At 36.0% G+C, this 144,179-nt stretch overlaps 4 protein-coding genes and 1 long non-coding RNA gene across 6 annotated transcripts; 3 read left to right on the forward strand and 2 right to left on the reverse strand.

Moving 5' to 3' along the window:
* The first annotated feature begins 37,707 nt into the window (after positions 1-37,707).
* Positions 37,708-48,120, forward strand: LOC123321195 (glucose dehydrogenase [FAD, quinone]-like). The gene is made up of 3 exons (XM_044908681.1): positions 37,708-37,954; positions 38,349-38,564; positions 46,604-48,120. The coding sequence occupies exons 1-3, from the start codon at positions 37,747-37,749 to the stop codon at positions 48,025-48,027; spliced, it is 1,848 nt and encodes a 615-aa protein (XP_044764616.1). The 5' UTR covers positions 37,708-37,746; the 3' UTR covers positions 48,028-48,120.
* A 1,550-nt stretch (positions 48,121-49,670) lies between these two features.
* On the forward strand, positions 49,671-49,944 carry LOC123322786. The gene is made up of 2 exons (XR_006539220.1): positions 49,671-49,808; positions 49,865-49,944. It is a non-coding gene; the product is annotated as an uncharacterized LOC123322786 (long non-coding RNA).
* Positions 49,945-66,257: 16,313 nt separating this feature from the next.
* Positions 66,258-66,833, reverse strand: LOC123306294. The gene has a single exon (XM_044888211.1). The coding sequence runs from the start codon at positions 66,831-66,833 to the stop codon at positions 66,258-66,260; it is 576 nt and encodes a 191-aa protein (XP_044744146.1).
* An 8,616-nt stretch (positions 66,834-75,449) lies between these two features.
* On the forward strand, positions 75,450-95,469 carry LOC123322600 (pro-resilin-like). The gene is made up of 4 exons (XM_044910549.1): positions 75,450-75,606; positions 79,660-79,800; positions 94,777-94,958; positions 95,179-95,469. Exons 1-4 carry the CDS (start codon positions 75,583-75,585, stop codon positions 95,408-95,410), a joined length of 579 nt encoding a protein of 192 aa, XP_044766484.1. The 5' UTR covers positions 75,450-75,582; the 3' UTR covers positions 95,411-95,469.
* On the reverse strand, positions 85,029-89,439 carry LOC123322598. 2 transcript variants are annotated; one of them, XM_044910548.1, is made up of 2 exons: positions 88,558-89,439; positions 85,029-86,169 (listed from the first exon to the last, which is right to left on the reverse strand). In XM_044910548.1, the coding sequence occupies exons 1-2, from the start codon at positions 88,777-88,779 to the stop codon at positions 85,186-85,188; spliced, it is 1,206 nt and encodes a 401-aa protein (XP_044766483.1). In that variant the 5' UTR covers positions 88,780-89,439; the 3' UTR covers positions 85,029-85,185. The 2 variants fall into 2 exon arrangements, with proteins under 2 accessions (XP_044766483.1, XP_044766482.1); XM_044910547.1 differs by having other exon boundaries at positions 85,029-86,164; positions 88,553-89,439.
* Positions 95,470-144,179: the final 48,710 nt, after the last annotated feature.

Consider the following 144,179-nt stretch of genomic DNA (forward strand, 5'->3'; position numbering starts at 1 on the left):
ACGCTTGAGCACTAATTCCTCTAGGAGCACAGTCAGCAGGGTTTTCATGGGACTTGACATGTCTCCATGTGGCATGGGGACACTGTGAATGGATCTTGGAGCAGCGGTTAGCGACAAATACCGGCCAATGTGAAGGGTGCTTCTTCAACCAGCAAAGCACATCAGTGGAATCAGTCCACAGATGTACACTGCATTTCTCGATAGAAAGTGCCCTGTGTACCTTTTTGACAAGTCTTGCAAGTAGTGTAGCTGCACATAACTCTAACTTTGGAATAGTGTGCAGTGGCTTCACTGGAGATACCTTAGTTTTAGCCAGCATAATGTGAACTTTTACTTGGTTCTCGAAGATCACACGCAAGTAAGTGACAGCTGAGTAGGCAGTCTTACTGGCATCTGCAAAACCATGAATTTCCACCACTTCTGCACTTGGATGATAACCTAACCATCTACTTATACGAATATTCCTCAGCTGAACTAATTCCCTATACCAAGTTATCCACTTGTTAGCTAATTCAGGAGGTATTTTATTGTCCCAGTCTATTTTGTGAAGCCATAGCTGTTGCAAGAACGACTTAGTAGTGATTATCACTGGAGCCAACCAGCCTAGCGGGTCGAATAATTTTGATGCCTTAGAGAGTATTGACCTTTTGGTCAAGCAGAAACAATTTTTCAAGGGCAAATGGACTGTATAACAACCTGCCGCATCCCTGGAATGAGTCTCCAAAAAATGGTTTTCATTCGTCAACTCATCAGGGGTTGGAGGTTTCATATCATCAAAAAATTCCTCCTGGACCACAAACCGAGAAAACATATCATTCAATGAGGCTTCCGAGTCATTCAGATGTAACACAGTCGGTGAAACATATTCCCCAGGCATTGCCGTATTACCGGACACTATCCAACCTAAGCTAGTGTTCATCGCAATGGGTTCATCAGTTTTTCCACGAATCAACTCTCCTCTCATGATTTTTGCATGGACTACGGCACCCAATAGCACTTCTACGCATCCTTTTTCAAGATAATTTGGGTCGGCTAACATCAGAGAATCAAGATGAATCTACCGTGAACTATAATTCCAATTTGGGGAATATGATGAAATTTCTGGAAGTACAAATGCTTCCACTTTAGATGAGAAGTCAGAGAAATAATGTGGTTTTAGCTCGAAATTCACAACTTTGCGACAAGTAAAACTGGTTTTGCCTCCTACGCCAGAAATGGGTAAAACTACTGGTCTGTACCTCATTCTTGACCTCTGACATAGGGATTCGGAAATAAACGAGGATTTAGAGCATTGATCAATCAATGCCCGAGCATAAGTTACAGTACCATTATCGCAGCAAATTTTAACCAGAGCTGTAGCTAGCAGTACTGTTGCAGGTGATCTACAGAAATTTACTGTAGACCTAGTCGATGGACCAGCAGAAGTAGTAAGATGATCCGCACCACTGGATGATGGCAGTTCAGGGGCATTTTGAACGGTAAAATGAAGTGACGAATTATGCTTGCCCCTACAATATTGGCAACGTTTGCGAGACTTGCAATCCCGCAGAGTATGTAAGGATAAGCAGTTAAAACAACGTTTTTTGCTTACAACAAAATCTCTTCTTTGAGCTGGGGTCTTGTTTTTATTAACACCACAGTATAGAAAAAAATGATCCTTCGAACAAATAAGACATTTGTTCACACGACTCTCGGTATGAAAGGTCTTAGTAGCCGGCAAGGCCGAGTTCACCGGCCTGGAATTAGAGCCTTTTTGCACAGAATCTGAATTACATTTTCGGCTGATTTTATGAGAAGTATCTTCTAACTCCTCCAGAATGGAAATTTGACTTTCGAGGAAACCAGACAAGAATTTGAAACTGGGAGGTTCGAAAGAAGCCGAATTGTTCCCAATGTGATTTTCTCAATGCTTTCTAGTTTCAGCTTCCAATAAGGACACCACCAAGTGAACCAAAATATCATCCCAGTTATCGACCGGGCGCTTGAGGGCTCTAAGAGAAGCTAGTGGAGTAGTTACTCCAGATAAAATTCTTATAATTTCGGAAGATGCTTCCTTTCTCATTGGTTTGACAGCAAAAATAGCATTGAGGTGAGATGAAACTAGCCTGCGCTTATTTTCGTATCTGTCCTTGAGAGTATTCCAGGCTAACTCAAAATTATCTTCAGTGATAGCAAAACTGTCTATTAAACGCTTGGCATCTCCGCATAAGCTGGTTTTCAAATGGTGAAGCTTTGTAACATTTGAAATATTTTGTTTCTTAATAACTAAAGTAGTGAACAAGTCTCTGAACGACTCCCACCCGCAAAAGTCACCACTGAATGTGGGCAAGGAAATTCTAGGAAGTCTTTCCATTTCATCGGCCTGCATAGCATTTGAACCGCTTGAAACCCGGGGACTACCCGACTTCGAAGTCTCTGGTTGCGAATCCAAAAAGGTTTGAAATTCAATTTTTCTCTGCAAATACAGTTCCTCGGTTGTATCGAAATAATTGTCTTTGAAATATGTAATAGTTTTTGTTTCAGCCGATTCCAGACGGAGCAAAGCATAATGATTTGATTCGAAGGTAGTCCACAATTTTTCCAAATTTTGAATTCGTGTTTTGCAACTACTCACATTCATCTTGCCAGCTCCATCTTTCTTAAAGTTACTATAGGTACGATCAATTCTGCCATGTAAAATGGCCTGTTCAGTCAGCAATGCATCCATATTAAAAACGAAATTTGCACAAGCGAGTAGACACTTAACAAGGTCCGACAAACTATCATATACAAAGCAATTCTGATGAAGAAGTGCTAATCATGTACACAACAAAGCCAATAAACACGAATAATTTCAAAAAAACATGAAATGTGCAATATGAAAGAAATATATGAATCAAACTAGCTTCCAACAACCAAGCAAATCTAATGATAACAATGGAATATCACTTTGTATCAAGTATTTAAAAACCCCAAACAATATTTACCAAGAAATCAGAAAACACTTCTATGCAGCAGTTTAAATTCAATTAAAGTTTTAAATAATTGAGTAATCACTACTATGAACGATTGTTTAACGGCAACAATGTAATCAACTACAAAGCAAAATTGTAAATTAAGGAAATCTCCACTAAGAATTATTTGAAATATGCAAACAGCTCAAAAATAAGAGATCTAAGAAAACGATTATTGGGAAGCAAATTTTCTCAAATAAGTTTCCAAAGCAAGCATAAATTGTAACAACGTAACTCAAATGGTGTAATTCTCCGAAAAGAAATACCAAATTATAATAAATCAAGTTTCAATCAATCAAATTCATAACAGTCTCTACAAGCAGAAACAGTAAAATTCAAGCACAATAGCTTCCTTTCAATGGCAGAACGAAAAAATATATAATTCACAATTTGATAATGCAAGCAAGTATATGGCAATTCAATAGCAGAATGAAAAAAATATATATCAACTTCACAAATTGATAATCTAAGCAAGTAAATTTCATTCAATAGCAGAACGAAGAAAAATATAACAAAGTCACAAATTGATAATGCAAGCAATTACGTAAATTTCAACAATTTCCTTCAGCACCACAAATTATTATAACAACTGCGAAGCCAAAGCAAACTACAATAAAGCAATTAGTATATTTGTTCAAGCAAGCGAGCAGATCTTCAGCAGCAGGATTTGAATAAACAGCAAATGTTTATTCCAATAGTAATTCAAGTTTTAGCGAAGTTTAAAAGGAAATTATATCTGAAAAAACTCTCTTTTAAATAATTAAAACAAACTGTAATTGTTCATTCCGAAGCAAAGCATAAGTTTCATATTTTCAATGAAGTCTGAATAAGTCTCAAAATAACATCACTGAAGTTAAAGTCTCCAATTCAAAAGCGTTCAATTCACTTTAGGCATACTGAATGTTCACAATCGTCGATTCCGTTTCGTCTCCTCGAAACAGGATGACACAAAACGGATTTTCAGCATGAATGTTTATTCCTCACAAATATGAAATGTCCATTATTGGATGCAGATAAATTTCCGAAATTCCGCATTAATTATCAGAAAAACTCTCTTATCCTACCTGTTTGCAGTTGTAAACAAGTTTTTCTACCTTATGGATAGCGGATTCGAGTTGTCGCAGTATCTTCGTAATAAAGGAATTACTCCATTTTCTTCAGAATGTGAATGTAACAATTTCTTAAACTCTTCTTTTCGTCTTTTCGAAGAATTCTAGCTTCAATATCCGGTTCGCTAGGACCACTTAATGTTAGTTAGCATAATAGTTTTGTTACTTTTTCCGAAGATCGAATAATACACCTTGATTAATCAACTGATTTATTTCTCCAACTCCACAACATGCCAAGCCGATACTCGATACACATCTGTCCGCGGCCGGACGATTACGGCGTTATCGCAAAAAATATGTCAAATACATAAAAGGAAACATAGAAAACAAAATGATATACAGAGGGGCTCAAACAGAGTATATAAAAATATATACTATGACATCAAGTGTCAGAAATATTCGTATTTTCGATAGCGCTGCTATTATCCAGTTGTGTCCTCTCTTCAAAACATAGTTGTTTTGATTTTTCAGGAATCAAGATCAGAGTGTCTCTTTTCTATGAATTGCATATGGTATAAGAGTGAAATCGATGAATTAATTACACATAACTCATTGCAGAGGAATTGTTTCATTAGATTAGGTTCTGATTCCACCCTTAGCATATCGCTGCTTGATAGTCTGAAAGTATGGTAAGATTTTCAACATGAAATCAGTCCTTTCCTATGAAACTGAGCTGTCGCTTTTTTACAATGAGACACTTGCATGTAATTTCACTGAATCTTATCAAATGAACGACATATAGTCCTTCTTATTCAATATATGCCGAAATTTTGGAATCATCCTATTCAACCTAGCCCCAATTTTGATTTTGGGATAATGAAAACAGCATAGACAAAATGAAAATAACTCGTTGATGAGGGACTACATAATGGAGAAAAATAAAGAATTCTAGTATCATTGTTTTCATCTCCTCAAGTGGCGATAATAATAGAATAAAAATTCTATCTCAGACTGCACCGACTAATTATGAACTGCGGTGGACTCTTAGACAAGGCCAAAAGTTGTTCGAGTAGTGGGGATAACTACGACAAGCTCCCGACAGCGATTCGGTATATAAACCATCGCAGCTTAAGTGTTGCTCAGTGCTTGGGATTGCAGCAGCGCAAACGCTCTACTATTGACCACTTTGATGCTATTCTAGAACAATTGAGTTGGTCGATCGTCCAATTTGTGTGCTCTCTCTTGTTGTACATTGGATATTTCTAGCGACTCAATCAAAACGCTTCGTTTTCAATATGGCGTCGAAATCTGAAAACTACTCGTACGAAATATTCGAAGATGGAAATATAACCGAGAAGACTTTCCATCTCATTTCATGTAGTAGGCGTTCGGATCGATGCATTATGATATCAGGAGTTGAAAACGCTGGTAGGAGAAGACTTGAGTTAGGTAGAAATATTTATGAACCAAGAATAACCCCTCAAGGTCTCGGAGTTCTGCTCTCTGAGCCATTTTGCTTGATACAAGAACAATATTGAGGAGGGGAATTTCATCACGGACATATCATTTAGTTGACTCCAATGGAGTTTTTTTCAGCTCATGCTCTGCTTTGGATTTTATAAAGGTGCTTATTGTTTGCTTAGTTTAGTTACGAATTGTACACGAGTTAAATTATCATATTATTTTTTTTTATTGTGATTTTCTCCCATTCTATAATTGGCCTAGGCTGTAGAATGGTGTATTACTTAAATAAAAATAAATAAATAAAAAAAATAGATGATCAAGAAATTGGACGAGGATGAATCAGCATGACACATTTTTTCAATAAAAATTCAAGTAAAATAACCACAATTTGCATAGATTTTTGTTTACCTTTCACTCCAAAGTGAAGTGATATTTTATTATTAGCGATTTCGAGTATATAAAAATATATACTATGACATCAAGTGTCAGAAATATTCGTATTTTCGATAGCGCTGCTATTATCCAGTTGTGTCCTCTCTTCAAAACATAGTTGTTTTGACTTTTCAGGAATCAAGATCAGAGTGTCTCTTTTCTATGAATTGCATATGATATAAGAGTGAAATCGATGAATTAATTACACATAACTCATTGCAGAGGAATTGTTTCATTAGATTCAGTTCTGATTCCACCCTTAGCATATCGCTGCTTGATAGTCTGAAAGTATGGTAAGATTTTCAACATGAAATCAGTCCCTTCCTATGAAACTGAGCTGTCGCTTTTTTACAATGAGACACTGGCATGTAATTTCACTGAATCTTATCAAATGAACGACATATAGTCCTTCTTATTCAATATATGCCAAAATTTTGGAATCATCCTATTCATCTTAAGCCCAATTTTGATTTTGGAATAATGAAAACAGCATAGAAAAAATGAAAATAAATCGTTGATGAGGGACTGCATAATGGAGAAAAATAAAGAATACTAGTATCATTGTTTTCATCATCCCAAGTGGCGATAATAATAGAATAAAAATTCTATCTCAGTCTGCACCGACTAATTATGAACTGCGGTGGACTCTTAGACAAGGCCAAAAGTTGTTCGAGTAGTGGGGATAACTACGACAAGCTCCCGACAGCGATTCGGTATATAAACCATCGCAGCTTAAGTGTTACTCAGTGTTTGGGATTGCAGCAGCCCAAACGCTCTACTATTGACCACTTTGATGCTATTCTAGAACAATTGAGTTGGTCGATCGTCCAGTTTGTGTGCTCTCTCCTCGTGTTCATTGGATATTTCTAGCGACTCAATCAAAACGCTTCGTTTTCAATATGGCGTCGAAATCTGAAAACTACTCGTACGAAATGTTCGAAGATGGAAATATTATAACCGAGAAGACTTTCCATCTCATTTCATCTAGTAGGCGTTCGGATCGATGCATTATGATATCAGGAGTTGAAAACGCTGGTAGAAGAAGAGATGAGTTAGGTAGAAATATTTATGAACCAAGAATTACTCCTCAAGATCTCGAAGTTCTGCTCTCTGAGCCATTTTGCTCGATACAAGAACAATATTGAGGAGGGGAATTTCATCACGGACATATCATTTAGTTGACTAGATGATCAAGAAATTGGACGAGGATGAATCAGCATGACACATTTTTTCAATAAAAATTCAAGTAAAATAACCACAATTTGCATAGATTTTTGTTCACCTTTCACTCCAAAGTGAAGTGATATTTTATTATTAGCGATTTCGAGTATATAAAAATATATACTATGACATCAAGTGTCAGAAATATTCGTATTTTCGATAGCGCTGCTATTATCCAGTTGTGTCCTCTCTTCAAAACATAGTTGTTTTGATTTTTCAGGAATCAAGATCAGAGTGTCTCTTTTCTATGAATTGCATATGGTATTAGAGTGAAATCGATGAATTAATTACACATAACTCATTGCAGAGGAATTGTTTCATTAGATTAGGTTCTGATTCCACCCTTAGCATATCGCTGCTTGATAGTCTGAAAGTATGGTAAGATTTTCAACATGAAATCAGTCCTTTCCTATGAAACTGAGCTGTCGCTTTTTTACAATGAGACACTTGCATGTAATTTCACTGAATCTTATCAAATGAACGACATATAGTCCTTCTTATTCAATATATGCCGAAATTTTGGAATCATCCTATTCAACCTAGCCCCAATTTTGATTTTGGGATAATGAAAACAGCATAGACAAAATGAAAATAACTCGTTGATGAGGGACTACATAATGGAGAAAAATAAAGAATTCTAGTATCATTGTTTTCATCTCCTCAAGTGGCGATAATAATAGAATAAAAATTCTATCTCAGACTGCACCGACTAATTATGAACTGCGGTGGACTCTTAGACAAGGCCAAAAGTTGTTCGAGTAGTGGGGATAACTACGACAAGCTCCCGACAGCGATTCGGTATATAAACCATCGCAGCTTAAGTGTTGCTCAGTGCTTGGGATTGCAGCAGCGCAAACGCTCTACTATTGACCACTTTGATGCTATTCTAGAACAATTGAGTTGGTCGATCGTCCAATTTGTGTGCTCTCTCTTGTTGTACATTGGATATTTCTAGCGACTCAATCAAAACGCTTCGTTTTCAATATGGCGTCGAAATCTGAAAACTACTCGTACGAAATATTCGAAGATGGAAATATAACCGAGAAGACTTTCCATCTCATTTCATGTAGTAGGCGTTCGGATCGATGCATTATGATATCAGGAGTTGAAAACGCTGGTAGGAGAAGACTTGAGTTAGGTAGAAATATTTATGAACCAAGAATAACCCCTCAAGGTCTCGGAGTTCTGCTCTCTGAGCCATTTTGCTTGATACAAGAACAATATTGAGGAGGGGAATTTCATCACGGACATATCATTTAGTTGACTCCAATGGAGTTTTTTTCAGCTCATGCTCTGCTTTGGATTTTATAAAGGTGCTTATTGTTTGCTTAGTTTAGTTACTAATTGTACACGAAGTTAAATTATCATATTATTTTTTTTTATTGTGATTTTCTCCCATTCTATAATTGGCCTAGGCTGTAGAATGGTGTATTACTTAAATAAAAATAAATAAATAAAAAATATAGATGATCAAGAAATTGGACGAGGATGAATCAGCATGACACATTTTTTCAATAAAAATTCAAGTAAAATAACCACAATTTGCATAGATTTTTGTTTACCTTTCACTCCAAAGTGAAGTGATATTTTATTATTAGCGATTTCGAGTATATAAAAATATATACTATGACATCAAGTGTCAGAAATATTCGTATTTTCGATAGCGCTGCTATTATCCAGTTGTGTCCTCTCTTCAAAACATAGTTGTTTTGACTTTTCAGGAATCAAGATCAGAGTGTCTCTTTTCTATGAATTGCATATGATATAAGAGTGAAATCGATGAATTAATTACACATAACTCATTGCAGAGGAATTGTTTCATTAGATTCAGTTCTGATTTCACCCTTAGCATATCGCTGCTTGATAGTCTGAAAGTATGGTAAGATTTTCAACACGAAATCAGTCCCTTCCTATGAAACTGAGCTGTCGCTTTTTTACAATGAGACACTGGCATGTAATTTCACTGAATCTTATCAAATGAACGACATATAGTCCTTCTTATTCAATATATGCCAAAATTTTGGAATCATCCTATTCATCTTAGGCCCAATTTTGATTTTGGAATAATGAAAACAGCATAGAAAAAATGAAAATAAATCGTTGATGAGGGACTACATAATGGAGAAAAATAAAGAATACTAGTATCATTGTTTTCATCTCCCCAAGTGGCGATAATAATAGAATAAAAATTCTATCTCAGACTGCACCGACTAATTATGAGCTGCGGTGGACTCTTAGACAAGGCCAAAAGTTGTTCGAGTAGTGGGGATAACTACGACAAGCTCCCGACAGCGATTCGGTATATAAACCATCGCAGCTTAAGTGTTGCTCAGTGCTTGGGATTGCAGCAGCGCAAACGCTCTACTATTGACCACTTTGATGCTATTCTAGAACAATTGAGTCGGTCGATCGTCCAGTTTGTTTGCTCTCTCCTCGTGTACATTGGATATTTCTAGCGACTCAATCAAAACGCTTCGTTTTCAATATGGCGTCGAAATCTGAAAACTACTCGTACGAAATGTTCGAAGATGGAAATATTATAACCGAGAAGACTTTCCATCTCATTTCCTCTAGTAGGCGTTCGGATCGATGCATTATGATATCAGGAGTTGAAAACGCTGGTAGAAGAAGAGATGAGTTAGGTAGAAATATTTATGATCCAAGAATTACTCCCCAAGGTCTCGAAGTTCTGCTCTCTGAGCCATTTTGCTCGATACAAGAACAATATTGAGGAGGGGAATTTCATCACGGACATATCATTTAGTTGACTATATGATCAAAAAATTGGACGAGGATGAATCAGCATCACTCATTTATTCAATAAAAATTCAAGTATAATAACCACAATTTGCATACATTTTTGTTTCCTTTTCACTCCAAAGTGAAGTGATATTCGATTATTTGCAATTTCGAGTATATAAGAATATATACTTTGACATCAAATGTCAGAAATATTCGTATTTTCGAGACCATTGCTATTCTCCAGTTGTATCCTCTCTTCAAAACATAGTTGTTTTGACTTTTCAGGAGTCAAGATCAGAGTGTCTCTTTTCTATGAATTGCATATGGTATAAGAGTGAAATCGATGAATTAATTACACATAACTCATTGCAGAGGAATTGTTTCATTAGATTCAGTTCTGATTCCACCCTTAGCATATCGCTGCTTGATAGTCTGAAAGTATGGTAAGATTTTCAACATGAAATCAGTCCTTTTCTATGAAACTGAGCTGTCGCTTTTTTACAATGAGACACTTGCATGTAATTTCACTGAATCTTATCAAATGAACGACATATAGTTCTTCTTATTCAATATATACCGAAATTTTGGAATCATCCTATTCAACCTAGCCCCAATTTTGATTTTGGAATAATGAAAAAAGCATAGAAAAAATGAAAATAACTCGTTGATGAGGGACTACATAATGGAGAAAAGTGAAGAATACTAGTATCATTGTTTTCATCTTCTCAAGTGGCGATAATAATAGAATAAAAATTCTATCTCAGACTGCACCGACTAATTATGAACTGCGGTGGACTCTTAGACAAGGCCAAAAGTTGTTCGAGTAGTGGGGATAACTACGACAAGCCCCCGACAGCGATTCGGTATATAAACCATCGCAGCTCAAGTGTTGCTCAGTGCTTGGGATTGCAGCAGCGCAAACGGTCTACTATTGACCACTTTGATGCTATTCTAGAACAATTGAGTTGGTCGATCGTCCAGTTGGTGTGCTCTCTCCTCGTGTACATTGGATATTTCTAGCGACACAATCAAAACGCTTCGTTTTCAATATGGCGTCGAAATCTGAAAACTACTCGTACGAAATGTTCGAAGATGGAAATATTATAACCGAGAAGACTTTCCATCTCATTTCATCTAGTAGGCGTTCGGATCGATGCATTTTGAAATCAGGAGTTGAATACGCTGGTAGAAGAAGAGATGAGTTAGGTAGAAATATTTATGAACCAGAATTACTCCTCAAGATCTCGAAGTTCTGCTCTCTGAGCCATTTTGCTCGATATAAGAACAATATTGAGGAGGGGAATTTCATCACGGACATATCATTTAGTTGACTAGATGATCAAAAAATTGGACGAGGATGAATCACCATCACTCATTTATTCAATAAAAATTCAAGTATAATAACCACAATTTGCATAGATTTTTGTTTCCTTTTCACTCCAAAGTGAAGTGATATTCGATTATTTGCAATTTCGAGTATATAAGAATATATACTTTGACATCAAATGTCAGAAATATTCTCATTTTCGATAGCGCTGCTATTCTCCAGTTGTGTCCTCTCTTCAGAACAAAGTTGTTTTGACTTTTCAGGAATCAAGAGTGTCTCTTTTCTATGAATTGCATATGGTATAAAAGTGAAATCGATGAATTAATTACACATAACTCATTGCAGAGGAATTGTTTCATTAGATTCAGTTCTGATTCCACCCTTAGCATATCGCTGCTTGAAAGTCTGAAAGTATGGTATGATCTTCAACATGAAATCAGGCCCTTCCTATGAAACTGAGCTGTCGCTTTTTTACAATGAGACACATGAATGTAATTTCATTGAATCTTATCAAATGAACGACATATAGTCCTTCTTATTCATTATATGCCGAATCTTCTTCAACCTGAATTTTTTTGAGATGAATGAATCATTACAAGTCAGCGAAGAAAAAATTAGAATCATCCTATTCATCCTAGCCCCAATTTTTATTTTGGAATAATGAAAACAGCATAGAAAAAATGAAAATAAATCGTTGATGAGAAACTACATAATGGAGAAAAATAAAGAATACTAGTATCATTGTTTTCATCTTCCCAAGTGGCGATAATAATAGAATAAAAATTCCATCTCAGACTGCACCGACTAATTATGAACTGCGGTGGCCTCTTAGACAAGGCCAAAACTTGTTCGAGTAGTGGGGATAACTACGACAAGCTCCCGACAGCGATTCGGTATATAAACCATCGCAGCTTAAGTGTTGCTCAGTGCTTGGGATTGCAGCAGCGCAAACGCTCTACTATTGACCACTTTAATGCTATTCTAGAACAATTGAGTTGGTCGATCGTCCAGTTTGTGTGCTCTCTCCTCGTGTACATTGAATATTTCTAGCGACTCAATCAAAACGCTTCGTTTTCAATATGGAGTCGAAATCTGCAAACTACTCGTACGAAATGTTCGAAGATGGAAATATTATAACCGAGAAGACTTTCCATCTCATTTCATCTAGTAGGCGTTCGGATCGATGCATTGTGATATCAGGAGTTGAAAACGCTGGTAGAAGAAGAGTTGAGTTAGGTAGAAATATTTATGAACCAAGAATTACTCCTCAAGATCTCGAAGTTCTGCTTTCTGAGCCATTTTGCCCGATACAAGAACAATATTGAGGAGGGGAATTTCATCACGGACATATCATTTAGTTGACTAGATGATCAAGAAATTGGACGAGAATGAATCAGCATCACACATTGAAAATTCACATTTATTCAATAAAAATTCAAGTATAATAAACACAAATTGTATAGATTTTTGTTTCCTTTTCACTCCAAAGTGAAATGATATTCGATTATTTGCAATTTCGAGTATATAAGAATATATACTTTGACATCAAGTGTCAGAAATATTCGTAAGTTCTGCTCTCTGATCCATTTTGCTCGATAAAAGAACAACATTGAGGAGGGGAATTCTATCACGGACATATCATTTAGTTGACTAGACGATCAAGAAATTGGACGAGGATGAATCAGCATCACACATTTATTCAATAAAAATTCAAGTATAATAACCACAATTTGCATAGATTTTTGTTTACTTTTCACTCCAAAGTGAAGTGATATTCGATTATTTGCAATTTTGCTCGACTCGAAGCTTTCATTTCAGCATCATATAGATGATGTTGTTTCCAGGGGTTTTAGAATGCTCGGGTTTATTTTGAGGATTTCACGGCCGTTCAGCAACTCTGAGACCTTGAAAACTCTCTTTTTTTCGTTGGTGCGCAGTATCCTTGAATACGCCACACCGATTTGGACTCCTTTTTACCATAAATATATTGATCGGATAGAGAGAGTCCAAAGAAAGTTCACTAAGACCTTGTATTATAGATTTGGCGGTCGTCAGGTTGAGTGCCCTTACGGCGCTAGACTCAGATTATATAAGATGATAAGCCTGGAGCATAGGAGAATAATTTTTGACCAAACTTTATTGTACCGAATTGTAAATGGCCACTTCGATTTTCCACTGATCAGCGAAATCTTATTCAATGTCTCTGTTTTTTCTGGTCGTCGCAGAAACCTCTTTTTTCTACCTAGAGCACGTACATCTTTGTTTTACCAATCGGTTTTTTTGAGGTTGATGCGATTTTATAACTGGCACCTTCAGAGCGTTGATATATTCAGTACATCATTGTCCGTTTTTAGGAGGAAATTGTATGAATATTTATGTAGGAATTATTGAGTGTAATTTTGCTTTTTTTTTCCTTTTGTCGAGATTTTGTAAATATGTAGTTGTTAGGATTAAGTTCAATGTGGATTGTTAGAATTAAGTTCACATAATTTTTTCTAATGTACCTATTATTTGGTGAATCCCTGTAATTGGGTTCTCCTGTTGGGATTCCTGATTGATGAAATAAATAAATAAATAAATAAATAAATTTCGAGTATATAAGAATATATACTTTGACATCAAGTGTCAGAATTATTCGTAAGTTCTGCTTTCTGAGCCATTTTGCTCGATACAAGAACAACATTGAGGAGGGGAATTCTATCACGGACATATCATTTAGTTGACTAGACGATCAAGAAATTGGACGAGGATGAATCAGCATCACACATTTATTCAATAAAAATGCAAGTATAATAAACACAATTTGCATGGATTTTTGTTTCCTTTTCACTCCAAAGTGAAGTGATATTCGATTATTTGCAATTTCGAGTATATAAGAATATATACTTTGACATCAAGTGTCAGAAATATTCGTATTTTCGAGACCACTGCTATTCTCCAGTTGTGTCCTCTCTGCAAAACAGTTGTTTTGACTTTTCAGGAATCAAGATCAGAGTGTCTCTTTTCTATGAATTGCATATGGTATAAGAGTGAAATCGATGAATTAATTACACATAACTCAGTGCAGACGAACTTTTTTTTTATTTATAGAAAAAAAAACAATGCTAAGCATTTGAAATGCTTCGACTTCTAGGTCATTTGCATCTCCTACTACGTATTAAAAAATTGACTGGTTAAAAAAAAAAAATTCAAATATCATTTACAACGTTAATTGCATTCAAATAATGAAACAATCGCCTTGCGCTAATAGGATCTACTTTCAGAATATCGTTTAGGTTGTCCCCCATTGCTGCAGCTCTTCTCTCTTCTTCGAATCTGGGTCAATCTATTAGGATGTGTTTCAGGGTAAGGTTGTGGTTGCAGGTGGTACATATTAGTGGTTCAGTGTTTTTTAAGTGGTATTTGTGTGTTATGGCTGTGTGACCTATTCGTAGTCTCCCAAACTGATTTGCTCCTTACGATTGAGTGGTGTTACCGGAGCTTTTTTTACTGTTTTTTCACATTCATGTAGTTTTGAATTTGTTTGTGACCAGCGGGTTTGCCATAGTTCGTATGCTCTGGATTTGTAATATGTTTTTACATCTTCCGAGGATTGATTGTTCTCCAATGGTGTTGATTCTTCAGATGCCGTTTTTGCTAAGATGTCAGCTCTCTCGTTTCCTGGCACTCCTATATGAGATGGGATCCACAAAAATGCTACTGAAATGTTTTTCTCATGTAACCGATGTACTACGCTTAGTATTTGGATCACAAGTGGAGAGTTACTGTTGCATGTCTTCAATGATTTGAGAGCTGCCAAAGAGTCGGAACAAATTAATATGCGTCGATTGTCTGTGCTTGTTGTCTCTAACTGTTCCAAGGCTTTCCAGACTGCGAATAATTCTGCAGTGTTTATTGTGCATATTGATGGTAGTTTATATTTCAGTTCCATATTTTCTGAATACACCGCGCTTCCAACGTTGTGATGGCAGTCTGATCCATCTGTGTATATGACCAAAGAGCTAAAACTAGAAATTTTTTCCATTGTTCTCTGTTTCATTTCCTGTTTTGTTGAGTTATATTCTCTGTGTGTTGTTAGTGATAAGTCTATTATTGGTCTTTTCAATTTCCATGGAGGAACTTTCAGGGGTGTAGTTTGTGTTGTGCTCTGTAATAGTTTTATGTCCGATGCTTCAAGAATCTGTGCTGGTGGTTTTGGGGTACGTTTTTTTGAGTTATATTTCTCAACATATGCTTTATTGAATAGTTCACTGTAGACTATGTGATTGCGATGTGATGAAATTTTCTCTGCATACTGGAATAAGTTGTATGGTCTTCTTAGGTCCAATGGAAGCTCATTTGCCTCTCTATAAATACTTTCTATTGGGCTGGTAGGGAGTGCTCCCAAGCAAATTCTAAGGGATACATTGTGTACTGAATTCAATTTTTTTAAATCTGACTATTGAGCCATATTCTAGTTTGGACCTTATAATCGCTCTGTAAATTTTCAACAATGTGTCCTCGTCTGCACCCCATGATCTGTGTGAAAGTACTCGTAGTAAGGTAATTCTTTTTGTACTTTCTTTCTTTAAATACTCTATGTGTGGTCGCCATGTTAGTTTGTTGTCCCATATTAGCCCTAAGAATTTGTGTTGGTTGACTGTTTCTAATGTGTTCCCATATATTTGGATATCAATTATTTTATCTTTTTTTGGCGTGAATATCATTACTCTGCTTTTTTGTGTCAGGAGAACGAATCCTGTTTCCATTGACCATTCTTCCAGTTTATTCAACGTGTTCTGCAGCTGTAGTCTGACGGTTTCCAGATTTTTTCCTCTACACATGTAACATTTATCATCTGCGAACTTCATACACTTGACTGGTTTACATATTCTTTTTTCCGAGTCCACTTTGTCTATTCCTACTTTGAATAGAGATGGGCTTACGACCGATCCCTGTGGTACTCCATTGGGCTGATCCTTGGTTGTTGATAATACCCCATTCACTCTTACGTTGAATTTTCTGTTCGACATAAAGTTATTCATAAAATGCATTATATTACCGTTAAGACCAGCTTCTTGTAAATTATTTAGAATGTTTCTGCGCCAGCATCGGTAATACGCCTTCTCCACATCACAAAACACAACAACAACTATTTCGTTATTTGCGAAGGCATTTGCTATTTCCGTTTGAAGGAGTATCAGGTTGTCGAGTGTACAATGGTTCTTCCTAAGTCCTGTTTGTGTTCTGCTAAGTTTGTTTTCGGAGTCTAGATACAACGTGAGTCTTTCATTAACCATTTTCTCCAGGATCTTACAGCCAGTACATGTGAGTGCTATTGGACGATATGATTCCGCTTTCAATTTTGGTTTGTCATTTTTTAGCAGTGGTAGAATTGTTGCTTCTTGCCATTTTCGGGGAAAAATATGCTCTGTGTAAATTTTGTTATATAGCTCTAGCAGGTGTGTCAAGAGTTTTTCTGGGAGATGTTTATAAAATATCATGGGAACATCATCTGGTCCAGCTGCTGAGTTTTTTGAATTCTGTATAGCTGTTAGTAGTTCTTCTTTGGAAAAGGGGTCATTGATGCTATGATTGTTGTTATCGTCTATGTCTAGAGGTATGCTTTCTAGATTTTCTCTTCTTGTACGATATTCATCATTGAGGCTGCTCTCGCTAAACTGCTTCTCCATAGTATCAGCTAGGTCTTCTGCTATTAAGTTGGGGCTTGTTATAATATTTCCTTGCTCATTTTTTAAAGCAGCTATATTGAATTGTGTATGATTTCCTTGAACACGTTTGATGTTGTTCCACACTTCCTTGTTTTGAGTTGAACAGGATATCGATGATATAAAATTTTGCCAATTCTCTTTCTTCGCATTCTTCAAAACTAGCTTTGTTTTTGCCTTTTGTCTCTTTACTTCTATGAGATTATCTAGAGTTTTTTGCCTACGATATTTGTTAAGTGCCTTTTTTCGCAGCTGAATTGCTTCTGAGCATAGTTCTGTCCCTTATGGAACTATTTTTGATTTATATTTGGCTTGGAATTTTCCTATACTAGATTCAGCTGCCTTTATCAGGTGTTCTGTGAACTTAGCGACATCATAATCTATGTCTCCTGTGATTACTTGATCCTGTACTAGTTGTAGTTGTTCCTTAAATTTTTTCCAGTTGGCATGTTTGATTTTCCATCCTAATTGTTTCAATTCTGGTTGTGGCACATCTTCTTTTTCTTTTAAGATAGGGAAGTGGTCGCTATCATGTAGATCATCCAAGACTTCCCATTCAAGTGTAAGCAATATGCGTGGGTCGCAGAAACTTAGATCGATGTTTGAGAATGTACCTGTAGCCTGGTTAAAATGTGTTGGGGCTTCTGTATTCAGGAGACCAATATCTAACTCATCCATGGCCGAGTGAATAAACCGTCCTCTACGACAATACTTTGCGGATCCCCGTAAGGTATTGTGAGCATTAAAATCTCCCACTAAAATAAACGGTCTCGGCAGTTGATTTACTAAGTTTTTGATATCATTCTTAGTGAAGGTCTTGTCATTTGGTATATATACATTACATATTGTAATTGGATTGGGGGCCCATACTTTTACTACTATTGCTTCAAATTGCGTTGTTATGGTTACCTCCTCAGCATGTAAACTATCTTTCACAAATATTGATGATCCTCCACTTGCTTTGTTGTTCGTGGATCTTATCTTGTGAAAAGCATGGTAATGGCTCAATTTACCTGTTTTGTTTTCCTGGAAGTTGGTTTCTTGAATGCATAAGATGTGAGGGTCGGTTGACTTTACTAAATTTTGGATATTTTCTAGGCGTGGATGAAATCCACAGCTATTCCATTGTACTATCTTGAATGTCGTTGTCGGATTGTGATGTGGTAATGTCTTCAGTTTGGTTCAATTCAGTTTGGGAATTTTGAAGTGACTCACATTCATCTGATGTTTCTTTGTCGCTGTATCCTTTCAATTTTTTACTTATTCTTGTGATTCTATACTTCAGAGAACGCTGTTGTATATGAGGATATAAATCGTGTAACATTTGTATTAAACCGTCAATGTCGTCTGTATAACGTTTCGCTTCTGTTATTATTTCGTTTTTTCCAAATGATGATTCTAAAAACCCTATGAGATTGATATCTGATAAGGTGTGATTTCCGGGAAGTGTTTTTATAACAGAGCTTAAATAGTTGTGGTCTATAAGTTGTTCTGTTTTTTCGGATGTTGAAGATGGTGATGTTTTTTGTTTCTTCTTGAATGTTTCAATTTTGCTGAGTCTGGTGGTTTCATAGTTTGATCATTTGTATCATTTTTGGGGGATCCTTGTTGAATATCTGATTGCTGATTAGACAAAATTGAATTTGATGGTGACCGTGGTCTCTTTTTCGTGAAAGGTTCTTCTTTGTGTGATTTCTGTTCATTAGATGTGATGTCGACTTCTGTAATGTTCGGTTGAATATCACTATCATTCTGTTCTTTTGCAGGGGTTTCCTTCACTGCTTTATACGAGCTGTTTTCTTTTTCTTGTTTAGTTTCATGTGGTGTTTTTGATTTAGTTTCTGGACAGTTGCTAGATATATGACCTGTTTGTTTACATATAAAACATTACATAGTGTCAGTGGATATAAAAATTCTATAGGTGGTGTTATCGTGTGTGATTAGTAATGATGTATTGACAATGTTTTCGGTTTCGTCTATATATACTTGTCTTCTGAAACTCAGTACATGACTAAATTCATCTCCTTGAATTCCAGCTCGAAGTGGTAGAATTGGGGAAACTAGTTTCAAGTTTATGGATTTCAACGCTTCTTCTATGATCTCATTGGGAATTGAGGGACATAAATTTGAAACAATGAGTCTTTTTGCTGGTGATATCAATCTTCTCACTGTGATTTCTTCGTTTTCAATGGTGATGCTGTTTCTTTCAATGAGAAATTTGTCTACCAGAGTTTTACTGTTCAGAAATATGCATATTCTATTATTTGATATTCTTGATATATGTGTTATGTTTTTTGCTCCCACGAATGTTGCTGTTGCTTTGGCGTAGTCCACTATTTTAAATTTGTCGTTGAACGTCATTACAATGGCTTGATCTCTTGATGGATTTCTAACTTTTGGGGATTTCTTATCAGCGTTTACATAAGATTGTGTTAGTCCACCCCTGTACTCAGAGGAAGACTGACCAGGTGTGTTCATTTTGTTATCTCTAATCGATTAATTTCAGATAGTTGGAGTTTCTGATAAGAAACATCTGGAAATTCCCTCGTGGGAATGTCCCTGAGAGTAGTCTGCTATTATTGTTGGTAATATAGAAATAATAATGAAGAATGATCACGCCTAAACGGGGAGGCAATGAATAAAATGATGAGGATAAATTCAGATGCATATCACCCGACGATATGAATATCGACAAGTGTTACGATCTGAATTGAGCTAGCCAATTTGTCATCGTAAAGGCCCCCAAATGGAGTACGCTCCACCGCAGAAAAGCAGAGCATGTTGCTCTGATGAGGCCAAATGAGGCCGAAACCATGGTCAGCATCTGCTTTTCTTCGGTGGAGCGTACTCCATTTGGGGCCTTGACGATGACAAATTGGCTAGCTCAATTCAGATCGTAACACTTGTCGATATTCATATCGTCGGGTGGTATGCATCTGAATTTATCCTCATTATAGAAATAATATCTCACTCTTAAGAATAATCACTAATTCACAATTTCAGTTTCACCAGGAAATAATAAATGATTTCGGATCTAAACACTTATTTTCAATTCATGCCAGAAATACTGCATAAACCTGTGATATGAAATTAATTTTCCCGTTGTCGTAACACGTGTATACTCGTACGTGGACCAACGAGGAAATCCTGCAGACGAATTGTTTCATTAGATTCAGTTCTGATTCCACCCTTAGCATATCGCTGCTTGATAATCTGAAAGTATGGTATGATCTTCAACATGAAATCAGTCCATTCCTATGAAACTGAGCTGTCGCTTCTTTACAATAAGACAATTGCATGTAATTTCACTGAATCTTATCAAATGAACGACATATAGTAGTAGTAGTAGTAGTAGTAATATTTATTTTCCATAAATTACATCAATTGTACAAGTAATGCTAAATATGGAATTGTCAATATTAAAGTAAATAATGAAATTATTGAATTGGATCTATCGTCTCCTTTCTAAATATTCCTGTATAGTATAAGTTTCTAATCTAATGAGAAAATCATGTATTTTGCTTTTGAAGCTTCTGAAGTACTTCACTTGTTGTAATTCCTCTGGCAGTGCGTTGAAAACAGTTATGCACGTGTAAAAACATCCTTTTTCATATATAGTTAATGTCTTGGTGTCTTGGGTATATGTAATTTTCATTTCTTAGGCTTTTTGTTTTAAGATCTTCAAATAAATCGCTGTTTTTGAACTTGAAAATAAGGAGCTCATATATATAAAGTCCGCAGAGCGTCATGATATTGTTACTTCTGAAATGTCCTCTGCAGCTGCATATTCGGTTCAACCCTAGGATGGTTCTGAGGACTTCCTTTTGTATTCTGAAAACCCTCTCGACATCCGTGCTCTGACCCCAAAAGATCACACCGTATCTGAGGACAGACTCAAATCCAGCATGGTATACATTTTTTATTGTTTTGATGTCAACGTATTTTTTTATTATTCTCATTGAATACCATGTACTATTTAGTTTTCCAATAATCATGTTGATGTGTGATTTCCAGTTAAGATGTTCATCTAGCATAAGTCCAAGGAATTTTACTTGTTTGGCTGTTTTGATTCCCTTGTAGTCGATTGTCACTGATGTTGGTGTTTGTTGCCTCGATCTGGATGTCTTGAAATATATAACATTGGTCTTGTCTCCATTTAAAATTAGTCCATTTCCCGCTATCCACTCTTTAATGTTTTGCATGCATCTTTCCATTAGGTCTGTCAAAAGCTTAACTTCTACTGACTTCAGCAAGATATTGGTGTCATCTGCAAAGTTCACAAGCTCACATTGAAAATTTTTTATGCTTCCAGCCATATCGTTGGTAAAAATTAGGAATAGTAATGCTCCTAGAGTACTACCTTGTACAACGCCAATTTCTTCCATGAGCATGAGTTCTGAGTTATAATTTTTCCCTTCTTTTGTTATTTCTACCTTTTGTGTCCTTCCAGTGAGGTACGATCTTATCCACTGCAGTGCCTTGCTTCTTATTCCATATTTTTTCAACTTTCTTAACAGTAATTCATGTCCCACGCTTTCGTATGCTTTAGTAAGGTCTAGAAATATTCCCGTTGTGAATTCCATGTTTTCGAATCCTTCAAGTATTAGGTTAGTGAATCTGTGTACTGCTGTGACTACTGACCGGTTCTTTCTGTATGCATGTTGACTGTCTTCCATAAATTTGTTAACTTCGAGGAATTCCATAACTCTTGTTAAGATTACTTTCTCAAAGATTTTTGAGAAGGATGAAAGTAAGCTGATTGGTCTGTAATTTTCCACACTTTCTCTGTCTCCTTTTTTATATAACGGTTTAACCAGAGCAGTTTTTAAAGTTTGTGGGAAGATACCATAAGTAAACGAATTGTTGATTATATGAGTTAAAGGTTTGCTTAACTGTTCTGCGCAGATTTTCAATATAGGCACAGGAATCTCATCCAAACCAATGCTCCACTTGTTTTTTAGTTTGTTGATGGTTTCAATGGTTTCACCTTCCGAGTTTAGGAATAGTGAGTTAGCTTTTTTGGATATCTTAAATTTAAACTCAACTTTATCCTTGTTACTCATTTAATTTTTTATATTTAGGATGAAGTGCTGGTTCAGTTGGTTTGCTACTTCATATGGTTTTTACCAGGTATATGGCAGCTTACATTTTTACCATCTCCTTTTATTTGTTTAACAACATTCCAAACAGTTCTTGCCTTGTTCTGCGACTTGGAAATCTGATCATTATACATTTTTTTCCTGAAATCAGTTAAGAGTTGATCATAATTGAGTTGTTTGCCGATGATTTGAAAATTTTTCATGAGCATTCGTGACTCAAATGACTGTCAGCTTTTGCAGGAGGACGTTGACAACTTTTCAATGTATTGTGCGGGGGCTGATTTTATTATTAATATAAGCAAATGTCACATAATCAGTTTCACTAGAAATAAAAATCCGGTGATCTCTTATTCTATTCTGCATTCACCGCTGACGCGTCTATATCATGTACGAGATTTGGGTGTAACATTTGATTACCAACTGAAACTCAACATACATATTGACAATATTGTAACATCTTCAGCTCAGATGCTTGGCTACATATTGAGACAGAGTCGATCGTTTTCCAACGATAGATCCATTATTACCCCCTATTATTCATATGTATACAGTAAATTGAACTTTGCTTCGGTTATATGGAATCCCTTTTATAAAACCTATATAGAGCGACTTGAAAAAGTCCAAAAGAAATTTCTCCGCAGTATGGCGTTTAGGTGTGGTTTACGTTTGAATAGGCGTGATCCTGGAAATTATGATGTAAGGTTGAGACATTTCAATATGATATGTTTGGGAAACCGCCGAAAGATGAGTGATGTACCTACTATTTGCTCATAACTTGCTTAGTAATCGGTTGGAATCGCCGGGGCTTATCTCGCAGTTTTGCTTTCATGCTCCATTAAGGAGGTTAAGACAGTTGGACACCTTCGTCCTGCCATTGAGAAGTACTAACAACGCCAAAAATTCCTCTATTGTAAGGGTACTTGAGCGGTGCAACCATTTCAATACTATGATTGATATCTTTCATCACGATGAAAATAAAGTTAAGAAATATTCAAGATGTTACTTCTCGAGATTTCCAAATGATTTGGAGGGTGAGTTTATGTAGTTGACAATGCAGTATATTTGTTTGTTTTTTTTTACATCTACATATTTTTATAATATTGAATTTATACTAGTTTAGTTTGATTAATTTTTGTGTACCTCTGTAATAGATTAATTTATTTGTGAACATTTTTCTGGGTATTTGTTTACCTGTGTATGTTCCTCTGTTGAATAAATAAAATAAAAATAAAATAAAAATAATATTTTTTAGTGCGTTGATATTCTTGTGAGAATTTTGGATCCATGGTTTTCAACATGAATAGTGTGTCTAATCGATTTTTAACTTCGGTTATTTCCGGAGAATTTTATTTGATTCTTTTGGATTTTTTTTTCGACTTGATTTTCCTGAAACAATGGTTGAATATAGGTTTAAATGTGTTCATGAAACATTGAAACTGTTCATCGACTTTTGAGTTTTTAACATCATATAGAGAGTTCCAATCTTCTTGTGTGATGATTTCGATAAATTCCCTCTTGTTCTTTTCTGAATAGTCCCTGTAATAACTTTGATAATTGTTTTCTATCAGTTTGCTGTTGAAGCTTAATTTTTGTCCGAAATGATCTGCCATGTGGTGGTTACATACTTCTGAGTGGTAGCATTCCACGTTGGTGAATATGTTGTCAATATGCATGTCCGTGATCTATGTGTGACCCTTGTGTAATCGTAACAGTTCTTTCTATGTTGTAGGATTTAAAAAGGTTCAACACTTCGGTAGAGTTCTGTGACCTTACTGAGAAATCTATATTGAAATCTCCTGCTACTATAACAAATCGGTTTTGTGCATTCAAAAAGTTTAAGGACTTGTCGAGAGTCACAAGGAATTGTTTTATATCGGTGCCTGACACACGGTACAAACACACAACTGCGTAGCATTTTCCTTCCAACTTAAATGTAATTGCTGTCAATTCACATTCCTACATCCTGGACAGGGATGTTACTTCATGGACTTCTTTAGTTTTTATATCTTCTTTACTGAAAATTGCAACACCTCCGTGCTTGTCTTCTGGTCGGCAGAATGATGATGTTAGTTTGTAACCAGATATTCGATGATTAATTAGTTGTTCTTTAGTCTTCCAATGTTCTGAAACACATAGGACTGCACAATGTGGATTTTCATTCAAAAGGATGTTGATTCTATCAACTGAATTTCCAATGGACTGAAGAGTCTGATGGATTATACTAGTGTTAAAATGGTTGTTTCCTTGTTTCATTTCTATTTTTGAGAATATTCCTTCGTTTAATTTTTCACCTCGTCTAAAAAACCGTTTCCTTGTGGATTTAGAAATTCCCTGTGTTTACCGAAATTGAACCGTTTCACTCCTACATTTCTTGGCCAGAAGTTGGTGTCATACATTTGATCAATTTTGTCGAAAGGTGCAGTCACAACAAATCACTTCAGTTGATTTTCATCACTTGGCAATTCCTTTACTGTTATTGTATTTTTTTGAAATCCTTCCTTGTCGGTTATGTAATTAAGTATATGTTGTTCTTCGGCTGTTCCTTTGACTCGGTAAATGTATAGCCAAATCTTCCTTTATCCTCCAGAGAATCCGTTCGTTTTATTTTATTCATTGACTTCTGCCGTTCCTAAGTGTTTCTTTTGTCTTCTTCTATATGTTGCCACTTTGTAACCGTCGTTATTAGTGATTGTAGTATTATTTAATGGATTAATCGCGATTTGTTTACTTTCTTGTGAGTTTCTGGTTGTGTTGCGTTCTTCTTCTTCTTCCTTCTGGTTGATCAAGCACCCTCACCACGAGGGCAGCCGATCTGGGTCAGCCAGCTAGGCTATGCACCCAATCTCAAGTTGTAGAACTGGACGTTTATTCCTGGGGTCCTGAGGAAGTGCAGGAATCTTGGACAAGCCAATCCCCAAAAATTTTGTAAGATAAAGCCACGTGCTCAATGCAGAAAACAACACAATAATCACTTTATACGGACACAATCATTCAAAGATTCCACTAATTAACTACAGAAAACTATTATTTCAGAACTGGACGTTGTATTATATCTATATTTTATTGAATAAACGAATTTGGGAGTTCCAAACCAGGACGCGAGGAAATGTAATCATCTCGCCGTAACTACCATTTTGGAACTGTTGTGTTGCGTTGTTGTTGTTGAGTTGTGAGGTTTGTATGTTTACCCTGTTGTGTCACTTGTTGGATTTCCTCCTTTGGTTCGTTTGAACTAGTCGCCTTTGCGCCTACTCTGTTTGCATATGAGCGACCGGATTTGTGTTGTTCCCATAGAAATCATATTATATATTATTACTCTAGAATGCTAATCCAGTAGTAAGAAATGCGGCGAAAAATTGACAGTGGTCGTTAATACGAATGCGCATCATTAGTTTATTTTCTAGTAGAACGTTGCCGAGTTTCTGAATATTCTGTCGATCGAATCTTATGAAGAGGGGACAATTCATGTAACGAAGGTATGTCGGACAACAACGCGTTTTCTTTCAGTCATTTGATTTTTCACTGTTGCACGATCTGCTCGGAGGTAAGAAGTTTTAAGTCACATTTTCTGAAATGTACTTGTGTACTTATCTATCATATCAAAAATAATAAATGCAAATAAAAATTCAAAACTTGAATGAATTATCGAGTTCCACTGATAGCGAATTCCATTGATGGTATATAGTAGTATTGCACTAGATCAGGATATTTCAAAATTGTTGCACGGAGATTATAATATGCACTCAATGCTTAGATACCTGTTCATCTAATCGAATCTGCGATAATATCGAATTGCATTGGTGATATTAAGTTTAGATCTTCTGGAATTTTTGTTGTGAGTTCCAATTATTTAGTAAGCACCAGTTGTTACCATGGAATTCGCTATAAAACTCCAATCTTCAGCCAATTCACGGTTTGGTCAAACAATCAATGAATACTCAATAATACCTCTATCGACAAATTCAGATTTGAACACGTCACCTCCGAGATCCCGATATATTTTCATTGAAACCTGCAACATCATTGTACTGATTTTCTAAAACAAAGCATATATTAACACAATTAGTCATCCATATATGTGTTCAATATCGACAAGAAGTCCTGTATGAATCGAAAAATAAGTTTTTTCACTGAATGAAATATGTTTATTTCTCATTTATACCAAATAAACAATTCGACTGACATAAGGTAGGAAAGTCTAGGCAACGTTCGAGTTGAAATAAACTAATGTCGCGCATTCGCTTTAACGACAACTGTCAATTTTTCGCCGCATTTTTTACTACTGGATTAGCATTCTAGAGTAAGTATCTATATTATGATTTCTATGGTTGTTCCCATTGTTTATCTCTGTTTTCTTCTGTTATCTTGATTGAAGCGATTGTGGTTCCGTAATTATCAGGTTTTTCTTTCCTAACCTCTCTTAACTTTTCTTGAAGGAGTTCACTATTTAGAGTATGTACCTTGTTTTTGTCGCGCATTTCTTCCACTAAGAGCTTCAGATAGTGAATTTCCATTTTCAATGATTGAACTTCAGTTTTATCACCCTCCACTTCACTTTCATTTTTTGCATCACAGCATTCGATTGTTTTCCCGTCGATCACTCTTACATTTTTCATTCTTTTGGTGCAGCTATCATGGATAATAGCGCAGCAATTTCTGCACATGCACACTTTACACGGTTTTGCACAACATTTGAAATTTTTTTCTCCACCAATTTTTGGATTAATACCCAATTCTTCGACCTCTCTATCAGATGCGTCCGTATCTTCCGCCATCTTGACAACTAATATATTATATATAGTCCTTGTTATTCAATATATGCTGAAATTTTGGAATCATCTTATTCATCCTAGCCCCAATTTGGATTTTGATGTATTTGTAAAGACCTTATTTTAATTTGATAACAGTTGAGAGGGTCCTTGTTGGTCTGGGTTAAAGAGAATCAATTTAACAAAATTCCGACGTTTCGATTTATTCAAAATCGTCTTCAGGGCTCTACAATAGATGGTACACATTAAGACGCTATTTAAAGAACGTAGCATTACAAATCAACAAGAAAAATATTAGAACAATTTGGAAGGAAACATATATAGAAAGTTTTGTATACGAACGAACCACTAAAGCAAGCAAACATTAATGAAGGGTAAGAGAAAAAAAAAGATCGAACAAATTAACAACATATCCTCATTAAATTAACAACTTGGTTACATATATATAAATATAAAAAGATTATTTATTATTGACCCTTCAATGAAATAAATTGAAGCTACTCCGGTGATCTCTTATTCTATTCTGCATTCACCGCTGACGCGTCTATATCATGTACGAGATTTGGGTGTAACATTTGATTACCAACTGAAACTCAACATACATATTGACAATATTGTAACATCTTCAGCTCAGATGCTTGGCTACATATTGAGACAGAGTCGATCGTTTTCCAACGATAGATCCATTATTACCCCCTATTATTCATATGTATACAGTAAATTGAACTTTGCTTCGGTTATATGGAATCCCTTTTATAAAACCTATATAGAGCGACTTGAAAAAGTCCAAAAGAAATTTCTCCGCAGTATGGTCTCTATTGTCTTCAGTAATAAATAATTGAGGGATGTTATAACAGGCATACTACGGAATATGACTCGAATTAATCAGAAATGAAAATGAAGTATATTCAACGTGAAAATAATCATATGTCAAGAAGGTAAGGAAACAATATGTAGACACACGAACATGACTACTGTTACGTTAAGATGTGAGATTTCTTATTCTTTGGATTATATTGAAATAGGCCGTGTTCAAATTCTCAATGTCACTCCTCTTATTGAGAGAATTTACTTTTTTTTTATTTCCAGCATTTCACAAAACAACCTTTTATTTAAATTAGTTTGGCAATCAAGTATCTTAACACTATCGAAATCGAACGAGTGTAATTCATTGAAAGAATGTTCAGCTAATGCAGTTATCTTTCATTTTAGCTGGATTGTGTATATTAATACAGTCTCTTGTGTGTTCAGTCAATCTAGTTCTCAGATACCTGTTAGTTTGTCCTATATATACTTTGTTACACTCTCTGCAAGGGATACTATAGATAACACCAGATTTTAAGTCAAGAGCAGTTTTCCACTTCAACTTGGAATAAAATCCCCCGACGGTATTGGCTGGTTTGAAGGCAATTTCAACGATTTGATATCTTAAGAGCTGACTCACCCGTTCAGATAAACCCTGTATATAGGAAATCTTAAAATATCTTTTAGCTGTGGTTAGTAGTGGTTTTAGGTGTGTTGAATCATTTTTGTTCAAAATTCTTCGAATCAGGGATACAGGATAATTATTCTTAATCAAAAAACTTTTGATTTTGTTCATGTTCTGTTCACGTTGATAATATGAACAAAATTAAAAGTTATTTGATTGGGAATAATTATTCTGTATCATTGATTCGAAGAATTTTAAACAAAAATTTCAACACACCTAAAACCACTACCAACCACAGCTAAATGATATTTTAAGAGGACCCCCTCAACAGTTTTCCAATTTTGATTTTGGAATAATGGGACTATATTATGGGGAAAAATAAAGAATACTAGTATCATTGTTTTCATCTTCTCAAGTGGCGATAATAATAGAATAAAAATTCTATCTCAGACTGCACGGAATAATTATGAACTGCGGTGGACTCTTAGACAAGGCGAAAAGTTGTTCGAGTAGTGGGGATAACTACGACAAGCTCCCGACAGCGATTCGGTATATAAACCATCGCAGCTTAAGTGTTGCTCAGTGCTTGGGATTGCAGCAGCGCAAACGCTCCACTATTGACCACTTTGATGCTATTCTAGAACAATTGAGTTGGTCGATCGTCCAGTTTGTGTGCTCTCCTCGTGTACATTAAATATTTCTAGCGACTCAATCAAAACGCTTCGTTTTCAATATGGCATCGAAATCTGAAAACTACTCGTACGAAATGTTCGAAGATGGAAATATTATAACCGAGAGGACTTTCTATCTCATTTCATCTAGTAGGCGTTCGGATCGATGCATTATGATATCAGGAGTTGAAAACGCTGGTAGAAGAAGAGTTGAGTTGGGTAGAAAATTATGAATTTCATTACGGATATATCATTTGGTTGACTAGATGATCAAGAAATTGGACGAGGATGAATCAGTATCACACATTGAATATTCACATTTATTCAATAAAAATTCAAGTATAATAACCACAGTTTGCATAGATTTTTGTTTCCTTTTCACTACAAAGTGATATTCGATTATTTGCAATTTCGAGTATATAAGAATATATACTTTGACATCAAGTGTCAGGAATATTCGTATTTTCGAGACCACTGCTATTTTCCAGTTGTGTCCTCTCTTCAAAACATAGTTGTTTTGACTTTTCAGAAATCAAGATCAGAGTGTCTCTTTTCTATGAATTGCATATGGTATAAGAGTGAAATCGATGAATTAATTACACATAACTCATTGCAGAGGAATTGTTTAATTAGATTCAGTTTTCCACGTTCTTATTGATTCACCTAATTCAAAGAAACATTAGTATGTCAACAATAGATTCCTTAGAACTAAAAGATTAAATTCAAATTCTGGCTCAGACCCGTCAGGTCAGGGTACCTACCCTCGATATCACTATGTGGCAAATGTAAGAAAAAAAAATGGTTCGTTTATTGGTTTATTACAATTCAATTTAGATGTATCAATCCCAAGTTATACAATTATTTAAATATCCAAAAAAATTAGTTACAATCTTCAAAAAAATTATGCAGGGAGACTTCTCATCTTAGCCAGAATTCCATGAAGTTTAAGAAAGTTATAAGAGAACTGATAGTGAAATTTATGAAATAGAAACAAGAATAATGAACTTTGATAGTAGAATTTAGAGATTGCAAGAAAAATACAAGAATGAAAAAAATTACTTTAACACGATATAAAAAAAAACATACGGAGGGACTTAACTTAGAGCGAATGCCACTTCTTGATCTTGTTGGTTGACCTATTTCTGGTATGACAAAAGGTATGGGGCTCGGTTGCTCTTCCTGGTTTGTACCAATATAATATGCTTGCTTTTTCCCCTTGGGAAGCTCGTCAATGGGCTGGTCGGTGTCACCATTCAATTTTGGTCGAACCAAATTGAGGTTGAAGCTAATATCCAAATTATGTATGTCCAGAATCCACAAAAGTAATTTTAAGGCTATCCGAATTTAATCGATTCCAAAATAATGCCATTACAGCTGAATTAATAAGCCAAACTGAAATATCAAACGAAATGACTTCAACAACTCGGCTGCAATTTAGTATTTTGTGACTATGTCTCAACTCACGAAGTTTTCTAAGAATAATGGCGACTTTTGAATTTAAATTTATCGGAAAGCCAGATTTCGGAAGTTACAAAAAAATGAGTAAAAAAAACTGATAGTGAAACTACAAAAACCATAATAATACGCAGAATTAATTTTGAAGAAAACGAACCGGTTGACCAACAGTGACATCTACCCATGCATTGACGAACTTACCAATGTGAAAATTAAAAAATGAAATCTATAACGATTAAATTACAATTAGATGAAAACTTTAAAACTTAAATTACCATCAGATAATAAGAATTTAGACCTGAAAACAATATCCTGAACCTGAAATTCGTAAAAAGAAAATAGAATTAATCTAATAACAATAATGTGAAATTTCAATTCTGAAGTGAACGAATAAACCAAAAAACGAATTTTGTGAATAAAAAAAAACGAACTGTAACATAATTCCCCTTCTTAAAAAAAAAAAAATCGAAGATTTTTTTTTCCAAAAGGTGTAGGTACAAAATCAAAAAATATAAATACAAGTGAAGAGACACTTGATGATGGTTAGAAACTGGAGTAAATCAGTTTCTAACCATCATCAAGTCTATTATCAGGCTTGAGCTGAGATATATGCCAATGACCTTTCGAACTACCTGAACCATCTACAAGTTCATAAGTATTAATACCAAGTCTCTTCGATATTCTATAAGGCCAACAAAATTTATCACCCAATTTAGCGGAAAAATTCTTTGCACTAGAAGACAAGGCGTGGTTCTTAACCCAAACATAATCATTTACATTAAACTCTTGCGGTCTATGCCTTAAATTGTAGGAATGCTTGCACTTTTCATGAGCTATTTTCAATTTATCTTTAACATATAGTCTAAGTTGTTTCATCATGGCAAGTTTTTTTGTACATTCTGATGCGTCTGTCCTAACCTTATCAGTATCAGCTATATCCTTCTTCATCCTTTCGAACTCATAATCGTTACCATCAATTATCATCTCGCATCCAAAGTTAACAGAATAGGGGGTGTTTCTGATTATTTCGTGTTGAGCTGTACGATATGCACATGCTACTTGTGGCAAGTATTTATCCCATTTTTTATGATTATCTTCGATATAACTCGCGATCATAGTTTTTATTACACGGTTTGATCTTACCGAGAAATTTGGCTCTGAATGGTATAACGGATTATAGAATACTTTAACATTATATTCTTTTAACAATTTCGAAAAGTCTTTACTTTTGAATTGACTGCCATTATCGCATTTCAAAATTTCCGGGACACCAGATAGCGAAAAAACTTGCTCTTCTAAAATTCTTACAATTGAATTTGTGGTAGCTTGTCTTAGAGGAAAGAGTAGTGTAAATTTGCTGAAAAAATCGCATACTACTAGCACATGTTGGAATCCTTTGCTACTTCTTGGAAATGGTCCGATTAAGTCAATCGCGATATATTGCCAACACCAATCGATATCAGGCTTTGTACCCAGTTGACCTGCTTTGAGTTTTTGCTCAGGTTTATTGGCCGCACAAGTTTTACATTTATTTACATATTTCGTTATGTCATGTTTCATTCCTGGCCAACTGTACTTAGAAAAAATTTTATGATATGTTTTATAAATGCCGAAATGTCCTCCATAGGTAGGATCATCGTGAAATGTTCTCAAAATATCTATTCGATTTTCCTTGGGCACCAATTGTTTCCAAGCAGAAGTATCGAGCTATGTGAAGCTAGCACCCCCCAAATGCGAATTTTGAAACAAAAATTTCAGGGTCGTTTGTCCACCGTAGGTCCACGTTTGTCCCCCTTTTTTTTTCATTTGTCCAAGCACAGTTTGAGAGATATGGGAAAAAACTTTTTTCGGTGCATTTTATGAGCAGCACCCCCAAATTGCAAAAACGTTTTTTTTGATGGTATAGATCGTTTGTCCAACGTAAGTCTACTTTTGTCCACCCAATTTTTTCATTTGTCCACCCACAGAACCGTAGAAATCAACCTCTTAAAATTTTGGAAAGTGTGAAGTTGGCACCCCCAAATGAAAATTTTTGAACCAAAATTTCAGAATCGTTTGTCCATCGTAGGTCCATGTTGGTCCACCTTTTTTTTTATTTGTCCAGGCACCATTTGAGAGATATGGGAAAAAACTTTTTTCAGTGCATTTTCTGAGCAGCACCCCCAAATTGTAAAAACGTTTTTTTGATGGTACAGATCGTTTGTCCAACGTAAGTCCACATTTGTCCACCCAATTTTTTCATTTGTCCACCCACAGAACCGTAGAAATCAACCTTTTAAAATTTTGGAAAGTGTGAAGTTGGCACCCCCGAATGAAAATTTTTTAACCAAAATTTCCGGGTATTTTGTCCATCGTAGGTCCATGTTTGTCCACTTTTTTTTCATTCGTCCAGGCACCGTTTGAGAGATATGAAAAAAGAAGTTGTTGTGGCCCATTTTCTGAGCAGCTCACCCAAATTGCGAAAACGTGTTTTTTATGGTAAAGATCGTTTGTCCAACGTTAGTCCACTTTTGTCCACCAAATTTCGTCATTTGTCCACCCACAGAACCATAGAAATCAATCTTTGAAACTTTTGGATGAAAGTGTGGAGCTGAAACCTCAAATGCGAATTTTGAAATCAAAATTTCAGAGTCGTTTGTCCATCGTAGGTCCATGTTTGTCCACTTTTTTTTCATTTGTCCAGGCACCGTTTGAGAGATATGGAAAAAGAAGTTGTTGCGGTGCATTATCTGAGCAGCTCACCCAAATTGCGAAAACGTGTTTTTTATGGTAGAGATCGTTTGTCCAACGTTAATCCACTTTTGTCTACCAAATTTTTTCATTTGTCCACCCACAGAACCATAGAAATCAATCTTTGAAAATTTTGAGAAGTGTGAAGTTGGCACCCCCAAATGAAACTTTTTGAACCAAAATTTCAGGGTCGTTTGTCCATCGTAGGTCCATGTTTGTCCACCTTTTTTTTCATTTGTCCAGGCACCGTTTGAGAGATATGGAAAAAGAAGTTGTTGCGGTGCATTTTCTGAGCAGCTCACCCAAATTGCGAAAACGTGTTTTTTATGGTTGAGATCGTTTGTCCAACGTTAGTCTACTTTTGTCCACCAAATTTTGTCATTTGTCCACCCACAGAACCATAGAAATCAATCTTTGAAACTTTTGGATGAAAGTGTGAAGCTGAAACCTCAAATACGAATTTTGAAACCAAAATTTCAGGGTTGTTTGTCCATCGTAGGTTTGTTTGTCCACCTTTTTTTCATTTATCCAGGGAGCGTATGAGAGATATAAAAAAGGGAATTTTTCCATTGCATTTTCTGAGCAGTTTCACCCTATTGAGGGAAGGCGTTTTCCGCAATTCCACTACAATCTAGGCAATTATTTGATTCGTTCACTCGCAGAACCATAAAAACAATAAAAAAAAAGTGTTATATTGGCATCATTTGCATTTGTATAGACTCCATTAGCAAGATGGGATGAAAAATTGATTAATCAAAATTCTTCGTTGCTAAAATAAATATTTTTTACCAAATGAATCGTTCGTCCAAAGTCACCTTTGTCCAATCAAAATTTTCATTGGTTCATATGCTTTATTGATAAAAAAAGCAAATATATTCTTTTTATTCGTAATTTTACCAACAACTGCGAATTTATTGAGAATAACGTTGGTGCATCGCGGGTCATATTTGTCTACGAATTTGTTCAGTTGTCCAGGTACCATTCGCAAATGGAATGGACTGTTATGTAATGAAAAGAAAACCAATTATCAAAGTCCTCCATTAGACAATTCAAAAATTGCAAATAAGGATTTGTTGATGTTTTTCAATTTATGGGGAATATATGGGTAAATAAATCATCTGTTTTCCTTTCTATTATTTATTTGAAACGAAAAATATGGACAAGACTACGAGTATCATATTAATTTATCAGTTTCCTCATTTGATATAAATGGCGATGACATACAAAAATATTGTCTTTGACTGATTTCACTTTTAGAGACATATCTTCGCATTTTGTCCAAGTTCCTGTAACCCGTCTTGTAAATACGACAAAGTGTTGGGAATAATGGACAATCACCCCGCCTAGCATACATTTATGTATTACCTCAATATCCACAGGAATTTCGTTCAATTTTATTCCATCAGGAAATAGATCTTTCTCAATTTCAAATACAAGATCCAAATCGAAACATAATAAATCGGAACACACTTTGGCGAGTTTAGATTCAGAACTGCAGGTTCTTTTTCCATATCTCTCAAACGGTGACTGGACAAATGAAAAAAAAAGGTGGACAAACATGGACCTACGATGGACAAACGATTCTGAAATTTTGGTGGTTTTCATTTGGTGGTGCCAACTTCACACTTTTCAAAATTTTAAAAGGTTGATTTCTACGGTTCTGTGGGTGGACAAATGAAAAAATTGGGTGGACAAATGTGGACTTACGTTGGACAAACGATCTGTACCATCAAAAAAACGTTTTTGCAATTTGGGAGCGCTGCTCAGAAAATGCACCGAAAAAAGTTTTTTTTCCATATCTCTCAAACGGTGCCTGGACAAATGAAAAAAAAGGGTGGACAAACATGGACCTACGATGGACAAACGACCCTGGAATGTTTGTTTTAAAATTCGCATTTGGGGGTGCCAGCTAAACAACTTCTTTTCTCTCAAACGGTGCCTGGACAAATAAAAAAAAAGGTGGGCAAACATGGACCTACGAGGGACAAACGACCCTGAAATTTTGGTTAAAAAATTTTCATTTGGGGGTGCCAACTTCACACTTTCCAAAATTTTCAATGATTGATTTCTATGGTTCTGTGAGTGGACAAAAGAAAAAATTTGGTGGGCAAAAGTGGACTAACGTTGGACAAACGATCTCAACCATAAAAAACACGTTTTTGCAATTTGGGTGAGCTGCTCAGAAAATGCACCGCAACAACTTCTTTTTCCATATCTCTCAGACGGTGCCTGGACAAATGAAAAAAAAGGTGGACAAACATGGACCTATGATGGACAAACGACCCTGAAATTTTGGTTCAAAAATTTTCATTTGGGTGTGCCAACTTCACACTTTCCCCAAAATTTTAAAAGGTTGATTTCTACGGTTCTGTGGGTGGACAAATGAAAAAATTTGGTGGACAAACATGGACCTACGATGGACAAACGACCCTGAAATTTTGGTTCAAAAATTTTCATTTGGGGGTGCCAAAATTTCAAAAGGTTGATTTCTACGATTCTGTGGGTGGACAAATGAAAAAATTGGGTGGACAAAAGTGGACTTACGTTGGACAAACGATTTGTACCATCAAAAAAACGTTTTTGCAATTTGGGGGTGCTGCTCAGAAAATGCACCGAAAAAAGTTTTTTCCCATATCTCTCAAACGGTGCCTGGACAAATGAAAAAAAAAAAAGTGGACAAACGTGGACCTACGATGGACAAACGACCCTGAAATTTTTGTTTAAAAATTCGCATTTGGGGGTGCCAGCTTCACATAGCTCTATCAGCAAAATATTTCTGACATCAAAAAGAATACATTTTATGCATAAATTTAATTTGAACTTTTTTGTGAAACAATGAAGTTTTCAAATGCGTTTTTTCAAAAGCGGATTGAATTATGTTCAAACAATATTACTAATATAATGTATAGAATGGGCAAATTTCGATGTTTTAGCACTAGAGGTTTTAAACCAGAGGAGATAGACAAAATCTGATACCCCATTCTCGTTCTCTTTTCCTGAGAAACTAACAAGAGTAGTAGTCATTTTTGGCTACTTTCTTTTGTTTTCGAGTTATAATCGAAAATTGGAAAATGGCGATATCGAAATGAATTTATATTTCCGCTAATATTGATGATAGAGCTCAGAAGAAATAGCAATTTTTTTCTTTTTTAGAAATATATCATACATCGCCCTCAGTCTTTCTAAGTCATTTTAAACTACTGTTTTCATAAGAAAAAACACATTTTCATGTTGTAGCTCAGCAAATGTACCTGTTGAAAATAATCATAGTACGTCACTGGATTGCTATCAAAAAAGTGTCCCTATAATGTTTTCATTTCAGCATCCTAGCTCAAACAGAGATAATGACCAAAGTTGAAAATTTAATTTAGGCATATAAGTCGAAAACAAAAGAAGATAATGTAATGCAGTTGATGGCATTATTAGTTTCTCGAAAAAAGACGACCATTATGTGCCATGCATTCTCCTCTATCTCGTTGGGTTGAAGAAGTTGTAATTCAGGTATTACCAATTATGCCCACCCTGTACAAGTGATTTTCACATAGTACGTTCTAATCGAAATTACTAAAAACTTTCATCAAAAATAACTACAACTAAACTTTATCATCAGAATATATTCAGATGAAGCACAAAATGTGAATTGATACATAAAATATTATTACTTATCCAAAGTTATTCCTCCGTAACGATTTCAGTGACACTGAGAAATAAACGCTGAAATTGTTAGCATAATGGAAAAAATAATTTAGTTTAATGCTCAATAACAAAAATTTCATATAATATTATTATTACAATGGTGTAGAATTAGGAAAATCTACCCACCAGATTAACTAGAGTATGCGTTGTAATTACACGATATAAATATGTATTTATTTTTATTTATTTTACACTGCATTGAGCAGTAATGACGTGAAACCCCCAATATTACAATAAAAAATAGAACAAATGTGCAGGGAGGGCAAAATTCGTTGTCTACTGAGGGGATCTCGAGAACTATAGCAGCTAGAAGAAAACGGACGACACATTCTCGAGCTCTTTTTTCTTGACTAATCCAAAACTGAAAACATATCCAGCCTAACGTTCATAGATTTTGAGTTATGAACGAAAATTGAAATATTGTCATTTTTACTCAAGCTGAATATTTCGCTTATTTGAACTCGTATTCGAAATCTGTTGTTACATTATACAGGCAATTTTTATGAGGAATTCGAATATGATATCAATAAATTTTTTGATCCAGTGATTTTCGAGTTACGACAGGGATTTCTGATCTTCTTTCATCTTGCTGCAATTTTTTTGCCGATTTCAAAAATGTATCATATGTTTGCCAAAAAAAATATTACGTGAACCACCTAATATTTCGTCTAAAAATCACTTGATTCCCAATCAACGACAATGTCCAATTTTTTCGAGAAAGAATTCATGAACGAGGAACAAGAAAGAATTCTCGATAACAAATAAAGGTCACGATGGAAATGCTTTCATTCGTATAACTACCTGAATTATCGAATTCCTATTATTTTTCGTTCAAAGATAAGTTTCAATTAACATTTCAAAATAATTTTTTCCACTCGGACATTACCGATGACTGTTAGAGGTAGATTTCGCGTTTGCGGTATATATAAGACAGTAAAAATTTATTTCATTGCTCTAAAAAATGTCGTCTTATTCTGTCAGAGGAGTATTTATTACAATCTTGGTCTCATTATCGATTGATAAATTTGCGTGTAGAAGTGATGAGAACCCTCAACTTGATCACTTGGAAACACTGATCAACAACGCTTTGGAACAAAAAAAAACTTATAAACCACGTCAAGACAACAGCGATTATTTGGGAAATTACCACAATGATAAAACTATAACTGGTAAGTAACCGAAAATATTATTACAAAAAAACACGAAGAAATTAAGGATTTTCTTGGTCTTGATGAATGAAGATAACGTTAGCGAAAATCTGTGAAAAATTTTCTTTTGCTTCGAATTCATGTGTTCAACCAATGTTCCTTTGTTTTTTCTACTGATAATTTAAAATTTTTCATTTTTTTTGCATTGAAGCGAAAGTTTTTTTTTGATTTTTCATTATGCTTCATTCTGTTTTTCTATTTTTTTAAATCTTTTTATTGTCTTGTTTTTGTTCTTTTCTCGTACAAGGTTATACCGAAGATTATGTGTATTTTCATTATTATTCATAATATACTCTTCTTTCGCTGAATTTCCTCAGAATATAAATAATACATATATAAATAATAAGATTTCCAGATTATGGAATCTTTGAATACATCGTGGCAGGAGGAGGTTCATCAGGATCCGTTATAGCAACGCGTTTGAGTGAAATCGAGGGATGTAATGTACTAGTCCTGGAAGCTGGCGATATGGTGGACGATTTGGCTGAAATCCCTTTCATGTGGCCGCTACTCCAATATTCTGACAGAAACTGGGGCTATTATACGGTGCCACAAAAAAATGCGTGCCTTGGTGAGCAAATTTGCAATTGATTTAACAAATGCCAAATTTTCTTAGGTTTAAAAGCCTAGAATGTCATTTGTATTCCTTTCTTCTTTTGGAGATCTCATGCCCATCTTTCATTATAAACAGAAAACATGAGCCGAACTGATGTTTTCATAAATTTTTTTTTGTATTGCTGATAAAGGGCCCTCTAAATGACAGTAGACGGTCCTGATAACATGCAAGAGCCATATTAAATATCTAATGATATTTCATGGGGCCAAAATATCACTGATTAAATACAGAATAGGAAGTTAAACTCAATTCGATCATTATATAAGAAGTATCTCAAAAGGCGACCAAAATCTGGTCCTACGAGTCCCTACTTATCCAAAGCCGGCAGTGTTATCACCCACCTAAGAGTTATCTTATATCATGACTTTCGATCGCGAAAAATGCAGACATTCTTGTCTATTTAGAAAGAATTTGGAATTCTGAAATATTTCTGAGAATCTTCTTCTGTCGGTTCACTCGACATTTCAGATTTCAGGTACATTAAGTTTGGAAAATCTTTTGACGTTTTCAGATCATTTTTATGTACTTCAACAAAGTTGGATTCGTTTCTGAGAAGTTTTTTACTAAATCTATGTAAAATCAGACGTAGTGCCGTTCGTTTTCGTACATATTTTTGGCCGTACGGAAGAGTTGGAAATGGTAAAAAAAAAAAAAAAATCCATTGTGTTGAGGATATATTAATTGGATCCAAAGGGAGCTACTTTTCAAGGGACTGACAATTTGGACGTGACGCAAGGTCACAGCAGTCCTTTGAAAATTTGGAAAAAAATCGTTACTTGTAAATACTCGAGCTATCAGATTTTCATACAGATGGTTAATCTCGGTGTTATAGACGTGTTGACCTATTAATCTGACACTAATCAGGGGGGTTTTCTTAATCTGACACTTTGAATATGCTTGCTTTTTTTTTAATATTCCCCTGCCTGTACCTCTAATCGTTTTTTTTTGTATTCATTATGAGAGTTGTAGATAATAAAATTCTACACAATTTTTGTCTGAAGCAATTTTACCTAGATACTCTTAATCGTTCTCGAGTTCGAGGGCGATAAGGGCGAGGAGCTTAGCCACACATGCGTAAGGACAAGGTCAATGTAGAATCCCAGTCAAATCTACATTCATCCAATTGTCAAAATGACAAGGTATTTCTATGATGACAACTTCGAATTTAGTCTCTGACAGAACCTTAGAATGTACTATTCTCAAACCATAGATAACCTCTAGATATGCAACTCTCTAAAAAATTTTGGTTCCTTATATCGCGACATCTATTATCTCTGTGCCACTTTTACCTGCTTGCTTTTGACAGCGTTGTTAACAAAATTACAGATGCCTATTAAACGTTCATCGCATTCGCGCCCCCTCTGGTGGATTCTTTGTGAATCTTCAGGGGTAGCAGGCTTATTCCAAATTGAAATTTCCGTAAGTTACGAATCGGAAGCACACTATCGCAAATTGTTGTCAGAAATGAAATTGTTTCGGACATGAATTTGTAATAATGTGCTACCGATATGAAGTAAATATGGAAATCCCAATTATATTTGCCTCCAAAACTAATGGTTTTTTTTTGAGAGTTGAAGGGATTAGGAAGCAAAAAAGGTAGTAGAATTTAAGTGTATAATAATAAAAATAAATATAATAAATAAAAACAATAAAAATTTAAAGATAGAACAATGATTTGAAGGCAATGTGGAAAAACAATCATTTTCTCCTTTTTTTATTAAATTTTTCCGCGGCCATCTTCATTATAGGATCGTTGAATCGAATTGATTTTTTTCCACATAAAATTTTGTTTACAGTTCTTTCATAAAAATATACTATGAATTTCAACGAAAAATTTACTAATTTATTTCCTATATTTTGATGGTTTGAACAGAGCAGAGCTCTGATATCAGCAATATTAATATAGTTCTTAATTTCTTCTCTCATATCAAACTGATTGATGAAAAGAGGTATATGGGTAAGGACATCTTTAGTAAAACAATGAAAGATACTAATAAATGTTCGGGAGGGTCTCATCATTTTGCATTGGCGATACGTTTTCGCTTCAATCAAGGAATTTGCTGGTATACTGCAATATGCCTCAATGACCTCCAAGCAATTTGAACATTTGTTAATATCTCTCATTATTTTTTTGGCTAAATAACCTGCCACATAGGGTGTTCCCAAATCACTATCGATGTCAAAATTCTGCATCGTCCAATTTTCAAAAATAGGTGGAAGTACTTTCGATTTTGATCGCGTGTCACCAATTTTTTTTTGTGAGGAACTCTTTGAGAGTGTCCAATGCTTCACAAGCAGCATCCTCTTCGCAATTCGATCCAGGTGAGTGTGATCACAGCAAATTGTTACTAAGGAGGGACTTAAAGGAAGCAATAAAATTGGAACATGTAGGATTAACATTTCGATATCCATGGCTTCTTATAAGAGAAAAAAAATTTCTAATGGGTCCTGGTTGAAACAACGAGGAACCATAATTTTTACACCTTTTTTCCTCAAAAATTCCCAAATATATAAGAAGCCTTTTACTGTGAATACGAAATGTTTCAAGGAGGGGGTTATGACGGGATTTTTGGAAAGTCTTTCAATGAAATACATGGATTCCAGGATAGGGAGGGAGGTGCACCAAAACTGGACATGAGGGGATTTTGCTGTCACCACACCTGTCAAGGGTTTATCTTTAGGGGCGCTTTGGGAGCGTCCATTGACACTGTCAAAGAGTCCATCAAAAAAAAGTAAGGCGGAAGCAGTTTGTGACGCCGAGGGATCTAAATAAGTTCGAGATGTTGGCAGTTTCTCTTTACATGACTCGGCTAAGAGATTCATAACTGAATACAGTGACCAGCTGAAAACTTGTGCTGCATTCTTTACCTTCATTTTTTTTATTTTATGGGGCAAGACATGTTCGTCAGTCAGCTTAGAAATGAACTGTAAATATTGACTGCAGCATCAATTTCATAGACGTCAACAATATGTTTCCAGGAAGCAACTTTTTGAACACCATCTTGACAGAAGTGTAAGTCTTTTGTCAAGAGGGCATTCCGAATACCTTTGAGGAGATGTGGTGGGTCATAAAGATGAACAATTTCATCATTGTCCACTAGATAACCTTGTAGGTTTTTCTCCACTTCGTTCCTCAAACAGTATTCTCTTGTTGCTTCTATAAGTTTATTTATAGCAGCAACATTAGTTGCTCCCTGATCAGATATTGTTGCCACAATCCGCAAGCCTGCCTGGCGAACATGTCTTACTACATCTTTTATAATTTTCACCAAATCATTGGTTTTTACAGAATTTTGCACGAAATAATAGCTAGAGGGCTGCTTCCATTGGCCTCTAATACTTTTCAGCATGAATACGAGAGCATGCCAACTGCCCTCGACGATCACCACTGCCCAAATCAACTAGTCTTTCCATACAATCTTTGGAAAAATTGTAGGAAAGACTAGGGCTCAACGCAACCTCATCGAACATGAGAACACAATATTTATCCGAAACTTTCAATTTGCCCACTGCATTTTTCAAGCTAGAAAAAATTTGACAATTGATGCCACAATCAAAGGGTACATTCAGTACATTTAATAGTGTTCTTCTCGAGGGCAAACTGAAAATTTTGGACAAATATCTATATCCCTTTCCACTCTGCTTATAAACTGAAAGTGCAAAAATTTTGTCTTCGATAGTGAAACGACGACCTCTTCCCCGCAATCTTTGATTTCTTACTTGAGACAAAAAGAAATTTTGAGTTGTTCTGTTCAACTTCTCCAGATTCTCCAGATATTTTGAAACCTGAAGAGATTTTATCTTGGATTTCATACTTTGATGTTTAGCGCAGGCCTGTTTTCCCTTCCTGCGGAAATATTTCAGTTGCTTCTTCAGCGGGGCAGTTTGAAAACAAGTTTTTCTTCTTCTTTTTACCATTTTTGCCAAACTATCTATTGGTTCAAAGTCTGAAAAATGATCTTGATGAATGATTTTATATAAAGAATAAACAAAACAAGAAAGTAGATAATTTAGTATATAACAACAATAAACGAGAATAATACGAGTTTATTTCTCCTAGTACCAACTAGGAAGCTCTTCAGATGTAGGAATATCCTCAATAAGATTGGTTTCTGTTCCAATCTGCACCTCACTTGATTCCATTTCCGAGACTAAAAATATAAAACATTAGTAATGAATATCACCCAATAATGAATATCACCCATGAGAGGCTTTCAAATTCTGAAATGACAGAAAATATAAAAACCTTCTGTATGCCTGCTGGGACCTGCCAATTCGTTCCCAATAACATCCCTGGTATATACCTTCTTGGGAACGTGAACCTTTATTTCAGGTACCTCGTCCAATAAATAGATGGGTTTCATGGAATCTGTATTCAATGGGAAATATTTAAAAAAAATTCAGCTTTGTTGAATTATATTTACATGCCTTGCATTTTCCTGGACGAGTCTGGGTTAGATTCTATCGGTGAATATAAAAACAAATCGTCATTTTGACGACTATTCACGTACTCTGGAAATAAATCTTCTATTTGAAAAAGAATTATAACAGAGAGGAGAATTAAATTACCTGGTAAATTCAGTGTAGGAAGAGCAAATCTTTTCAATTTTCCATCTGTGCCTATGCAATCTGCATGAAAATGCTTCCTACAAATACTTGCACTTATTGCATGACGCAAATTTGCTAGGTCTGGATTTCCAATTCTCTCAATCCAAATTTTTTGAGCGTCCTTGATTTCTGTTATTCTATAACTAGGAATTAAATAAGTGACGCCATGTTCAGATTAATGGGTTTATTGTATTTACTAATTACGTGGATTCAATAATATATTTAACTTACCATTTATCATCTTTATTGTAGCATTTAGGAACACAACAATATTTCGAAGGCATTCTCAATAACCAAAAAGCTAACAAAATCAAAAATTTTCAAATTTGAAATTCGACAAACTTTGACTTGCGCAAAACGATTTGCCAAATGTTATCTATAGACCAACGAAACATAGTTTATATTCTTCTTCTTTAGTCATATTGGCTGGTTATTCGACAAAGTGACATCATAACTTATTACTGTGAAGAAACCTTCCTTTCGAAACCTATTAGTAACTATCAAAGTGGGACATACTCTATAGATGTCAGCACTTCTGTGCGAACCAACATTATTCTATGGAAGTTGCACCCCCCTGTTTCAAACGAGTGAATTTTCGCTCCAGCATGTATGGCTAAACACCTCGCATCAATCGCCATATATCTCAAAAACGTTTGAACGTAAAAAGAATTGCTCAGGACAAAATGTGTAGAAAATATTAGGATCTACAACTTTTATAATGAATGCGAAAAAGATTTGAAGCCCAGGGTAGGAGATAATTAAAAAAACTGATTTTTGTGATCTTTTATGGCCAAGTTTTATTGTTTCGACTTGCTAAAACTATCAGATTATATTTTTTCCGTTATTCTGGGATAATTAGCTTCACAATAGGAAAAAACGCCACCGCGCTCGAGAATGTACGTTTTTGTTTTGCAAGTTTGGCGGCCTCCCACACATTTTCGACACGCTTTAATTGTCAGATTAAGAGAATATATACTTTTCAATTTGTAATTAACCACATACATCTTAATCTGACACGCTCGAGTATGATAAATGGTCGTTTTTTTTTACTATTCTGACAGGCTGTCCTAGACAATTCCTTCTATATACAGGTCTAATTTTTGGTAGAGGTACTCTACTGGCTCCAAGGTATGTCCCCTTATATTAATCTGATACGCTAGAGTAAATCCAGAATTTCCCTCATCGGCTCCCCAACTATAGGAAGTATGTAAATTTTTTAATATAACGCCATTGTCTTACGGCCGTTTTCAATATACCTATCTATCCATCGTTTCACTTACTGACGATTAGTAATTATTGGTAACCATCCCAAAATATATCTTCAGTAACTGAAACAATGGATAGATAGGATTATTGAAAACGGCCGTAAGTGTCACGCTAGTCAGAGAAACATCGAATGTGTACTACAAAACATTCATTTGTAACACTGAATGTCCATTCCATATCTATGTTCTAACGTTGATTGAAGATCTCACATACTTGAATAATCTCTTTTTATTCCCAGAGGTGACTAGTTTTTCTTCGTAAGAGGATTTTGCATGATGAATAGACTTCGAATCGAAGTTTGAGAAAGATCGGTGATTCCCATAGTTCTCTTCTGATCTGTTTCGAATTTATTTTCTCCACTAAGATTTACTCCGATTACAGTCGTAATAAATCAATTTTCCAGTGTAATCATATAATCTACACTTCTATTATCCATGGCTCTTTAAGCCTCAAATTTTTCCATATTCCTAAAATTCATGACTTTCTAATTTTCAAAGAATAAATTGATAATTTATTAATAAATCATGAGAACCAAACGGTATCTTCTCATCCTCAGGGAACTTGATATTTTTTGTCATTATGTCTCATCACTGGATATTCATGATGAATATATCTCAAGTGAAAAGTTTTTGCTGACACAAAGAAAATTTTTCTGGCAAACGTTGCAAATCAGATGAGTGTCATACAAATCAATAGTTTTAATGAAACTGCATAATACTTGAAAACAAAACTTACTTTCAAGAATTCTCAAAAATCTAGAGCCTAGAACAAAATCAATATATTCGAGCTTTATTTGATGAAAAAATATTTGAACTCCGTCAGGAAATGTTTTCAAAATCAGAACTTGCAGTTGCTACTTAAACTGATTAACTATTCGAAATCTCAGAATTGAAATCGTATGTTTCTTTTCGTCTGCTAGAAAGTTAGTTAATAGCTCGTTATAATTAATTCGTTACAAACACAAGGCGGATCGGCCACCGAATGCGAAGTTGCGCGAAGCTGAGCATTTTCAGTACTGATATAATTGACAAGCTACGAATCGAGTGACGTAACTCGTGATTTAGCATTGAAAAAGCACAGTTTCGCTCAACTTCGCATTCGGTGGTCGATCTCCCCAAAGCTGAAAGAGCGGGAACCTGCAGTTGTCTATGTCATTGACGCGGTTCGCTTTGATGGGTCGAAAATTTTGGTACGCGCTTGAGAACTAGTATATCGGGTGGCCCTATTTTCAGGGAGTAAATAAAGATATTTTGAAAATATTTTTATGTTGTGTGTAGGATGTCGCAAAGCGCAATTTGAAATTATTGTCATATATACAGGGTGTTCGAAATCAAAGATATAGACCAAAGCTACACTTTTTTAAATATAACACCCTGTATTTGATCTCGAAAATACAATGGCAAGGTTAAATTGTGATGATCTTCTTCAGATTACTTCATAGCTCAGAAGCACCCTTAACGAGATAATGGCGAAAAATCGAAACTATGGAGTTTTATTAAATATGAATAAATAAAGAAACAGTTACGCCAGCGATACAGACAGAGTTTTTTGAGTAGACAAGTTGGCTACTCCTACATATAAAAGATAATTTCAACTCCGGAATATACAGAGTGATCATAATTAACTCTCAAACATCAACTACAAATAATCGTCGAAAACTTTCTTATTTCAAATGGCACACCCGGATTTTATATATGTTGTTGAACGTAAAAATTAATTTCGAAACTATCTTCATAAAATTTCCCTACATTTAAACCTGATAGTTTCTGAGCAATTTTCGATTTTCAATTCAAAACTAGTAAACCATTTCGCCATTATCTCGTAAATGGTCCTTTTAAGGTATAAAGTGATCTGAAGAAAATCATCATAATTTGAGCTTGCCATTCAATTTTTGAGGTCTTACATTTAAAAAGTGTAACTTTGGTCTATATCTTTGTTTTCGAACACCCTGTATATATGAATTTTAAATTGTGCTACAGACACAACAAGAAAAGAATTTCAAAATATATTATTTACTCCCTCAAAATGAGCGCCGCGTCTGGAGTGGGCCACCCGGTATATAGTATCCTAATGACAAAAGACAGCACTGTAAGCCCTTATTGAAACTCTGTTCATTTCAGGTTGGAAGAACCGCCAATGTCATTACGCCAGAGGAAAGATCCTAGGAGGTTCAGGGAGCATAAACGCCCTCGGTTACAGCAGAGGAAACCAGGAAGACTACAACACGTGGGCAAACGCTGGCAACCCCGGGTGGTCATTTGAAGAAATGTTACCGCACTTCAAAAAACTGGAAAATTTTGAATCCGAAAATATCGATCTCAGATATAGGGGCAAAGGAGGTCCAATTAACATAGCTCATAAAAAGCCCCTTGAAGATCTCACAGAACTGAAAAACGCGTTCGCGAAACTCCAAGTGGAATACAATGCTGATTACAACGGACAGAAACAGATGGGGGTGTCTAGGCAGCAACGAACCATGAAGAACGGTAAAAGAATGAGTGGGGGTACCGCCTATGTCCAACCTTCGATGAAAAGACCAAATTTCAACGTTACCCTAAAAGCTTTCGTAACAAAAATTATAATAGACGAAAAAACGAAGACTGCGAAAGGCGTCTTATTCGTCCTGAACGGTAAAAAGTACAGAGCATCAGCGAGAAAAGAGGTTATCCTATCAGCTGGTGCTGTCAATTCCCCTCAAATCTTGATGTTATCTGGTATAGGACCTAAGGAGGAACTCGAAAAGCATTCAATAAAGGTTATACAAGATTTACCGGTGGGGCTTCATGCCAAAGATCACTATTACTTCGGGCTGGATTTGAGAAGGAATGACACAATGGCCATTCAACCTTACCGACAACTTCTGAAGGAATATCTCCAAGGAAAGGGCCTTCTTACCAGCTCCCAAAACACTTGGTCTTACGCGTATGTTAACACGAGGAATAAAAATTCTTCGGTGCCCAACATAGAGATCATCTACAGTTACCAACAACCTGTCGTCGGCAAAGCCCCAGCGGAATATACAAATTATATCGAAGAAGTCGATGATTATTACGAATCGATCAACGACCAGACAGATTTCAGAATGGAAGCCCATATGGTCTACCCGAAATCCGTTGGTAGCATCAAACTAGCCTCCTCCGATCCTAAAGATTTTCCCCTGATAGACAACGCAATGCTGTCCCATAAAGACGACATCGAGGTTCTTTATGAAGGTATACAAGAACTGGTCAAATTGGCCAATATTATGAAAGTGACCATCTTGAAAATGCCCTTTTGCAGACAACAACCATTCGATTCTAGAGAATATTGGTTATGTGCTATAAAATATACAGCAAACCATATAAGTCACATTTCTAGTACTGTTAAAATGGGCCCACGATCTGACCCTAAAGCTGTTGTTGATAATAAGTTGAAGGTTTACGGAATTAAAAATCTGAGAGTTGCTGATTGCAGCATCATGCCAACTCCCATTGCTGGACATAACCATGCTGTTGCTCTCGTGATTGGTGAAAAGGCTGCTAGTTTGGTGAAAAAGGAATATTAAAGAATTGTTTATAAAAGCGTTTGCTTCCCCGAGAAACTCAATTAATTTTTTTGTGAACACTGTAAAGAATCAATAAACATAAGCTTTCAAAAACTTGCTGTTAATTATATAACTCCAACTATTAGACTTTTATATCCATAAATAATCAAAATAGGCTCATTTCATTTGGTCATTGCGATTACTTCACTATTCACAACTTATGTTTAACTCTCAAAATAATATCAAAATTCCTTATGCAACTGCCTTCAGGGCACTCAAAATCAACTGCATAATCCGCTGACTTGCTAACCAACTTCTCATGATATCACATTCCTAATTTGGTACTGCTATGCGGTCTATTATTATTATTATTATTATTATTTCAACCGGGGTCGTTGTGGCTTTATTAGCCTTTCGGGAACTGCGACCATGCAGATCTTCTGATAAAATTGATAACATCCTTAGGGGCCTAGTTGTTACTTCGTCAGTATCCAGGACCAGTTTCCCCATATCAGTGGTTCTTAGGTCCGCCAGCTCTGGACACTTGCATACCATGTGTTCAGCTGTTTCTGCCTCTGATCCACAGAGCCTGCAAATCTCATCTGCTGACTTTTCCATGCGGTACAAATGATATTTCTACCGTATGACATCAGCGTGGCCTGGCTGTCCGTGGTGATATAGATATGCTCACGTTTGAGGTTCATTTTAAGACACTCCTGAGCCCATACGTAAACAGCCAGTGTCTCGGTCTGTGAAATAGAGGGTTCACTTCCTAGGGCTTTAGAGATCCTCAGTTTAGGACCATATACGGCAATGCCGGTGCCCCTTTCTGATTTTGATCCATCAGTAAACCACGTGGATGACTTTTTGTCCAAACGATTTACTAAACTTATTGCACTAGGAAGTTCAGGCTATGACCGTTTCAAAGGGCGTTTCGAAATCGAAAATAATTGGCATAACATCCGATGGTTTTGCCAAGAGGTTTGAGTCCAGTTGATTCAATATCCTCATACAGGGTGTTTCATCATAAACTGGACAAACTCATATGACGTGTAGAGAACATCGGGAGAATCATTTTTTTCTTATGAAATACTTCCCGTTTTCGAAGCATAAGGGAGATACACGGTGTTTAATGTCATTTTCGAGCGTTATTATATTGAGTGTGGTCGGTTATGTATAAGACTGGAAGTAATGGTTTCTTGTCATATCGTAGTATTTTTGGATGCTTCATTCAGAAATGGTGTAGAGCACCGAAAAAAAAATTACAAAATGGCGGAAAACCTGCAATATTCGTGATTTTTTTTTTCGGTTGCCAAATTGATTTCGTAAATTAACACAATTTTTGAAGGATATCTGTGAAAAAATTTTTTCAGAAATCGAACACAACTTTTTTTTTACATGTCTACAGCGAAAAAAAAATTTCACTCGAAATTGATGAAATTTTTCACGATTGTACTTATTTTCATACCTAACACGAATATCAAAACAGAATCGAAAAATATCAAACGGTTTCGTTTTTACAGCCATTCAAATGTCCCGTTCGAATATCTGAAATAATATTGAATTTGAGAATCGTGGCTATATTGGACTATGTATACTGGTAAAAGGGGGAATTAAGCCCAGTTGAATTTTGTCGACGTTTCGGACATTTATTGTTTATTAATATGTTTTGGATGTTAGAGAGGAAAGATATTTTTAGTGTTTTTAAATTTCCATCATAACTACAGCAAGTTTTGTTGATGATCGAAACAGGTTGACGATCATATATATGTTTTTAATTTCAAATAATTCAAATGAATTAGGTATTTATGTTTATATCCGTAAGTAAGATTTCATTTTAACATCTGCTGCTTTCTAGTCATGATTAAGGACAACCCAATTGTTTTGTATGTGATCAAACAATAAATGTCCGAAACGTCGACAAAATTCAACTGGGCTTAATTCCCCCTTTTACCAGTATACATAGTCCAATATAGCCACGATTCTCAAATTCAATATTATCAAGAATGGACATGAATCATCCCACTAATCTGAAATAATAAAAAAACATGACACAGCTTGTGTTCTTAGGCCCATAATTTTTGAATTTGTATGTCGAAACATTCCAGATTGCAAAATGAATTTAAAAAAATCAGTTAAACTTCATTGAGAGTCGAACTCCCTACTCTGAGTTAAGTATTAATGTGAAATATGGGTCTGTTCTAAGGTTCTAAGTATACATATTAATTTTCGTTGCCGAGCAACAGTAGCTGATAGAATTTGACAGGGTATTTTAATTTTACTGAATAATTCGAGTATATTGAAACGATTTGTATGCAAACGAAAATGAAATATTCACTTTTAGAAAAAAATGATATGGTTCAGGCTTATTATGAAGCGAATTCCTCAGGGAGAAAAGCAAGGGAAATTTACGCTCGCAGATTTCCAAGCCGAAACGTTCCTAATTTTAAAACTTTCATAGAAACAGTGCGTAAATTACGTGAAGAAGGTATTCTTCACCGCAAGAAGAAGGAAACAATCCGAAATAACGAAGAACGTATCCTGGATTTAGTGAGTGAAAATCCGATGGTATCAACGAGAACTCTAACAAATCATCCAAGTGTGAATAAGATTAAATCCACTGTATGGAGAGTTTTGAAAAGAAATCGCTACCATCCGTACCATTTCCATTCATGTCAAACCTTAGAAGAAGGTGATTTTGAGAAGAGGAAAGAATTCTGTGAATTTATTTTAAGAAGGACACGTGAGAATAGGAATTTCCTACGTCTCATACTGTTTACGGATGAAGCAACATTCCACAGAGATGGTTTCTTCAACAAAAAAAATAATATAATATGGCAAAGGGAAAATCCACATGCAACAGTAGCAAAAAATAGCCAGAAGAGATTTTCTGTCAATGTTTGGCGGGAATGAAGGATGGATTCATTATAGGACCTTACATTCTTCCTGAAACATTGACTGGAAATGGCTATAATCAATTTTTGAGGGAAACTCTGCCCGATCTATTGGAAGATATTCCTTTGAGTCACTTTCAAGGAATATGGTACCAGCATGATGGTTGCCCTGCTCACACAGTGAGGAGTGTACGAGAATTTTTAGACTCTCAATACCCTCGCCGATGGATCGGCCGATTGGGACCTGTCGCATGGCCTCCTCGTTCTCCAGATCTTACACCTATGGATTTTTATTTCTGGGGTCATATGAAGAGTCTTGTTTATGATAAGCGAGCTCCAGTGACTTCGAGAGAAGAACTGATTCAAAGAATCGAATCAGCCGCCGAAGAGATTCGCCGAAACCCGGAAATGGTTCGTTCAGCGGTGAATAGTGTGGCGAAAAGGGCGAGAAAGTGTATCCTGAAAAATGGCAACATTTTGGAGAACGAATAATGAATAAATTTTATACTAATAGGTTTTTTTTGTTGCGTTTGTGAAATTGTGGAATTATTCGTAGAAATTTCCGCAATAATGCCATGCCATTAATATCTGGGAAGTATTAACCGCCAAGTTCTACTCAAACTGCATAAATTGGTTTCAAGATAGTTGCAATATTATATTCAGTTAAATTCAAATACTCTGTCAAATTCTATGAGCTGCCATTGCTTGGCAACGAAAATTAAAAACCTTTGAACAGTCTCAATTCAGATTCCACATTTATTTTAATAGGTACTTAACTCAGAGCAGGGAGTCCGACTATCAATGAAGTTTCACTGATTTTTTTAAATTCATTTTGCAATCTGGAATGTTTCGACATACAAATTCAAAAATTATGGGCCTAAGAACACAAGCTGTGTCATGTTTTTTTATTATTTCAGATATTCGAACGGGACATTTGAATGGCTGTAAAAACGAAACCGTTTGATATTTTTCGATTCTGTTTTGATATTCGTGTTAGGTATGAAAGTAAGTACAATCGTGAAAAATTTCATCAATTTCGAGTGAAATTTTTTTTTCGCTGTAGACATGTAAAAAAAAGTTGTGTTCGATTTCTGAAAAAAATTTTTCACAGATATCCTTTAAAAATTGTGTTAATTTAGGAAATGAAAATCACTTTGGCAACCGAAAAAAAAAATCACGAACATTGCAGGTTTTCCGCCATTTTGTAATTTTTTTTTCGGTGCTCTACACCATTTCTGAATGAAGCATCCAAAAATACTACGATATGACAAGAAACCATTACTTCCAGTCTTATACATAACCGACCACACTCAATATAATAACGCTCGAAAATGACAAAACACCGTGTATCTCCCTTATGCTTCGAAAACGGGAAATATTTCATAAGAAAAAAATGATTCTCCCGATGTTCTCTACACGTCATATGAGTTTGTCCAGTTTATGATGAAACACCCTGTATATCCAACCCAGGAATATTCTTATTGATCTAGCATTCTACATTTCCTCATTGTAAGTGTAGGGAAACATATCAAGTATGGCCTCAAGCGCTGCTGTAGGGGCTATGTGCATAGATCCCGTAACACCAACACAGGCCAGCTTTTGCAGTTTCTGCAACCGGCTGCGTGTGGTGACCTCTTCGGTTTTTGTTCACCATGCTAGAGACGCATAGCTGACAATAGGACGTACTACCGCTGTGTATGCCACAGTACCATTCTCGGTTTCATGCCCCAAGTCTTTCCAAAGAGTCTTTTGCGAGCCCACATGGCCGCCGTGACTCTGAAACAGTCTTATTTATGTGTTTTCCCCAGTTGAGTTGGTTGTCCAGGATGACACTTAGATATTTGCACTCACTGGAGAACTTCAGAGACTGGCCATTCAGGAAGTCGAGATTCCCTTTTCTTGTGAACGGGATCCGTGTTATCTTCGAGGGATTGACAGTTAGCCCCCCCTCCTCGCACCACTTTTCGAAAATCCTGAGAGCGGTTTGCTTTAGGCTGCTCAGTGGGCCTTCATGCTTGCCTCTCACAGTCACCACTATGTCGTCGGCGTATGCCTGGACTTTAAAGCCACCTGCCTCTCCAGAAGACCGTCCACCAGACCAAACTCCACAGCAGCGGTGATAGTACCCCTCCATGAGGGCATCCCCCTGCACGTCAGCACGGTCATTTCAGTTTCCCCCAGGTAGGCTATGACGGTTCGCCCTTTCAACATAGCTGATATCCACTTGACAGTGGAGGGTTCTATCCGTTTCCGCTTAGCTGCATTGCATATGGAAACATGTAGGGTATTATGAAAGAACCCCCCAATGTCTCCAAACATTGCGAGCTGAATCTCCTTTGCCACAAGGGTGCCTTCCACCTCTTTGAGAAGATAGTGGAGGGCGTCTACAGTGGATTTACCCGCTGTATAGGCAAATTGTTTCTTATGGAGCTTTAAATTTCCCCTTATAGTGTTGTCAATTCGTTTCTCCATGGAGGTGAGGCATATTTGTCGATAGGATTCAGGCTCTGGGGAGGCTTTCCGACCCCACTTTGTCGGTCGGTTGTTGTGAGGTCTAACACGTCATGGCCATTTTGAGGCGCCATCTATGAATGATTGCTAAGCACCACTGTGATTTTGAACGCCGGCGACCTTTGTTGATTGAATTTCTGTTATTTAGGCCTTATTATCCAACGGGCCTACCATAGTTGAATATGTCATCCCACAAAATGTCGTCGATGTGTCGAACAAAAATAAAATCTGTCACTGATAGTGCGGAAAAATGGGAAGTAGAAACAATGCCACCTGAACGAAAATTGTTTTGGTAAACTCATTGACCATAAAATATATACTAAAATCGCAGTTTATTTCATTGAGAGTGCTGTCGAAATGTCAGAAAAAAATGGAATTGGTAATTTTCAGGAAATCATCATAGTATAAAATCCGACTACTACTGTGGGGTGTTATGTTATTTAAATTGTGTGTAATAAATAATTCCACATCTTTCAGAAGAAAAGTGAAGGAGAGATGTTAATACTTTTAGAACTATGATAATTTTCAGAGTTATTAAATTTTAGGGTTAGTAATCCATTACTGGATATTATTAGTAAGTGTATATTCTTCTGACACTATTTCAGTCTATGTTGTACGCATATTTTGAAATAAAGATATTTCTCTATCTATCATTATCCAGGAGTTCATGTCTATTAGATTGCAAGCAGTGCACCAAAGAAGAAGAAGAGGAATTCTGCTTGGGAATAACCATCGTGGATTCGAATTGGCTACAAATTTGGGATAACTCCTGTTTGGGACTCTCAATTTGCCCGTATTCATTAATCAATTATCAAATATTTGTTTATTTTCCTCTAAGTTATTGTTTGCCAAATTGAATTATGTATTTCCCTTTTTATTGATATTTAAATTTCGCGGCATTGCAAGCTACACGTCTGAAACATCGACAACTGCTGGTTTTTCGGACACATGTTACGTCGTGATTCTTACTGCCGAACGTCGACTCGCTAGTGCTATCAAAAAGTGTCCATAATTACTGCAAAACGTATCAAATTCGATCCAGTGCTGTGATTCAACATCTACAGAAATCCAAGAACCGAGATTTCGGAAAATATTGACGAGGTAAGCAGTTGCCATTAGAATCCTTTTTCTGAGGTGTACTTTCTGGATCATTATATTTATTTCTTTAAATAACTTCTTTTGTTGAACCAGCATTTTTCCTACGTTTACAGGGGAAGGTGACCCAAAACTGAAGATGTTGCTGGATTGGAAGAAAAAAGGACAGATACTATAAAATGGGAAGAAGTGAGTCATCTGAATCCTAGGGTGAAGTGCTACTGAGCACAGTGGGATTTCATAATTTTGGATGAAGGACTTCTGAAGAGGTCCATCGAGAATGACGAGGGTACCGCAGTCAAAAATGAGCTTCTAGGGGACATTTCGGTATCAAGAAATGCTAGACAAGGTGTGTTTTTACAGGGTCAATTGCAGGAAATGCCGGAAATGCAGATTATGTGCTTCATCGAATGGCCCGAGAGGAAATCATAGATCGCCAATCAAGCAGTATAACGTAGGCAGTCCTCTGGAATGCGTCGCCATGGATATTGCTAGCACATTCACAGCAACCGAAGATGGACTGTTGGCGATGGACAACCAAGAGAGCTCGAGATTGTTGAATGTGCTGATCAAACGAGATGTTCAAATGGTTTGGTGTGCCACTCGAGCTACATTCCGATCAAGGACAGAACTTCCAGTCCACCTTTTCCAGAATGTATGCGAATTGCTCAGAATCAAGACGACGAGAACAACGGCCCATCACCCACGGTCAACAACAACAACAACAAACAATCTTTATTTCAAATCAATGGTTACAATAATAAATACTGATAGCAAATGAAATGAAATAGTGTCAAATAAGCAGTTTTAATTCATGAAATCATCGAGACAGTAAGGTTCCCGACTCAGTAGAAGCTTGAAAATCTTCTTCTTGAACAAGTTGAAGTTGTTTTCCCTCTCTATTACCCCAGGTAGACTATTGAAAAGTTTTAGGCATCTGTATTGCATTTGATTTTGACTTGTCGTCAATCTATATTTAGGAAGGTTATATGATGAGGTTCTTGTATTATATCTTTCCTTAAGGTTCCTATACTTGCTGAACAATTCTTGGTTCTAATGAAAAAATAGGAGGCATTCCTGAATATATATCCCATAGATCGTCAAGATTCCTTTTCGTCTGAAAAAACCGCGACATGATTCCCTATAACTCAGTTCACACATTATTCTGAGTGCCTTTTTCTGCAGGACAAATAGAGATGAAACATTACCACTGCCGTAAAAGGTTATTCCGAATCTAAGCTGTGACTCAATTGTTCCATAATATGCAGTTCTTAGTGTTGTGGAGTCAACATACCTTGAGAGAATCCTTAGAGCATAAACTGAAGAACTAGCCTTATTACAAAGTTGTTGTATGTGTGAGTGCCAGCTCAGTTCTTCATCTACATGGAGGCCAAGGAATTTAACACATCTTGATACTGCGTATTGTTGATTTTGTAACGAGATACTCTCTGGTGGTTGTATTCCAGAATTTACAGGATGAAACAGTACAATACCTGTCTTAATTTTATTCAAAATGAGGTTATTTTGGTCGAACCACATCTCAGCTTGCAGGAATACATCCTCAAGCAGCTGCCTCAGCTCTGGCCACAAGGACTTTATCAGCAGGAGGTTTGAGTCATTCTCTTGTGAATTCTGTATGAAATCATTAATATAAATAATGAAAAAAATAGGACCAGCAATACTTCCCTGCGGAACTCCTAATTTCAATTCGAGTGGTTGAGATCTTACATAACCATTGTTGGTAGAAATTTCCACAAGTTGTGTTCTTCCTCTGAAATATGACCGGATCCATTCCATCGCTGGGCCAGCAATACCATACTTCTCCAACTTCTTCAATAAAATGTCGACACTCAAACTATCAAAGGCCTTGGCAAGATCCAAGAACAATCCCAACGCTAAGTCTCCTTCCTCAAAAGCATCCACTATCCCCAAGAGAAACTGAAACACAGCTGTCTGTATGGATTTTCCTTTTAGAAAACCATGCTGATTCTTGGAGAACAAGTTATTCTCTATAAAGTATTGGACAAGTTGGTTACAGAATGCCACCTCAAAAATCTTGGAGAAAGATGGCAAAATACTTATAGGTCTGTAGTTCTTATAATCATTTATATCTCCTTTCTTATGGTTAGGCTTGACTATAGCAATCTTCAAAGCTTCTGGAAATATTCCATGCCTCAAGGAGTTATTCACTATGAAGTTCAGTGGTTTTAATATTTCATCCCTCGTTTCTCTAACAATGTTATTAGATATTCCATCATATCCTCTTGTTTGCTGGTTTTTTAACGATTTTATTATTAACATAAGTTGTTCTTCAGTAATTGAAACGGTTGACATTTCTGTGGTGTGTTGGTTCTCTGGTGTGGTGCCACGTCTTTCTTGCTTATTTCCTTTAGTGTTTATCAAGTTCGATGCTGCATTGACAAAGAAATCGTTTAGTTTATCCGCAACCTCAGGGGAACCCTCCATGGGAAATTTGGTATCATTATTTCCATTCTTCAGGGAATTAATTATTGTCCACACAGTTTTATTCTTGTTGTCTGACTTCTGAATCATTTCCTCATATAATTTAGATTTTTGTTTTATCAATAGCTGATCATATTGTTTCTTGACTTCTTCATATTTTTCTTTGAATTTATCATATTTCATGCTGAGCAGAAGTAGTACATCTAGCTGATTTTTAAGGTGCATAATATGTGGATCTCTGATGATTTTCTTTTGTTTACATTTCGTTGGTATTTTCACATTAGGACAGGCCATATTTAGATGTTCATTATATATTTCATAAAAAAGATTCAACTGTTCATCTACTTTATGTGTTTCCATTTTGTACAGTTCCAACCAGTCTTGATCTCCCAAACTTGCTTTGAACTTCTTCAAATTTTCTGTCGAGTAAATTCTTCTATAACTGAATTTGGGAATTGATCTAGCTTGTCTGAGCGATATCATTTGTGCACTGTGGTCTGATATGTGTGTATGAAGTACCTCAGTGGAAAAGGGGACTTCAAGTCGGGTGTATATAGCATCAATCGAAGATGCAGTTGTTGACGTAATTCTGGTAGGTTCAAAAATATTCTGCTGTTACAGGTGCTGAGAAAATTCAGCCATTCATTCTTCTTTCTTGTTTTTTTTAGCATGTCAATATTGAAGTCTCCAAGTATCATTATTTGTGTATGTTCATTTTTTATATTGTCTAGTATAGATGTTAATTGACTTATCATTGTTTGATAACCATTGTTGTATACGACTATTAAAATAATCTTCTTGCTGTCTATTGAAATTTCAACTGCTGCGCACTCGAATTCCCCACTTCTTGATTTCTTACTGATGTTATTAATTTCTCTAGTTTTTACATCCTTCCTGGCAAATATTGCTACTCCTCCATGTTCACCCGCTTTTCTACAAAATTTGGCCCTCAATGTAAAATCATTTATGCTGTAATAATTAAGTTGTTCTTCTGATTTCCAATGTTCTGTGAGGCTTAGTATTTGGATATCCTTTTCTCTATTATTTCTTCGAGTTTTTCAACACAGTTACCTATTGATCTAACATTCTGATGTAGAATACTGAAATTGTCAATAACCTACAATTTATCATTAACGGTACTTAAATTTGATTCATTGATTGTTGTACATTCGGGATGTTCTTCGGGTCTCTCCGGAAAAAAATTCGGAAGTTGAAATCCCTAATTAGTATACCATTAGGCCAAAAATTTTTGTCCATCAGCAATTCATACATTTCTAATGTTGGGACCCCAACGCTGAAAGAAGAATTATTTCCTTTTGAATCAAGTTTCTTGATGGCATGGTCGATAAAATGAATCGAACTATTGGAAAATATCTCTCTGAAGTGTTCTCTGATCATCATCGAGATTGGGACAGATATTTTCATATATTTACAGATGATCAATAAAAGAATCGACAGGAGAGTCACCAGCCTGTATTATATTCGGTCGAGAAACAAGGTTGCATAGTGACCTGGAGTTTAGATGTAAGCCCGAAATGGAGATAGCTGGTGAGGACAACGTGAGCAACTTGAAGGGCAGCCTACACTACATTCATTAGGCAGACAGAATCTCCAAATAGCGAGTGATCGAATGAAGACTTGGTATGACCACAAAGCTGTGGAAGGTGATTTAGATGTTGGAGACTTGGTCTGGCTATACAACTCCGAGAGGAGAAGAGGATTATCACCGAAGGACTGGGAAGGACCATAAAGGGTGATGAAAGGATCAACGTCGTGATGAAGTCTACCGTATCCAAAAACTACTCAGGGGAAGGAAACCCCTTATAAATCGTTTGGTGAAATACGAGGCAGACTACGACCAACATGACGAAACCCATCTGAGAAGGACGACCACCCAGAAAGTGGAGTATGGTGAGATAAGCATTCAGCAGCAGCAGCAGGATCTCTTATCTGTGACTGAAGGTTATTCGCTAGACCATTGGGTCGCCAAAGACCTACTTATGTCCAGAGGAATAGCATTCGTCAGGAAGAAATTTGGCTGTGTAACTGAGCTCTTCCAACAAAAAAACTCGTCAAGGGAAAGCCTTGGGGCCAGCTAATGGCCGGCATTACCTTTTCTACCTAGTAATCGAGAGGTTATTAGATGCTTTGTAGATAAGACAGAGAAGTCTTCACTGGTCACTTCATTAACAATAACTGGAAGCTTATCGAAGGTCGCCACAATATAGCTTCTGTCGATATTTTTGTAAAATGTATGATCTTTAACGAGTCCGTTTGTCGTGAAGAATAGCTCCAGAGTTAATATTTGCTTGAGAAATAATTTGTGTGGTTAGTTTTTCGAGTACTGCCCAGCGAGCACAAACATCCCTGGGATGTTTCGAAAATGTTGGCATGAGGATGATTTTTTGAAACGTAATATGCACTTCCCAAAGAGTTCTCCAAAGGCTATTGGAAATCTTTATTTGTTCTGATCTCTGCCATCTGTGGCATTTCTTCGTCTACTTACTGAGAGGTACTGGCGAGTTGAAAATCATGTAAACATGTGGATATCTTCTCTAGACATCGCATAATCTGCCCTGAGAGGTTTATTGCAGATAAACAATATACAATTCACCTATTTCATATTGCCGCCATTACCATTTTCTTCGTAGTTTGGACTGTGAACAGTTCGGAGTTGAAAGTTGATTGGTGATTAGTATAATATTAACTACTTCTGTGTTGGTTTTGGTTGTGAATTTAGGATCGATCTCTTCATTGTAACCAAATACAATTAATAAGTAAGTATTACATGGATTAAATGTATAGTATATTGTCCAGAAACATACCTATAACTTCAAAAGAATCCACGCAGCGTGCTTAATTTTATTTGTGTATTTGGGACTTTTAAAGATCATTGTTAATTTGGTTGGAATAATCGAAAAATATGGAAGGTTATAATAATTATTCAAGAAATATCTCTATGAAATTTAAAGCCATATCATCGAGGATTTCAACATATTTCGATAATCTATCTCTGCTGTTGTTATTCCCAAAATATTTTGTCAGATTATTCTTCCGACGATGATGATAATCATTCATCATTTGTGCATCACAAAATAATTCAAATTGTCCCAGAAAAGTTCTTGTTTTTGAAAACTCCTTGATATTGTTCCATCTTTGAATACCAGTACAAATAAATAAAATATAGTTTCGTAAATCAACCTGTTCAGGAGGACATTGAATTCTATGTCTTGAACTTTCATATTGCAGAGCTCTACCCTTCTGCATGCCCCAGCATATCCCATGATTAATACTACCTGAAAGTGGTTATGTCATATTATTTTTTTTTTATTTTTTATTTATTTATTTATATATTAAGTGTACATAGAACAGAATTATATATTATTGTTACCACCATATCCAAATGAGTATTATTTTACATATTCTTCAGAAATTTGTCGATTTGCTCAAAATCAAGAACTTTTGATTTCTTCGGTTTATATTCTTTAGAAAGACTTTTTAATAAACATTGCAATTTAATACATTTTGAAATATCGATGCTCTGTTGTATATTGAGCATGCTGCGTACAATTGAATAAGTTCTCCCTAATGTAGAACTTTTATATGTTTTACTTAAATGTTCGAAATATGCTAATAAAACATTTTCTGAAATTCTAATGACTGAATTCTTTTCAGACCACTTCATGAGTTTTTCATATTCTTTTTCATACAGGGCTTTAGGTTTTTGTGGTATTAATTTATTTAAGACATTATTCGCAATTTCTCTCAATTATGGTGGTGTTAAATCAACTTTTTCACGAATTTAATACGTAATTATAAATTTTTTCAAAATTCGAATTCCGTAATCTGTCAATTTTCGTAAAAGTCACACCAACTGTCAAAATCAAATACAAAAGTCACTAGGATGTATAATCTGAATTTTTTCATTGAATTTCGACAGTATCACACAAAACTTGACAGAAATAGAGGAAATATCGTCTAATACTCGTTGCAGAAGGCAATTCCAACACTCATGCGTTCGTGTTTAAATAGAAGCCCATTCTGCAACTTGCTTTACTCAGACTTGTGATGGCCTTACCATAGGTCTCTACCCAATTTTTCCCCCTAAATACCACAACAGAGTCGTCAGCATATGCAATCATCTCCAATTCGGAAACGGTCTTTCAAATGAATTTGAAATAGTTTCGAAGCGACTCCCCTAACCCCGACTGCCTCCAATCTTTCCAATAATATGCTGTATTCCACCGTGTCGAACGCTTTTTTTAGGTCAATGAATACCGCCAAAACTTTCCGACTATCATTCATAGAGTTCAATACACTCTCCGTGAACTCCCGTAAAGCGTCTGTCGTTGAAACATTCTCCCTAAACCCAAATTGACTACTGCTCAACAAATTAATTCAGGAATGAAACAAGTCTCGCTTTCAAGGATTTCTCAAATATTTTGGCAAAATTGTTGACCAAATCAAAATTAAAAGGTAAGTTTCCTGCTTACATTTACATAATCAACAAAATATAGAAAATTGGGAGTAAATTTTGCTGATGATGTTTCACAACATAATTTCAATCCTAAATATCTCGGGATAAAATAAGATTCTTCATTAAATTTTAAGGTTCATTTGGAAATTTTACGTTCAGAATTGAAATCGAGGATCAACATACTTCAAAAATCAGCTGCTTCTTCTTGGGGTGCTGATGCCATCACACTTCGTACGGCAGCTTTGGTATTAGATTTTTCTGCTGCTGAGTACTATTGCTCTGTTTGGTCCAACAGTCAATAAAATCGATACCCTACTCAATGATTTCAAGAGGGTTGTTACAGAAACTATCAAATCTACACCTCTGCATTGGTAACCTGTTCTGTCAAACATCGTACCACCTCATATTCGCCGACAGGTGGCAGTTTCGAAGTCTTGGAATAAATCCCATTCCTTCACAAATTGGGAATAATAATAATAATCTGGCACTTCTAGAATCTGGTAAATATTCACTAGATTCTAGAAGTGCCAGATTTAAATCTCGTAAGCCTTTGTGGACTAACGATTTTCTTTATTCGACTGATAGCCATAAAGAATTTTGGCAATCAGAGTGGAATTCATGTAATCTCTTTATTAAAGGTTTGATTATTGATCCTTAAAAAAAGTCCCTGGCTTTGATCTTCCTAGAAAAAATGTAAATTGTAAATTGTATATTTGTTTGGTTATGTTCGTCGATGTATTCAAGTAAATTTGTTCATTCTCGCCCTTCATGTATTGCCCTTTGCCCTGATTTTATGTTTACATCTAATTTTTACAATGCTTGTTCAGGCATCTATGTTTTTTTTTGTTCTAGTCTGATTTCACATTTTATCTTCTCTACAATCCTGATAAAGTCTGATGATACATACGAAATGTCGACTTTTGAATGAAGTTTTGTTAACACTTTAATTTTCCCTCATTGCCGTGAAATCCTTATACCTTTTAATTAAGGACGTGATCTTTTATGAATCAATATTATTTATTCGTAAAATTAGAACAGTTGCAAAAATCAAGGCCTTGCGACGTTAGGGAGCTTCGCAACACATTACTAGAATCCGCAGTAAAATCTTTTGTTATTCGTGTCTTTCGCAAAAAAACGAGTGAGTTGAAGATCTAAAACTCTCATTGGTACCTACAAATCGTATCAATATCGTTCAAGTATCTTCCAAGGGCCAATTCACCATGCTTACTCCCCTTGGGCCAAATTTGGTGGAATTAATTACTCATTTCGATTCATGCAATCGAGCAATTTATATTATACTGTTGTCTTATTAATAGAAACCTACAGTACAAATGCGTTAAGAATTGAAGAGTGGCTCTGCATATCTCTCAACATTAACACTTTGAATTTCGAAAGATAAGTTATATCGGTTCATTATGGAGAATAGTGGGCATTCATTGCCATGCAGAAATATTTCTTCATCTTCAGTCGCCTTGTAGAATAATCCATCAGTTGATTCTAGGACCCATTCAGTCGTTCTATATTTCGCACGATTTTAGAGCAGAATCATGACTCTCCGAGAAGTGTAACGCTATTATATAAACTAATTATGGGAGATCGTGAATAATAACGTCCTATGTTCTATAGACTCAACCGACAATTTAAAAATGAATGCGTTCAAAGAAAATCAGATTACACACTATTCCGAACGAATTGGGAAATCTAAAATTTGACATAATTTATATTAATGGTTCGGAAGAAATTGGTTGCTATTTGAATTTCTAGCTGAATGGTCCATTGTTGTATCACGATCACCCTTAAGTGTGCAACAAATCGAATCAGTAAAAATTTATAATAACGGTGGAATTAATATTATTCGAGATTTCACAACGTCGAAACTTCCATCAGGTAAATGAAAATGATGAAACCAGTTTGTATCAAAAATCAATATTTAAGATTTCCTTCTTCTCAAAAACGCCGTGCATTCACAGTTAAAATTGTAACTTTTAGATCAAGATATCATAAAGGTCGACAGACGTAACTCATCTTACCTAAAAACAGAATGGAAGGAATAAAACAAAAAGGTCTTTTCATTTAACTCACAATCAACATGTGGTGTCAAATTTCATTTCATTTCATTGCTGTATCCCGTTACCGAGAATAAATCTACAAAAAAATCGAAAACAAAACTATCGGTGCGATCAAACCTATAATTTCTTAGCGCTACTTGCGACTGTGTGTCCTCCTGTGAATGAAGAGACCTACAGATGAGACTGACCTACTTTACCATACTAGTGCAGTTAATTGGTATTTTATGGCAGTAGGTATGGAGAACTAAGGCACAAAATTCATTTTTTTCCTGAATGAAATACAAACAGGTACAAGTTCATTATAAATGAGGACATCGGAAAACACAAACATAAGAGATGATGGAAACATTCCAAATAATGTGTCCATAATGTATTTTTCTTAGTATCTACCTATTCGGAATTTTTATCGTCATGGAGGTTTTTCGTCGATTATATTACCAATTTTCAGTTCTTCACCAAGGCAAGCTTCAAACTCATCCAGGAATCATATACGGAAAAAACTGCAGATTTCAACATATCTATATATACCTACATAATCCAGAAATTATCATCAGCTTCTTTCAGAAATTGTATGTATATTTTCTTTTCGAAATGCACTGAATCTAATGCGCTTGTAATATTTTTGTTCCAAAGTTCACTTTTAGGAAATTCAATACTCAATACCTGAATTCTCTCAATAATTAGGTTTTTGTTACGGTAAATATACGTTGGTAGTTAACATGAAAACCCTGATGAGAACATTGAAGAAAAATATTTTCATCGGCCGGTAAAGTGCCACTTCACTTTTAATCCCGCAGGAATAAAAAGAATCCTTAAAATGAATCCTTTCACTCCCTAAAAAAGTGCATAATAGTTATTTTCTTATCAAGTGCGGAAAGTCATAGGTACTTGCCCGCACGACACTGCCGTTGCCCGAACGATGCAAAGCAGAGTTCGGGTTAGCAGTTGAGTACGGGCAAGACACTTTCCGCAAGAGTTAGGAACAATATTTTTTCTACCAGCGCACTTGAAATATATAAATATATCCATTTCACGAAAAAGATCATATCTCATTTGATTAATTCATTTATAATGACAGACGTAATTCTGCATGTCGTTACCATGGATATCCCATCGTCGGCGTTCGGTGCATATATACCATAGACATAGAGACATGGACTGAGCAATGTCAGCATGAAAATGTCTTTTTTATAGAAAGAGAGGAATGATCGTCGGGCATTTACCTGTCTCTTTTTTGTTCACATAGTGGGAGTGTGGACCAATCAAAATTCTAGAAAAAGACAACTGCATGCCCGACGTGTGTTTCTCTCTGTCACTTTTTTTGACCGTATTTCATGCATAGGTATAAAGGCACAGTCCATGTCTATATGTCTATGATAGAGACATAGAATTTAATTTACTCTATAATATTTGCGTGCGGGAAAAACTCCTGCTAATCCATTCCCGCACGAAAATGCTTGCGGGAAAGAAATAGCAGGCGTTTTTCCCGCACCTTTTGGGAAAGTGACGCTTTGCAAGTGCGTGCGGGAAAAAGTTAAATGCGCACGCTTGTAGAAAAATAAATAAATCGAATCAATTAATCTAACAGTTCACTGTCCAAATTTTTGATATCAATTCCGAATAAAAGATGGCTCGTCAATTCCATGCAGGAGATATAATGGTTTGAATTCCCATTCAAATTCGGAAAATACTCAGTACCGTGAAATAGAGTGATTTCATGGTTTTTTCAAGTTTATATGGTATTACGTCGAAACTATTTTCACAAAATACGTCGAATTCCAAGTATGCCTAATGAAGCATTATCCAGAAAATTTCGATTCTTCATACAGGGTGCTTTATTGGGTAATGCAGATACAATCAGCCTAGATAGAGGTTACCGAAGTTAAACAACCTATATTTTATGAGTCTACCATTCTTTGCAACCGCAAGATACAGGCTCATTTACTAATTTTTTCCATTTGTTCAAATAATCATAATTCAAATAATCATAATTCACCCCTTACATTTCTATGATAATTTATCCGTTTGTTCTTTATCAGCAGTGCTATCGATTAACAGAATGAAAAAGTCTCATTTCAGGTCCGGCTCCAGTCGAAACAACACCTTCTATATCAATATTTCGAAATTTCATTTACGTATTTGGGAAGAGCAGAAAAAATAAGTAAGATTAAATGCATTTGGTGTTTCCGCATACAACTTCTTCACTTGTTAGCTTGAGTCAAAGTTAGATATGTTTCGAAAATCGGGTGGCACAAAAGTTGATAATATAAATTGTTTTCCCCAAATGGTATAATACTTTTCCAGCTTAAATCATCAACTCTTATATTCTTCTAATTTCTTGATCCCAACCTTATTGAAAAACTAGAGGACTAGAGGATGTCCGTATTTTGGACAAAGTTTATAGTTAATCAAGTTTCAAAAACACCTTGTATGCTTGAATTGATTATCACATTGCGCCCTATGAAAAAAAAGAATTGAACAAGAGGAAGGTTGCTCATTTTATTTATTGAAACACATATACATTATACAAAAAAAATCGACGTATATGGTTCAACGGGTTTCGAAGATTAGTATAAAATATACATATAACAGATATCATCCGACGATTTTCAAATAATGCCGCGTCCCTATCAGAAAAATATTCACACAAAAAATGAAAAATATAACAATCACTGATAACCTTTCTTCTTCTTCTTCCACTTTTGAATAGGACTATGTCCTGTGTTTTCTGCTTTCTGCCTGTTATTGTGTTTCCTGGGACAACGAGTTCCAGCTCTCTTTCCAACGCTTTGGAGGGCGCCCTAATGGTCTGCGTGTGCTGGGTTTTTGTGTTTCCGCCCATTTGGCTAGTCTCTCATCCGGCATCCTCTCCACGTGGTCTCTCCAGAACCTCCTGCGTGCTCTCACCCATCTGACGACATCCTGCACCTCCAGTTCTTCCCTTATGTCTGAACTCCTCACATGGTCTCTGAGTGTTATCCCTTTGATTGATCTTAGTATCCTCATTTCGGTTGTTCTCGCCATTCTCTTCGTTGTCGACGTTTCTGCCCTCGTTTCGGCGGCGTATGTGAGCACTGGTCTCACACACGCTTTGTATATGCGTGTTTTCGCTTTGTGACTCATGGTTTTGTTGTTCCAGACTATATCTCTGAGGCAGCCTCCGATCTTATCTACTTTGTGCGCCTGTGTTCGGACTTCTTCTACGATGCGTCGTTCACTGGATACTGTCACTCCTAGGTAGATAAATCTTGACACTTGCTCTAGGATTTCTCCGTTAATTACTATCTTGCATCGGATAGGCTCTTTGGCGAAAACCATGGTCTTCGATTTCTCGCATTCTCGCAATCATATTCAGCTCTTCTGCAGCTTTTGTGAATTCGTATGCAAGGCGCTGGAGGTCATCTTCATCTTCAGCTGTTAGAAAGACGTCGTCAGCATAGCACATAATACTCAAGGAGCGGCGTCCCATCTTATAGCCTGCCCGTATCGTCTTCACTCTTTCAACAATTCGGTCCATTACAAGATTGAAAAGTAGTGGACTCAGGCTGTCCCCTTGTCGTATGCCAGTGGATATGCTGATCTCCTCAGATAATCCACATTGTGTTTTTATCCTTTCTATGTCTTAAATCTAAATCTCAGTGAACTTCTCAAAGAGTTTCTAACCCTCAACCTTAACCTACCCAAAGAACCAACAAAGAAGTCGATATTACCTCCCACTGTACAAGCAAGATGTAATACTCTATTTATGTGAAAATTTGCATTATAATTGGTTTTGCTCACAGCACACCGAAATAAAGAAGTATTTCTAGTTATTCGACACGGGATATCGAAGTATACCCTGCTCAAAAGCTCAGGGCAGTCTAGGGTCCCGTATCGAATAGAAAATTTCTTCTTCTCCAGCTCGGGATCGAATTCACCACCTTGCGGTATACTAAGCCGACGCTTTAACCACCAAGTCACGGACGCTAATTCCAGCTTATTAAGTAAATTAATTCATACAGGATGTCCGAGTTGAAGTGTCCCTTATTCCACCTTACTGCGGAAACTAAAGAAGCTAGAAGAAAAAGTTAAATACAAAACTTGTCTGTAATCGATTGAACTTTTATTTTTCATAACCCACCTTCATACAGGCTTCTCCGTTTTTTCCCTGTTGGTATCAACTTCCTTATTTTTAATGGAACATCCTGTATATTATTGCATTTTTGAATTCCTTGTCGAATTTTGAAGAAACTTTGGTTTATCAACCACTGTCCTATAGCACCGATTCTGAGATATTCGATTTTTGCCTAAAATTTTGACAACTATAGGTGCTCACTAAAATAGCTGATATTAGTTTTCCCATAAATGTATCAGAACCAAATTTTGCTCAGCTCTTGTCAACATTTTGGATCATACGTTAGCATAATTTTTCGTAATGAGCGTATTTCTGCGCAAATGAACGAGAATCACGAAAAATAGTGTTTCCCAACGTGTTTCACACAATATTTATTTTAATTCTGAATAAGATGTGACTATTCCAATGCAAATAAAAACTAACAAAACGTCTATACAAGCGTCCTCCGCAGATGGCTTTTGAATCGCCTAGTGACGGAAATATTTAATTTTTTACTTGGTTGCTATGGAAGGAAGTATCGTTCAATCATCAGCTGCGAAATATTTTACGTTTCAAAACGTCAATGAGTTTTCAAAAGTGCTACTTTATATGTCGAATTAAAAAAAAAATAATTAGGGTTTGAGTATTAAAAAAATCTCGTAACTCAGACTTGTGAATTCGTGAAGACGGAGGACAGTTTAAACACTCACTCTGGTGGAATTTTATTTTATGTTCTTAGTCGTTATTTTAATGTTTTTCTGGTAATTTTCTGCTTGATTGATAACTCCATCACTACTTTATATAAGCGTCGGTTATTACTTATAATTTTCAAATAAAAATATTCCGTAAAAGGTACACAATATCGAGTTTTACCAAGCGTACCTTCTTGGTGTAAAATTGAATTTTTTTTATGTTGCCTTGACATTTTGATTAATATATCTAACCTTAAAAATGATTATGTTCAATATCACTTGGTACAAACCATAGACTATCTGTGCATGAAAAACGGTCAAAAAAAGTGACATAGAGAAACTGAACATCGGCCTCGGGCCTGCTGGTTGTTTTTTTATAGAATTTTGATTGGTTCGCACTCACCAATATGTCAACAGAAAAGAGAGAGGTATTGGCCCGGCCATCATTTCTCTCTTTCTATAAAATAGAAAATTTAATGCTAGTATTGCTCAGTCTATGTCTCTATGTCTATTGTACGAACCGTGTAACTACCGCCATCTATGAGTCGGATACAGAAATGAATTAATGGGATATATCAGATTTCAAAATATATTCGTATAAAAGTTCATTACAATATTGACAGTAGTTTCAGTTTTCTACCTATCCTAGAGGCTAGGTTACCCTGTCTAATAAAGATCTAGTATTAACTTTCCTCGAAGCAAAACAGAAAATTGAGGATACTCATTGAATTTTCCTAATATAATTCTTGTTGTCGTAGATGTGATAATTACAACTTATGTCAATATCGTCAATGAATAAATAGAAAAAAGGCAAAATTGTGAGAAACCCAGATAGATATTTCGTGGAATTAGAAAAAGGTATAGGAAAGTGTATTTGTGGAATATCTTGATCTAAATGTTGATTATTGGCAAACAATATACATTTCGAAACAATAATCATTATTTCATTATCATGCTGAATTATATCTCTTTACAAATAAATTAGGCATGTACTACCTTAAATTACCTTACAATGGGACATGCTCAATGAACAGGTCCCATTACGATCTTTCCATTTCAAGAAGTGATGGTTCAATTCGGAAAATCAATCTGATAATAAACTAACTATCACTTCATTCACATAACCCGGAAATCGTGCTGAAATATTACCGTTCATCAGTTCATCTGTAATTAAGATTGGATTGATATGGAGTTTAACTAGGAAATTGCTGAATATATTCAAATGATCTAATCGAACGTCAACTACACTATTATATTCTTCTCAAAATGTTGTGCTTTTTGAATTCGGTGCCTCAGTTTTGGATCAGCTGATTTCTTGGTGTTACAGACCTGGTATTCAGAGGTCTAACGCTATTAATCATATTCATGATATTTTTTGCAGGGTGTAAATGAGTAGATGTCACCGTCACAAATACTGTAGCTGTTCGATTCGTTTTACAGCGCTTACTTAGATGATATAGCTGCTTAAAGATATCATCCGACAAACAATTTTTGATTTTTTGTTAGTAACCAGGAAACAGAAATAAAATTAGACGAACATTCTGTAGGAGCGAGCAAACAATCAAGAAAAAATTTTTGTGTTGTTCCCCTATAGTTGCAAGAGGTGGAAAAAGTCACCCCTGAAATTTGTTTGAAAAAAATTTTTTTCTTTATTCATATTATGCTATTGAAAAATCTAGTTTTTGATAGCTTGATTAATTTTGAACAAAAGAAGATTGAAAATTAACGGACTCTGAGGAAAAATATTCCATCAAGAGATACGTCGCTTGAGCCGTTTAGGCTTGAATTTACCTAATTGGCGTACCTATATCATGCTGACTTCAAAGAGGATCACCACCGAAATTGTGTTTATTGCCTGCCCTGTTTTCATTTCTGCTCAATTTCATTTCTGTCAGTGCTTGATATTCTTCGAAATTTGTTTGGACTCTATTATGAAAAGAAATTAAATATGCATTCGTATAAATATTTTAATGTCTTCACAACGTATCATATCGTATGCTCTGAGTTCTCCTTCTATTTCTTCACAGATTATCGTTTTGAGCTAATTTTTTTTTTCCTTTCAGACATTGGAAAAATGTATAGGACACGTACAATACATGCAAGAGAAGAAAAAAGTATGAACAATCAAAAAAAAAAAAGTATGAACAATAAAATATAAATTCTGAATTGTATATAAAAAATATTAATTTACGCTATAAAAGCACTCTTTTAATAGTTATGATTTCACTTCATTTTTGAACGGCTTATCATTGAGATTTTTGAATTTTTTTGGCAATTTGTTGTATAGTTTCATGGCCGCGAAAGATGGGGACAATTCTTATATCGCAGTACTATGCCTCGGTAGTCGGTATGCACAATATATTTTTATGGGTTGTTTCGTACTAGTGAAAATCTGTATGTTTATTCATAGCGTTCAAATTTGAACGTATATAATATAGGAGACACTCCAAGATGGATGTACAGGGAGGGGCAAAATCTTATGCTCTCTGAAAACTGATCTGCATGAATCCTGTGGTTGAAATTGAAAATGAGTCGGATTGTTCTCTTCTGGGCTCTGAATGCACGAATGCTCGTTGTTGAGTTACCCCATGGAACAACATTATAGCTCAAATAGCTGTATTCTATACTATAATAGATCAATAGCAAAGCATCAGATGGAAGTGCACTCTGTGACGCAATATTGCATAATATGAAGTGTTGATTTTTTTGCATACATGATTCACACTATATTGCCATTACAAATAAAAACGAACTTTACACATTCGGCTGACTGCAAATAGCCTTTTTGGTGTTGAACAGCAAAAGTTTCGGTAAGTTGTTAACGAACTTGAAATTTGATTATTTCGGTTTTCTTCAAGTTTACAACAAGTGAACTTTTTTGATACCGATCAATAAAACCTTGAATTACATTTTCACAGAGTGTTTTAAATTCTAAAAAACTAATTGCTTTGATTGCAACTGAAGTATCGTCAGCGAAAAGAATAACATTAGATGCTATAATGTAATCCGGTAACTCGTTAATGCAAAGTATAAAGAGCAGCGTTCCTAGAACGGATACCTGAAGTATGCCTACTAGATTAGTAATATTTTTTTGTTTTTTTTTTGTGTGAAATATTGTTATAGAATTGTTTACCAAACTATTATTTGTAGAATAATCAATATTTTCTCTTTCATAACCAGGCTGAAGGAGCTCGGTCAATGGCATTTTGGATTTTTATCCATTGAAGAACATTTATGACTTTAGCCTTGCGGTTTTCACACTCCACTCCAGAGGAAAATTCACTTATCCCAGATATCTCAGATATCAAAAGGATTAAGCTCTGTTGAAGCCCTTTCCAGGTTTTCGGGCTCGTGGTGGTGGTCGGGTCCGGGTCGCTCCTCGGCTCCCTGCTGTAGGTTGGATTCCTGCTATACCCAAACTTCCTTTCGGAGCAGACGGTGTTCTTCTGCATTCCCCATGTACTTGCGTACAGTTCTCGCCGTTCCGAGCAGTACCGCCTTCTGCATGACTCTATAGATATTTTCGTTGAACTGAAGTTTCCTCAAGTTCTCTAGTAGTTTCTTCGGTATCAGGCTTGTAGATGAAATGACAATAGGGATGGTCTTGATATATTTCAGCTTCCACTGTCTTCTGGTTTGTTCCTCGAGATCTCTGTATTTTGAAATTTTTCAGTGTGCCTATCTAGAAGATTGTTAATATTTGGGATTGCCACGTCGATGAATAGTGCTTTGTCCTCATCCTTATTGAGCAATATGAGGTCTGGTCTATTGTGGGTTATTTTCCGGTCTATGCGAACCGTGCGATCACAGTAGAGCTTGTGATGTTCATTTTCCAACACAGCATCCGGATGGTAATTGTAATAAGGAACCTTTTTCGAACTTAGAAGTTGGTGTTTTAGTGCCAATTCTTGGTGAAGAATCTTGGCAACATCATCATGTCTATTTTTGTGCTCCGTGCCCGCGAACTTCTGACATCTCCCGGTTATGTGCTGGATGGTTTCATGTGTCGCACAGCCATAACGACAGCTATCGTCCGCCATTGAGGAATCCTTGGCGATATATTTCATGTAATTTCTTGTTGGAATCGCCTGATCCTGGATGGCGAGCATGAAGCCCTCTGTCTCAGGAAACAACCTTCCGGAAGTCAACCAGTAGTTCGACGCAGATATGTCGACGTAATCATGGTTGACCTCGTTCTGGTGCCTTCCATGCAAAGGTTTGCCAATCAGTTTCTGCATTTTACTTTCTGCAGAGTGTTCGACGGTTTCAAAGTGATCCTGTTGTAGCTTTAATGGTGTAGAACTATCAGCAACACAAACTACTCGATGGAGTTCTGACGAAGCAGCCTTGTTCAGGAAATATTTTCGAAGTCCTTCAATTTCCTGGGACATACGGTTGGACAAATCAACAATTCCTCTACCTCCAAGATGTGGCAGCTCCGTCCGTTCTATTGAGCTTTTGGGGTGATATTTATTTTATTAAGTCAGCATCGTCCTTATTTTTCTCTGTAAAGCTGCTAAAATCGGTGGTCGTCCAAGAGATGATACCAAATGAATAGCCCATCTCCGAGCAAGCGTAGGTGTTAATCGCTTTTATCAGATTCTTGCTGTTAAGACCAGTTCTCATTATCCTTCTCAATCTTCGGGTGAACTCCTCCGTTAATTCTTTCTTCATCTGGGTCTGATTGATTTTTCTTGCCTGTTTTATGCATAGATACTTGTATGTGTCTCCTTCCTTTAATGCTTCAATTTCTGCACCTTCCTTGAGTTTGAACGCACCATCTTCTATTTTCCCTCTCGTTATGTTCAGCAGTCGCCATTTTTTTAGTCCAAACTTCATTTTGATGTCTTCCGAGAATCCTTCCACTATTTTAAGCATATCGTCCATGTAAAGGAGATGATTCAGTTTCATCATAGTTCTACTGCCGCTCTTGATGGAAAATCCGTAGTTCGTAGAATTCAATCTATGAGACAAGGGATTCAGGGCCATGCAGAACAACAGAGTGCTCAGCGAGTCTCCTTGGAAAATTCCGCGTCTTATTGGAATAGGTCCTGTTGTAATGGTGCTTTCATTTGAAGACTAGTACGCCAGGTTGACATGGCTTTTTTCAGGAACTTAACAATATTGGGATTCACCTTGTAAATCTTCAAGATCGTCAAGAGCCATTCGTGAGGTATAGAATCGAATGCTTTTTTGTAGTCTATGTACGCAGCGTACAGATTCCCTCGCTTGGAGAACGCTTGATTGCAGATAACTGACTCTATTATTAGTTGTTCTTTGCACCCTCGGCTGTCTTTGGTGCATCCTTTCTGTTGCATGGCGATGATGTTATTCCTGTCGCAATGGTTGTGAATTCGGTTCGAAATGCACGATGTGATCAATTTGTACATCGTTAGAAGACATGTGATTGGTAGGTACATATTTAGTACCTAGGAGTGTTTTTTAAATTTGAATGGAAATTAAAACCACTCTATCTGCAGAAGTGAATCACCAATTTATACAAAATTTGAAATAGATTTTCTATATATCTGCGTGAACAGTGTGAACACTAAGATTCATTTATTCAATTCGCCAAATAATATTGCATGGTACCATCCAGGTTGCCGAGGACTATTTTTTTTTTCTTGGTAGTGACAACGAGAATCGCTTAGTTCTTGTTTCATTTTGCCTATTTCTTATCCATCAATTTATAGATTATTCTTGCTTATTAAATGACTTAACAATAAATAATTGTTTGGAATCCATCCTTGAATTACGCTTCAGAAAACTAATGTATTCTATCGAATGAAAACCAAAATTAACATTCAATAATGTTGATTGAATTCGTGAAGATTACTGCTTGTCTGAACGTATCACTTTCCGCACTTGTTCGGAGAATAACTATTATTTTGACTATGGACGAAAATTAAATTATTGACACATTATATGCAGTTGCTTGAGAAGAATTAATGTTGGTTTTTTCTTTGGCCAAAGGTTGAAGACGCTATATCAGTAGTTGGTCAAAATAGTTAAAAGGAATTTCGAAGCATAGGGGAGCTTCACCTTTGAACAAAAATTCTACAGAAATTAACAATTGACAGGACAACTCGCTCGTGATTATGCCTGTTTATTTTTAATGCTTTTATATAATAAAAATGATATTATATATTTATTGATTTATCAAGACATTCACAATTTATAGGACAAGTCTACTTGCTTGCATAAAAAAATTAATCACATTTATTGAAAATTCTTAAGACTGTGTCAGTGGGTTACTCATTAACCATTGCTTCTATAAATAAATAAAGATTTTCATTTCAAAACAATTCACTGGAATGAAATAGTGTCAATAAAAAGCATCGTTCGCCCAGAAAATTCTTCCCTACTATAAGGTTCAATAGTAAATTAAAAATTTTCTTCTTGAGAAGTTTTAGAGTATCTATTTTCTGTGTATCTTTAGGCAGATTTTTTTTTTATTTCAAGCATCTGTACTTTGTTTGCCTCTGAGTAGTTTATAGATTGTTTCTGGGCAAAGTGAATGACAGTGTTCACAAGAAAACTGTCTTATTATTTTTGAGATCGAGATGTTGCGAAAACAGATCTTTGTACTTAAAGAAAAAATCAAAAGTTTGACTACCGCAAAAAAATTTCTTTTACGATTATTAATTAACGTAATCTATTAAACTCGCCGAAATATCAGGGCTGGATTTCAATTAAACACCCTGTATGAATAATCTAGACCTAGTGAGAGCTTGCCACAGGATTATAGCTAACATATTGACAGTCAATATGTACGATTCAACATCCAATATTGACCAATATTTCTTTAAAATATGACAACACCTCATTGTGTCCAAAATTTCTCCGGAACGAAAGATATTCAAGATTGCTTTTTTAAATTCCGTTGATATTCAGCCGCATAGTTGTGAAACGCCGAAAATGTGAGAATTTCATTGGTATTACAATACAAGAGAGCATAAAAATTGATACCATTTGGAAATACATCGGGAGAAACTAATTGCACTATTAATTACAGTGATTCCAAATGGTGATCTGCTTCATGTCATCGCTTAAGAATAAGGAAGTGTACCTTGTCTTCTTTATTCGCATCAGAATTTAACTGAAATGGTCTCGTGGGAGTATACAAGAGTAAAAGTATTAGTTCATATAGATAAACACAATGGATTGCAAAAGAACTCAACGATATATAACAGGGAGTTGATTTTTTCATTTCAGTATTGTTGTTAATCCCACAAGTGTTGGGTGTTTTTTGCTAGTGCTAGTGCCGAATTTATTTCAAGCGATGGATCGCAAAATTATTACGAAGGTGAAGAATCATCATTCAACTGAGGGAAATTGTGAACTGATGGAACTGTTACTTCTTTGAGTGTCTATCAATTCGATTTAGTGTACCAAGAGGGTGGTCTGATAATGTGTTTTTTTCTGGAATATTCTGGAGTTATTCTGTGTAATAAGCCGTGTTAATTTGAATTCTCAAATATTCGGTGATATACATATATGGCAAAAATTGAAATATACCGACAAGTTTCAAAATCAATAAGCAGATCAATATACAGAGTGAGTCAAAAGTGAAGCACAAAATTTATAGGTTCGGTATATACGATTTTGAAGGAAAATGCTGAAACTGGTTAATTTTTATTCCAAATTACGCAACTTTTAATGTAAAATTTGCTCACACTCTACAAGTCTACGAGGTTTGGAGTGTAGTTAAGTTTTTTGAATAGTAACCTCAACTTTTTGTATGAAATGAATAGACTTTTCGTTGCTGAGGATTATTTGGTCATTGTGGGATTTTTATCAACCTTTTTCTATCAGAGAAATAAAATGGAATTCTAATATTCATTTTTTCAAGTATTTTGAGCTCAACAACATAGGTACACTTCAGGGGCTACTGATGTTTCAGAAGTAGGTATTAACGAAAACATGGGAATGTAATTGATGAATTGCCTAAAATAAAATCACAATTAGGTACAAAAATAAATATGAACATATATATGTGCATATAATTGATACGTTCTTTATCTTTCATCATTTACTACTTTACGAAAAACTTTTGTCATTGTCTTAAATATATACAGGGTGAGTAAGAAGTGCTCGAAAACTCTTAAATTTTGGATAATGATTCAAACTTTGGTGGAATGGACTCTAATAGGCGCATAAGCTTAAGCTAAAATTATTTTCGATGTAATTGGGTGGACCAAGAGTGGTGGAGCCTGATACCAACCTGCTTTTTCAACTGAGAATACCCAATTTTTTATCATATTCTGAATCTACATGAAATTCTTATTTCGAATTAGCCCAATTGATATAATTTATATGTGTGCCTTTTTGACGGAAACTAGAAGAGCTAGAGCAAAACCGATGACACTTTTCCTAGCTATTTTTCAGATAAACAAGGAATGGTGAAAACCTTAGTCTCTAACGATCCTCCGTTCTTAAGTTATTAGCAAAAATTGAGATTTTGGCGATTTTGAAAAGTTTCATAACTTTTTGTCTCTGAAGTTACAGATATGGAACTTGAACCTTCTTAGGCATTTTTATACGTAGAATCTACTGAGGAAAGATTTTTTTCCCATTTAACAATAACAAATTCAATAAAAGTTTGCATTTGAAAAACTAAAGTTCGCCTAATGATTCGAATTGAAAACATTTGTGGAGCTCCTCAGTGGATTCTACGTAAAAAAGTGTCTGTAGAAGGTTCAAGTTTTAGATCTGCAACTGCAAAGAAAAAAAAGTTATGAGATCCTCTCGAAATCGTCAAAATAGTATTTTTTGCTAATAATTTAAAAACGAAGAATCGTAGGAGGCTATGGTTTTCACCATTCTTCGTTTCTCTGAAAAAGAGCCCGGAAAGTGTCATCGGTTTTGCTCTAGCTATTCTAGTTTTCGAGATCCCCCCACTGGACATCGAATATGGAACACCTCCTGTATAAGGAGATTCAATGTGGAGAATGGAGCACCACTAAACAAATACAGTACTTTCATGATAATAAGGTTTTTCGTGTGTGGTTGAAATTTGAGAGTCGAAAACATTTGTAGACGAAAGGCTCATTCCAAATTTATAAAAGTGCTGGAAAAATTGCAGAAACCGAATTATCAAAATATGATGCGCCCAGAGATACAAAATCTGGTAAATATTTGTGAACTTTTTTCTTTGAATGTCACAAAATCTGTTCAGCAGGTTGGTGTTCCTTTCCCATGGCAGAATCATTGAAAGAAGGAATTTGTGAACAATTTTTTTCAAATTTGCAGCTGGAAAGCTTATAAAGTTTAATGCAAAAAATTTCCACAAAAGTTGAAAAAGAAAGCTGAAAAAATCAAAATTTTTTTACTTGTTTTAATCTATGTCAATTACTGTTGTTGAATATTTCTCCATTGTAACCATCATTCATACAATACCTAATAATATATTATGTTAGGGCGCCAATTTGGGGCTTTGGCTAAGGCGCCAGTTTGGCTAGAGTCGGCTCTGCATTTAACACGCGGACTGAGGCGGAACGCCCTTTCGCGAAACCCTAGGGTTCCGCAAGCCACCATTTGGGTATACAATGGACAAAAAAGTAAAGGGCATATGCCATTTGAAAAAATTGAGTTAATGACATTTTTCAAAGGTTATGTTCAAAAAATTTGTAGTGTCTTTCTGACAAACTGTAGAATGGTCCGAAAAACTGCAGAGAACTTCAAACCAAAATCAGAGTTCCTTTCAAAAAAATTCAACTACCCTCCATCTTTCGTAGAGGATGCATGACAAACTCTTAAATGACATATATGACAAGCTGCGTAATTTATTATGAAAATTAACCTATTCGAGCATTCTTCCACAAAATAGTAAATACCGAAGATATGAATTTTTGCGGTAGGTACTTTTTTCTCACTCGGTCTGAATTGTCGTCAATAGGTACGTCTGCAGAGGCCTAGAGCTTAATATAGGTATTGCTTCGAGTTTTTCCGATAATTTTTATAGTAGGTATTTAAGCGAAAACTTCTTGAGTGTTCTATACAGGGTGTTCTACAAGCTGTATGACAAACTTTGACAGATGGTAGCTGTGCTTATTCTGAACTTTTTTTTTTCCTATGAACATATATCCGATTCGTTTTTGTTTAGAAGATACAAGCATTTAAAGAATCATATTTTATGTTCAAATCATAATAATAAATGGTAATTTTGAGACTATAAAATTTGTTCAAAATCTTCACCTTCATCTTGAATGCAAGCTTCACATTGAGGAACTAAAGATGCCGTTACTCGGCGGATCAGATTTGGGTCGTTTCGTATTTGGTTTGCTGCATCTTGAATTTTATCAAGTAATTGTTGATGAGATTGGATTTCAATATGATAAACAAGCTGCTTCTTATGTCCCCATAAATGAAAATCTAAGGGATTTAGATCAGGCGGACGAAGTGGCCATATATTGGTCCTCCTTGACCTATCCATCTGACTACTTGTCTCCCTCTATTTGGTAGTGCACCATCGTGCTGATACCCCATATTTCAAACAATGTTGAGCTCTAAGTCATCAATGAAGTCAAAAAGGTTGTGCTCCAGAAAATTTTCAAACAAGTCTGCATTCCAACGATCATTTAAAACATGTACTGACATCAAATCATTTTTAAAAATCCCACCCCAAACATTTACACTGAAACGTTGCTGAAATTGTCTTTGTCTAATGCTATAATATATGGATTCTGAGGTGCATACATGTTCATTATGGTTATTGTTGATACCGTCCTTAGTGAAACAAGTGTCAAATGAACAATTAAAAACCGATATTTTCTGTCCGCCTACTTAATCAAAACATGAAAAAAAAATTTCAAATGCTTGTATCTCCTAAACGAAAAGGAATCGGACCTACTTTCATAGGAAAAAAAATGTTCAAAAGAAGCACAGCTATCTTCTGTCAAAGTTTGTCATAGAGCTTGCAGAGCACAGAAGACAAATTTTTCTTGAGACCAAGTGAAGTTTTCAGAATCGGGTATGAAAAATGAGCTTAATGTTACTATTTACTACGATTTCTCCTGAAAATGGAGATTATTCAAATCACATCACTAGTGCAGTAATGAATGAGTACTCCAAAATTAATGTAATCTCAAAAGTCGAGGTGACGGAGCTGTAATTAGAGGGTAAACCAACTCCAGTCACCTTCAAAAAGTTCTTTCGGCTCAAAATAACAGTATTCCGTTCAATGACAATTTTTTACTTTCCATAATTAATGTCGTCCTCAGTGTTCATATCGGATATAAAGAAAAAATAAAATTCTTCTTCATCTCAGAATGAGGTTTCGGTTATAATAAATGCCATTCTCAAGCTGAAAAGTTATTTTTCAGAACTCTTTTCTGAAACTTTCCTAATTTTTTTACAGATCATATTCTTCACTTTTATTTGCAATGGATTTTGTGGGATTGCTAATGATCAGACTGCTCAAGCGAACGCGCCACTGAATAGTTATGGGACTCCCAATTATGATGCCAACGATTATGATAACCATCACGAGAACGGCAAGGTTTGTATTACTTCTCTTGAATCATAACAATAGAGGTAATTTTCCGGTTAGGCGGAATTCTTAATTCTCAAACATGAAATCAGTTGCAGAATGTGTGAAAACATTTCATAAGGAAAAAAACATCTTCACCGATCTTTTTATATTTTGATTTGGTTTTGTAGCATTCCAATAGCTATGATCTTATAGGAAGCAATGTTGAAACCAGCTTGTTTAAGGTTATCCACAAGGCAAATTCACCTGAAAATTTGAATTCTTCACAAAAACTAATTGAAGCGAGTAGAACTATAAATAATTTGGAGAATTGAATTAAATAGTTCAAAAAACTAAACATCATTCGATAGAAAAGTGAATCTTTTTTACAATTGACTAAGTAGGGCCAGTAGGCATTATTAACCGGAAATTTAAAAAATGAAAATAATTTCTAGTGACCATATTTACTCAAATGTAAAAAACTCAATATTATGTTATACTAATTCACAATTCAGAATAGAATTTTCTGTGAATACAAAATTGGAAATCCTTCCTAAGGCAACGTTTCGGTATAATTTATTACCTTCTTCAGGTTAGTACTACGAAACATTGATCTCATGATATGAAATATGGTATTAATTTTTTTCTTTATGAGCTCGATTATTTCTCGAAGTTTTAAGGAAAACCTCATCGAACTAATGATTCGATTGGGGCAAATGTATGTAAAACTGAATTGTTATAAGTAAATGTATGAATTATAAAGGGTGAGTCTTCGACTTGTATATATCTTTTAACAGTTCGTAACTATCGTGAGCAATTTTTGTGAATCTTTTCTTCCTCTTTTTTTAAAGGCTTTTTATAGCATCAAGGTTTTTCACAAAGATGTTATGTTTTTCAGGAATCATTTTCTTGATAGTCTATCCATTGCTCATTGTATTTAATTTACCTCATTGTTGATTTTAATGTCCCTTTGTGTCAATGACCATAGCAGTCGAGACACCTTCTTTTAATAAAAAAAAAAAAAAAAAAAAAAAAAAGGAATCATTTTATCGTTTATTCTCAATTCAGATAGGTAACTAATAAATCAATCTTCGATGTTATCGTTTTCAGTGGTGATATCGCAAAAAATTCAATTATATTGGTAAAATTTAAATATCGAATGAAATTTAAGGAATATTGTTGTACAGGGTGCTTTTTTCGAATTGAAACCTATTTATCCATTTTTCCTAGGCCAAACCTGAAAAAAATTCTGAAACAACCAGTTGTTGCGGGTAATAAAAGCACTAGATATCATCAAAATATATAGGAAAGATCGAAAGTTATGGAAAATTGACAAAATCTATGAAACACTGTACCTTTATTATAGAGATAGACCCTTATATACGTTATTCTGAGTCAGCTTCGTGTCCTTTATCTGCCCTTAGCTTTCACCCATTCTCCATTCAATCACATTGTATATAATATACCTTGTATTTCAAATTATTGTCCTTCCAGTAAAATGAAATCGAAAAACTGTTGGGTCAAGTTGTCAGATTATTTTCAAATAATAGGATGATGCGTATACAGCTTTATGCTTCTATGTTAGGGACTTTGAAGATCACTGCTCTTCTGTATATTTGAAGAGATGCTAGGAAAATTGGGAAATTACGGGAATTTCGATATGACTTCTTCATATTTACCTAGACTAGTACTAGTACAGCCTTCTTTATTTCAGAAGGTGTTTGAAAAAGCCGTGGCACTGTATTAGATGAAATGGTTTTGAACATATTCATTTGAGTTCAGGGTATGGTCTACAAAATTCCCTGAAAATAATGCATTTCATATTGGAAAATTTTTCATCTTTTCGAATATGCGAAATGACAGTTATCTTCAAAGTCCCTCAATACCTTACACGACATAGAAGCTGAAAGTTCTATAGGTACGCATTATCCTATTATCAACAAAAATAACCAGCCAACTTGACCGAACTAGTTATTAAGTATTCTTTATTGAAAAAACAATTGGAGACACGACGTATAATATATATTCTGAATCAGAGGAGAATCAGACTGAAAAATGTAAAAAGCATAGTGTTTATATTCGAAAAAATAAAAGTTTTTTTCTGCGGACTGCAGAAAATCTACTAACTACGTCACTGAATTCTCCAAGAAACGAGACTGTAGAATATCATATTGATTATTCGATCGATATATCCACTGACACTTGACGAAATAGAGGCAACAATTCAAAGAGTCAAGAATTGAGTTTCGTAGATCCATTATCAAAACAGAAATTCATCAAAATATTCATTTTTTTAAATTGCAACCCATATTTTTTTATGTTCATTATTTGAACAATTTTTGTTCGGTTTTAGTTGTTTAAAATAATGAACAGAAAAAAAAACATGGGTTGCCATTGAAAAAAAAGAAGGTTTTGATGAATTTCTGTTTTGATCATGGATCTACGCTTTCGTTAACCCTGTATATATTATGGTTATTTACAAAAAAAAATATGCGACTGAAATATGTAAAAAACATTGTGTTTATATTCAAAAGAAATAAAGTAGCGGACTGCAGAAAATCTACTAACTATGCCACTGAATTCTACAAGGAAGAAGACTGTAGAATATAATATTGATTATTCGATATATCCACTGATACTTGACGAAATAGAGGCAACAATTCAAATAGCCAAGAATTGAGTTTCCATTCATAACTTGAAGAAGATGAAGGGTTTTGTCCATTATCCATCTTTGAAAATCGAGGTCGTGCCATACATTTTTCCCTAGCTCTTACGTTTACGGAGCTGCCATTCTATCCCATCTAATTTTGCCCACCCTGTACAGAGTGTTAACTAGAGATGCTGTAAAATGCAGAGGTTAATGAAAAACGGTATCTTATAGTGAATTAAGAATTGTCACAGGAATTTGGATAAAAACAAAACGAATATGATTTCGCTGACGTTTCGTAACAGTTCTTTTTTCAAGGCTGCAATACATTTGTTCTAGGTAAAACATGAATTGAAATAAGAAATTCACAGTACCCTATTATAAACCCTGTATAGAGTGTATAGAAAATTTAAGAAAACCACTGCCTATAGTTTTTCAACTTCTTATCGACTCATCATTGTGGACACTGTAAAATTTTTGAGGGATTCCCATCAAATATTTGTTGATCTTGAGAATATTAATAATCAATTCAGAAGTGCCCGCAGAAAATTTATTTTCCAATTGGTGAATAAACTGTATGAAAATAGCCCGAACATTGCAATAATTTATCGATTCGTAACGTAGAAAAATCGATAAATATAGTTCTATTAAAGAGACGCCGAAATCGTTTTCAAAGAGAATACCTGCAACATGAGTAGAAGGACCACGCAAGCGAGGATAATTGGAGCTCATGACAATTTTCAGACCGTGAAACACTTTGCGCAATTCGGCTGATTGAACGGATACGATTATATTCATAATGTGCATTTCTCCGCAAGACTTCTACGGACGCAAAGTTAGTAAATGATCGGTGAAACCGTTCATTACAAAAGAGGAGAAGAACGATTATACTCAACAACTTCAATGTAGATATCTGATTAGCTACATAATGAAATGCAGAATTCATGTACTCGAATGCAGAAGTGGATAACAAATTGGGAAAGGACTGACGTTCAAATTCGTAACCAGATCTGTCACAGACACAGACACAGGTGCTGATCCGGTGAGAGTTGAGTTTAAGTTTGTGCCATCTGCCGATTAGATTCCAAAATGCAAATTAATGTGAGATTTATTTTTTATTGATTCGATCTTCACAAAATTCATCACATCATCTTTATATCGGTACTCTAGGACGTTATGACTTTAGCCTTGCGGCTTTCACACTCCTCTCCAGAGGAACATTTACTCATCCCAGATATCTCAGCTCTCATATCTCAGCTCAGTTGGAGCCCTTTCCAGTTTTTCGGGCTCGTGGTGGTGGTCGGGACCGGGTCGCTCCTCGGCTCCCTGCCGTCGGTTGGATTCCTGTTCTACCCGCAATACCTGTCGGAGTAGACGGTGTTCCTCTGCAGTCCCCATGAACTTGCGTACATTTCTCGCAAGAATGGATGGATGACGAACATGACGCCCTCTGTCTCAGGAAACAACCTTCCGGAAGTCAACCAGTAGTTCGACGCAGATATGTCGACGTAACCATGGTTGACCTCTTTCTGGTGCCTTCCATGCAAAGGTTTGCCAATCAGTTTCTGCATTTTACTTTCTGCAGAATGTTCGATGGTTTCCAATTGGTCCTGTTGCTTTAACAGTGTAGAACTATCAGCAACACAAACTACTCGATGGAGTTCTGACGAAGCAGCCTTGCTCAGGAAATATTTTCGAAGTCCTTCAATTTCCTGGGACATACGGTTACAAATCAACAATTTCTATCCCCAAGATGTCCTGGCACCTCTGTCCGTTCTATTGAGCTTTTGAGGTGATGTTTATTGTGTTTAGTCACCATCGTCCTTTTTTTTTCTGTAAGTCTGCTAAATCCGTGGTAGTCCAAGAGATGATACCAAATGAGTAGCTCAGCGCCGAGCAAGCGTAGGTATTAATCGCTTTTATCAGATTCTTGCTGTCAAGGCCAGTTCTCATTATCCTTCTCAATCTTCGGGTGAAATCCTCCGTTAATTCTTTCTTTATCTGGCTCGGATTGATTTTTCTTGGCTGTTTTATGCCTAGATACTTGTATGTGTCTCCTTCCTTTAATGCTTCTTTTTCCGCACCTTCCTTGAGTTTAAACTTACCAAATTCTATTTTTTCTTTCATTATGTTTAGCAGTCGACATTCTGCTAGTTCAAACTTCATTCTGATGTCTTCCGAGAATCCTTCCACCATATTGTTATTATTATTATCTACTGAGTTTCAATACAATTCGATCGCTATATTCGGAAAATTGGAAAAATTGCGGATATTTATAACTGGCCATCAACTCACTTCATCGGTGCATACGGAACATCCAGAGATTATAAATTAATATTGTAATATAGTAAAAATATGGGATAGGCACTTCTATATCAAGTACCTACTAAAAAACGGACTATATTTTGGGCTGTTTGTCTCATTTGACAATGAGCGTTGAAAATGAACTATAAATACAGAAAAACTGTTTAATATAGCTATTATTACAACTAGGGAAATATATTCATATTTCCCGTGGTGTAATCAATAGTTTTTTTCTGATTGAAATTGTTCGTGTAATAAAGTAAGACACTGAATTGTGTGTGGACTGTATTTCTGGGTTTTAGAATGATACAATTTTTATCGGATACATGAAACATAAATGACTGAATAAATGACGTTGTCGTTCTGAATTTTCGCATCGAAGTGACCAACGCCCGTCTGGAGATGCCCGTACTTCCAGGCTCCTTAGGTGGGGTAGCGAAGTCTCGGCTAGCTGGCGCCCGGCATTAGCACCGGCGGTCCTGCAGGCAGTGGCGTACTGTACATGCCCCCCTCCTTGAAAGGTCCTCGGGTGAGCTTTCAACCGGAAGTGGACAAAGTTTTACCAATGATCTGGATACGATTCCATCGGTTGTCTTGATTCTTGCTACTCTAGCAATACCATCCTTGCCAGAGAAAAGTTCCAAAATACGTCCCATTCGCCATCTCATGGGGGGCAAGTTGTCCTCCTTGATTAATACCAGTTGTCCAATGTTCAAACTACCAGTGTTTCTTGTCCATTTTTGGCGGGTCTGTAGCTCGCTTACGTATTCTCGTTGCCAACGGCTCCAAAACTGCTCGTAAACCTTTTGGACCAGTTGAAATTGGGATAAGCGATTTTCTGGCAGATGCATGACGGTACCCTCGGGCACGGCGGTTCCTGCTCTTCCAAGTAGAAAGTGCGCGGGGGTTAAAGGGGGAAGGTCATTAGGACAGGAAGTAAGAGGACAAATGGGTCGGGAATTCAATACCGCTTCGATTCGCACAAGTAATGTTTGGAAATCAAAGAAGAAAAATGTATATGATCTTAAAACTCGTTTTAAGTGATTCTTAAGACTCTTTACTCCCGCTTCCCAAATTCCTCCGAAATGGGGAGAGTTTACAGGTATGAAATGCCATGCAATGCCCATATCAGTTACTGCCTTTGAAATTTCTAGGTTTTGTTCTTTGAAAAAGTTAAACAACGACTTAAGGTCTTTATTAGCTTTGACAAAGGTTGTGCCATTGTCAGAAAACACCTCTGCGGGCATTCCACGACGGCTTACAAATCTGTGAAAGGCTTGCAAAAAGTCATCGGTACTTAATGATAAAATTAACTCTAAATGAATTGCTCGCGTGGTAAAGCAAACGAATACTGCTTCTTCTAGTGTGTCTACGCCAGTTAATAAATCATCTACGTACATGTCTTCCCTAATTATTCGCGCAATTTTTGGGTACTCGTCTTCATTCTCATGAGCGACTTGGTGTAAGCATCGGGTTGCTAAGAATGATCCAGCTTTCGTGCCGTAAGTGACGGTGTTTAATTCGAAAACTTTGATTGGCTCGTTTGGATTTGATCGCCATACGATTCTTTGTAATTTTCGTTGTGTGGGATCTACCAATATTTGCCGATACATCATTTTTATGTCTCCGGAGAGGGCTATCGCTCGCATTCGAAATCTCAAAATTATGGATAATATGTCTGACTGTACTACAGGGCCGTTCATTTGTAAATCATTAAAAGAAACGCCTGAGGATGACGGAGAAGACGCGTTGAAAACTACTCTCAACCGGGTCGTTAAGCTCGTATCGCGAAGTACACCGTGATGGGGCATTACGTATTCCTGATCGCTCTGTGTACTGGCATTATCTGTCACTTCTGTCATGTGACCTAGTTCTTCATATTCGCGCAGGAAACTTGTATACAGATTTCTGAGAGTTTGGTTTGCCATTAACTTTCTTTCTAAGCTCGCGAAACGTTTTATCGCAATTTCTCGCGAGTCACCCAATTGGCTGGTGGGAGACTTAAACGGATAGGAGACAATATATCTACCGCCCGGAGAAATTTTCAAACTATCAGTAAAATATTGTTCGCATAATTCTTCTTCTGAAGAAAGAGGTTTTTTGGTGGATATTTCTTCAACTTCCCAAAATCGGGCTAGTGGATCCTGAACGACTCTATGAGAGCTTAGATTGCAAATTGTATTGTTACTGTAGGTATCGAATGGACCCGCTACAACCCAACCAACCTTGGTTTTCTGTAATAACGGACCGTGTTTCATTAAATGGATTTTCTCTGGACACAAGAGATTCCAAAACGCATCGGAACCGATTAATAAGTCTATTTTCTGTGTTTTATAAAATTCAGGATCAGCCAATGTTATATTATTTGGAATGCTCAGAGATAAATGATCCATTCTGAATCCCGGTATTTGATTTGTTATTTTATCCAATATGAAGCAATTCAAATCGAAGCTAAAATGATCTGACAGTGCCCTTATTTTCAAATTGCATCTAAAGCTTGAGTGGCTTGTTTTTTCGGCAATCCCCGAGATACTGAGATTGACCTTTGACTTTGGTATCTTTAATTTGTCATGAAATTCGGAAGTTATAAAACTCGATTGTGAGCCACAGTCTAATAACGCACGCGCTGTGACGTAATTACCTAAGACATCACGTATTTGCACCTTAGCTGTAGGTAAAATTCCTGTTTGGATGTTTACGAGATTGCAATTAGACATCTGAACTGAGCTTTCCTGCGTTTGCTCTTCCGAACGCTGTTGAGACAATGCAAGATTGCTATTTTCAGTCTCCTTGTGCAAAATACTATTATGTTTTTCTCCGCAAATTCTGCAGCCTGACCACTTGCAGTCACTGGAAATGTGATTTTGACGAAGGCAATTTATGCACAATTTCATTTCTTTAACCTTCGAATTACGCGCCGGAACAGACAACTTGAGAAAATCACCGCAATAGAACAGGCTGTGATCAGATTTACAGTAGAAACAACTGGGTTTTTTGTTTTCATTTTTATTCTGAATATTAGAGTGTAAATTTCTTGTGTAACTATTTTTGGTTTCACGATTAGAATCTTTATTTTCCCGAAAACGGTTAGCGGAACGCGCTTCGTTACGACTCTTTTCAAAATTCATCTCCATATTTTCTAACAGATCCGCTCGTTCTTTCAGAAAATTTTTAAAATGTTCTAGGCTGCAAGAACTACTTTGTTTTGCCTTTAATCTTTCCCACTCTCGCGATGAATTCGAATCTAATCTACTGGAGCAAATATAAATGATCAAAGTGTCCCAATGGTCGGTAGGCTCACCTAAATGCTTCAAAGTTGACAAATGTTTGAATAGATTGTCTGACAAATTTCGAATTTTTTCTGCGGACTCGGTCGTTATTTTCTCTAAATTGAAAATTGCACTAATGTGATTTTGCACCAACAAATTATTATTATTGAATCGCTCACATAACGTTTTCCATGCTATCTTGTAATTGCTGGCACTAAATTCCAGGGCTCGGATCACCTGTGTTGCCGAACCCACAAGTGATGCCCTCAAATAATGGAATTTCTGAATTTCGTTAAGCGCTGAGTTATCGTGGATAAGTGATTCAAATATGTCTCTAAAGTCCAACCATGTTTGAAAGGATCCGTCAAACTTGGGAAGTTTAATGTCTGGAAGTTTAATTCCACCATTATTCTGACTGTTCTGACTCGAGTTTGCTTGAATGACGATGCTGCTATTATCGCTATCTGCCGGTTTGAATTTTTCTATTAACTTCTTCGCCTTTGCCGTACTCGTATAATATCTATTATAAAATTCTTCGCGTTCTAGTAACTGCTCATCTTCGTTCTCTTCGATACTGTAATCTATTTCGGATTGAATATCTTCAAAATTTGGTATTAAATCTTCCAAATCTTGAACTCTTTGCTCTAATTCAATGATCACCGATCGATCTACTCCCGATGATGAAATGCTGCTTTCCACAGATTTTACGTGTTTTTCGAATAAGGTCAGCTTTGCCTTGAGCACTCCGCGTTTTTTAATCATAATTTTTAAAGCTTCCAAGTGTGACATATTTTATGAAATAGGTATCTACTTAATATCTCAATATTTCATGCAATGATCAGAAGACTATGTGGAATTATTCTCAAACAATAACAGGCAAATGAATAATGTGCTTCGAATTTCCAAACAATAATTGTACGAACTACGAAATATCGTATTGAAAGGGAATGAATGAATGGAAACTTACTGCGCACTATCTATCTCGTAGCAGATCTCGTAGTAGCTTTCGTAGTTTGTCTCTGTTCTTAGGATTGCTCTGCTTGCTTGACGCCGCTTGATGAACCAATTCTCCTGTATTCTGGATACTCCTTTCTCGAACTCTCACGTTGAGTTGTTTTGCTCGCTTGATGCCGCTTGCTAAACCAATTCTCCTGTATTCTGGATTCTTCTTCGTTGAATCCGGTCGAAGGTCCAATGTTCGTGTAATAAAGTAAGACACTGAATTGTGAGTGGACTGTATTTCTGGGTTTTAGAATGATACAATTTTTATCGGATACATGAAACATAAATGACTGAATAAATGACGTTGTCGTTCTGAATTTTCGCATCGAAGTGACCAACGCCCGTCTGGAGATGCCCGTACTTCCAGGCTCCTTAGGTGGGGTAGCGAAGTCTCGGCTAGCTGGCGCCCGGCATTAGCACCGGCGGTCCTGCAGGCAGTAGCGTACTGTACAGAAATAATCTGTTATGGGGAAATCATTGTTAGATTGTATATTTTTGTAATAATTAAATTTTTAACGTTGCTATGGGCCATGTTTCTGAAAATCATGGTTGACTGGTTTCATTTTGACGTCTTGTCAGAAATAAAATTATTGAAATAATGTCGAACTACGTCGAAACCATAGACCTATAAAACACATGGACGCGCCCTTCCAGTGAGTTTCAATAGCCACGAGTGCGGCCAACATGAGATGGAGCAAGTATGGACAAGAAAACGTTCCTTAGAACGCCTTAGCGCTAAGCGCATAATATTTATTTCGATTTTTTTTTTAAATAGGGAAAATTAGAAATGGAGTTTGCTTAGAAATATTTCGATAATTGATTATAAACCTCATAATATTTATTTCGATTTTTTTTTATATAGGAAAAATTAGAAATGGAGTTTGCTTAGAAATATTTCGATAATTGTTTATAAACCTAATTCTTTTCATTTAGGTATTAATTTCCGAGCTATATTTGTATATTGGCGCGCGTTAGAGATAAAAACAAGTACCTATAATCGAATAAAAAAATTAACCGAATATTAGTATCATTTAGATTGCGTTTAATGATCCGATTAGATTTTAAGAGCACAATTTTTGCTTTCGGCAACTATTCCTCCGAAAATACAATAGATAAGTTCATGAAAAGTTTGTGAATAAATTGATTTGAATAAAAACAATTGAGCACATTTTTAGCCAACACAATATTTTGATTTCTTGTTGGTTCAATATCTGGAAAAATATTTCATTGATCAATATTGATCAAAAGGTTGAAAAATAGACATTATACAATCAGCATACTAAGTTATTTTTCAACTGAGGATAATTTTTAGGAAGCATATTTATATTTTGTCCCAATGGAAAAGCTCGCATTTTGGGCATTTATTTTCTCTTCTAATCTCAAGTGCTTTTTGAGTATTATTTTATCTAAAAGAGAAAAGAATTGACATACATTTATTGATTTGAAATGAATAATTCAACTATGATATAATAAATCGATTAATACATTCGAAGTTACTATACCTGTGAAATTTCACTTTATCTGTCTTTTCAACTCATTTCGTACTATTAATTGCACTCTACGAGGACACCATTATTACTTTCATAATAGAAAAAGGATACGACATTCAAAGTTGATCTAAAATTGATGAGAAAATTCTGAAAATTTCGATAAATACAAAGTGCAAACGAATGTTTTGCCCATACTAGCTCTATCTTATTTCGGCCGCACCCCCTCTCTCTCTACGCCGTGTCCATGTGTTTAATATGTCAATGGTCGAAACTCAATCGGCAAAAGCCCGTGAATCTTTGGTTCCGGCTAAATCTCAAGCTGCCTACAGTAGAGAGTACGATTGCTTCCAGGAGTGGAAAAGAAAAAATTTGGTGGACGGTGTGAGCGATAATATTTTGTTAGCATATTTCCAAGATTTGGTATGTTGCTCTGATTCTTGTTATTCTTGATGTATGATTAATTCATTCGATCCCCAGTCGCAGAAATATTCACTAAACACGTTATGACCGAAACTATCGATGTTGAGATCAATGCTACATTTGAAGGAAAAAACTGATGTCAAATTATTCGATGAAGTCGAAGCATTTGTTAAGAACAAAAATAAAGGATACGTTCCTAAAAAATCAGCAGTGTTGTCCCGGGAGCAGCTCAAGACATTCTTGAGTGAAGCTCCTAATGACGTTTTTTTGATGTATAAGGTAAAAGTTTCATTTTGATTTCCTCTGTTGATAAGATTTTTACATTCACAATTTTGAAGGTTGTTTTAATAATGGAAATCTTTGGCGCCTGCAGAACACAAGAGCTGGTGAATATGCTATCTTCAGATATCGAAGATCGTGGGTCGGTAATCATAATTAAAGTCTCAAAAACTAAGAATGATATAAACAGAATATTCACTATAATTGATGAAGAAGATCTGGGTGCTGCTCGTTTGGTGCGGGAGTATTCGGCGTTGCGTCCGCAAGGCGTTCTTAGGTTCTTCGTAGCTTATAGAGATAAGAACTGTACTCTTCAGCCTGTCGGCAAAAATACCTTCGGAAAAATTCCGACTAAGGTTGCTGAATGGTTGGGATTAGATAATCCGAAAATGTATACAGGCCATTGTGGAAGACGAACATCCGCGACTTTGGTTGCCGATGCGGGAGCCTCAATGACAACACTCAAGAGACATGGTGGTTGGAAAAGTTCGTCTGTTGCAGAAGGCTATCTGGCTGACAGTATGCTGCACAAAAATAAGGTAGCGAAGATGATAGCAGGTGTGGAGGGAGAGCCATCTGCAGCAACACAGTCTTTGAAGACCGTTTTGGGAGAATCGTCCGAGACTGCTGCTGCACGGAATGTTCTCAAGAAAACTGTAGTCTCGTCGACGAATAATTATGAACAAGATATTTCTTCTTCCTTTGTATCTGGTGGAAAAACTTTCAGTGGAAATTTCAACAATTGCAGTTTCCATTTTGTTACTAAATAAAGAAATGAAATATGATTTGACGTTTTGAAAGAAATATGATCTGACGTTTCATATTTCCCTAGGGAAATATGAACTGACATTCCATATTTCCCTAGGGAAATATGAGTGTGTTAGGACACATGGTAACTAAGGCGATATAGCTCAATATTGGTTCGATCAGAAAAAAACAATTTTCTGTTTCAATAGCGCGAAATTCGAATTCTATTACTTGTATTGAATTTCAATATCGACTTAGTTGAGATCAGAAAACAAACATCCTAAGCGACAAAACAAAAATGTGGTTTTGTTTTGTGATCAGGATTCATTTGTTCATTGTTTGTAATCAATTGATATCGTTGAAATGCACAGATAACAGAATCATATTGAAATGCTCTGTCGGATGTTCTAAATCTCATTTGAAATTCATAAAAAATGTACAAAAATTTTAAGTTATGGACAACAAATAGAGCTTTGAATAGGACACAAAAGTCCTGGGTGATCTGCCAACATTCGATATATAGGGTGTTTCATTGGTAAATGAACATACGTCTGCTGAGCTAGAACCCTAGGCGAGTCCAAAAAACCCATATATGATAGGTCTAATCAATTCCATAACCGAGATACAGGGTGCTTCATGTATTCACCTAAAATTTGAATTTCTCATAACTTTTGTGATCAACGTGCGAACTGAGTGTCTTGCTCACTTAAATCTTACTTCAAAAACAGAACAGATTGTCTTAGAACGATTTGTAACTAAAATAAGCAAAGAAAACATTTCTTACTTTGCTTTACCTGGAGTTTCCTTTGAGCAAAATGACGTCCCGGACAATGAAATCTACTGGATCTCATTGAAAATTTTCTGGTCTTTTCAAAAATCTCAATCAAATCAAAAAATTCTGATATACAGGGTGTTGAATTCCAGCCTGGAAGATGTCCCATATTTTTCAATTACGGACCTGGAATTTTTTGGAAATGCTCCAGGCTCCAGGGAAAGCAAAGTGAGAAATGTTTTCTTTGCTTATTTTGGTTACAAATCGTTCTAAGACAATCTGTGTTTGTGTATGTGAATCATATATTCCAAATATCAACCGACTATACTAGTTGGTTCAAAAGTTATGAGAAATTGAAATTTTAGGTGACTACATGAAGCACCCTGTATCTCGGTTATGGAATCGATTAGACCTATCATATATGGTTATTTTGGACTCGCCTAGGTTAGCTCTAGCTCAGGTTACTGTATGTTCATTTACCAATGAAACACCCTGTATGTACCATCCTAACATACACATTTCAGTTATTTACATATTATTTACAGAATTTTCAGAACCACAATTGAAAACTTTAGGAAGGTATACAAGATCAGTATGTTAGCCCTTCAGTATAGTTTCTTTATGTTTTTTTCATGATGCCTTTATGACACAATATACAGGGTGTTCTACAAGCTCTATGACAAACTTTGACAGATGGTAGCTGTGCTTCCCTAATAGCACAAAGTAGTCCTATGGACATCCATAGGACGTTTTCTTCGGACATTACGGACATCCATGGAACGTCCATTTGTGGTAAAATTGACGTTCTATGGACGTCCGAAGGACGCAGAAATGTCACAACTCTGAACTGAATTCGGACGTCCATCGTGAACATCCAATGGATCCAATAGATAATGAAATAATATGGATTAGGTCGAATTTTGAGGAGAAATAAAAACTTATTTCATGAAAAATATACATATATTGATATTTCCACCAAAGAAAACAAATAATTATTGCTCATGTATTTCCACATGAGCTATAATTATGACAATAAATATATGAGCAGAGGTAAAATGTCAATAGGGTCACATATCTTCGTACGACAATAATTATAATAAACAATAATAATATTGTTGATAGGAAATAAATTGAAATTAAAAATCTTTCAATACATGAAAAACGACTTTCTGTTTCTTCCTCACAGTTGTGCATGATGAAATAAAGTGTTCAAATTTTGGGTTATTATGCCTTAGGTACTGCATGTGCTCTAATGTACATAAACAAGTTTATTCTCAACAATCTTGATTGAAAGCCTCAGTGAAAATATAATATAAAGTGATAATCATTGAACAGTTTTTGCCTTAAGTAGAGGAAAGCTTCCAATGTTGTCACTATATTCTTCAAAGTGGGCACCACAACGGATCATTTCTTTCGAGGGCAATAAAATGATATACTGTTGAAAATTTGTATCGCCTGCTCTAACAAACATTGTGTTCTTTTTGAGTACTAACCGCCCTCTTTAAGGGTTTAGCAGTGTATGTCGAAGCTCTGGATACATTCAACAAATCAAATAGCTCATCCAAGAATTACATTTTCAGAATGTACATAGCATACATACCTCCTATTAATTAATCCATTGATTAACACACATTTTTAAGGTTGGATTGGTTCAAGTAAAAACGATTAATGTTGTAATCACGTGGTTCTTTGAATCAAACATTTCTTACAAGAAAATCAATTTCCTGATAAAAGTGTCGACTGCAATAAATGGGTATTTTTAATTTAGACTCTTATGAGATTTGTAATATGTTGTTTGTAAACAAGAATTTGCATTAAAACATATTGACATAGACACTGTGGGCGCTGACTTTATCCTTATTCTTCATACAATAATTTACGTGGATGAACAGTACTAAATTGACTTGCAGTGAAATGTTCACAGGATTGTGAATTTGCGAATTGCGATTTTAGTGGCCGGTGGTATATTTTCCCTACTCAAGGAGCGCTACTTTTTAAGGTTCAATCGAGTCTAAGACATTAAATTCGTTCGTTTATTTCTTTTCCATTGTTACGAAATGTTTGTTTCTATTGCAGCCAAAAGCATACGAATTCGGGTATCAAGTTAAAGACGACTACTCTGGAAATGATTACAACCGTCAAGAAGTGAGCGACGGCAATCAAGTACGAGGTGAATACAGGGTGGCTCTGCCTGATGGAAGAACACAAATTGTTACATACTGGGCCGATTGGCAGAGTGGATTCCATGCTGATGTGAGGTAAGAATTGTGGAATCGACAAAAATAAATCGATAAAAGGCGAGCTTTCAAGCCCTCAACTTATTCTTGTACTCTAAAAATATTCACACGTCATGGAAGAATTACTATCCTGCACTGCAACTCATAGTTGGCACTGTTCAATTTCATGTGACTTCTTTTTGTCAATAGTGTGGGAAATGATTACATTATCACCTATTACCATTATTGATCGAATTTTCAGATACGAGGGCGAAGCAAGATATCCAGACCAATACAACAACAATAATAACCAAGGCTATAACTATCAAAATGGCTACAATCAACAACAAAATGCTTATCCGGCTCCTGCAGGAATCAATAACGATGCATATAATATCAACAATGACTACTCTGGATCCCAAGATGGTGGATATAACAATGGTTATAATGGATATAGTCAAAAACCCAGGTATAGAAACGGATATGGTAGTTGAATATCGAACAATTCTCGAATCTAATTGTTTCTCATCATTTGCCTGTGCCTGCTGTATATACCTGATGATTGATATCCTATAGATCAGATTTTTTTGTACTTGAATATTTTTGTAATAAAATTTTATAAAATATTCAATGTCAGATGATTGAACTCAAAACAATACCTACCTAAATATTTAAGATGCTGAGGTTGAGTACTCACACTCACGTATCGGTATCAGCTTTTTTAACGGGGGTTCCATCAGGATGAACGAGCCCATAACGTTTGTTATGGGCGTTATTTTTGCTTTCCGCTCTCAAACTCTGACATTTTCAGTCATAGAAAAATTTAACTATCTATAATTTATATATTTTTTTTCGGTAGAGAAAAAAATCTGTTATACAGATTCGACTGCGCCCTTATCGTAGGATATGTCGGGTTGGCTGAGATTTTATTGCCGACCGAGTAAGAAACCACAATTTTGCAGAGGCACTACCATCCCGGAGAAAGCCATATCGGTCCTGGCGTTTGAATGATGTCTTTTCTAGCGCTTCTGTCTAATTTATTTCTTCATTTTCTCTGCCCCTGTCCTCCCTCTTGTTTCTTGTGGTGATATTGCAAATACAATTGTATATTCTATTCCACTGCTCTCTACTCTACATCATACTCGGTTTAATTCCGGATACCCCCTGTTCAGTTCGGTGCTGAACTGTCTCAAAATATCAAAATTCCAAAATTTCTCGTCGATTTTTATTTTCTGTCCAACTGACATTAACATTATTTTTTCTATCTACATTGTCATGACGAATAAAATAAAATAATTATAAAAGTAAGCTGGTAGGATCCGACATGTTTCTCCCCCGCTAGAAGAACTAGTTCTTTTCTAGCTCCAATAGACACACCTTTGTGACAGGTCGTCAATATTCCCCTGAAGACGTCTTTACATCCACAACTCTTACTTTTCGATCTGGTCCAGGATAAACATTAGTTATTCTTCCCAATTTCCATTTATATCTTGGGGCATTATCATCAACTAGAACAACAACATCGTCCACTCGAACTGGTTTCTGATCTCTAGTCCATTTATTTCTTCTGCCCAACGACTCCAAAAGGAATCTAGAAGATGTCTAGATAATTTCCACCCCCGTATCAAAGAGTTTTCATTCAAATTATTAGGAAATGGGGGACTTTCTCCAATTGAAGAACCAATCAAGAAATGATTTGGTGTAAGTAGTTCGAGATCATTTTGATCATTTGATAGTCTAGTCCAGACATGGGCAAACTTTTTGATGGGAGGGCCAGATAAAATGAAAAATTACCTAGGCGGGCCAAAAAAATTGAAAATTCACATTTGTACAAGTGTAAACTTCATTTCGATTCATATATCATGACTTACATCCTAGAAAAGTAAAAAAGAAAAATACAAAAATTAATTATTGTTAGGTAGGATACGAAGGAGTATGTGAAAAATGAAAATGTGATTGATCTTCTGAAAGTTGTTCATACTCTGGTAGAAATTGGTACCTAGTGATGATGCGAAATTCTGTTCACTAATGTTGCCTACAGATTACTCTGACGTGACGTGGGCTCAAGTTATAGTGCGCACGAATCAGAAATCTAACATAGGATTTTGCGCGGAAGCGTTAAATTACTGTCTTGCGAATGCACTTCGTCAACATCACGTCAGACAAATTTAACGCTTCAGCGCAAAATCCTATGTTAGATTTTTGAATCATGCGCATTATGACATGGGCGCAGGTCACGTGAGAGTAATCTGAAGGCACCTTTAGTGAACAGCATAAAGTATCATCACTGCCAATTTATACCAGAGTATGAACAACTTTTAGAAGCTCGATCACATTTTCATTTTTCACATACTCCTTCGTATCCTACCGAACAATAAGTTTTGAATTTTTTACTTTTCTATGATGTGAGTCATTTTCGATGTATGAATCGAAGAAAGTTTATCACTTGTAAACATGTATATTTCCAATTTTTTTGGCCCGCCTAGGTAATTTTCCATTCAGGTTCTCAAGATTCCTAAGCCCAAGCAAATCCAAAATAGTTTATTTAAAATTGAAAGAACTAGAACACTACACTGATGCTAAGTTGCGCGCTTTGCTAAACTAAAATTAATATTGGATGCAATAAATAATACCGCACTTAAAGCTCAAAAAATTCCATTCAGGAGGAAACCGTTACTTAATCGATTCTTACTACGCAGAATCGAATAAATTTTCATGTATAGTTCACAATTGAATACTACCCTCATATTTATATAGAGCTCAGCACCCAGCTATTCGTTGCATGTCCATGCGGCATTATTTGTGTTCTGTGATGCAGAACATAGCAGGAGATTTGGAGACTTGTACTTGTTATGTGCAAAGATTATATACTTACTCTATAATCTTTGGTTATGTGGATACTATCAAGGTCCATTATCTGCGCAGTTACAAGAAATAATGCCAGCCGCTGCCAGATGCACACACAGTACTAAGGCTGAGCTCCGATTACAACTCTATGCAAGTCGAATAACAAATTGGTGTACTTCTATTTATCAGTCTTCTTCCACCTAACACGCTTCCAGCAGATTTTTTGTCTTCGATGAATAATATTCAACATTTTAAAATGAAAATAAACAGGACGCAACGATTTGACAAAACTATTAGGTGCCTTTGGTTTTCTCTACCTCAGACGATCAAACTTAAAGAAAACAAAAATACTGGCGATTCTTTCAAATTCTTGACGCGGGCCGGATTATACTATCACGTGTGACGGACCTGGCCCGCGGGCCATACTTTGCCCATGCTTAGTCTAGTCAATGGTCTGGAATTAACTAGAAATTCTGCTTCTGCTAACAGGGCCTGCCAAATTTCTTCCTTCAGTGGTTGCTGGTAGAGGACGTTGCCGATAATACGTTTCACAGATTCAATGAGCATTTCCCAAGCACCACCCATGTGGGCAGAAGCCCGCTCTATATTTCTTGAAGACATGGAGTTTTCGATGGATGATCTATCTAGGTCACGAATCATGTTACTTAATTCTTTAGATGCCCCTCGAAAGTTTGTCCCATTGTCGCAATAAATGGTGTCTGGTTTTCCTCTTCTAGCTGACATTAGCATCATAGCCATGATCGCGGTGTCTGTATTCAACGTATGGGAAATCTCGAGATGAATAGCTCTGACAGCTAGACACGTCAACAATACCCACCACCTTTTCTCATGTCTTCTTTCAATTTTAACCAGTATAGATCCAAAGAAGTCCATACCTACATTAACGAATGGGCGAACTTCTTTCCTCAGCCTAATTTCTGGTAATTGTCCCATGATCGGAGGTTAAGGCTTGCTACGTTCAATCTTACACTTATTGAATTGGTTAAATGAAGAGTTAACAGCTGCTCGTCCATTGATTATCCAAAATCTTTGTCTCAATCCATTCAGCGTCGTCTCTATACCTCTTTCATCTTTCATGGTAGTGTCCAATCAGAAGTTTGAAATAGTGATGTTTTGGGCATAAAATAATTGGCTCTTTGGTATCCTGATCCATTTGGACAAATTTGTCCTTCCTCCCAATACCAAAATACCATTTTTCATCAGTGGTGACAAAGAGATGATTTTACTATGTTTTTTCAGTTGTTCATCTTCTTCCAGGTGCCTAATTTCTTCGCCAAAACTCTCATTTTGCGACTTATCCAAATTTTTTCAGCCTCGTCCAACTCTTCTACTTTCAATTCTCTCTTGGTTTATTTGGATTCTCGACGGCAAAATGCGGAAGGTACCAAATTCGTGGACCATATACGTCAGCTTCTTCATTGAGTTTCGTCACATACCCTTTTTCTATGTAGGACTGAATTTTTAGGCAATACTCTTTTCCGAAGTCAACGTTTTTTCAGCACTTTTTCTCGATACATTACAGTATCTGCAATGCTCGGAATTTACTCTCTGAAAGCTGCATGTCTTCCCCTTTCCAAAGAAGTCCAACTTCATATCGACCATCTACTCTTCTGATTGTCTCTTTCATTACATTCATTGCCTTAGAATTGTCTGTTGGGTGTTATTAAAACTCCAAAAGATTCAGTGGAATACTGAGTCACTTTTACTGCCTTTTTGTCCATTTTCTTCCTTTTTTCAGGTGGTATGTGAACGTAGCAAAATAAACCATTTACAGGCAGATGTTTAATTCTTGGATTCTTCTTGAACCATAACTAAAACGGGGTGAATCCATCTTCTGACGATTTTTCTGTTCTATTCAGTATGTAAATAGCTGACATCTCAAGATCTGCCCATATTGAATCTGGAAATTTTACTTCACTATTCGAGTAGGTACTTGAAAGTCCTTGCCATTTCAACGAATGTTTGATTTTCGCGCTCACTGCCTCCATTTTGTTCTGGCGTGTATGGTGCTGTCAATCTCTGCACGATTCCATTCTCAGCCAGAATCCCCTTGAAATCTTCACAATCGAATTCTCCTCCAGTGTCACTGAGTAGGCCTTGAATTTTGTGTCCCAGTGTTTTTGCGTGAGTTAAAAACTGTTTCAACACAATCTTAACATCTGATTTCTGCTTAATTGCAAAATCATAACGAAACTTCGTGTAGCTACCCTTGAATACAACTAAAAAACTTTTTTTGTTGAAAAATGGGCCTACAACATCAGTAGAAAACAGTTCCCCAGGTTTCGTTGCTTTTACTCTAGTGCCAAAAGATAAACGATGTGCTTTACCAAAAATACAGGGTTCACAAATATATCTTACCATCTTAACAGAAATACCTAACTCTCTCTTCAGTATTTCTCTTACGTGTCGCTTGTCTTGGTGTCCCCACTTCTCGTGATATAGCTGAAGTGTGGAATTTTCTGCTTCGACTATGTTGACTCTCTCTATTTTAGCAGGAATTATCGGTTCGACTGCTGCTTCATATTAAGTTCCACCCTTTTCACGATGTCCATATAGTACTTCCTTTCCTATTTCATCCAGCGAACACTTGGTTGAAGTCAAGTAGAATCTGCTATTTCTGTTTCTGTCTTGAGCAGATGATACAGAAAATGAATTTTTTAGATATTTTTGGAACATACCATACATCATTCAGAGTCATCTTTAGTTTACAATCTTCATTAAAAGATGATATCTCTATAGTTCCTTCCCCAATTGCCTTAAGAGTTTCTTTTCCAGCAACTTGTGAAAATGAACAAACTGGACAATTCGTCACATGCTTTGTAGCTCCATTGTCAATCCACCATACCGATGTACAAGTCTCATATTCACTGCTAGCACACAGGGCCACATTGGTATCCACAGTATTGCTCTGTGGAGAGTCCTTAGTAGCAATCCACCTTTTACACGTATTTACCCAATGTCCCTTCTTTTTGCAGTAGTTGCATGTGTCATTTGCTTTCGACTTCTTGAACCCTTGATACTTCTTCGTTTTATCGTACTCCGCGAATTCTAGATCAAAACTGACCAGGCGGCTCACACAACGCGATCGAATGAATAATGCATTATGAAATTCGATGACGAATCAAAAGATAGCGATTATAACTTTGATTTGTAGAGATTTCGGATTTGGATATTTTAAAAAATACGGAATTTTCATACAATAGATTTTTCCATTAACTGAATCCGAAATCTCTCAACAAAATCTAACAATTTCCAGACTATATCGGAAAACTCTAGAAAAAATCAAATTAATCCGAACCTCATACGACCCGAGTGCACGAGGGAAAATTTAAACGTCCGTACTCCGCGAATTTTATATCAAAACTGACCGGGCGGCTTACACAACGCCATCGAATGAATAATGCATTATGTAATTCGATGACGAATCAAAAGATGACGATTATAACGTTGATTTGTAGAGATTTCGGATTGGGATATTTCGAAAAATACGGAATTTTCAAAAAATTGATTTTTTCATTAACGAAATCCGAAATTTCAACAAAATTTTACAATTTCCAGAATATATCGGAAAACTCTAGAAAAATCGAATGAATCCGCACCTGACACGACCCGAGTGAACGAGCGAAAATTTAAACGTCCATACTCCGCGAATTTTATATCAAAACTGACCAGGCGGCTTACACAATCAACGGATGACGATTATAACGTTGAATTGTAGAGATTTCGGATTTTGATATTTCAAAAAATACGGAATTTTCAAGCAATACATTTTTTCATTAACTAAATCCGAAATTTCAGCAAAATCTTACAATTTCCAGAATATATCGGAAAACTCTAGAAAAAAAACGAATGAATCCGCACCTAACACGACCCGAGTGAACGAGGGAAAATTTAAACGTCCGTACTCCGCGAATTCTAGATCAAAACTGACCGGGCGGCTTACACAATGCGATCGAATGAATAATGCATTATGTAATTCGATGACGAATCAACGGATGATGATTATAACGTTGAATTGTAGAGATTTCGGATTTGGATATTTCAAAAAATACGGAATTTTCAAGCAATACATTTTTTCATTAACTAAATCCGAAATTTCAACAAAATCTTACAATTTCCAGAATATATCGGAAATCTCTAAAAAAAATCGAATGAATCCGCACCTAACACGACCCGAGTAAACGAGGGAAAATTTAAACGTCCGTACTAGGCAAATTCTAGATCAAAACTGACCGGGCGGCTTACACAGCGCGATCGACTGAATAATGCATTATGTAATTCGATGACGAATCAACAGATGACGATTATAACGTTGATTTGTAGAGATTTCGGATTTGTATATTTTAAAAAATACGGAATTTCCAAACAATAGATTTTCTCAATAACTAATTCCGAAATTTCAACAAAATCTTACAATTTCCAGAATATATCGAAACACTCTAAAAAAAATCGGATGAATCCGCATCTAACACGAACCGAGTGAACGAGGGAGAATTGAAACGTCCGTACTCCGCGAATTCTAGATCAAAACTGACCGGGCGGCTTACACAACGCGATCGAATGAATAATGCATTATGTAATTCGATGACTAATCAACAGATGACGATTATAACGTTGATTTGTAGAGATTTCGGATTTGGATATTTAAAAATACTGAATTTTCAAACGATAGATTTTTTCATTAACTAAATCCGAAATTTTAACAAAATCATACATTGATTTGTAGAGATTTCGGATTTGGATATTTTAAAAAATACGGAATTTTCAAACAATAGATTTTTTTATCAACTAAATCCGAAATTTCAACAAAATCCAGAATATAACGGAAAACTCTCGATAAAATAGAATGAATCCGCACCTTACACAACCCGAGTGAACGAGGGAAAATTTAAAAGTCCGTACTCCACGAATTCTAGATCAAAACTGACCGGGCGGCTTACACAACGCGATCGAATGAATAATGCATTATGTAATTCGATGACGAATAGAAGGATGATGATTAAAACGTTGATTTTGTAGAGATTTCGGATTTGGATATTTTAAAAAATACGGAATTTCAAAACAATAGATTTTTTCATTAACCAAATCCGATATTTCAACAAAATCTTACATTGAATTGTAGAGATTTCGGATTTGGATATTTTAAAAAATACGGAATTTTCAAACAATAGATTTTTTCATCAACTAAATCCGAAATTTCAACAAAATCTTACATTGATTTGTAGAGATTTCGGATTTGGATATTTCAAAAAATACGGAATTTTCAAACAATAGATTTTTTCATTAACTCAATCCGAAATTTCAACAAAATCGTACAATTTCCAGAATATATCGGAAAACTCTAAAAAAAATCGAATGAATCCGCACCCTACACGATCCGAGTGAACGAGGGAGAATTTAAACGTCCGTACTCCGCGAATTTAAGATCAAAACTGACCGGGCGGCTTACACAACGCGATCGAATGAATAATGCATTATGTAATTCGATGACTAATCAACAGATGACGATTATAACGTTGATTTGTAGAGACTTCGAATTGGGAAATTTAAAAAAAAAACGGAATTTTCAAACAATAGATTTTTTCATTAACTAAATCCGAAATTTCAACAAAATCTTACATTGATTTGTAGAGATTTCGGATTTGGATATTTCAAAAAATACGGAATTTTCAAACAATAGATTTTTTCATTTACTAAATCCGAAATTTCAACAAAATCTTACACTTTCCAGAATATATCGGAAAACTCCAGAAAAAATCGAATGAATCCGCATCTAACACGACCCGAGTGGACGAGGGAAAATTTAAACGTCCGTACTCCACGAATTCTAAATAAAAACTGACCAGGCAACATTCATAACGCGATCGAATGAATAATGCTTTATGTAATTCGATGACGAATCAACGGATGACGTTTATAACGTTCATTAGTAGAGATTTCGAATTCGGATATTTTAAAAATACGGAATTTTCAAACAATAGATTTTTTCATTAACTAAATCCGAAATTTCAACAAAATCCAGAATATATCGGAAAACTCTCGAAAAAACCGAATGAATCCGCACCTTACACGACCCGAGTGAACGGGGTAAAATTTAAACGTCCCTACTCCGCGAATTCTGGATCAAAACTGACCGGGCAGCTTACACAACGCGTTCGAACGAATAATGCATTATATAATTCGATGACGAATCAACGGATGACGATTATAACGTTGATTTGTAGAGATTTCGGATTTGGATATTTTAAAAAATACGGAATTTTCAAACAATAAATTTTTTCATTAACTAAATCCGAAATTTCAACAAAATCTTACAATTTTCAGATTATATCGGAAAACTCTCGGAAAAATCGAATAAATTCGCACCCTACACGACCCGAGTGAACGAGGGAAAATTTAAAAGTCCGTACTCTGCGAATTCTAAATCAAAACTGACCGGGCGACATACACAACGCGATCGAATGAATAATGCATTATGTAATTCGATGACGAATCAACGGATGATGATTATAACGTTGAATTGTAGAGATTTCGGATTTGGATATTTCAAAAAATACGGAATTTTCAAGCAATACATTTTTTCATTAACTAAATCCGAAATTTCAACAAAATCTTACAATTTCCAGAATATATCGGAAATCTCTAAAAAAAATCGAATGAATCCGCACCTAACACGACCCGAGTAAACGAGGGAAAATTTAAACGTCCGTACTAGGCAAATTCTAGATCAAAACTGACCGGGCGGCTTACACAGCGCGATCGACTGAATAATGCATTATGTAATTCGATGACGAATCAACAGATGACGATTATAACGTTGATTTGTAGAGATTTCGGATTTGTATATTTTAAAAAATACGGAATTTCCAAACAATAGATTTTCTCAATAACTAATTCCGTAATTTCAACAAAATCTTACAATTTCCAGAATATATCGAAACACTCTAAAAAAAATCGGATGAATCCGCATCTAACACGAACCGAGTGAACGAGGGAGAATTGAAACGTCCGTACTCCGCGAATTCTAGATCAAAACTGACCGGGCGGCTTACACAACGCGATCGAATGAATAATGCATTATGTAATTCGATGACTAATCAACAGATGACGATTATAACGTTGATTTGTAGAGATTTCGGATTTGGATATTTAAAAATACTGAATTTTCAAACGATAGATTTTTTCATTAACTAAATCCGAAATTTTAACAAAATCATACATTGATTTGTAGAGATTTCGGATTTGGATATTTTAAAAAATACGGAATTTTCAAACAATAGATTTTTTCATCAACTAAATCCGAAATTTCAACAAAATCCAGAATATAACGGAAAACTCTCGATAAAATAGAATGAATCCGCACCTTACACAACCCGAGTGAACGAGGGAAAATTTAAAAGTCCGTACTCCACGAATTCTAGATCAAAACTGACCGGGCGGCTTACACAACGCGATCGAATGAATAATGCATTATGTAATTCGATGACGAATAGAAGGATGATGATTAAAACGTTGATTTTGTAGAGATTTCGGATTTGGATATTTTAAAAAATACGGAATTTCAAAACAATAGATTTTTTCATTAACCAAATCCGATATTTCAACAAAATCTTACATTGAATTGTAGAGATTTCGGATTTGGATATTTTAAAAAATACGGAATTTTCAAACAATAGATTTTTTCATCAACTAAATCCGAAATTTCAACAAAATCTTACATTGATTTGTAGAGATTTCGGATTTGGATATTTCAAAAAATACGGAATTTTCAAACAATAGATTTTTTCATTAACTCAATCCGAAATTTCAACAAAATCGTACAATTTCCAGAATATATCGGAAAACTCTAAAAAAAATCGAATGAATCCGCACCCTACACGATCCGAGTGAACGAGGGAGAATTTAAACGTCCGTACTCCGCGAATTTAAGATCAAAACTGACCGGGCGGCTTACACAACGCGATCGAATGAATAATGCATTATGTAATTCGATGACTAATCAACAGATGACGATTATAACGTTGATTTGTAGAGACTTCGGATTGGGAAATTTAAAAAAAAAACGGAATTTTCAAACAATAGATTTTTTCATTAACTAAATCCGAAATTTCAACAAAATCTTACATTGATTTGTAGAGATTTCGGATTTGGATATTTCAAAAAATACGGAATTTTCAAACAATAGATTTTTTCATTTACTAAATCCGAAATTTCAACAAAATCTTACACTTTCCAGAATATATCGGAAAACTCCAGAAAAAATCGAATGAATCCGCATCTAACACGACCCGAGTGGACGAGGGAAAATTTAAACGTCCGTACTCCACGAATTCTAAATAAAAACTGACCAGGCAACATTCATAACGCGATCGAATGAATAATGCTTTATGTAATTCGATGACGAATCAACGGATGACGTTTATAACGTTCATTAGTAGAGATTTCGAATTCGGATATTTTAAAAATACGGAATTTTCAAACAATAGATTTTTTCATTAACTAAATCCGAAATTTCAACAAAATCCAGAATATATCGGAAAACTCTCGAAAAAACCGAATGAATCCGCACCTTACACGACCCGAGTGAACGGGGTAAAATTTAAACGTCCCTACTCCGCGAATTCTGGATCAAAACTGACCGGGCAGCTTACACAACGCGTTCGAACGAATAATGCATTATATAATTCGATGACGAATCAACGGATGACGATTATAACGTTGATTTGTAGAGATTTCGGATTTGGATATTTTAAAAAATACGGAATTTTCAAACAATAAATTTTTTCATTAACTAAATCCGAAATTTCAACAAAATCTTACAATTTTCAGATTATATCGGAAAACTCTCGGAAAAATCGAATAAATTCGCACCCTACACGACCCGAGTGAACGAGGGAAAATTTAAAAGTCCGTACTCTGCGAATTCTAAATCAAAACTGACCGGGCGACATACACAACGCGATCGAATGAATAATGCATTATGTAATTCGATGACGAATCAACGGATGACGATTATAACGTTGGTTTGTGGAGATTTCGGATTTGGATATGTTGATGCCTATGAAAATTCGAATTAAATTTTTTAATTTCAGGAGCGATATCTTGCACATATGCTCCGCACCTGCGTATATTGTTTAGTTTTAGTTGATATAGTCAGGTTTTGTCGAGAAGCGTAACGTATTTTTTCGTTTTTTCGTGAGTTAGTAAATTTCGATAATTTTGAGTTATTTTTGCATTGGTGAATCGACGAAGGCTCTCAGGAATTCAGTAGAGTTTTCAATCATTTCTATTGGGCATCAAGAATTGGTCGGTTCGTTTAAATATATTTCCATTTGATTTCCTTGTTTCTTTCCCTTAATCACTTAATTATTGATAATACGCTGTTGCCGGCGTATTAGGTGAGTCAAATTCGTATTTTGTTTTCGAATTTAGATACAGTCCATTGAATTAATAACAACCATTTGGTCCTTCGATCCGGATATCTCGTTTTCTGAAATTTCCCTCCAAAATTCCGTAATTTTGTTGATTCTATTTCGTATTGTAAAATTATTCGTGTGGCCTATTCAGTTGTTTACGCTGCGGTTTTTTGTTTTATGAGAGAAATTGCCTTCGTCATATTATAATAATAATAATAATAATAATAGTGCCTTTATTCAAAAAAGAAGAAAACCAGAAAAAAACATATTTGAGGCGAAGTCTAGCATCTGCTACTCCACTCAACCCCCGACAAAGTACAGAGGAAAACGAAAAATTATATGAAAAGAAAGATAAATATCACAAAAAAGAAAAGAAAAAAGTGTACAAAAATAGAGCGAACTATTTATATGGAGATTCGTTTTCATATTGGAAATATTCGTTCGTTTCTTGGGTTACGTTCAGAAATTAATTGATAGTGTAGGTTAGGATTTTCGAGATTTCTGAAATAGATATATTTCATTATATATTTGTAGTTTATAGTGATTTGTTGAGATGACAACAGAAGAGGAAAAAATTAAAAGTAAATTTTAGTTAGCAGAAAAGAAATGTATTTTGGTAGAATACAGAAAATTTATGAATGGTCTAAGAATTTGAAAGATCCAAAGGTTTTGAGAAATTTTCAAGCGAAGATAACATCCCTCGAAACGACTAAACAGGAGTTTAGTGAAGTTGTAGATGAAATCGTACAATTAGAAATGGTTTTGAATCCTGGATCAGATGTTAATTTCGCTGCTCTCGAAGCGTTTGATGATTTATATTGCGAAATATTACATTGTGCAAAATTAGTTGATTCTTCAAAGATTGGTACACCTTCTCAATCGAATCGATCTAGATTACCGGAAATAAATCTACAGACTTTTTCGGGAAATATTCGTGAATGGCCTCTTTTCTTTGAATGTTTTAAGAGTTTGATTCATGATAATATAAGTTTGAATGATACAGATAGAGTGAATTATTTAGTAGGGCAACTATCAGTTGGAACTAATTATTCCATTATATGGAAGAATTTAATTGATAAATATCAAAATCCTCGAGCTTTAGCAAATTCTTATTTAGATTCGATATTTGAGTGTAACCCTACTCAGAAACCTTCTGCAATTGGTCTGAATAATTTAGTGGAAAAATTTGATTCGGTATTTCAGGCTTTGAAAAGGTTAGGAATAAATGATCTGTTAGATTATACGTATGCGTATATACTTCTTAGTATATTGGATTCGGAAACGAAAATGCTCTTTGAAAACACCCGCCGGTCTTCAACCGCCCCTTCTTATGGGGAAATTTTGAAGTTTTTGAAAGAACAAACTCACATTTATAATACGTCCATGGTCGGTGGCTCTGGCAGTGGGTTAAAATCAAGGAAATCACAAGCATTTTTTATTGAAAAACCACAGGAGAGTTTGAAATGTGTTGTTTGTGGATCGGCTCAGCAACACTCTATTTCCAATTGTGAGAAATTTTTAATTTTAGAGCCCTATGCTCGCTTTAAATTAATAAAAGAAAAAAGGCTATGTTTGAAATGTTTTGGTGAACACCAATTATCCTCGTGTAAGTTTAAGTCAGTTTGTAAGACTTGTAAGTTTGGACATAACACTCTGCTTTATTACGCCAAATCAGGCATTAATTCAAGGTCACATGATGAGTTCTCATGTTGTCACTTATTGTTCGATAACTAAGAATCTATATCCTTCAACTGTTTTGTTATCGACGGTCGTTATGAAGATTTTTGATAAGAGTAGAAAACCTAAATTCGTTAGCCTATTGTTAGATTCGGGAAGTCAGGCTAATCTTATAACGTCAGTGTTTAATTTTCATTAAAATAGCGTGCGTGTTCATGTCATATCAGCTACTAGGGTGATTCGTTAATATAAAAAGACAGTCGAAAATACATCAGTCAATTCATCAGAAGCTTTTCAATTTTCTATCCTAAAATAATCAATTCTAAAAAGAATATTCGTTGAGTGACCAGGACCGACCTACAGTATTGTTCAATTCTTCGTTCCCTAATAAAAACCAGCAACACAAATATTTATGTGTTCATCTTATTGAATGGATACATAAATTTTGGTCCAATTCGAGCCGTATTTGAGAGTGAAGGTTGATTTCAATTCCTATCCCGAGGAGTAGTGAAGAGGTTTGCTGTTTCATGGTTGGATTTTAATCACCCCAGAAGACAGAGGAATCGGGTGACAGCTGGTTGTTTAATACTTCTACTGAGCGAGTTCATCGCTGGATTTTCGATAAGTAGCACTATCATCGTGCAAATTTTGTCTCATTTTTATTGAGCATTGTTTTCTACTGTGCTTATAACAATTACAATGTCTGAAGATAATTCAAAATCGAGTGAAGTCGATGATGAAGTGAGAACTCTGATTAAAAACAGAGGTATAGTTAAAGCCAAGATGACTAGAATGGAAAATTGGTTCAAACAAGATAAACCTCTTGATATTGTTCAATGTAAATTACGTTTTGAACAACTAATGCAAATTTTCAAAGACTATGACAATTTTCAAACTGAATTAGAGGTTATGGATTATGAATCACATCATCAAGACAGAGAAATTATGGAAGATAAATATTTTGATTTGATTTCTTTTGTAACTAAAATTGTTAATCAGTCTGAGGACACTCAACAATCCAATTCTTCAACTGATAATCGGTCTACAATATCTCATTCAAGTATAAAGTTACCTGAAATTTCTATTCCAAATTTCTCGGGCGATATCAAACACTGGCCAAGCTTCTTCGAACTATTTACTGCACTGATAACAAATAATCAAAAATTATCTAATGTTCAAAAATTAATGTATCTGAAATCTGCTCTAACAGGGGAGCCATTACAACTCATAGAAAATTTGGAAGTGATCGGGTTGAACTTTCCCATAGCTATTAATACGTTGAGGGATAGATTCGATAATAAATACCTAATTGTTAACGCATATATAAGAAATTTACTGAATGTTCCATCCTTAACAAAAGGTAATTATAACAATCTGAGAAACTTTATTTCACAAATTAAAACAAATTTGGCAGCTTTAAACACCTATAATTTATCAGAAAAACTTACTGACTTGATCCTTATTCAAATTTTCACACAGAAGCTAGATTTTGGTTTAAGAAAAGAATTTGAAGGGGAAAGAAATGTTCGCGATTTTCCAACGCTCCCAGAATTTATACAATTTTTAGAAAGAAAATATAAGGTTCTCGAAAATTTGAGTGAGTCAACTCAAAATTCAAAATGAAATTCTTCGCACAAAAATAATAATACTTCTCGTAGTTCTTATCATGTTGATACTTCAGATAAAACTAAATTCTTCAAATGTTTCATCTGTGGTACCGATGAGCACAGAATATATTCCTGTAAAAGGTTCCTGAATTTATCTCCAAACGATCGTCATGCTGCTGCTAAAGCAAAAAATGCCTGTTTGAATTGTCTTTCATTAGGCCATACTGTTCAGTCATGTTCTAGTCAACGCAAATGTTCCAATTGTAAAAGGTCTCATCATAGTTTATTGCATTTCAATAAGAATTCATCTCGAAATTCATTTTCCCATTCCAGATCTCATGATGAACCATCCAGATCAACTAGTTCGACGCAAGCATCTTCCCATTTATCCACTAGTGCTCAACCATACATTCCAGTGCGAGAAGAGGTTGATTCTTCTGCTCAAAATTTGTCTTCTCTTTCAGTACAGTCCTCTAATAATGAAGTGCTTCTAGCTACGGCATGTGTCAAATTGTATAATTCTCACAACCAGACAATTATAGCTCGTTGTTTGACAGACTCAGCAAGTCAAACATCATTTGTAACTGAAGATTTAGTTAGAAAACTCAATCTCATAACTTATGACCAGAAAATTCAAATTTCCGGTATCTCTCAAAGTTGTTCTATGTCAAATAGAATGATTGATCTAAAAATTCACTCATTAGTACACACCGACCGAAAATTCAGTGTTTCTTGTGCTGTTCTTAAAACTATAACTTGTAAACAACCACAGTTACCAATTAGTTTGAGTTCTATTCCTATTCCAATGAACATTCAATTAGCAGATATCCATTTCAACACTCAATCTAATGTTGATATACTTTTGGGTGCAGACATATACTTTGACATCATTACTGATGGTATAATTAAATTAGGTCCTGGATTGCCTGTTCTTCAAAATTCACATCTAGGATATTTGATTGCTGGAAATATTCCTCAGTCAGGATGCATGTCTCGTGCAACTCATTTAAATGCATCACAATATTTATTCGAATGTACAGAACCTACTGCCAATCCAGATGATATGTTGAATGATACTTTAACCAAATTTTGGGAAATTGAAGAAGTACAAATTCAATCTGAATCTATATTGACTCAAACAGAGCAACAAGCTGAACAAATATTCAAAGACACAACCATTCGGTTGCCGTCTGGTAGATTTCAGGTTGACCTACCATTCAAAGGTACAAATGAACCTTCCAAACTAGATGATTCATTCTCTCAAGCAAAAAAGAGATTTTTAAATTTAGAAAAGAGACTTGAAAGTTTCCCTGAACGAAAGGCCCAATATTCAGAATTCATCAATGAATATTTATCCTTAGGACATGCAGCAATTGTACCTTTAACTCTAACCAATGAATTATCCCTTAACAAATATTTCGTACCTCATCATTGTGTCATTCGTGATCAAAGTATCACAACTAAGCTTCTTATAGTATTTGATGGTTCTATGAAAACCTCAACTGGTTTTTCTCTTAATGATATTATGCTTAAAGGTTATACTGTACAACCAGACTTATTCGATATATTAATATGTTTTCGTACATTCAGGTACGTTCTTATTGCTGACATTGAAAAAATGTTTAGGCAAATTCAAATAAATCCTAATCACACATATTTATTGAACATCTTGTGGCGTGACAATCCTCAAGATAAACTGAAGTGTATAGAATTGAAAACAGTTACTTATGGCACAAATTCAGCCCCCTTCTTAAGTACAAGATGCTTAAAAGAACTAGCAATGCAAAATAGGGAGAAATTTCCTCTCGCAAGCGAAGCAATTCTGACTCCTGTTATGTGGATGATTTTCTTTTTGGCTGTCATGATGTATCAACTTTGATTGAGGCTCACCATCAACTCACTAATTGCTTACAATCAGCTTGCATATCATTCCACAAGTGGGGTTCAAATTCTCAGGAATTCTTAAATTCTATTTCAAAAAATTCTCACAAGGAAAATTATACTTTAGATTCAGGAAAATCTTCAAACAAAATTTTAGGTATGCTATGGGATTCGCGTTCTGATAATTTTAGAATTGCATTGCCATAATTTTCAATGAAAGAATCTTATAGTAAACGAGAAGGAATCATAAATCCTTTTGTTGTTAGTTTGAAAATTCTCTTGCAAAAAATTTGGATTTCAAAAATTGGATGGGATGAAAACATAAGTTCAGAACTTCTTTTTGATTGGAAGACTGCCTTAAAAGGTCTTTCAATGCTTTCCCAATTAAAAATTCCAAGAACTATTCTTCAATTTGAATCAAAAATTTTACGACATGAAATTCACGGATTTGCCGATGCCAGCTCTCAGGCATATGGAGCCTGTATTTATTTAAGGACAGTCTATTTGAATAAATCTGTCTCTTCAAAGCTGATAACAGCTAAAAGTCGTGTTGCACCATTGAAAATCTTATCTATACCTAAACTAGAATTGATGGGAGTTGTACTCTTATCAAAACTAATTTCAAAAATCTCTAATTCATTGTCATCCCACTTACAAAAGCCATATTTTCGCGATTAAGACGCGTGAAGCGTCTTTAAGCGGTGCTATTCGAGCGAATAAGTCATGACGTCAGTCTTTAAGACGCTTTAAGCGGAACCTGGCGGTCTGTGGAGAGCGCCTGTGTCATAGAGTCATCTTGTCTCTGGCCTGTGTCGTCTTAAGCGGAAAGAGAATATGTTGTTTATATCGAATTTGATTTTAATTCCTACTAGGGAAGAGTGCTTTTATTGCCAATAATGCAGTTTCTGCATTATCATTTAGAATAAATAAATATTTTTCAAATAATAGCCAAAGAACAGAAATTGAAAAATTCACAATTCGATTCGTTGTCTAATGACAACGACAGATGACTCAACCATCAGCGATATTCTATTTTTGCGACAACAAAATTAATGACGTCACGCTTAAAGACGCTTTAAGACATCGATTAAGACGCTTAATCGCCAAAATATGGCTAAAATATTGATTCCATTAATCTATGGTCTGATTCAGAAATAGTGTTAGCATGGATCCGATCTCATCCATCCCGTTGGTCTGTGTTTGTTTCTAATAGGGTAGTTCAAATCCAAGAAAATTCAAAAGGTGCCACATGGAGACATATAAGTTCCAAACTCAATCCTGCTGATTTACTCTCCAGAGGTACATTGCCAGCACAATTGATAGTCTCAGATTTGTGGTGGCACGGTCCCAGTTTCTTTTTTCAACCAGACCTTGATTTAACCCTATTCAATGTCAAGGAATTCTTTGGTAATCTTCCAGAGCAAAAGAAAACTGTTCATTTCGTTCAAAACACTTTGGATATTTATGATGTTTTCACACAGTATTCTGATTTATTTCACTTAAAAGGGGTAATGGCCTATTGCCTCAGATTCATTCAAAATTGCAGAAGACCATTCAAAAAATTGATTGATTCGTTATCTGTTACTGAACTCAACTCAGCAGAGATCAAAATTGTTGAAGTTACTCAACGACGGTATTTTTCCTGTGAAATAGGAAATATAAAGAACGAAAAGATATTGAAAAACAAAGTTATTCAAAAACTCAATCCATTTATCGATTCCATAGGTATTCTGAGAGTTGGAGGTAGACTCTCAAATGCTATTCTTCCCTTCAATCAAAGATTTCCCATATTACTTCCTTCTAAAAATCATATTTCAACACTTTTGTTGAAATCAGAACATTTGAGACTATTGCATGCAGGCCCTCAAAACACGCTTTCGAGTATCAGACTTAAATATTGGCCACTAGATGGACTGAGAGAAATAAAGCGTATCATTAATAAATGTCATACTTGTTATAAATTCAAACCACAATTGTGTTCACAATTAATGGGAGATCTTCCGAAGGAAAGGCTTCAAGTATCACGCCCTTTCACAAACACCTCTGTTGACTTTGGTGGTCCTTATTTAATAAAATCTTCTCCGCTGAGAAGGTCTCCACTTATGAAATGTTATAGGGCAGTGTTTGTTTGTATGACAACTCGTGCAGTTCACATCGAATTGGTTTCAGGGTTGAGTACAGAGTCATTTCTACTCACTCTAAAAAGATTCATAGCTAGACGTGGAAATCCTTCTATAATATTCTCTGACAATGCCACTAATTTCCTGGGCGCAAAAAACCAGTTGAAGGAATTAAATGAATTCTTCAAAAAACCTGGAACTTCTGAAATATTGCAAAGGTATGCTGTTCAAAACGATATTCAGTGGAAATTTATTCCCCCTCGTTCACCTCATCATGGTGGCCAGTGGGAGGCAGCCATTAAGAGCGCAAAATATCATCTCATAAGAATTATGAAAAATTATATTTTCACTTTCGAGGAATTTAGTACTGTACTAGCCCAAATTGAGGCAGTACTTAATTCACGCCCCATCTGTGGCATTTCCAATGACCCTTCAGATTTTAACGTTTTAACACCAGGACATTTTTTGATAGGGACTAGTTTGACAACTTATCCAGAAAAAGTTATCACTTGTTCTTCAATGAATAGATTATCGCTTTGGCAGAAATGCGGCCAAATTCAACAGAATTTCTGGGCACGTTGGAAAACCGACTACTTGAATAGATTACAAAATAGACCTAAATGGTTCATTCCTTATAATAATATTCATGTAAATGATATTGTATTATTGAAGGATGAAGCAACACCTCCACTCAAATGGCCACTAGCACGTGTTATTGAATTGATTAAGGGCAAAGACTCACGCGTTCGTATTGTCAAAGTTAAAACTCAAGGAGGAACATTCACTAGATCAATCACTAAAATATGCCCTCTTCCATATTGCGATAACAATATTGAATCTTAATATGAAGTGTTAAAATATATCGTAATTTTAGAACTCTTTATTTTCAATTCTTAACCTCAACGGTTCAGCCCGGGGAGTATGTTTAATTTTCATTAAAATAGCGTGCGTGTTCATGTCATATTAGTTACTAGGGTGATTCGTTAATATAAAAAGACAGTCGAAAATACATCAGTCAATTCATCAGAAGCTTTTCAATTTTCTATCCTAAAATAATCAATTCTAAAAAGAATATTCGTTGAGTGACCAGGACCGACCTACAGTATTGTTCAATTCTTCGTTCCCTAATAAAAACCAGCAACATAAATATTTATGTGTTCATCTTATTGAATGGATACAGTCAGATTGTGTTAAAGCTTTGGGTTTGAGCGTCTACCCTTCGAAATCCCTTATTAAGGGGGTTGGTATGGTGAATAAGGGGGTAGAGGGTCAGACTCAATGTAGAATATTTTCTAGAGTCGACTCTGACATTTCATATGAGAACACAAATCTGAAGTAGTGATCCAAAAATTTTCATTCAAAATAGGTTTGGTGGTGTAAGGATCAGAAGTAAGCAGGAGAATGATACTCTGTCAGTTCGCCGACGTTTCGGAAATGTATTTTTCCATCTTCAGGGCTCTACAAAAGTTATGAGAAGACAATTTTGAACACCAAATAAATAAAAAATTTAAATAAAAGAGCAAACACGAGCTACATTATAAGTTGTCGACTAGAAAAATATCACAAGAAAAGATGGTGTGGTTAATATATCTATACAGTAACTTGAAAATATAAGGAACGTGTACACAGCCTGAAAAAGTTCTTTCTCTTTCTCTTCTATAAAATTACATAGTAAAAACAAAATATATGTTATACATAAACGTACATAGTACTTACAAACTAGACAAATGTATCCTCCCAAAATCACTCCATGAAATCTCAAATCCATTCTCCAATATTTAATGTTAAAATCATGTATAATTGATTGAAAAGCGGGGACGACAACAGTGCGACCGATACAACGATATGCCGACAGACGGAGGTGAAATTAAAGAAACAGCTGATCGGGAAATGAAACAAGGTAAAAAAGGTAAAAAGACATAGGCGTACCCACGCGTGTGATGTGCTGAGAAATCAAGAGTGAAATTGAGAGGGGTTTAGAAAATAAAAGTTGATCTCATTTCATCTTCCACCTCTTGTTAGTTGGTTCATTTTCATTTCGCCCGTCACGGGGCGATATCTGAAGTCCAGAATCCAAGAACATATTAGATCTGTTCGTTTGCCGATTTCCAACCCCAAAACAGCTTTAGCCGAACATTGTGTGAACGCGGGACATATCTTTAATTTTGAAGACGTCCACATACTAAATAGGGAGTCATACCTGAGTAATCGATTGATTTATGAGATGCTGCAGATAAGTGTCCATGACTCAGTGAACTCTAGATCTGATATTCAACAACTCAGCAGATTTTATTACTCCCTATTGAAAATGAAAATGAACCAACTAACAAGAGGTGGAAGATGAAATGAGATCAACTTTTATTTTCTAAACCCCTCTCAATTTCACTCTTGATTTCTCAGCACATCACACGCGTGGGTACGCCTATGTCTTTTTACCTTTTTTACCTTGTTTCATTTCCCGATCAGCTGTTTCTTTAATTTCACCTCCGTCTGTCGGCATATCGTTGTATCGGTCGCACTGTTGTCGTCCCCGCTTTTCAATCCATTATACATGATTTTAACATTAAATATTGGAGAATGGATTTGAGATTTCATGGAGTGATTTTGGGAGGATACATTTGTCTAGTTTGTAAGTACTATGTACGTTTATGTATAACATATATTTTGTTTTTACTATGTAATTTTATAGAAGAGAAAGAGAAAGAACTTTTTCAGGCTGTGTACACGTTCCTTATATTTTCAAGTTACTGTATAGATATATTAACCACACCATCTTTTCTTGTGATATTTTTCTAGTCGACAACTTATAATGTAGCTCGTGTTTGCTCTTTTATTTAAATTTTTTATTTATTTGGTGTTCAAAATTGTCTTCTCATAACTTTTGTAGAGCCCTGAAGATGGAAAAATACATTTCCGAAACGTCGGCGAACTGACAGAGTATCATTCTCCTGCTTACTTCTGATCCTTACACCACCAAACCTATTTTGAATTTCATATGAGGTTGATTTTTGGTAGTTCAGAAAATATGTGACCAAATTCCCGAATGTGATGTGAATATTGACTCACTTCGTCATTTGTTGGATCTGCCTTTAGCAGATGATCAGTTTTACAGGGCTGATAAATTAGATGGGATTATTGGAGCAGCATTGGTGCCTACACTTTTGGGTGCTCGAAAAGTCACTGGTTCGGTGCATGGACCTCTTGCAATGGAAACAAAATTGGGATTCGTTGTTATGGGTTCTGCTCCGATTACTGCCTGTAAAAGTCGATTCAGTGAAGTGAATTTGGTTGTAGAACCTTTGCTTAATGACTTGGTGTTAAAGTTTTGGGAGCTCGAGGACATACCGAGCAAACAGGCTAGAACACCGGACGATAAAGCGTGTGAGGCACTTTATCAGTCTACGGTTTCCCAGCTTTCGAATGGTCGTTATGTGGTAAGATTGCCCTTCAAATTATCTCCTTCTCTCTTAGGTAATTCGTATATGAAGGTGCAGTCAAGCGTTTGTTATCGTTAGAAAAACGTTTCAAACGTTTTCCTCAATTGCAATTTCAATATACCGCCGTCATAAGAGAGTACATTGAAGAAGATTTTGTTTCGCAGGTAAAATCACCTGATATTAGTGAACCCCACTATTTCCTTCCCCACCATGGTATAGCTAAGCCAGGAAGTAGTTCAACTCCACTTCGTTGTGTGTTTGACGCTAGTGCAAAGAGTGACTCCCAATTATCTTTGAATGATTTGTTGTATGTAGGGCCGAAGTTACAAACAGATGTTTTGAGTATATTTTTGAATTTTAGACTTTTTAACTGCGGACATAAAAAAGTTGTATTTTTTACAAATTAGTATGCATCCTGACGACCGCAAGTTTCAATAATATTTCGTTTGGAGATTTCGCAATACAAATGCTATTGAGGTGTATCAATGGAATACGGTTGTGTTCGGTAACCGAAGCTCACCTTTTTTGGCATTGAGAACTTTGCACCAGTTGGTCAAGGATGAAAAATTAAATTATCCTGTGGCCTCGAAAGTGATTAGTCGTGATTTTTATATGGATGATTTGGTATCAAGCCGAATTATTGAAAGAGATTCCTGTCAATGAACGATCGCCGGAAGTAGTTCATTTTGGCAGAGATTCTTTGAAAATCCTGGGCCTTTTGTGGTCTCCTTTGAATGATAATTTTTCGTTTCATATAAATATAGAATCGCGGGATTGCACTGAGAGAAATATTCTTTCAAGCGTTGCACGTATTTTCGATCCCATGGGAATTTTAGCACCTGTCACATTATTATTTAAACTTCTTTTGAAAAAAATGTGGTCCCTGAAATTGGGTTGGGATGAAGTACCTTTCACGGATAATATTGACAATTATTGGCGGGAACTTCAGGAGGAATTGCTGCTTTTAGGAGCAGTACAAGTTCCTCGTCATTTGGGTTGCTCACAGATTTCAAAAAATATATTAGTTGGATTTTGTGACGCCTGTTTAGAATCCTATGGCGCTTGTGTTTATATAAAGACATCCTGCGGAGATAATACCAATAGTATGTTGGTTTGTGCTAAAACTAAAGTTTCGCCTTTGAAAGTTCAGACCATTCCACGTTTGGAACTGTGTGCTGCTGGTCTGTTGGCCAGATTGTTGGATTTTGTGCAGGGATCTTTGGAATCCCGAATTGAGATTGATGAAATATTTGCCGTTAGTGACTCGGAAGTTGCTTCGAGTTGGATAGCTGCTCCACCGTCACGGTGGAATGTTTTCGTTGCAAACCGTGTGTCTCAGATACAGGAGTTTGTGGCACCTTCAAGATGGTTCCACATCTCAGGTGCACAAAATGTGAGTGACGGTTTGTCCAGAGGTCTCAAACCTTCACAATTTATGGAAAGTTGTTGGATTCTTGGTCCTCCTTGGCTTAGACAGGGTAAAAGTATTTGCCCGATAAGGACCCTAAAGGTTTCGGCGGAATGTACGTTGGAACAGCGACCCTCTACTTTTTCGGTGACTCAGCCAAAGGATCATCCACTTCGAACTTTGATTGAACGATGTTCTTCTTGGAACCGTTTGATTCATTCGACCATTTATGTTCTTCGTTTTCTACGCATATTGAAATCTTCGGTTGGTGGAAGATTAAGTAATTCTTCCTTACTTTATGAGAGTAAACATCCAATTTTGTTTCCAAAAAATGACCATTTTGTCAATTTGCTGATTGATCAGTGTCATAGACAAAATTTACATACAGGTCCTTCGTTAGTATTGGCCATTTTGCGTCAAAGATATTGAATTTTGGGCGCTCGAAACGCTGTAAGATTTAGAATCAAAAAGTGTAACTCTTGTTTCCGAGTTAATCCAAGATAATTTTTTCCGAAAATGGCGGATTGACCTTTCATTCGAATAAGCGAAGCTAAACCCTTTTTACACGTCGGTGTTGATTACGCCGGACCATTTTTCGCACCTTACACGACCCGAGTGAACGAGGGAAAATTTAAACGTCCGTAGTCCGCGAATTTTAGATCAAAATTGACCGGGCGATCGAATGAATAATGCATTATGTAATTCGATGACGAATCAACAGATGACGATTATAACGTTGAATTGTAGAGATTTCGGATTTGGATATTTTAAAAAAAAAACGGAATTTTCAAACAATAGATTTTTTCATTAACTAAATCCGAAATTTCAACAAAATCTTACAGTTTCCAGAATATATCGGAAAACTTTCGAAAATATCGAATGAATCCGCACCTAACACGACCCGAGTGAACGAGGGAAAATTTAAACGTTGGTACTCCGCGAACTCTAGATCAAAACTGACCGGGCGGCTTACACAACGCGATCGAATGAATAATGCATTATGTAATTCGATGACCAATCAACAGATGACGATTATAACGTTGAATTGTAGAGATTTCGGATTTGTATATTTTGAAAAATACGGATTTTTCAAACAATAGATTTTTTCAATAACTAAATCCGAAATTTTAACAAAATCTTACGCACCTAACACGACCCGAGTGAAAGACGGAAAATTTAAACGTCCGTACTCCGCGAATTCTAGATCAAAACTGACCGGGCGGCTTATACAACGCGATGGAACGAATAATGCATCATGTAATTCGATGACGAATCGAAGGATGACGATCAAAACGTTGATTTGTAGAGATTTCGGATTTGGATATTTCAAAAAATACGGAATTTTCAAGAAATACATTTTTTCATTTACTAAATCCGAAATTTCAACAAAATCTTACAGTTTCCAGAATATATCGGAAAACTCTCGAAGATATCGAATGAATCCGCACCTTACACGACCCGAGTGAACGAGGGAAAATTTAAACGTCCGTACTCCGCGAATTCTAGATCAAAACTGACCGGGCGGCTTACACAACGCGATCGAATGAATAATGCATTATGTAATTTGATGACTAATCAACAGATGACGATTATAATGTTGATTTGAAGAGATTTCGGATTTGGATATTTTAAAAAATAATGAATTTTCAAACAAAAGATTTTTTCATTTACTAAATCCGAAATTTCAACAAAATCTTACAGTTTCCAGAATATATCGGAAAACTCTAAAAAAAATCGAATGAATCCGCACCTAACACGATCCGAGTGAACGAGGGAGAATTTGAACGTCCGTACTCCGCGAATTCTAGATCAAAACTGACAGGGGGCTTACACAACGCGATCGAATGAATAATGCATTATGTAATTCGATGACTAATCAACAGATGACGATTATAACATTGATTTGTAGAGATTTCGGATTTGGATATTTCAAAAATACGGAATTTTCAAAAAATTGATTTTTTCATTTACTTAATCCGAAATTTCAACAAAATCTTACAGTTTCCAGAATACATCGGAAAACTCTGAAAAAAAATCGAATGAATCCGCACCTAACACGATCCGAGTGAACGAGGGAGAATTTAAACGTCCGTACTTCGCGAATTCTAGATCAAAACTGACAGGGCGGCTCACACAACGCGATGGAACAAATAATGCATCATGTAATTCGATGACGAATCGAAGGATGACGATTAAAACATTGATTTGTAGAGATTTCGGATTTGGATATTTTAAAAAATAATGAATTTTCAAGAAAAAGATTTTTTCATTAACTAAATCCGAAATTTCAACAAAATCTTACAATTTCCAGAATATATCGGACAACTCTCGAAAAAATCGAATGAATTCGCACCTAACACGACCCGAATGAACGAGGTAAAATTTAAACGTCCGTACTTCGCGAATTCTAGATCAAAACTGACCGGGCGGCTTACACAACGCGATCGAATGATTAATGCATTATGTAATTCGATGACTATTCAACAGATGACGATTATAACGTTGATTTGTAGAGATTTCGGATTTGGATATTTCAAAAAATACGGAATTTTCAAGCAATACATTTTTTCATTAACTAAATCCGAAATTTCGACAAAATCTGACAATTTCCAGAATATATCGGAAAACTCTAGAAAAAATCGAATGAATCCACACCTTTCACGACCCGAGTGAACGAGGGAAAATTCAAACGTCTGTACTCCGCGAATTCTAGATCAAAACTGACCGGGCGGCTTACACAACGCGATGGAACGAATAATGCATCATGTAATTCGATGACGAATCGAAGGATGACGATTAAAACGTTGATATGTATACTTCATTCAAATTTATTTTAGCAGTCGGTTGGCCATGAAATAATTTTCTCAAGTTTTTGTAACTAGAACGAAGTTAGGTTGGCAGTCATGAAATGTCGGTAATGTCATAACGCCGTTGCCACAACTAATATCAATTTTTATTACGAAAATGCCGAAAGTGATTGAAAAAAGAGACAGGGCTTCAGGAAGTGCTATTTAGAATTCAGGTCCGCTCATTCAAATAGTTATAGCCTGATATTCTAAAATCCACAATACGTCAGATGGTGGCGAACATATTCAATGTAACAGAATTTATATAATGTTTCATCTGAATCTAAACGACTTATATTTCAGCTGGATATTTCCACAATCAGAAAGATTGTGAATGAAGAGGATGACAAAGAATTTCCTTCTATTGGGAGACCCAAAAAAGTGGTGGCATTTGAGAATTTTATGTTTGAGTGAATTAATGCGAAAGGTTCACTACAGGATTTTCGATAAATGTCATCGGAGAATAAGTTCCCTAAAATGGATTTTTCTATTTTTCATTTGACTTGTCCTATACAATGTAAATGTCTTAAGGTACTAATAAATACCAAATTATTATTATTACATCAATGTATTAAGATGAATAGCATAAATTCGCGCAAGTTGCCCTGTTACTTGTTTATTCATGTGAAATTTTTGTTCAAAGGTGAAGTTCATCTTAACTTGAAACTTCCTTTAATTCCTTTTACTCATATTGATGCACGAAGATTTTTGTAGAAGAATTTAATATTCTTGTAATTATCTGTTCGACTTCGAGATATGCTCATTCCCAACCACTACATCATATGCATTTCATCTTCGGGTTAATATTTTTGAAATCTACAAATGATGTTAGCTAAAGAAGATAACGATCATTAACTCTCCTCAAGCTAGTGCATATTATTATATAATATTATACTGATCTCTTGTGTTTTCCATGCAAATAACTGGACTTGGTATGCCCTCAATCAGTTTGTATAAACTTCAATTATGTTTGTCACATATTTTCCGAAGAGATTCGACATTGTGATAAAATACGTAATAACAGAAACTTTCACGTAAAACCGGCAACATAGCGTTGATTTAAAACCCAAAAATGTTTTGACAAGCGTCATAACCCCACATTTTCGTACTATACAGAGTGAAATGTGTCAAATTTCCATGGCCAACCGACTGCTAAAATAAAAGTGAATGAAGTATAGAGATTTCGGATTTGGATATTTCAAAAACTCGAAATTTTCAAAAAATAGATTTTTTCATTTACTAAATCCGAAATTCCAACAAAATCTTACAGTTTCCAGAATATATCGGAAAACTCTAAAAAAAATCGTATGAATCCGCACCTAACACGATCCGAGTGAACGAGGGAGAATTTAAACGTCTGTACTCCGCGAATTCTAGATCAAAACTGACAGGGCGGCTCACACAACTCGATGGAACAAATAATGCATCATGTAATTCGATGACGATTCGAAGGATGACGATTAAAACGATGATTTGTAGAGATTTCGGATTTGGATATTTCGAAAAATACGGAATTTTCAAAAAATACATTTTTTCATTTACTAAATCCGAAATTTCAACAAAATCTTACAGTTTCCAGAATATATCGGAAAACTCTAAAAAAAAATCGAATGAATCCGCACCTAACACGATCCGAGTGAACGAGGGAGAATTTGAACGTCCGTACTCCGCGAATTCTAGATCAAAACTGACAGGGCGGCTCACACAACGCGATGGAACGAATAATGCATCATGTAATTCGATGACGAATCGAAGGATGACGATTAAAACGTTGATTTGTAGAGTTTTCGGATTTGTATATTTCAAAAAATACGGAATTTTCAAACAATAGATTTTTTCAATAACTAAATCCGAAATTTCAACAAAATCTTACAATTTCCAGAATATATCGGAAAAGTCTAAAAAAAATCGAATGAATCCGCACCTAACACGATCCGAGTGAACGAGGGAGAATTTGAACGTCCGTACTCCACGAATTTTAGATCAAAACTGACCGGGCGGCTTCCACAACGCAATCGAATGAATAATGCATTATGTATTATGTATTATAATTCGATGACTCATCAACAGATGACGATTATAACGTTGATTTGTAGTGATTTCGGATTTGGATATTTCAAAAAATACGGAATTTTCAAAAAATAGAATTTTTCATTTACTAAATCCGAAATTTCAACAAAATCTTACAGTTTCCAGAATATATAAAAAAACTCTAAAAAAAATCGAATGAATCCGCACCTAACACGATCCGAGTGAACGAGAGAGATTTTAAACGTCCGTACTCCGCGAATTTTAGATCAAAACTGACCGGGGGCTTACACAACGCGATCGAATGAATAATGCATTATGTAATTCGATGACTAATCAACAGATGACGATTATAACATTGATTTGTAGAGATTTCGGATTTGGATATTTCAAAAATACGGAATTTTCAAAAAATTGATTTTTTCATTTACTTAATCCGAAATTTCAACAAAATCTTACAGTTTCCAGAATACATCGGAAAACTCTGAAAAAAAATCGAATGAATCCGCACCTAACACGATCCGAGTGAACGAGGGAGAATTTAAACGTCCGTACTTCGCGAACTCTAGATCAAAACTGACAGGACGGCTCACACAACGCGATGGAACAAATAATGCATCATGTTATTCGATGACGAATCGAAGGATGATGGAACAAATAATGCATCATGTAATTCGATGACGAATCGAAGGATGACGATTAAAACATTGATTTGTAGAGATTTCGGATTTGGATATTTTAAAAAATAATGAATTTTCAAGAAAAAGGTTTTTTCATTAAGTAAATCCGAAATTTCAACAAAATCTTACAATTTCCAGAATTTATCGGACAACTCTCGAAAAAATCGAATGAATTCGCACCTAACACGACCCGAATGAACGAGGTAAAATTTAAACGTCCGTACTTCGCGAATTCTAGATCAAAACTGACCGGGCGGCTTACACAACGCGATCGAATGAATAATGCATTATGTAATTCGATGACTATTCAACAGATGACGATTATAACGTTGATTTGTAGAGATTTCGGATTTGGATATTTCAAAAAATACGGAATTTTCAAACAATAGATTTTTTCATTAACTAAATCCGAAATTTCAACAAAATCCTGAATATATCGGAAAACTCTCGAAAAAATCTAATGAATCCGCACCTAACACGACCCGAGTGAACGAGGTAAAATTTAAACGTCCCTACTCCGCGAACTCTAGATCAAAACTGACAGGGCGGCTTACACAACGCGATCGAATGAATAATGCATTATGTAATTCGATGACTAATCAACAGATGACGATTATTATGTTGATTTGAAGAGATTTCGGATTTGGATATTTTAAATAATAATGAATTTTCGAAAAATGCATTTTTTCATTTATTAAATCCGAAATTTCAACGAAATCTTACAGTTTCCAGAATATATCGAAAAACACTAGAAAAAATCGAATGAAACCGCACCTAACTCGATCCGAGTGAACGAGAGAGATTTTAAACGTCCGTACTCCGCGAATTTTAGATCAAATCTGACCGGGGGGGCTTACACAACGCGATCGAATGAATAATGCATTATGTTATTCGATGACTAATCAACAGATGACGATTATAACATTGATTTGTAGAGATTTCGGATTTGGATATTTAAAAAAATACGGAATTTTCAAAAAATAGATTTTTTCATTTACTAAATCTGAAATTTCAACAAAATCTTACAGTTTCCAGAATATATCGGAAAACTCTAAAAAAAATCGAATGAATCCGCACCCAACACGATCCGAGTGAACGAGGGAGAATTTAAACGTCCGCACTCCGCGAATTCTAGATCAAAAATGACAGGGTGGCTCACACAACGCGATGGAACAAATAATGCATCATGTAATTCGATGACGAATCGAAGGATGATGGAACAAATAATGCATCATGTATTTCGATGACGAATCGAAGGATGACGATTAAAACATTGATTTGTAGAGATTTCGGATTTGGATATTTCAAAAAATAATGAATTTTCGAAAAAAAGATTTTTTATTAACTAAATCCGAAATTTCAACAAAATCTTACAATTTCCAGAATATTTCGGACAACTCTCGAAAAAATCGAATGAATTCGCACCTAACACGACCCGAATGAACGAGGTAAAATTTAAACGTCCGTACTCCGCGAATTTTAGATCAAAACTGACCGGGCGGCTTACACAATGCTATCGAATGAATAATGCATTATTTAATTCGATGACTATTCAACAGATGACGATTATAACGTTGATTTGTAGAGATTTCGGATTTGGATATTTGAAAAAATACGGAATTTTCAAGCAATACATTTTTTCATTAACTAAATCCGAAATTTCAACGAAATCTGACAATTTCCAGAAAATATCGGAAAACTCTAGAAAAAATCGAATGAATCCGCACCTTACACGATCCGAGTGAACGAGGGAGAATTTAAACGTCCGTACTCCACGAATTTTAGATCAAAACTGACCGAGCGGCTTACACAACGCGATCGAATGAATAATGCATTATGTAATTCGATGACGAATCAACAGATGACGATTATAACGTGGATGTAGAGATTTCGGATTTGGATAATTCAAAAAATACGGAATTTTCGAAAAATGGATTTTTTCATTTACTAAATCCGAAATTTCAACAAAATCTCACAGTTTCCAGAATATATCGGAAAACGCTAGAAGATATCGAATGAATCCGCACCTAACACGACCCGAGTGAACGAGGGAAAATTTAAACGTCCGTACTCCGCGAATTCTAGATCAAAACTGACCGGGTGGCTTACACAACGCGATGGAACGAATAATCATGTAATTCGATGACGAATCGAAGGATGGCGATTATAACGTTGATTTAATAATAATAATAATAATAATAATAATAATATATTTCGTGCTAGGGAAAATACACATTTCTTGCACATGTCAAAAAGAACAATATAAAACAACACAATTTTACACAATGTAGGTATAATCAAAATACATACACAAAATTACAAAAAAAACTGTAGTTAGGAAGAAACCAACCGAAAATCGAATTGCAAAAATTCATCAACACTATAAAATGCTCTCTCCAAAAGAAAAGACTTCATCCTCCTCTTAAACAGCTCAACGGGCAGCGTGGCAAAGGAGAGCGGCAACCTATTGTAAAACTTCACCGACAAATGAAATGGGCCCTTCTGTGACTTCGCCAGACGACAGAAGTCTGGTCTGATTAAAGATCTACCGCGAGTGGGATAATCATGATGATCACCATTCAGGGTCAGGTCACTCCTATTCCTGTGTACGAACAATAATGATTCCAACAGGAAAATGCATGGAAAAGTTAAAATCCCATGAGTGATAAACGCCATTCTACAATCGGCGCGATAACCAAGGGAAGCAACAACCCTCACCGCCCTCCTCTGCAACGCAAAAATCCTTGTGCGGGACGACGAATTACCCCACGCCAACACAGCATACCTCAGGTGGGATTCAATCGCTGCAAAATACGCAGTCCTAAGCACACTAGACGATAGACGGCTGGACATATTTTTCAAGAGAAAGATATTTCGGCTCAGTTTAACAGCGAGGCGATCTGAGTAGACATTCCAACCCAATGTTGGATCCAAATCAAGACCCAGGAAAGTGACAGACTCATCCAGGCCGATATCATCAGCAGGTCTTAGCGAGAAGACAATTTTGACGGTCTTTTGTACATTCGCCACCAATTCATTCGAGGTGAACCAATCCATTGCCTTCGCTAGCGCCACCTCACCCTCCTCCACGGCGGTCCGCAAGCCCCCGGACCTCACGGAGACAGTCGTGTCATCTGCGAATAAAATGGTTTCATAGATTTTCAAAAACAAGGGTAGATCATTAATGAATATCAAGAAGAGGATAGGCCCCAATACGGAACCCTGTGGGACTCCAAGATCTACCTCGCGCAAGTCGGACCATGAACCATCGCTAAAAACAGCCTGTGATCTGTTAGTCAGATAAGAGTTAATGAGGTCGCAACTGCCACCGGAAAGTCCGTAAGCCCGCAGCTTACCAACCAAGAGGGGGCGCGCAACGCAGTCAAAAGCCTTAGCGACATCCAAGAAAAGGGTATATGAGAAATCCCCACTTTCAAAGCACTGCATGGTATACTCAACGAATTTTAAAATAGCATCACTAGTACTCATATTTCTACGGAAACCGAATTGCCTGGGGCTAAAAAGAGAATTTTCATCGAAATAAGCAACCAATTGCAAGGATAAGAGTTTTTCAAAGATTTTTGAGATCACCGGTACCAAAGAAATAGGTCTATAATTTTTGACATCATTAGTATCGCCCCTCTTGAACAGTGGAATAACCTTCGACTTTTTTAGACAATCTGGGTATATGTTTTCCCTAATACACAAGTTAAACAGCCGGGTTAGAGGAGACACAAAGTTATTAATATTTTTTTTTATAATAAAAGATGAAAGACCATAAATGTTAGGAGTCCTACTACATTTCAGAGAGTTAATTGCATCCCTCATTTGATTGGGAGATACCTCTGAGAAGGAAAAACTGCAGTTCACTCTCGGCAACAGATCCATGGGATCCATAGATTTTTTACCCAACAATTTTCTAGTCTCATGGGCAACAGAAACAAAGAAATTATTAAAATCATTTGCCGAGAACTGATGTCGATTGTTGTCGTAAACTGGACTCTTTGTATTTTTTATTAGCCGCCACATAGTTTTTGACCTATTACTGGATTCTTTTATAAGTCTGTCATTCGCACTTATTCTAGCCTCATTGATTTTAGACCTATAAAATCTTCTATATGCATCGCGATGCTTTTTGGAGACATCGTCCCTATAATAGTCATACATATCGTTCAGTAGTCTCAAATGATCACGCATGCGACACAAGTCTTTCGAGAACCAAGACACACCACCATCGCTGAGTTTGGCCTTTATCGTCTTATACGGAAAGCATGAGTTCAGGGCTTGAATTAAATAATTATTATATTTATCAGCGCAATCATTCACGTCGACATTATCAATACGCAGAATATCGTAAGGAAATTCACTGAGAATAACATGGAAAGAGTTCAAACCAGCCCTAGTGAGAGGCCTAATCCTCCTGGGAATAAGAGTACTACCCAACTTAGCCCCGCATGCAGGCGAGAGCAAATTCACCCACTGAGCTCTGTGGTCAGAGAAATCGAACTCAAATACATCAGAAACATAATCATTCAGGGAAAAATTTACAAACACATTATCAATCCGATTCCTTCCTCTAGTAGGCTTAAAAACTGTACTAAGAAATCCATTACACTCCAATAAATCACAGAAAGATTTACACTTCTTATCTGGGTTACAGAAATATAAATTAAAATCACCTAGAATTACCACATTATTGTTGACACAACATAATTTTTGTAAAATTTTTTCAAAAACGTCAAAAAATAACATAAAGTCACCACTAGGTGGCCTGTAACATCCAACTACAATAACATTCTGACAATTAATTTTCACTGACGAAATTTCACAATGAGATTCAACAGAAAGATCATTTAATTCGTTCATAGTCGTGACACTCATTTGCGGGGGGCACAAGGTCAGAACACCACCCCTAATTTTTTGTTTGCGAGAGAAACTGTGAACCATACACCACTTCTCAAGCAGAGACGGTACACACTCCTCCTCCTTCAGCCAATGTTCAGTGATGCAAGCGACACCAACCCCAGCATAATCGTCCAAGAATGCCTCAAGGATACCCTCCTTGCCAGAAATGCCCTCGATGTTAAGATGAACGAAGTTGAACCTCCCGCCTACCCGACTGGGGGCCCGGGACTCCGGCACGAAAGAACTTTTTGAGAACAACACCTTTAGGCCACTTGTTTTCATCAAGAATATCATCCCTGTGGTCAGTAATAAAAGTTAGTTTGAAACTGCTATTAGAACCTTTGGAGTCAAGTTTTGTACATTTTATTTCAATTTCAGGCCAATTTGTTTTAAGGAATTCACCCATAACGGATTCGTCCACATCCCCAAATATTCTGCCGGCGTAAATGTGAGTCAACGAAGGCGCACCTCTAATATTACTTGATGCACCAGCATTCGCTCCCAAGATGAGTTGTTTCCTATTAGAGGCAGCAGATGATTGTTCAGTATTTGATTTGTTTATGTTTATTTTGAATTCATCTTTTGGCGGCGGTGACAAATCTGACAGACCGTCAGTCACTCTTCGGCGGTTATTAGAGCTATCCTGTCTGTTGACTTTTCGTTTAACAGAAAGTATCTCATTCTGTACGTCAATATTATCAGTTGTCAAACTCTCATTCGTTAATATTCTCTTCTTCTTCTTCCCCTTCTTCTCATTAACCAACTTCCAGTCATCAATCGCCACTTTCTCCCTGTCTAGTACAATTCCTCTCTCACATGTCATCGAATCCACATTTGACACATTTTCTTTATCATTTGTTGATAGATTCATATTTACAACCGAGTTTTTCCTGTATTCTGTATTCGAAGAACTGGACAAAACCACATCATCACGAACATGCGACTCCCTCGTTTCAAGAAATCGTTCCAAGAGTGAAACATGCTTCTTTAAGATGCAAATTTTATCGCTTAATTCAACTATCAATGAATCCTTTTGTTGAGAAATTATTTCCCTCTGAGATTTTAACTCACCGCACATTTTTAGATCTGTTTCACTGGCATTATCTGCAATCTCCGTATCAGCGTCCTGCACAAGGGATTTCTCATATATTGACTCATTAATGTTTGCTATCCTTGACTTGAGCTGTCTTATCTCCTCATCTTTGACTTCACATTCACAATTTCTTGTTTCACAGCAAATAACCGATCCATCGGCACTAACAAATGTACCACATATCTTGAGTATACAACTGGGATGATAATTAGAATCACAATTTGTAAAGATTTCGGATTTGGATATTTTGAAGAATACGGAATTTTCAAACAATAGATTTTTTCATTACCTAAATTCGAAATTTCAACAAAATCTTACATTGATTTGTAGAGATTTCGGATTTGGCTATTTTAAAAAATACGGAATTTTCAAACAATAGATTTTTTCATTAACTAAATCCGAAATTTCAACAAAATCCTGAATATATCGGAAAACTCTCGAAAAAATCTAATGAATCCGCACCTAACACGACCCGAGTGAACGAGGTAAAATTTAAACGTCCCTACTCCGCGAACTCTAGATCAAAACTGACCGGGCGGCTTACACAACGCGATCGAATGAATATGGCATTATGTAACGAATTACATAATCGAAATGACGAATCAACAGGTGACGATTATAACGTTGATTTGTGGAGATTTCGGATTTGGATATTTCAAAAAATACGGAATTTTCAAAAAATACATTTTTTCATTTACCAAATCCGAAATTTCAACAAAATCTCACAGTTTCCAGAATATATCGGAAAACTCTCGAAGATATCGAATAAATCCGCACCTAACACGATCCGAGTGAACGAGAGAGATTTTAAACGCGATCGAATGATAAAATGCATTATGTAATTCGATGACGAATCAACGGAATACGATTATAACGTTGATTTGTAGAGATTTCGGATTTGTATATTTAAAAAAATACGGAATTTCCGGACAATAGATTTTTTCATTTACTAAATCCGAAATTTCAAAAAAATCTTACATTTTCCAGAATATATCGAAAAACTCTAGAAAAAATCGAATGAATCCGCACCTAACTCGATCCGGGTGAACGAGAGAGATTTTAAACGTCCGTACTCCGCGAATTTTAGATCAAAACTGACCGGGGGGCTTACACAACGCGATCGAATGAATAATGCATTATGTAATTCGATGACGAATCAACGGATGACGATTATAACGTTGATTTGTAGAGATTTCGGATTTGTATATTTTAAAAAATACGGAATTTTCGAACAATAGATTTTTTCAATAACTTAATCCGAAATTTCAACAAAATCTTACAATTTCCAGAATATTTCGGACAACTCTCGAAAAATCGAATGAATTCGCACCTAACACGACCCGAATGAACGAGGTAAAATTTAAACGTCCGTACTCCGCGAATTTTAGATCAAAACTGACCGGGGGGCTTACACAACGCACTCGAATGAATAATGCATTATGTAATTTGATGACTAATCAACAGATGACGATTATAACGTTAATTTGTAGAGATTTCGGATTTGGATATTTCAAAAAATACGGAATTTTCGAAAAGTAGATTTTTTCATTTACTAAATCCGAAATTTCAACAAAATCTTAAAGTTTCCAGAATATATCGGAAAACTCTCGAAGATATCGAATAAATCCGCACCTAACACGATCCGAGTGAACGAGAGAGATTTTAAACGTCCGTACTCCGCGAATTTTAGATCAAAACTGACCGGGGGGCTTACACAACGCGATCGAATGAATAATGCATTATGTAATTCGATGACTGATCAACAGATGACGATTATAACATTGATTTGTAGAGATTTCGGATTTGGATATTTCAAAAAATACTGAATTTTCAAACAATAGATTTTTTCATCAACTTAATCCGAAATTTCAACAAAATCTTACAATTTCCAGAATATATCGGAAAGCTCTAGAAAAAATCGAATGAATCCGCACCTAACACGACCCGAGTGAACGAGGTAAAATTTAAACGTCTGTACTCCGCGAATTTCAGATCAAAACTGACCGGGCGGCTTACACAACGCGATCGAATGATAAAATGCATTATGTAATTCGATGACGAATCAACGGAATACGATTATAACATTGATTTGTAGAGATTTCGGATTTGTATATTTAAAAAAATACGGAATTTTCGAACAATAGATTCTTTCATTTACTAAATCCGAAATTTCGAAAAAATCTTACATTTTCCAGAATATATCGAAAAACTCTAGAAAAAATCGAATGAATCCGCACCTAACTCGATCCGGGTGAACGAGAGAGATTTCAAACGTCCGTACTCCGCGAATTTTAGATCAAAACTGACCGGGGGGCTTACACAACGCGATCGAATGGATAATGCATTATGTAATTCGATGACGAATCAACGGATGACGATTATAACGTTGATTTGTAGAGATTTCGGATTTGTATATTTCAAAAAATACGGAATTTTCGAAAAATAGATTTTTTCATTTAATAAATCCGAAATTTCAACAAAATCTCACAGTTTCCAGAATATATCGGAAAACGCTAGAAGATATCGAATGAATCCGCACCTAACACGACCCGAGTGAACGAGGGAAAATTTAAACGTCCGTACTCCGCGAATTCTAGATCAAAACTGACCGGGTAGCTTACACAACGCGATCGAATGAATAATGCATTATGTAATTCGATGACGAATCAACGGATGACGATTATAACGTTGATTTGTAGAGATTTCGGATTTGTATATTTTAAAAAATACGGAATTTTCGAACAATAGATTTTTTCAATAACTTAATCCGAAATTCAACAAAATCTTACAATTTCCAGAATATATCGGAAAACTCTAAAAAAATAGAATGAATCCGCACCTAACACGATCCGAGTGAACGAGGGAGAATTCAAACGTCCTTACTCCGCGAATTTTAGATCAAAACTGACAGGGCGGCTTACACAACGCGATCGAATGATAAAATGCATTATGTAATTCGATGACGAATCAACAGATGACGATTATAACGTGGATGTGGAGATTTCGGATTTGGATATTTCAAAAACTCGAAATTTTCAAAAAATAGATTTTTTTAATAACTTAATCCGAAATTCAACAAAATCTTACAATTTCCAGAATATATCGGAAAACTCTAAAAAAATAGAATGAATCCGCACCTAACACGATCCGAGTGAACGAGGGAGAATTTAAACGTCCTTACTCCGCGAATTTTAGATCAAAACTGACCGGGCGGCTTACACAACGCGATCGAATGAATAATGCATTATGTAATTCGATGACTTATCAACAGATGACGATTATAACGTTGATTTGTAGAGATTTCGGATTTGAATATTTCAAAAAATACGGAATTTTCGAAAAATAGATTTTTTCATTTACTAAATCTGAAATTTCAACAAAATCTTACAGTTTCCAGAATATATCGGAAAACTCTAAAAAAAATCGAATGAATCCGCACCTAACACGATCCGAGTGAACGAGGGAGAATTTAAACGTCCGTACTCCGCGAATTCTAGATCAAAAATGACAGGGCGGCTCACACAACGCGATGGAACAAATAATGCATCATGTAATTCGATGACGAATCGAAGGATGATGGAACAAATAATGCATCATGTATTTCGATGACGAATCGAAGGATGACGATTAAAACAATGATTTGTAGAGATTTCGGATTTGGATATTTTAAAAAATAATGAATTTTCGAAAAAAAGATTTTTTATTAACTAAATCCGAAATTTCAACAAAATCTTACAATTTCCAGAATATTTCGGACAACTCTCGAAAAAATCGAATGAATTCGCACCTAACACGACCCGAATGAACGAGGTAAAATTTAAACGTCCGTACTCCGCGAATTTTAGATCAAAACTGACCGGGCGGCTTACACAACGCTATCGAATGAATAATGCATTATGTAATTCGATGACTATTCAACAGATGACGATTATAACGTTGATTTGTAGAGATTTCGGATTTGGACATTTCAAAAAATACGGAATTTTCAAGCAATACATTTTTTCATTAACTAAATCCGAAATTTCAACGAAATCTGACAATTTCCAGAAAATATCGGAAAACTCTAGAAAAAATCGAATGAATCCGCACCTTACACGACCCGAGTGAACGAGGGAGAATTTAAACGTCCGTACTCCGCGAATTTTAGATCAAAACTGACCGGGCGGCTTACACAACGCGATCGAATGAATAATGCATTATGTAATTCGATGACGAATCAACAGATGACGATTATAACGTGGATGTGGAGATTTCGGATTTGGATATTTCAAAAAATACGGAATTTTCGAAAAATAGATTTTTTCATTTAATAAATCCGAAATTTCAACAAAATCTCACAGTTTCCAGAATATATCGGAAAACGCTAGAAGATATCGAATGAATCCGCACCTAACACGACCCGAGTGAACGAGGGAAAATTTAAACGTCCGTACTCCGCGAATTCTAGATCAAAACTGACCGGGTAGCTTACACAACGCGATCGAATGAATAATGCATTATGTAATTCGATGACGAATAAACGGATGACGATTATAACGTTGATTTGTAGAGATTTCGGATTTGGATATTTTAAAAGAAAAACGGAATTTTCAAACAATAGATTTTTTCATTTACCAAATCCGAAATTTCAACAAAATCTCACAGTTTCCAGAATATATCGGAAAACTCTCGAAGATATCGAATAAATCCGCACCTAACACGATCCGAGTGAACGAGAGAGATTTTAAACGTCCGTACTCCGCGAATTTTAGATCAAAACTGACCGGGGGGCTTACACAACGCGATCGAATGAATAATGCATTATGTAATTTGATGACTAATCAACAGATGACGATTATAACGTTAATTTGTAGAGATTTCGGATTTGGATATTTCAAAAAATACGGAATTTTCGAAAAATAGATTTTTTCATTTACTAAATCCGAAATTTCAACAAAATCTTACAGTTTCCAGAATATATCGGAAAACTCTCGAAGATATCGAATAAATCCGCACCTAACACGATCCGAGTGAACGAGAGAGATTTTAAACGTCCGTACTCCGCGAATTTTAGATCAAAACTGACCGGGGGGCTTACACAACGCGATCGAATGAATAATGCATTATGTAATTCGATGACTGATCAACAGATGACGATTATAACATTGATTTGTAGAGATTTCGGATTTGGATATTTCAAAAAATACGGAATTTTCAAACAATAGATTTTTTCATTAACTTAATCCGAAATTTCAACAAAATCTTACAATTTCCAGAATATATCGGGAAGCTCTAGAAAAAATCGAATGAATCCGCACCTAACTCGATCCGAGTGAACGAGAGAGATTTCAAACGTCCGTACTCCGCGAATTTTAGATCAAAACTGACCGGGCAGCTTAAACAACGCGTTCGAACGAATAATGCATTATGTTATTCGATGACGAATCAACGGAATACGATTATAACGTTGATTTGTAGAGATTTCGGATTTGTATATTTCAAAAAATACGGAATTTTCAAACAATAGATTTTTTCATTAACTTAATCCGAAATTTCAACAAAATTTTACAATTTCCAGAATATATCGGAAAGCTCTAGAAAAAATCGAATGAATCCGCACCTAACTCGATCCGGGTGAACGAGAGAGATTTCAAACGTCCGTACTCCGCGAATTTTAGATCAAAACTGACCGGGCAGCTTACACAACGCGTTCGAACGAATAATGCATTATGTTATTCGATGACGAATCAACGGATGACGATTATAACGTTGATTTGTAGAGATTTCGGATTTTGATATTTTAAAAAATACGGAATTCTCAAACAATAGATTTTTTCATCAACCAAATCCGAAATTTCAACAAAATCCAGAATATATCGGAAAACTCTCGAAAAAATCAAATGAATCCGCACCTAACACGACCCGAGTGAACGAGGTGAAATTTAAACGTCCCTACTCCGCGAATTCTAGATCAAAACTGACCGGGCAGCTTACACAACGCGTTCGAACGAATAATGCATTATTTAATTCGATGACGAATCAACGGATGACGATTATAACGTTGATTTGTAGAGATTTCGGATTTGGATATTTTGAAAAATATGGAATTTTCAAACAATAAATTTTTTCATTAACTAAATCCGAAATTTCAACAAAATCTTACAATTTTCAGATTATATCGGAAAACTCTCGAAAAAATCGAATAAATCCGCACCCTACACGACCCGAGTGAACGAGGGAAAATTCAAAAGTCCGTACTCCGCGAATTCTAAATCAAAACTGACCGGGCGACATACACAACGCGATCGAATGAATAATGCATTATGCAATTCGATGACGAATCAACAGATGACGATTATAACGTTGATTTGTAGAGATTTCGGATTTTGATATTTTAAAAAATACGGAATTCTCAAACAATAGATTTTTTCATCAACTAAATCCGAAATTTCAACAAAATCCAGAATATATCGGAAAACTCTCGAAAAAATCAAATGAATCCGCACCTAACACGACCCGAGTGATTGAGGTGAAATTTAAACGTCCCTACTCCGCGAATTCTAGATCAAAACTGACCAGGCGGCTTACACAACGCGATCGAATGAATATGGCATTATGTAATTCGATCACGAATCAACAGATGACGATTATAACGTTGATTTGTAGAGATTTCGGATTCGGATATTTTAAAAATACGGAATTTTCAAACAATAGATTTTTTCATTAACTAAATCCGAAATTTCAACAAAATCCAGAATATATCGGAAAACTCTCGAAAAAACCGAATGAATCCGCACCTTACACGACCCGAGTGAACGGGGTAAAATTTAAACGTCCCTACTCCGCGAATTCTGGATCAAAACTGACCGGGCAGCTTACACAACGCGTTCGAACGAATAATGCATTATGTAATTCGATGACGAATCAACGGATGACGATTATAACGTTGATTTGTAGAGATTTCGGATTTGGATATTTTAAAAAATACGGAATTTTCAAACAATAAATTTTTTCATTAACTAAATCCGAAATTTCAACAAAATCTTACAATTTTCTCCATGTGAATGTTTCGGAATTGGTTTCCTTATTCTGTTGGTGCTTTCTTCATAGGCTTCTTCTATTTGATTTTCCAATTTTTCAACTGCTTCATCTAATTCATCCCGTGTGTTCATTTGGGGAATTTCCGTGATTTTCTCCTGAAGTAAATTCTTATATTTCTCCCAGTCTGTGCGATCCTTGGTTTGTGGCTCTTCTTCGTTTCTTGGGCCATGTCCCACTATGAATTCTATGGGATTGTGGTCTGAAGTTCCGTCTTCTATTGTATCAATGCTGATTTCTTCAGTGATGTCTTTCATTACGACAATGTCCAGTACATCGGGTAGTCCATTTACTCTTGGTATGTAGGTCGGTATATCAGGTCCCATCACAACTGCATTAAGTTTTTCAGCATAAATCTTCAGTCTTCTCCCGTTGGTATTTTCCACCCTACTATTCCATTCCTGCGATTTGCAGTTAAGATCACCAATTATGATTTTAGAATGTCTTCCTTCTAGTAGCATTTTTAGATCCTCTTCCAGCATGTCCTTATCCGGTGATTTATAAGTTGAAATAATCTCCACTTGTCCTCGATTGGTATTCACAATAATCGATATTGCTTCTACTTCTTGACCATTGAATATTTGGTCGAAATGGTGATCCATATTCCTTCTAGCCAGTATAGCAACGCCACCTGTGCTGTTAGGTCTATCATTTCTGTAGATATCGTAATTGGGAAATGCTATCCGAACGTTGGGGTTAAGTCTTGTTTCTTGGAGAGCTATGACATCCGGTCTCTTCTCTTCAATCAGTTCTTCGAATTCTGGTATGCGGGCTCTCAATCCTTCGACGTTCCAAGAGACGATTATGAGATTGTTCTTTATCGTCGTATCAGCCATTAAATATTCTTAATAATTTGCTGCATCTTCTTCTCAATCTCTTTCTCCAGATTCTGCATCATCGTGCTGAGGAGGTTTTTCGTGAACTTCTCCAGTTCCTCAGTGATTCCAGAAATTCCTTTCCTGGTTTCGGCTTTTTTGACGGTTTTTGCTTTTTCGGTCTTTTTCTCTGGTTTCTTCGTCTCTTTGACTTCGTTGCAGTTTCCTGGGGTTTCTTCACTTCCGAAGAATTTTGGGCTGGCTTCGGAGTATTTTGTGTTGGCCTCGAGCTAGTTTGGTTCGATCTTGGCGATCTCTTGTTCTTTTTAGTGGCCAATTTCCATTCGCTACATCCCTTGTAGCTGGCTGGATGTCCTTGCTCTCTACAGAGAACACAAGAAGCATTTCGCTCCTCGTTCTCCCTGGCAAGCGTACACTCCTTGGAGCTGTGATTACCGGAGCATTTCACGCACCTCCATGGAAAAGTGCACTTACTTTGGGCATGTCCATATCGCTGACAGCGATAACATTGTCCAGGCCTGGTCGTCCTTCTCTTAGGTTCAACAACACAGTTCATGTTGTAGAGCCTTCTCACTTCGAATATACCCTTATTCTGGGTTTTAACCAGCAATAAGGGCATCGGCCTCTTTGTTATATTTGAGGTCATCCTTATGACCTCAGCATCGACGATCCCTTGATCCTTGAGGTCGTCAAGGATCATCGGTATATCTGCATCCAGCGGTAGATATCTCACTACCGCGTAGATTTTCTTTTCTCCCTCCCGTTGAAGAGTGTAAAACTCCCGTATCGGGCGTATCGAGTTCATACTGGGAGTTATTTATAGGCCTTCTAATAAAAGAGGGCGTGCATCAACAGAGAGTTTTACACTCTCCAACGAGAGGAGGAGAAGAAAATTTACGCGGTAGTGAGATACCTACCGATAGATGCAGATATTCCTACGATCCTTGAGGACCTCAACGATCAAGGAATCGTTGATGCCGAGGTCATAAGGACGACCTCCAACATTACTAAGAAGCCAATGCCCTTACTACTGGTGAAAACCCAGAATAAAGGCATCTTCGAAATCAAGAGGCTGTACAACATGAATTGTGTTGTCGAACCAAAAAGAAGGACAGCAGGGCCTGGACAGTGCTTACGTTCTCAACGGTATGGACATGCCCAGAGCAAATGCACATTTCCATGGTGGTGCGTGAAATGTTCCGGTAATCACAGCTCCAAGGAGTGTACGCTTACCAGGGAGAATGACGAACGTAATGCTTCTTGCGTCCTTTTTGGAAAACAAGGTCATCCAGCCAGCTACAAGGAATGTAGCGAATTGAAATTGGTCACAAAAAAGAAGATCGCCAAGATCGTACCAAACCAGCTCGAGGCCTCGATACTCCGAAGCCAGTCCAAAACTTTTAGGAAGTGAAGAAACCCCAGGAAACAGCAACCAAAGCAGTCAAAGAGACGAAGAAACCAGAGAAAAAGACGGAAAAGGCAAAAACCGTCAAAAAAGCCGAAACCAGGAAATAAATTTCTGGAATCACTGAGGAACTGGATAAGTTCACGAAAAACCTCCTCAGCACGATGGTGCAGAATCTGGAGAAAGAGATTGAGTAGAAGATGCAGCAAATCATTAAGAATATTTAATGGCTGATACGACGATAAAGAACAATCTCATAATCGTCTCTTGGAACGTCGAAGGATTGAGAGCCCGCAGACCCGACTTCGAAGAACTGATTGAAGAGAAGAGACCGGGTGTCATAGCTCCCCAAGAAACAAAACTTAACCCCAACGTTCGGATAGCATTTCCCAATTACGATATCTACAGGAATTTAAGACCTAACAGCACATGTGGCGTTGCTAAACTGGCTAGAAGGAATATGGATCACCATTTCGACCAAATATTCAATGGTCAAGTAGTAGTGGCAATATCGATTATTGTGAATACCAATCGAGGAAAAGTGAATATTATTTCGACTTATAAATCACCGGATAAGGACATGCTGGAAGAGGATCTAAAAATGCTACTAGAAGGAAGACACCCGAAAATCATAATTGGTGATCTTAACGGCAAATTGCAGGAATGGAACAGTAGGGTGGAAAATACCAACGGGAGAAGACTGAAGATTTATGCTGAAAAACTTAATGCAGTTGTGATAGGACATGATATACCGACCTACATACCAAGAGTAAATGGACTACCCGATGTACTGGACATTGTCGTAACGAAAGACATCACTGAATAAATCAGCATTGATACAATAGAAGACGGAACACAGATCTAGAAGAAGAAGTGGAGGCAAACGAAAAACTGATGATGGAACCACCGGAAACCTAAATCATTCCAAAACCGGCTTTACCAACAGAGATCAAAGAGATCATAATGAAATTAAAAAACAGGAAAGCGCCGGGAGAAGATAGGATAACGAATTATATGTTGAAGAAATTGCCTAGAAAAGAAATAGCAGCCTTGACGAATATAATAAACGGAGTGATGAGGACCGAATACTACCCAAAGAGATGGAAAACTGCAGAAATGCAGTTTCAACAAGCCTGGAAAGGAACGGAAATTTCCTCAAAATTAAAGACCAATCAGCCTACTATCAGCACTAGGGAAAATCGTCGAGAGGGTAATCGCTAAAAGGCTGAATGAGGAAACAGAAATGTTGAAGAAAATTCTACCCGAACCATTTGGATTTCGACGACAACATTCGACTGAACTCCAATTGCTACGGCTCATATAATACGTCACCGAAGGAATGCAGACCAAACAGACTACAGGATTAGTTCTGATGGATATCGAGAGAGCTTTTGATAGAGTATGGCACGAGCGCCAAATCTACAAGATGAAAAAAGCAGGATATTCGACCAAGCTATGCACGATTATAAGGAACTATCTGAGGAATAGAAACTTTTATGTGAAGATATGGAGCAACCTCTCAAACCTGACAATTGGAAGCGGGAGTGCCTCAAGGATCGGTACTTGGACCTCTGTTTTACGTTATATACGTTTATGATATCCCGAAAAATGCTAGAACCTTGTACGCTCATGACACAGGAATAGCGTTCAGACATCGACGCCTAGAGATCATACACCAGAGACTGCAGGAAGCCATAGATGAATTACTCAAATGGTGCATCAAATGGAGAATCCAAATCAATGGAAGCAAGACTCAAGCAATATTACTGCAAAAGAGAAGATTGAGGATGGAAGAAAACCTTGAAGTTGATGGAGAAGAGGTTGAATGGAAAAATGAAGCAACATACCTAGGAGTGCAGCTTGACAGAGGACTCACATGGAAAAACCACATCAAATGTGCAGTTGATAAAACAAAAGCCGCAATGAGTAGACTTTATTCACTCATAGGCAGAAGAAGTCATATGAATAAGAACATCAAGTTGACGATGATTAAAACTATCGCGCGACCACAACTCACTTATGGATCGGCGGCATATGGCTTAGCAGCCAAGACCCACATCAAGAGAATACAGGCCACTGAGAAAAAACTCCTTAGAATGGCGATGGATGTACCCTGGTTTGTTAGGAACAAGGACTTGGAATGGGAACCAGTTACAGAATTTATGAAGAGTAAGGCGGAAAAGAAATTCGACAAAGCCAAACAACATCCAAATGAGGAACTACGAAGATTAGTCGACTACGATCCAACGGAAGAAGCTAGAAGGTCAAGAACCTACTACCGAAGACCGAGAGATCAGTTAAGGATTTTAAGTAACCAAAGAAGAGCTTAACCTATAAAAGCTATAGGCAGCATACAACTATCAACACGACTATGATCGTGTGAGAGTCCAGAAACCATAAGAGTCAACTGGTTAATAGGCAAAATGCCCGGAACCTATGAAGAAGCAGTTAAGGGTTTTTAGTGGGTCTCTGTCTTGAAGATTTTTCCCCTGCTACACCACAAAAAAAAAGGACGTGCAACTAGAATCTCATCTTTCGTTAGTGAGCGAATGATTACTCAGTTTCTACCGTTGTCAAATTTTGTGATCTGCATGGGGGATGTCAACATTGATGTATCGCGGGCCAATTCCTTGTCAGATTGTCTCCGAATGTATGGCTTTCATTATGTTATTGCGGAGCCTACCAGGATCACACAGCGATCGGCGACTCTTGTTGACCCTATCTTCACTAATTGTCCAGGGGAGATTATGAGAGCGTAGGCACTTTTAGTGCTGATTGTATAGGGGATCATCGTTTGGCTTTCGTTGATTTGCGTGTTGATTCTCATCGCCGTAAGCCCAAATTCGTAACCTACAGGGATTTTCCTAATTTCGATGTTAACTTGTTTCTTCAGGGTTTGCAGGATTGCCCATGGCACAGACTACTGAGGGAGCCTAATGTTGAGAGTAAGGTGAAGATGTTTAACAGGTTCTTGATCGAAACTTTCGATTGTTATGCGCCCGTGAGAAAAAGACGAGTGACGAAACCGAGGGCGCCGTGGCTGTCGGCCCACATCAGGGAATTGATGGGAGAACGTGAATTGGCCCTTTCCAGGTTCAGGAGAACTAGAGTTGGCACTGATTGGTCTATTTATAGGAGACACATTGATCGCACATTGATGGAAGTACGAAAAGCTAAGAAGAACTATCTGTTTGAGGCGATGGGTGTGGGTTGGCGGTTGGCGGGCCCTTTCTGAGCTCAAGGTTACCAGATCCACTGATTCCACCATTCCGGAGGAATTTTCTAATCCGAATTTGATTAACCAGTTTGCGAGTCAATTCAGTGGTAGTTCTGGTGATGATAACTGCTCGAGTTTGATCGACTATTATAATGTTCGAAGACATGACCCTTCCCTCTCTTTTGAGTTCAGATTGGTTTCCGCTTCAGATGTCGATAATATATTACGTCATATCACCTCAGATGCTGTTGGAGTTGACGGTGTTTCTATGAGGATGCTCAGGTGGTCTGCCCGGTTGATGTTCCCTTTATTGTTCATTCAATAAATAGCTGTATCATGTCTGGTACTTTCCCTGCTCCTTAGAAGTGTGCGATTGGGCGGCCGATACCTAAGTCGAAGGATATTGAGAGCATCTCCGATTTACGAATAAAAAGCATCTTACCCGCTCTTTCTAAGGTTATCGAGAAGGCTTTATCGGATCAGATGTATACTTTTTTTTCTGATAATAACTACCAGGCTGGATTCCGTAAGACCTTCAGTACTTCAACTGCTCTGGCTGGATGTGTATCTGGGTCGGCTCTCCTTCGATCTGGGGTTCCACAGGGTTCAATTTTGGGGCCGCTTCTTTTTCTGATTTATACCGCCAATCTACTCGAGGTCCTAAGATTTTGTCTTGCACAGGCTTATGCTGATGACAAACAGCTCATTTATTCGTTTGAAATGAGTGATCTGGGTGAAGCTTCCTAGCGTATTAATTGTGAC

This window comes from Coccinella septempunctata, chromosome 1 (assembly GCF_907165205.1).
Source record: "Coccinella septempunctata chromosome 1, icCocSept1.1, whole genome shotgun sequence".
Taxonomy (NCBI): Eukaryota; Metazoa; Arthropoda; class Insecta; order Coleoptera; family Coccinellidae; genus Coccinella; species Coccinella septempunctata.

Bases quoted from the DNA above. Each gene is read 5' to 3' on its own strand.
- LOC123306294 (XM_044888211.1), bottom strand. From the start codon at position 66,833: ATGGTTTTCGCCAAAGAGCCTATCCGATGCAAGATAGTAATTAACGGA.
- LOC123322600 (XM_044910549.1), top strand. From the start codon at position 75,583: ATGGATCGCAAAATTATTACGAAG. The intron at 75,607-79,659 runs GTGAAGAATCAT...ATTTTTTTACAG, and splicing joins ATCGCAAAATTATTACGAAG to ATCATATTCTTCACTTTTAT. The intron at 79,801-94,776 runs GTTTGTATTACT...TTTCTATTGCAG, and splicing joins ACCATCACGAGAACGGCAAG to CCAAAAGCATACGAATTCGG.
- LOC123321195 (XM_044908681.1), top strand. From the start codon at position 37,747: ATGTCGTCTTATTCTGTCAGAGGAGTATTTATTACAATCTTGGTCTCA. The intron at 37,955-38,348 runs GTAAGTAACCGA...TAAGATTTCCAG, and splicing joins CAATGATAAAACTATAACTG to ATTATGGAATCTTTGAATAC. The intron at 38,565-46,603 runs GTGAGCAAATTT...TGTTCATTTCAG, and splicing joins ACAAAAAAATGCGTGCCTTG to GTTGGAAGAACCGCCAATGT.
- LOC123322598 (XM_044910548.1), bottom strand. From the start codon at position 88,779: ATGTCACACTTGGAAGCTTTAAAAATTATGATTAAAAAACGCGGAGTG. The intron at 86,170-88,557 runs GAGAACGAAGAT...CAAGTCGCTCAT, and splicing joins AAATAGATTACAGTATCGAA to GAGAATGAAGACGAGTACCC.